General features: G+C 38.7%; 1 protein-coding gene and 1 pseudogene across 4 annotated transcripts; both read right to left on the bottom strand.

Annotated features, from left to right (window-relative positions):
• Positions 1-34,644: 34,644 nt before the first annotated feature.
• On the bottom strand, positions 34,645-35,768 carry LOC144382124 (secreted frizzled-related protein 3 pseudogene; annotated as a pseudogene).
• A 5,021-nt stretch (positions 35,769-40,789) lies between these two features.
• BMAL2 (basic helix-loop-helix ARNT like 2) lies at positions 40,790-142,407 on the bottom strand. 4 transcript variants are annotated; one of them, XM_036080214.2, is made up of 18 exons: positions 142,087-142,407; positions 122,707-122,766; positions 104,686-104,836; positions 103,086-103,187; positions 94,280-94,321; positions 90,925-91,082; positions 83,776-83,855; positions 82,270-82,362; positions 79,775-79,892; positions 78,798-78,941; positions 59,073-59,313; positions 58,612-58,718; positions 58,331-58,481; positions 57,099-57,157; positions 56,249-56,357; positions 44,324-44,402; positions 42,570-42,678; positions 40,790-41,217 (listed from the first exon to the last, which is right to left on the bottom strand). In XM_036080214.2, the coding sequence occupies exons 2-18, from the start codon at positions 122,756-122,758 to the stop codon at positions 41,084-41,086; spliced, it is 1,929 nt and encodes a 642-aa protein (XP_035936107.1). In that variant the 5' UTR covers positions 122,759-122,766; positions 142,087-142,407; the 3' UTR covers positions 40,790-41,083. The 4 variants fall into 4 exon arrangements, with proteins under 4 accessions (XP_035936107.1, XP_077931928.1, XP_035936111.1 ...); XM_078075802.1 differs by lacking the exon at positions 142,087-142,407 and adding an exon at positions 123,520-123,617; XM_036080218.2 differs by lacking the exon at positions 94,280-94,321.
• Positions 142,408-144,179: the final 1,772 nt, after the last annotated feature.

The following is a 144,179-nucleotide window of genomic DNA, read 5'->3' as shown; positions in this document are numbered from 1 at the left end:
TGTTTTATCTGGGCACCTCATAGCCAGTCAAGATGACACCTAAAATTAACCATCACCCTATATTATTTATAATTAATTTCAATAACTTACTTTTTGCAGAGATGCTTTTGTAGCTGAGAAAGCTCGTGAAATTGTTTCTACCCATTAATTTTTCAAAAGTATGCAGTGGATGATGGATTACTTTGTCCCTTACACAGATAAAGATAACTAAAACATAAAACGTTTGTGTATCCAAATGTTGTTTATGCCAAGACCCTAGCAAAGTATTTGGTTTGTATATAGCAGTTGAAAGAAACATTGTTCAGACATTTATGGTTCATCTAGTCACTCTAGCTTTATATTCTGCTCTTGTGGAAGTGGGGGTGGCATGATTTACAACAAAACCACCTTCAGGTGAGCCAGTCTAGCACAACACTTCAGGAGAATGTGACTTCAGGTGAGGTCCTACAGTTTTCTGACCCATACAAAACCAGAGCACAGCCAAGACTGGGGGTGGCCTTATGGCCAACGTATTATCAAGTCTTCGGTAGATGAAAAGTATTCCCTCCTTGCCTTCTCTTTCTCCTCTTATCCACTTTCTCCTCTAATTCACTCTGCCCTTTTAACCCTTTGATTCTGGTGTTGATAATTTCACCCCTCTGTCCTTATTAGCTCAACTATTAGAAAAAGCTTGAGAGCCAGAGACCGAGGGGATTGGAATCATGTGGTTGGAGAATGAGGGAGCAGGTTATAAGAGTGGCCTCAGGGTGGATTATCAAAAAGATGGTGACTTTTCTTAGGGCAAATTTTAACCTCCAGCTAATATATCTAAAGCACAGTATTCTGCTTATAGGTCATTTGTTTGCTGCCCCACCTTGAATCACATTATAAAAAGTTCCTTTATTTACTTTTCTTTAGGACATTGGTGGACAGAAATGGGGAGAGAGGGTTAAATAACTAAACCCAGGGGTCCCAGAACCTGGCTGGGATCCCTTATGTAGGTCCTTAAAGACCAGCATGTTTGGTGGCCCAAGTTTGGGTTTTGTCTTTCTGACACAAAGCAGAGAAGAACATTGACTCCAGGTCAATTCTCACTTTTACTGACTTGTTTTTGCTTTTATGCAGTGGGGAAAAGAACAGGAAGAAAAATGGCATTTCACTCAAGTATAGCCCGTCTTTCTATATCAATGAGTAGTATTCTACTAAGCTCAGTCAAGTCTGACCACTTGGGTGAACTAAGGGAGAAGACCACTCCCACTTCCTGTGCAATTCTGCTGTGGCAGGAATTGTGTTCTGGGTTTATATGTATTATACTGTTAATCCTGACAACAACTTTATAGGATAGTTGATGTGATTCTCATTTTATCAGTGGCTAGCAAGTTCTAAGGTGAGTCACTTGTCCAAGATTCTACACCTAGTAAGTGGCAAAGCAAGAATTTAAGTCCTAATCTCTTAGGAACACTAATGCTTTCTCTACTTGCTTTAATTTAGGGGCACCTGGGTGGTTCAGTTGGTTGAGTGTCTGACTCTTGGTTTTGGCTCATGTCCTGATCTCAGGGTCTTGATATCGAGCCCTGCATCCGGCTCCCTGCTCAGCACAGAATCTGCTCAAGATTCTCTCTCTCCCTCTCCTGCCCCCCACTCTCTCTGTCTTTCTCTTATAAGTAAGTAAGTAAGTAAATAAATAAATAAATAAATCTTTTAAATGAAAAGCTTTTATTTAATCAACAACTATTTGTGAGCATCTGTTATGTGCCAGGTCCTGTGCTACTGTAGAGAATACAAGGATAAGTAAACATACAGTCTTGCCACGAGAGAGCTCACAGGCCAGTGGATGATGGGGCATGCAGGTGCAGTGTGTTAGGTGCTAGTGAAGACTACCATGCAGGCGCAGAGGAGAGGCACCTGCCAGAGTGTTGGGGGCTCAGAAACATCAAGCCAGAGAAAATACATCTACAGGAGTTTAAAAAACAGTACTTCTCAAATTTTAATGTAAAAATGAATCACTCTGGGATCTTGTTAAAATGTAGATTCTGATTCAGTAGGTTTGGAGCGAGGCCTGAGATTCTGCATTTCTAACAGGTGCCCAGGAGAGGCTGATGCTGCTGGTCTATGGATCACACTTCTTAGTTGTAAAGATCTAAAGGGAAAGGAAAGGTTAACCAGGTGAAGAGGTGTATTGGTGAGAACTTTCCCAGGAAAGACACAGAACGTGCAAAGACTCAGGGAGAAAAAGAACAAGATCAACTTCAGGGAACTGCCATTGATCCAGTAAGCCTGGATTATATGTCATGAAATGGTGAGCTAGCCTGACGTGAGACTAGAGGCAACAGCAAACAAGTAAGATGGAAGCACATTATACAAGCTCTGTGAGACTTGGTAAGAAGCTATGTCTAATGCTCAGGGCAAATGAGATGCCAGTCAATGTTTTCAACTGGTGAGTTCCTTTCTCAGATTTAGGCTTTCCAAAAAGCATACTGGCTATAGCATGGAAAATGCTTTAGGACAATATTCTCAACCCTGTTGCTTGTTAGAATCACCTGAGAGCTTTAAAAAAATACCAATGCTCAATCCCCACATCAGACACAGAGGATCTTTAAGGCAGAGCTTCTCAAAATGTGGTCTTTGGACCAGCAGCATCAGTATCACTTGGGACCTTGTTAGAAATGCAAATTCCCTAACTCCAACCTACATTTACTGAATCAGGTATGAGGATGGGACCAGCAGTCTGGGTTTTAAGAAGCTCTCCCAGGTGACTGTGATGTAGCTAATGTTTGAGATCCATTAGATTAGAGGGAGAAAAGTAGGGAGAGGGAAAGAGGCTACTACTTTACCATTAGGAAGCACAGAGGTGATGGTGCTGTTTTAACCCTACATCAGATTTTATTTTATTAACCTTGTTGAGCAAGGGAATATACCATCTTTATGGAATCCCAGTAGTGTCTCAAAGCAGGGAGGTTAGCATGCTGGTTAGTCATGAGTAGTTTCTGGATGGAAGTTAGTAACTGACATTTGGGCAGGGATAGGTCCAATTTATAAACTAGGTAAGCTTCTGTCTTATGAACTGAATTGTGTCCCCCAAAATTCATATGTTGGAGCCCTAAGCTTCAATGTGATGGTATTTGGAGGTAGGGCTTTTGGGAGGTAATTAAGTTCAGATGAAGTCATTAGGGTGGGGCTTTATGATAGAATTATTGCCATTATAAGAGGCACCAGAGGGCTGGCAAGATCTCTTTTCTCATCACATGTGAGTATTTAGGGATAGGGCAGCTGTCTGCAAGCCAGAAGAGAGCGCGCACCAGAAACTGACAATGCTGGTACCTCCATCTTGGATTTCCTAACCTCTAGAATGGTGAGTCAGTAAATTCCTGTTGTTTAAGTCACCTAGTCTATGGTATTTTGTTATGGCAGCCAGCCTATGCTACAACAGTTCTGGAACAGTAAGCAATCTTACTGTGACATATGGGTCACTGTGGAGTTACTGTTAAAATACTTATCTTGGAACTTGTGGGCATGAACCAGTTTTAATTATAACAAATTGAGCCTAGATAGCTTGTGTTGTAATATCAGTTTTGCAATCGTGGCTTTTGTTTGATATATTTTTTTTTTTTATCTTAAACTAAGGGTGGTATGAGTAATTGGAATTGAAAACCTATAATAGCATTGCCAGATAAAATATAGGATGCCCAGTTAAATTTGAATTTCATATTAACAGGAAATAACTTTTTAGTAAAAGTATGTCCCAAATAGTGTAGGGGTTATAATTACTCTAAAAAATTATTCATCATTTGTCTGAAATTAAAATTTTACTGGATGTCCTGTATTTTTATTTACTAAATTGGAAATTCTAACCTGTGACAAATTAATACAGATCAAGAAATATTTATCAGATGATGTGTTTGATTAGATGTATAGAGTAAGGGGAATGATGAGTCAGTGATGCCTTGAAAGTTTCTGGTTTGGAAACTGGGTAAATCTTGATACCCTATAGGAAAATAGGGGACCCTGAAGGGAGAGTTGATTGGGGACGAAGGGCAAAGTGATGAATTACATTTTGGAAATGTGGAGATTAAAGTCCCTTTGGAATATATAGGTGGATTTAATTAGTAGGCTTTTGGAGATAAAGTTCTGGAACTAAAGAGAAAGATCAGGATGGAATCACAGGTTTAAAAATCATAAGCAATTAGGTGGTAGGGAAGCTCTAGGAGTGGATGAGATCCCAGAAAATAGGTAGAAAAGAGGGAGATGTTGAAAATAGGATGTAGACTGAAGAATCTGAGGTGTTGGGAGACCAGATGTAAGCCTAGAAGGGCTCTTCAGTCAAGAAGAGGAGCCCCCATCGTTTTGACAGGAAGGAGGGTGGAAGGGATGGCTGTGCATGCAGGTTAGCTGGTAGGCTTGGTGGAAGGAAGTGGACTTGTGGCAGGAGCTCTGCATAGAATCTTTTGCCAAAGGAACCCTTTTCCCTTTGTGACCTGTTCATTCTGGTTGTGCTCATTGTATTGAATAATGTAAAATGATGGAATAAGAGTTTAAAATAAAATCGTTCTTTTTATGAAAGCTAAGCTTTGGAAAAATCTTAAAATGGCAAATTGCACTTTTTTGTTGTTAAAATAGGTGTGGATAACACAACTGTAAACATTTGGATCTAAAAAAAAGAAAAAGCCTAGTAGGATTTTGCACTCATATTGCTTCACCTACAGAAATTCAAACTGGACACACAAATGAGAAATCATTGGTGTGATTTCTGCAGAACTCCCATTAACAGATCCCTCCAAAATGCCATTGTCCTAACTCAGACGACTAACAAATGGAGGCATACTTTTTAGGTTAAAATAAAATGTAAATTACACATGTTACCATTTCTTAAGTGATTCACTGTTTGGTTTGGGTTTTATTTTTAGTATATTTCCAACAATTCTTTCTAGTTTAGTTGCTCTATGCTTGATAAAAATTTCATATATTTAAGGTGTATATGTTTTGATATATATATACATTGTGATATGATTACCATAACCAAGCTAATTAAAATATCAATCACCTCACACAATTACCACTTTTCGTGTGTGTGATGAGAACTTGAGATCTACTGTCTCAGCAAATTTAAATATACAGTACATTGTGAACTATAGTCACCATGTTGTATGTTAGGTCTCCAGAACTTACTCATCTTATAACTGACAGTTTATACTTTTTAAAAAAATTTTGTATTTAAATTCAATTTAATTAACGTATACTATATTATTGGTTTCAGAAGTAGAATTTAGTGATTCATCAGTTGCATACAATACCCAGTGCTCATTACTTCAAGTGCCCTCCTTAATGCCCATCACCCAGTTACCCCATCCCCCACCCACCTCCCCTCCAGCAACTCTCAGTTTGTTTCCTAGGATTAAGAGTCTTTTATGGTTTGCCTCCCTCTCTGTTTTCATCCTATTTTATTTTTCCTTCCCTTCCCCTATGTTTATCTACTTTGTTTCTTAAATTCCACATATGAGTGAAATCATACGGTATTTGTCTTTCCCTGACTGACTTATTTTGCTTAGTATAATACACTCTAGCTCCAACCACACTGTTGCAAATGGCAAGATTTCATTCTTTTTGATGGCTGAGTAATATTCCATTATATTCCATCATATATATGATATATTCCATATATATACGGAATGGAATATATATATCACATCCTCTTTATCCATTCATCTGTCCATGGACATCTGGGCTCTCTCCATACTTTGGCTATTGTGGACATTGTTGCTATAAACATTGGGGCGCATGTGCCCCTTTGAATCACTGTTTGTATCCTTTGGATAAATACCTAGCAGTGCAATTGCAGGGTCATAGGGTAGCTCTATTTTTAGCTTTTTGGAGAACCTCCACACTGTTTTCCAGAGTGGCTGCAATAGCTTGCATTCCTACCAACAGTGTAAGACAGTTCCCCTTTTTCCACATCCTTGCCAACATCTTTTGTTCCCTGAGTTGTTAATTTTAGCCATTCTGACCCGTGTGAGGTGGTATCTCATTGTGATTTTGATTTGTATTTGTATTTGATTTGTGTTTGCTGAGTGATGTTGAGCACTTTTTCATGTGTCTGTTGGCCATTTGTATGTCTTCTTTGGAGAAATGTCTGTTCATGTCTTCTGCCCATTTCTTGACGGGTTTTTTTGTTCTTTTGGTGTTGAATTTGGTAAGTTCATTATAGATTTTGAATACTAGCCCTTTATCTGATATATCATTTGCAAATATCTTCTCTCATTCCATAGGTTGCCTTTTAGTTTTGTTGACTGTTTCTGTTGCTGTGCAGAAGCTTTTTATCTTGATGAAGTCCCAATAGTTCATTTTTGCTTTTGTTTCCCTTGCCTTTGGAGACGTGTCTAGCAAGAAGTTGCTGCAGCTGAGGTCAAAGAGGCTGCTGCCTGTGTTCTCCTCTAGGATTTTGATGGATTCCTGTCTCACATTTAGGTCTTTCATCCATTTTGAGTCTATTTTTGTGTGTGGTGTGAGGAAATGGTCCAGTTTCATTCTTCTGTATGTGGCTGTCCAATTTTCCCAACACCATTTGTTGAAGAGACTGTCTTTTTTCCATTGGATATTCTTTCCTGCTTTGTTGAAGATTAGTTGACCATAGAGTTGAGGGTCCATTTCTGGGCTCTCTATTCTGTTCCATTGATCTATGTATCTGTTTTTGTGCCAGTACCATACTGTCTTGCTGATGACAGCTTTGTAATAGAGCTTGAAGTTCAGAATTGTGATGCCTCCAGCTTTGGTTTTCTTTTTCAGAAGTACTTGGGTATTTGGGTCTTTTCTGGTTCCATACAAATTTTAGGATTGTTTGTTCCAGCTCTGTGAAAAATTTTGATGGTATTTTGATAGGGATTGCATTGAATGTATAGATTGCTCTGGGTAGCGTAGACATTTTAACAATATTTGTTCTTCCAATCCATGAGCATGGAATGTTTTTCCATTTCTTTGTGTGTTCCGCAATTTCTTTCATAAGTGTTCTACAGTTTTCAGAGTACAGATCCTTTTACCTCTTTGGCTAGGTTTATTTCTAGGTATCTTATGGGTTTTGGTGCAATTGTAAATGGGATTGACTCCTTAATTTCTCTTTTTTCTGTCTCATTGTTATTGTATAAAAATGCAACTGATTTCTGTGCACTGATTTTATATCCTGCCATCTTGCTGAACTCCTGCATGAGTGCTAGCAATTTGGGGGTGGAGTCTTTTAGGTTTCCTACATAGAGTATCATGTCATCTGCGAAAAGAGTTTGACTTCTTCCTTGACAATTTGGATGCCTTTTATTTCTTTTTGTTGTCTAATTGCTGAGACTAGGACTTCTAGTACTATGTTGAACAATAATGGTGAGAGCGGACATCCCTGCCATGTTCCTGACCTTAGGGGAAAAACTCTCAGTTTTTCCTCATTGAGGACTATATTCACTGTGGGTTTTTTGTATATGGCTTTTATGATATTGAGGTTATGTTCCCTCTATCCCTACACTGCAGAGAGTTTTTATCAAGAAAGGATGTTGTACTTTGTCAAATACTTTTTCTGCATCTGTGGAGAGGATCATATGGTTCTTGTCCTTTCTTTTATTAATGTGATGTGTCACATTGATTGATTTGCAGATGTTGAACCACCCTTGCAGCCCAGGGATAAATCCCACTTGGTCGTGGTGAATAATCCCTTTAATGTACTGTTGGATCCTATTAGTTAGTATCTTGGTGAGAATTTTTGCATCCATGTTCATCAGGGATATTGGTCTGTAATTGTCCTTTGTGGGGTCTTTGTCTGGTTTTGGGATCAAGGTAATGCTAGCCTCATAGAAAGAGTTTGGAAGTTTTCCTTCCATTTCTATTTTTTGAAACAGTTTCAGAAAAATAGGTATTAATTCTTCTTTAAATGTTTGGTAGAATTCTTCTGGGAAGCCATCCAGGCCTGGACTCTTGCTTGTTGGGAGATTTTTGCTTACTGCTTCAATTTCCTTGCTGGTTATGGGTCTGTTCAGGTTTTCTATTTCTTCCTATTTCAGTTTTGGTAGTTTATATGTTTCTAAGAATGCATCCATTTCTTCCAGATTGCTGGATTTGTTTGCATATAATTGCTCATAATATTCTCATTATTGTTTGTATTTCTTCAGTGTGGGTTATCATCTCTCCTCTTTCATTCATGATTCTATTTATTTGGATCTTTTCTTTCTTTTTTTTAAGATTTTATTTATTTTGAAACAGTACACGTGAGAGAGCATGTGCAGGAGTGGGGTGGGGAGGGCAGAGGAAGGGAGAAGCAGACTCCCCACTGAACAAGGAGCCCCATGCAGGGCTCCATGCCAGGTCCCTGAGATCATGACCAAGCTGCAACCAAGAGTCAGATGCTTAATGGCCTGAGGCACCCAGGCTCCCCCTCTTTCTCTTTTCTTTTTGATAAGTCTGGCTAGGGGTTTATTGATCTTATCAATTCTTTCAAAGAACCAGCTCCTAGTTTCATTGATCTGTTCTACTGGGTTTTTTTTAAATTATATATCATTGATTTCTGCTCTAATCTTTATTATTTCTCTTCTCCTGCTGGATTTAGGCTTTATTTGCTGTTCTTTTTCCAGCTCCTTTAGGTGTAAGGTTAGGTTATATATTTAAGATTTTTCTCGCTTCTTGAGGAAGGCCTGTATAGCTATATACTTCCCTCTTAGGACCACCTTTGTTTCATCCAAAATGATGTAACTGTCTGTTTTCATTTTCATTTGTTTCCATGTATTTTCTTTTTAATTCTTCTTTAATTTCCTGGTTGACCCATTCATTCTTTTGTAGGATTCTCTTTAAGCTCCATGTATTTGTGGTCCTTGCAAACTTTTTCTTGTTGTTGAGTTCAAGTTTTAAAGCATTGTGGTCTGGGGGCGCCTGGGTGGCTCAGTTGGTTAAGCGACTGCCTTCGGCTCAGGTCATGATCCTGGAGTCCCTGGATCGAGTCCCGCATCGGGCTCCCTGCTTGGCAGGGAGTCTGCTTCGCCCTCTGACCCTATCCCTTCTCATGTGTTCTTTCTCTCTCATTCTCTCTCTCTCAAAAAAAAAAAAAAAAAAAAAAAAGGCATTGTGGTCTGAAAATATGCAGGGAATGATCCCAAGCTTTTGGTACTGGTTGAGACCTGATTTGTATCCCAGTATATGATCTATTCTAGAGAATGTTCCATGTGCACTTGAAGAATGTGTATTCTGTTGCTTTAGGATAGAATGTTCTGAATATATCTGTGAAGTCCATCTGGTCCAGTGTGTCATTCAAAGCCTGTGTTTCTTTGTTGATCTTCTGCTTAGATGATCTGTCAATTGTGGTGAGTGGGGTGTTGAAGTTCCCTACTATTATTGTATTATTATCAATGTGTTTCTTTAATTTTGTTATTTTTGGTTTATATAATTGGCTGCTCCCAAGTTAGAGGCATAAATATTTACGGTTGTTAGATCTTCTTGTTGGATAGACCCTTTAATTGTGATATAGTGTTCTTTTTCATCTCTTATTACAGTCTTTGGTTTAAAATCTAGTTTGTCTGATATAAGGATGGCTACTCCAGCTTTCTTTTGATGTCCATTGCATGATAAATAGTTCTCTACCCCCTCATTTTCAATCTGGGGCTGTCTTTGGGTCTAAAATGAGTCTCTTGCAGACCACATATCAATGGGTCGTGTTTTTGTTTTGTTTTTTTTTTTTATCCAATCTGATACCCTGTGTGAAATGCCATTTACATTCAGAGTAATTAATGAAAGATACGAATTTAGTGTCCTTGTATTACCTGTAAAGTCGTTGTTCCTGTAGATTGTCTCTGTTCCTTTCTGGTCTTTGGTACTTCTGGGCTCTCTTTGCTCAAAGGATCCCCTTAATAGTTCTTGCAGGGCTGGCTTAGTGTTCACAGATTCCTTTAGTTTCTGTTTGTCCTGGAAGCTCTTTATCCAGAAAGGCTGTCATTCAGAATAGGAGGAGAGATAAAGTATTCTTGGCTGCATATTTTTCCTATTTAGCACTTTGAGTATATCATGCCAGTCCTTTCTGGCCTACCGGGTCTGTGTGGACAGGTCTGCTGCCAGCCTTATGTTTCTACCCTTGTAGGTTAAAGACCTCTTGTCCTGAATTGCTTTCAGGATTTTCTCTTTTTCTCTGAAATTTACAAGCTTCACTATTTTATGTTGAGGTGTTGACCTTTTTTATTGATTTTGAGGGGGTTTCTCTGTGCCTCTTGAACTTGAATGCCTGTTTCCTTCCCCAGATTAAGGAAGTTCTCAGCTGTAATTGGACTCACAGTTTTCAGCCAGCTTCTCAGCTCTGATGCTTGAGAACTCTACCGCACTCAGGCACCCCCATTCTTCTTGTGACCCTGGAGATCCTGAGACCATGCTTTCCCACCTGGGATTCTGCCTGGCTTCTCCACTTGAGCACCTTTAAGCCAAGGATGTCCCCCACTATAGCAGACTTCTAAAAGTTCTGATTTTGCCCTCCACTTCTTATAATACTTTGGGGTAGCCTCCTTTAGCCATCTCCCTCCCCTCAGCCATCTCCTCTGATATTCTGCCCCAGATTCAAGTCTCTGCACTTCCTACCTTCCAAAAAGTGGTTGCTTTCCTATTTGTAGAATTGCAGTATTTCTTTTCTCAGACCTGATTTTGCAGGTGTCCAGAACGATTTGATAAGTATGCAGCTGAATTCCAGGGACCGGATGAAATTAGGGTTCCCTACTCCTCTGCCATCTTAATTCCTCCCCCTGACAGTTTATACTTCTTGAAGAACATCTCCCTTTCTCTCCCCACCTCTCAGCCCTTGGTAATCACCATTCTACTCTCTGTTCTTATGAGTTCCATTTTTTAGATTCCCCATTTAATTGAGACTATGCAGCATTTGTTTTTCTGTGTCTGGCTTATTTCACTTAGCATAATGTCCTCCAGGTTAATTGATGTTGTCACAAATAGCAGGATTTTCTTGTCTGAATAATATTATAGATACCACATTTTCTTTATCCATTCATTCACTGACAGACACTTGGGTTATTTCCACATTTGGCTACTGTGAATGAAACTGCAATGAACATGGGTATGCAGATATCTTTTTGAGATACTAATTTCATTAACTTTATTTTTTAAAATTTCATTAACTTTAAATATATGCCCAGAAGTGGAATTTCTGGATCACATGGTAATTCTATTTTTTTTAATTTTTAAAAAAGATTTATTTATTTATTTTAGAGAGATTGAGAGAGAGAGAGAAAACTCACAAGTGGGAGGGGTAGAGGGAGAGAGAATCCCAAGCAGACTCCACACTGAGCTCCAAGCCTGATGCAGGGCTTGATCTTATGACCCTGAGATCACAACTTGAGCCAAAACCAAGAGTCAGTCACTTAACCGACTGTACCATCTAGGTGCCCCTGTAATTCTATTTTTAAGGAACCTCCATACTGTTTTTCATAGTGACTACACCAATTTACATTCCCACCAACAGTGATCAAGGATTCTTATTCCACATCCTCATGAACACTTTTATCTCTTGACTTTTTGAGAATAGCCATTCTAACAGGTATGAGGGGGCATCTCATTGTAGTATTGATTTGCATTTCCCTGATGATTAGTGATGTTGAGCACCTTTTCATGTACCTGGTAGCCATTTGTATGTTTTCTTTGGAAAAATGTCTGTTCAGGTCCTCTAACTATTTTTTAATTAGATTATTTGGTTTTTGTGGTGGTGAGTTGTAGGAGTTCTTTATATATTTGGATATTAATCCCTCATCAGATCTTTTGCAATAACTCTTCTCATTCAGTGGTTTGTCTTTTCATTTTGTTAATGGTTTCCTTCATTGTGCAAAACTTTTTAGTTTGATGTAGTCCCATAGTTTATTTTTGCTTTTGTTTCCCTGGCCTGGGGAAACAGATCCAGAAAAATATTGCTAAGGCCAGTGTCCAAAAGCTTACTACCTATGTTTTTTCCTAGAAGTATTATGGTTTCAGGTCTCACATTTATGTCTTTAATCCATTTTAAGTTTATTTTTGTGTGGTGTAAGAAAGTGGTCCAGTTTCATTCTTCTACATGTAACTGTCCAGTTTTCCCAGAACCATTTATTAGAGACTATCTTTTCCCCATTGTATATTCTTGCTTCTTTTGTCATAGATTAATTGACCATATAAGTGTGGGTTCATTTCTGGGCTCTCTGTCCTGTTCCATTGATCTATGTGTCTGTTTTTGTGCCAGTACCACACCGTTTTGATTACTACAGTTTTGTAGTATATCTTGAAATCTGAGATTAGAATATCTCTACCTCCATTTCTTCCTTCAGATCTGTTAATATTTAGGTACTCCTATATTGAGTGCAGAAAAAGTTACCAATATAACTTCTTTTTTTCTCTCCTATTTATTTAAAAAAATTTTTTTAAATTTTATTATGTTATGTTAGCCACCATACAATATATCATTAGTTTTTGATGTAGTGATCCACGATTCATTGTTTGCATATAACACCCAGTGCTCCATGCAGTACGTGCCCTCCTTAATACCCATCACTGGGCTAACCCATCCCCCCATCCCCCTCCCCTCTAAAACCTTCAGATTGTTTCTCAGAGTCCATAGTCTCTCATGGTTCACCTCTCCCTCTGATATCCCCCCCTTCATTTTTCCCTTCCTTCTCCTAATGTCCTCCATGCTATTCCTTATGTTCCACAAATAAGTGAAACCATATGATAGTTGACTTTCTCTGCTTGACTTATTTCACTTAGCATAATCTCCTCCAGTCCCATCCATGTTGATGTAAAATTTGGGTATTCATCCTTTCTGATGGCTGAGTAATATTCCATTGTATATATGGACCACATCTTTATCCATTCATCTGTTGAAGGGCATCTCGGCTCTTTCCACAGTTTGGCTATTGCGGACATTGCTGCTATGAACATTGGGATGCATATGGCTCTTCTTTTCACTACATCTGTGTCTTTGGGGTAAATACCCAGTAGTGCAATTGCTGGGTCATAGGGTAGCTCTATTTTTAATTTTTTGAGGCACCTCCACACTGTTTTCCAAAGTGGCTGTACCAACTTGCATTCCCATCAACAGGGTAAGAGGGTTCCCCTTTCTCCACAACCTCTCCAACATTTGTTGTTTCTTGCCTTGTCAATTTTTGCCATTCTAACTGGTGTAAGGTGGTATCTCAATGTGGTTTTGATTTGAATTTCATCATCATTAGCCATCAGGGAAATTCAAACCACTATAAGTTCTTGAACACATTCTTCAATAAAATTGACCTCTTCATTATATAATGACCTTATTTGTCTTTTATTATAGACTTTGGCCTAATGCCTGTTTTGTCTGATGTAAGTAGAGGTACCCCAGCCCACCTTCTGTGTGTGTTTGTATATGTATATGTGTGTGTGTGTACACACACACTCTCCTTTACCCTTTTATCTATTGATGCACACTTATGTTGTACACTGAAAACTATGAGATATTGATGAGAAAAATTTAAGACACAAATAATTGAAAGACATTTTCTGCTTATGGTAGATTGGTAGAATTAATATTGTTAAAATATCCCTATTACCCAAAGCAATCTACAGATTCAATGCAAACCCCATCAAAATACCATCAGCATTTTTTTTTTTTTTTTACAGAACTAGAATACTAATTTTTCTGGTCTAATTGTAAATGGGATTGTTTTCTTAATTGCTACTACTTCATCATTAGTGTATAGAAATGCAACAGATTTCTGTATATTGATTTTGTGTCCTGCAACTTTACTGAATTTATCAGTTCTAGAATTTTTTTTATTGGACTCTTTCATGTTATCCATATATAGTATCATGTTATCTATAAATAGTGGAAGTTTTACTTCTTCCTTACCAATGAGTTTTCTTTCTTTCTCTCATCTGATTGCTGTGGCTAGGACTTCCACTACTATGTTGACTAAAATGGGTGAGAGTGGACATCCTTCTCTTATTCCTATTGAAATGAATCATACGGTTCATACCTTTCTCTTCTGGATGTGATTTGTGAGCATTGAACCACTCTCGCAACCCAGGAATAAATTTCACGTAATCGTGGGGAATCATTGTTTTAATGTATTGTTGGATTTGGTTTGCTAGTATTTGGTTGAGAATTTTTTTGCATCCATGTTCATGAGGGATATTGGCCTGTAGTTCTCTTTTTTTTGTGGTGTCTTTATCAGGTTTTGGTATCAAGGTAATTCTTGCTTCATAGAATGAACTTGGAAGTTTTTCTTTTCTATTTTTTGGAATAGTTTGAGAAGAATAGGTATTAACTCTTCTTTTAATGTTTGGTAAAATTCATATGTGAAGACATCTGGTCCTGGACTTTTGTTTCTTGAGAGTTTTTTTAAATTACTGAATTACTGATTCAATTTCACTGCTAGTAATAGGTCTGTTCAAATTCTCTATTTCTTCCTGTTTCCATTTTGGCAGGATATATGTTTCTAAGAATTTATCCATTTCTTCTAGGTTATCCGATTTGTTGGCATTTTCATAATATTCTCTTATAGTTTTTCATAATAGTCTCTTATAATTGTTTATATTTCTGTTATTTCTCCTCTTTCATTTCTGATTTTGAGTCCTTTCTCTCTTTCTTTCCTGTAAGTCTGGCTGGAGGCCATCAGTTTTCTTTCCTTTCCTTTTTTTTTTTTTCCTTCAAAGAACCAGCTCCTGGTTTCATTTATCTGTTTATTGTTTTGTTTTGTTTTGGTTTGGTTTCTATGTCACTTATTTCTGTTCTGATCTTTATTATTTCCTTCCTTCTGCTGGTTTTAGGTCTTGTTTGTTCTTTTTCTAGCTCCTTTAGGTGTAAGGTTAGGTTGTTTGAGATTTTACTTGTTTCTTGAGGTAGGCCTGTATTGCTATAAACTTCCCTCTTAGAATAGCTTTTGCTGCCTCCCAAAGATTTTAGGCCATTATGTTTTCATTTTCATGTACTTTTTTTTTTTTTATTTCCTGGTTGACCCATTCATTGCTTAGTAGCATGTTATTTAGCCTCAGTGTATTTGTGGTCTTTCCAGATTTTTTCTTGTGGTTAATTTCTAGTTTCATAGCATTGTGGTCAGAAAAGATGCATGGTATGACTTTAATCTTTTTGAATTTGTTGAGGCTTGTTTTGTGACCTCTATGATCTCTTCTGGAGAATGTTCTGTGTGTACTTGAAAAGAATGCATATTCTGCTGTTTTAGGATGGAATGTTCCGAATATATCTGTTAAGTCCATCTGTTCCATCGTGTCATTCAAAGCCATTGTTTCCTTGTTGATTATCTGTTTAGATGAACTGTCCATTTTGTAAGTGTGGTGTTAGAGTCCCCTACTATTATTTTTGATTAGTTCTTTGTTTGTTATTAACTGTTTTATGTATTTGGGTACATAAATATTTACAATTGTTAGATCTTGTTTTTGGATTGTCCCCTTTATTATGTGTTCTTTGTCTCTTGTTGCAGTCTTTGTTTTAAATTCTATTTTGTCCAATATAAGTATTGCTACTCAAGCTTTCTTTTCTTTTTTTTAAGATTTTATTTGACAGAGAGAGACACAGCAAGAGAGGAAACACAAGCAGGGGGAGTGGGAGAGGGAGAAGCAGGCTTCCCGCGGAGCAGGGAGCCCGATGCGGGGCTCAATCCCAGGACCCTGGGATCATGACCTGAGCAAAAGGCAGACGCTTAATGACTGAGCCACCCAGGCGCCCCTCAAGCTTTCTTTTGACATCCATTTGCCTCATAGATGTTTCTCCATCCCCTCACTTTCAGTCTGCAGATGATGTCAGGTCTGAAATGATTCTCTTGTAGGCAGCATGTAGATGTGTCTTGGTTTTTTTTATCCATTCGGTTACCCTGAGTCTTTTGATTGGAGCATTTAGTCTACTTACATTCAAAGTAATTATTGATAGATATGTATTTATTACCATTTTATTACCTGTTTTGTGGTTGTTTCTGAAGATTTTCTCTGATCCTTTCTGGTCTTTCTCTCCTTCATGGTTTGCTGATTTTCTTTAGTGATATATTTGGATGTCTTTTTCTTTATTCTTTGCCTATTTATTAGTGGTATTAATATATGATTAACCATTAGGTTTTCATATAACCTGTTCTGCAAATAGCAGTCTATATTTAGTTGATGGTCATTTAAATTTGAACCCGTTCTTTACTCCTCTCTTCCCTACATTTTAGGTATATTTTGTCCTACATTACACCCTTTTATTTTGTGAATCTCTTCACTGATTTTTTTTTTTTTATAGATCTATTTAGTTTTACTGCTTTTGTGTGTCCAACTTCTCTTACTTCTGCTCATGGTCTTTCCTTTCCAGTCAGAGTTCCCTTTAACATTTCTTGTAGGGCTGGTTTAGTGGTGATGAACTCCTTTAACTTTTGTTAGAAGAGAGTTTCTCTCTCCTATTCTGTATGATAGCCTTCCTGAATAGAGTATTCTTGGCTTCAGGTTTTTTTCATTCAGCACTTTGAATATATCATGCCACTCTCTTTTGGCCTGGAAAGTTTCTGCTGAAAACTCAGTTGATAGTCTTATGTGGTTTTCCTATGTCTTTTCTCTTGTTGCTTTTAAAGTTCTCTTTATCACTACTTTTTGCCATTTTCATAACTATGTCTTGGTGAGGAACCTCCTTGGGTTGGTTTTTGTTGGGTGTTCTCTGTTCCTCCTGGATCTGGATGTCTGTTTCCTTCCCCAGATTTGGGAAGTTTTTTCAGCTATTAGTTCTTTAAATAAATTGTCTGTCTCCCTTTCTCTCTCTTCTCCTTCTGGGATCCCTATAATGTGAATATTGTTACAGTTAATGGTGTCACTGAGTTTCCTTAGTCTATTTTCATTTTTTAATTTTTTCTCTCTCCTGTTTAGCTTAATTGCTTTTTATTACTCTGTCCTCCAGGTCACTGATCCATTCTTCTGCTTTCTCTGGTCTATTTATTCCACCTAGTATATTTTTAATTTCAGTTACTGAGTTTTCCATCCCAAATTACTTCTTTTTATTTTCTATCTCTTTTTTGAGGGTATCACTAAGATCCTCTATCTTTTCTCCAGTCCAAAGAGTATTTTTATGAATGTTACTTTAAATTCTCTATCAAGCACATTACTAATCTCCATTTTGTTTCACCCTCTTGCTGTGATTTTTGCCCTGTTCTCTCCTTTGAGACATATTCTGCTGTCTCCTCATTTTGTCTAACTCTGTGTCTGTTTCTGTGTGTTAGGAAAGTCAGCTATGTCTCCTGTTCTTGAAAGCAGTGGTCTTATGAAGAAGAGCTCCTATAGTGCCCTGCTGCATAATGTCACCAGTTTACCAGAACCTGGCGCTTCAGGCATGTCTCCTTTGTGTGTTATGTGTGCCCTACTGTTGTGGCTGAGCCAAATTTGCCTTCTGCTCAGTTGTCTGCCGTGGCTTTCTTTGCCTGTTGTGGACAGAGTTTGGTCCTTGTGTTAGTGGGCTAGTCTGGGGCCACCTTGAGCTTGAGTTGAGTCAGACCAGGTGTTTGCCAGAGATGCAGTAGCACCAAACTGCAAGGTGTTTTCCCTGTGTTGTCCCTTGAGAATCTTTCATTGGTGGCCAGGGCCTGCTGTCACTGGATGTTTGCCCCTAGCCCACTGCTGGGGTTGCAGTTGGATTAGTGTGTATGACTATCTTCCCCTGTGCCTGGGGCAGGAGTCACTTTGGGATGGTACTGGCCCCTTGTTGGGGCTGCTTGCATGCTGTAAGGCTTGTGGCACCACTTTGGATGGACTCCTGCCAAGTGTGTTTGGAGGGGGCAGATCTGCAGGAGAACATAGGGGTAAGACCCGTAGTACCAGCCAGGTCCCTGACGGTCTGCTGCAGGAGAGGAACTGTAGCTGCCTGGGAGAACTCCTGCCCAAGCTGGAATAGATGGGATGAGTCTACAGAAGGGCAAGGGGGCAGGGCATGCTGTTAGCAAGCTAGGTGGAGAGTCTTTGTGATGCGCTGGTTCCTGCAGGTATCCATGCATCTAGTCTGGGGAGTGAGGGAGAGAAATGGCACTGACCAGCTCTTGGAGAACTCTCCTAGATATCCCTGGCCCTCCAGCACACGTTCTGGGATTAGTAAACAAACCTTCCTTCTATATACCTCGGTAGTTTTTTAAAACTGCTGCTTCTATGCTGTATCTCAGCAGGGTTCTTTGTTGTGCTGGCCCTTTAAGGGTGGGGACTCGCTTTCCTATTGCCCTCCTACTCCTCCAGAGCCAGTCCCACTGATTTTTCAAGTTCCCAGTGTTGAGCCCCACTGATTATAAGAACTTGTGAAGTTAAGTGCCTCTTGTCTTCAAAGCCAAATATTATGGAGGTTGGTCTTCCCAGTGTGGGTCCCCATGCCTAAGGGACTGGGGTGGGGTCTGCTCCTCTCCTTTCTTCTCCATACTTTTTGGTGTTCCTCCCTCCTGGAGATAGTCTCATGGGTCAGTTTGGTTCCCTATTGTGTCCCTGCCCCCCCCCCTTTTTTTATGTGGCCTCTTCTCTACTATTAGACTATTAGCTGTGGACAGTCTGGTCTGCCAGTATTTGGGTCATTTTCTGGGTTTGTTACACTGATGTGGGTGCTATCTAGGTGTATTCATGGGAGGAGGTTAGCTTAGGATCATTGTAATCTGCCAACGTCCCTGTTTGTTTCAAAGTGTACTTTGAGGGGCACCTGGGTGGCTCAGTCGTTAGGCGGCTGCCTTCGGCTTGGGTCATGATCCCAGAGTCCTGGGATCGAGCCCCACGTTGGGCTCCCTGCTCGGCGGGAGGCCTGCTTCTCCCTCTCCCACTCCCCCTGCTTGTGTTCCCGCTCTCGCTGTCTCTGTCTCTGTCAAATAAATAAATAAAATCTTTTTCTAAAAAAAAGTGTACTTTGATATAACTATTGCCACCTGTTTTTGTTTTGTTTTTGCTTCCATTGACATCATCCATTCCAAGGCATTTCCATCCCTTCACTTTGAGTCTGTATGTCTTTAGATCTGAAGGGAGTCCCTTGCAGACAGCATATAGATGGGTTTTGTTTTTTATCCATTCAGTCAGCCTATGTCTTTTGATTGGAGCATTTAGTACATTTATTAAAGTGATTATTAATAGGTTATGACTTATTTCCATTTTGTTAATTGTCTTCTGATTATTTTTGTAGTTCCTCTCTATTCCTTTCTTCTCTTTGTCTCTTGTTTGCTGGCTTTCTTTAGTGTTATACTTGGATTCCTTTCTCTTAATTTTTTGTATATCATAGGATTTTGATTTGTTGTTACCATTAGGTTCATATATAACATTCTTGTGTATTCTACAGCAGTCTATATTAAGTTGCTGGTCACTTAAGTTCAAACACATTCTAAAAGCACTACATTTCTACCACCCCTGCCAGATTTTATGCATATGATGTCATATTTTACATCTTCTTATTTTGTTTATCCTTGGACTAATTTTTATAAATATAATTGATATTACTGCTCTTAAGTTTTAACCTCCATACTGACTTTATAAGTGGTTAATCTACCACATTGATGGTATGTTTGCTTTTACCGTGAAATATTTCTCTTTCATAATTTTCTTCTAGTTATGACCTTATTTAATTTAGAGAATTCCCCTTAACATTTTTTGTAAGGCTGGTTTAGTGATGATGAACTCCTTTAACTTTTGTCCAGGAAACTTTTTCTCTCTCCTTCAATTCTGAATGATAGATAATCTTGCCAGATAGTGTTCTGGGTTGTAGGTTTTTTCCTTTAAGCACTTTGAATATATCATGCCGCTCCCTTCTACTCTGCAAAGCTTCTTCTGAGGAATCAGCTGATAGATTTATGGGGTTTCTCTTGTATGTCACTGTTTTCTTTTACCGTGCTGCTTTTAAGATTATCTCAACACTACCATTCTGCCATTTTAATTATGTGTCATAGGGTGGACCTCTGTGGGTTCATCTTGTTTAGGGCTCTCTGATTCCAGGACCTGGATGTCTGTTTCCTTCCTCAGATAAGAGAAGTTTTCAGCTATTTCTTCAAATAAGTTTTCTCCTCTCCTTCCCTGCCCCCCCCAACCTCCTTCTGGGATCCCTATATTGCAATGCTGTTAGGCTTGATGTTGCAGAGTTCCCTTAACCTATTCTCATTTATTATTTTTATTTATTTATTTATTTATTTATTTATTTATTATTTATTATTACTATTGCTCTTCTGCTTGGTTGCTTTCCATTACCTTGTCTTCCAGGTCACTGATCTATTCTTCTACATCCTCTAATCTGCTGTTGATTTCCTCTAGTGTTTTATTCTTTAGTTGGAATTCTTCTATGGTATTTTTAAAATATTTTCTCTTCATTTTAGTTTTCATTGAGTTCATTCACTCTTAAGTCCAGTGAGCATCTTCATAGCCATTACCTTGAACTCTTAATCAGGCATATTGCCTATTTCCATTTCATTTAGCTCTTTTACTTTGATTTTTTTTTTTTTTTTTTTTTTTTTTGCCTGTTCCTTCATTTAGGACATACTCCTGTCTTGTCTTATCTAACTCTGTGTTCATTTCTATGTATTATGTAGATCAGCTACATCTCCTGGTCTTGAAAGTAGTGTGCCTAAGAGGTCCTGTGGTGCCCTATAGAATAATATTCCTTGGTCAGCAGAACCAGGTGCACCAGGGGTGTCCCCTATGTGGGATTTTATGTGCCCTTCTATTGTGACTGAATCATGAATGCCTTTAGCTCAGCTGACGACAGTGACCTGATTAGCCTGCTATGAGTACACAGCGCAGGGTTTGCTTCCTATTCTGTTGAGAGGTCTGGCTGTGGCTGCCATGGGCTCATTGGTGGGCTGGGTGGGCAGTCAACTTAGCTGCCTGCAGCTGCAGGCACACCAAGGCCAGAGCTTGCTCCTTGAGCAGCCAGCCCTCTTAGCTGCAGGAACTGGAGGCATGCTGGTGTGTGGGGTTATCTCCTCCCCCTCCCAGCCCCTTATCCAGGCCATGGCTGCCTTTCAGATGTGGTGGGACAGGAGCCACTTTGAAGGGATGTTTGCAAAGGTGGACAGTTCTGCAGAGGAACACCTGGGTCTTGCGTGTGGTGCTAGCATGGCACTAGCATGGTAGATGGAGAATGTTAGCACTGGCTCCCAAAAACATCCAGTCTCTAGTGTGGAGGAGGGGAAAGAAATGGTGCCCTCCACCACTTTTGTTTTTGGAGAAGTCTGCAGATCCCTGACCCTCCAGCACACGTACTAAGATTAGTCAATAAATCTGCTTCACACATACCCCAGGTGCTTTTCAAACTGCTGCTTTGTGCTATCTTCTGGGTTGAGTTATTTAGTATGCTCTCTCTAAGAGCAGGGACTGGGTTTTCTATTGCCCTCTGGCTCTCCTGGAGTTAATCCCAATGATTTTTAAAGCTCTCAGAGTTAAGCCCCACTGATTTTTTTTCAAAGCTAGGCATAATGGGGACTCATCTTCCTAGTGTGGGTCCCTGTACCAAGAGTGCCTGGTGTGATTTCTGATCCTGTTCTCTGTGCTTGTGATGTATGTTCTGTTTGTGGCTAGTTGCATTGGAGGTTTGGTTCCCATCGGTGTCACACCCCTCCTCTCGTTTTCCATCTGGCCTTCTCTCTACAACTAGCTGTGGAAAATCTGTCCTTCCAGGGTTCAGGTGCATTGTCAAAGTTAGTTGTATAGATGTAGTCATTAATCTTAGTATGTCTGTGGGACAAAGTGAGCTCAGGGTCCTCCTACTCTGCCATTTTCCTGCCAGCTATTATGTTTTAAATTTTCTAATAAAGAGTGAACTCACAAAACCCTAGGGAACTTATCCTTGACATCTCCTTTTTTTTTTTTTTTTCTTGTCTACCCATCTCTTCTCCCAGTAAAGCCATCCTGAGTGTGCCCCTCATGGTCAAGGCTGGGGAAAGGGCTATTCCTGGCTCATTATGGCAGAGTAAGGGTGGATCCCCATGGTTGGTCACTACTTATAGTTAGTTCTCCATAAGATCCTCTCCCGCCACTCACACATTTTCCATTCTTCGAAGTGAAGTATTAATAAGGTAGGCTCTAAACCAAATCAAATAAAAACTTTGTTAATATCGAATACCTTTTCTATGTGTATTAAGAGCTCCCCAGTCAAGGTGGGGCTGGGAAAGTTTGAAGTGTGTGAAGAGAAACAAGAACCTTGTGTTGCTTCATTGAGGCTCATTAGCGGGAGATTGTGAACTGATGCAGACCTACAGTCTTCTCAAGCAATATCTGGTAACCTGGGGTAGGAATTGGGTTGTCAGAGAGCTGAACTCATCCAGAGCTGGGATTTTCTGGAGTTAAGTGAGATCGAAGGGTAGAGGGGCCAGGAAGTGTAGAACATTGACCAAAAAATAAGTGAAATGATAGCCTTAGAGGACCAGTCCATGTACGGAAGGGAGTAAAGATTTTGTGTGTGGAGGGGGTGTGGAGGGGGTGAAGGAAGCATGAGGAGAGGGGATAAATAGGAAAAGAATTAGGGCTATCAGAGGAGTGGCCATCTTAATGAAGATTAAAGAACAGAAGGGAGGATTTTTTTCCTACCCTCTTTAACAAAAAGAATATAGCTCTCTGGGGGAGTGGTTCTCAACTTGGGATGCGGAAGAGATTGTGTATCCTCCCCCTCAGGACATTTGGCACTGTCCGGAGACATTTTTGTCGAAATAGGCTTGTTGCTGGCATCTAGTGGGTACAGGCCAGGAATTCTGCTAAACATCCTACAGTGTATGTGATAGACTCTCACATCAAAAATGATCCAGCCCAAAATATCACTAGTGACAAAGCAGAGAAACCCTGCTCTAGAGAGTGTCACTGTAATCTGAAAACTATGCAATGTCCCTCAAAATGGAAACATCACCCAGGATTTTAAAGACCTGCCTAGCTAAGGAACCCACTTTTTTTTTTTTTTTTTAGCACATACTGCTATGAAGGTGAATGTGAAGGTCTATAAAAGGGTGGGTAGTTTTCAGGAACCCCTTGGAACATGGTGGTTGTGACTGGAGACTTCAAGCCACCAGATGCCTGGTACCAGATGGTCCTGCTATACAGCAAACAGCCTCCCACAGAGGCTCAGCCACTGGGATCTGCCCATGGTGTGGGATGTCCCTCCAATCGGAAGAGCAAAGATGCCCTTTTATTTAACTTGGAGGCATCCCCACTACTTAAAATGTCCTCTTTCTATTTATATAAGTTGTGATTTCTTTCTTAGCTGGGGAATGGCTCCATTATTTTCTCAAAGTGCCACAGATACTTGTCAACTTCATAGTTATACTCTTATCCTGTTATTTTTTTATTTGTTATTTATAGACCAATCATCTAAATCTAGTGACAAAGGAAAATGAATCGTTTTTAGTTGTTTTTCTGAAAATGTTAGCAAATTCTTTTTGTGTCCTAAAAATACATAGACAACTTCTGTACTCTATTTTTGCTACAGAGGGAGGGTCATTTCTAATTGCTCATTAGATGTTACATTTGGAAAATTGTCTCTGTATTCTCCTCAAATGTGGGGAAATTCCATTATTACCAAGATCGCAGGGAGTGATCAAGCCTCAGGGAATCTAACTAGTAGCAGACAGGAACAAGAGCAACAGTTCTCAAACTTGTGTGTATTGGAATCACCTGGAAGGTTTGTTAAAACACACAGATTGCTGGGATCCGTTTAGAGAGATGCTGAATCAGACCTAGGGTGAAGTCCAAGAATTTGTATTTCTGACAAGCTCCGAGGTGATGCTGATGTTGCTTATTTGGGATCACATATGGAGAACCACTGTGGATTTATACACTAATTTTCATGAATTCTTCTATTTCAATGCTAGGTTATACTTAAGACATCCTCTCTTATGTTTCAGTACCATATAATATGTTACTGTTTGAAAAAAGCTACATTGAATTCTTTTAACAGGTATTCCTGTGAACACACATATCTGAGAATGAAAACCATTAAGCCTTAAGATGTTTTGCAAACTTGCATGTTCATAGCAACTGTTGCTATGATTTTTAATGACTTATTTCCTAAAATCTCTTGAAAAGGACCAATTTAATAAGTGCTCACCAAAACTGCATCTTTTTTTTTTTTTTTTTTTTAGATTTTATTTATTTGAGGGGTGCCTATGTGGCTCAGTCGGTTAAGCGTCTGCCTTCGGCTCAGGTCATGATCCCAGGGTCCCTGGATCGAGCCCCGCATCGGGCTCCCTGCTCAGCAGGAAGCCTGCTTCTCCCTCTCCCACTCCCCCTGCTTGTGTTTCTGCTCTCACTGTCTCTCTCTCTGTCAAATAAATAAATAAATCTTAAAAAAATATATATTTTATTTGAGAGAGATTTGAGCGAGAACGTGAGGAGGGGCAGAAGGAGACGGAGAAGCAGACTTCCCGCTGAGCAGGGAGCCTGCGATGTGGGGCTCAATCCTAGGACCCCAAGATCAGGACCTGAGCTGAAGGCAGATGCTTGCTTAACCAACTGAGCCACCCAGGTGCCCCCTAAACCATATCTAGGTAAATACCTAAATATCTAGAGCTAAAATGAGCCAGGTTCCAGGTAGTAGGCCTGAGTAGCCTGTTCCTCCTTTGTGTAATATACCAGGTGGATATCCTATAAATAATGACATCCCTTTTGGGGCATCTGGGTGGCTCAGTCGGTTAAGCATCTGCCTTCAGCTCAGGTCACGATCCCGGGGTCCTGGAATGGAGCCCTGCATCAGGCTCCCTGCTCAGCCTGCTCAGCTGGGAGCCTGCTTTTCCCTCTGCCTGCCACTCCCCCTGCTTGTGCTCTTTCTCTCTCTCTCTCAATCTCTCTCTGACAAATAAATACATAAATCTTTTTTTAAAAGATGACATCCCTTTTGTTTAGTTATTCAATCTCTTTCATCTTTTGGTTTAAAATAATCACTAAAAATTGAACAGTGTCTTAGAATTTTTTCATGCTATCAAAAATTTTACTCCTAGTTTGGGGCACCTGGGTGGCTCAGTCGTTAAGTGTCTGCCTTCAGCTCAGGTCGTGGTCCTAGGGTCCTGGGATCGGCTCCACATCAGGCTCCCTGCTCAGCGGGAGGCCTGCTTCTCCTTCTCCCACTCCCCCTGCTTGTGTTCCCTCTCTCGCTGTGTCTCTCTCTGTCAAATAAATAAATAAATAAAATCTTTAAAAAAATTTTTTTTACTCTTAGTTTGAAGATAAGGTGATATTCTTGTACCTTTTTTTTTTTTTAATGCTTTTTAACCTTTAAAAATCAGACCTTTTTGTGGAAACCAAATTCCACAAGAGATAAAATAAGCTAAAGTTAACTAACATTTTTCAGGGAACTGACAGCAATGTTACAAATGGTCATTATATAGGAAATATCAGAGACCTATTTCAATATTTCAAATAGCCATTTCATAACCTGTCATAGTATTATAGTAGGAATAATGTGAGAAAATGATCTGTGGTCAAATTAATTTAGGAAATGCTAGATTAATCAGTTAAGTAACTTCTTTCTGGGAGGATTTCTCCATGAGTTTAAAATGCTTGTAATCATTATGACTCTGCAGCTATGACTTTCTCAATGTGGCATGTCTGAGGAATTCTGCTTTACCTAATGTGTTTTTGTAAATGTTTTCAAGGATAACATGAAAAATACATTTCATCTAATATGTTGCCTCAGTCACTTGTGAGTGGTTGTTTGGGAAGCTCTGAGTTGGGAAGGGTTTGAAAGCCCAGTTGGGTTCAACAAAAAAAGATACCATATTTCTTTAGCCATGTCTGTTAGGCATGTAAAGAAAATGGTGGTACATGGGGCACCTGGGTGGCTCAGATGGTTAAGCATCTGCCTTCAGCTCAGGTCATGATCTCAGGGTCCTGGGATCGAGCCCCGCATCAGGCTCCCTGCTTGGCAGGGAGCCTGCTTCTCCCTCTCCCTCTACTGTTCCCCCTGCTTGTGCTTTCTCACTCTCTCTGTCAGATAAATAAATAAAATCTTTAAAAAAAAGAAAAAGAAAATGTTGGTACAAATGCCATCTATATATTTGCTATATTTCTTCTAAATATTTAGAGGGACAGCTTTTTTCCCTCATAATCTTATGCAATTGTATAAATTAGTTCAGCAAAATAATGATTTGTAAATAAAATTTCCTTACTTATTTCAAGAAATTCCCTAAGTTTTACAAAATTCATTTCAATAGGAGTCCTAGTTACAGCAATCAGACAAGAAAAAGAAATAAAATTCATCCAAATTTGTAAGAAAGAAGTTAAGCTGTGACTATTTAAAAAAAAAAAGTCCTATTTGCAGATGACATATGACACATAGAAAACCCTAAATACTCCACCAAAAAACTATTAGAAGTAATAAATTCAGTAAACTTGTAGGATATAAAATTAATACACAGAAATCCATCGTGTTTCTATATACTAATAACAAAGTAGCTGAAAGAGAAATTAAGGAAGCAATCCCATTTACAATTGCACCAAAAAGAATGAAATACCTAGGAATAAATTTAAGAGGGTGAAAGACCTTTACTTTGAAAACTATGAAACATTGATGAAAGAAATTGAAGATGATCCAAACCATGCTCATGGATTGGAGTAATTGCTTTTGGTAGTATGGACATTTTAATAATAGCCATCTATAGATTAAATGCAATCACTATCCAAATATAAACAGCATTTTTCAGACCTAGAACTAATAATCTTAAAATTTGTATGGAATTTTAAAAAACTCTGAATAGACAAAGCAATCCCGAGAAAGAAGAACAAAACTGGAGGTATCACAAACCCAGATTTAAAGATATATTACAAAGCTGCAATATCAAAACAGTATGGTATGGGCACAAAAAATAGATATATAAATCAATAGAACAGGATAGAGAGCCCAGAAATAAACCCATTAATCTATAACAAAGGAGGCAAGAATATGTAATGGGAAAAAAAGTCTCTTCAACAAATAATGTTGGAAAAATTGGACAGCTACATGCAAAAGAATGAAACTAGACCACTTTCTTACACTATATACCTCAAAAAGTTCAAAATGGATTGAAGGTCTAAATGTTGGGCCTGAAACCATAAAAAATCATACAAGAGAGCACAGGCAGTCATTTCTGACACCAGCTATAGCAACATTTTTCTTTTTCTTTCTTTCTTTCTTTCTTTCTTTCTTTTTTAAGATTTTATTTGTTTATTTGAGAGAGAGAGAGAGAGAGCATGAGCAGGGGGAGCTGCAGAGGGAGAGGGAGAAGCAGACTCCCCACTGAGCAGGAATCCTGACATGGGGCTAGATCCTGGGACTCCTGGAACATGACCTGAGCCGAAGGCAGATGCTTAACTGACTCAGCCACCCAGGCGCCCCTGTAGCAACATTTTTCTACATGTGTCTCCTGAGGCAAAGGAAACAAAAGCAAATGCAAACTACTGGGACTACATCAAAATAAAAAGTTTTTGCACAGCAAAGGAAATAACAAAACAAGACTACCTACTGAATGGGAGAAGATATTTGCAAATGATATATCCAATAAAGGGTTAATATCTAAAATATATAAAGAATTTCTATGACTCGGGCGCCTGGGTGGCTCAGTCGTTAAGCGTCTGCCTTCGGCTCAGGTCATGATCCCAGGGTCCTGGGATCGAGTCCCACATCGGGCTCCCTGCTTGGCGGGAAGCCTGCTTCTCCCTCTCCCACTCCCCCTGCTTGTGTTCCCTCTCTCGCTGTGTCTCTCTCTGTCAAATAAATAAATAAAATCTTTAAAAAAAAAAAAAAAAAAAAAAGAATTTCTATGACTCAACACCAAAAAACAATCCAATTAAAAAATGAGCAGAAGACATGGACATTTCTCCAAAGAAGACCTACAGATGGCCAACAGACACATGAAAAGATGTTTAACATCACTCATCAGGGAAATGCAAATTAAAACCACAATGAGCTATCACCTCACACCTGTCAGAATGGCTAGAATCAAAAACACAAGTGTGGTGAGGATGTGAAGAAAAAGGAATTCTTGCACACTGTTGGTGGCAATGCAAACTGGTGCAGCTACTCTGGAAAACAGTATGGAGGTTTCTCGAAATTAAAAATAGGATTACTATACGATCCAGTAATTTTATTACTGGATATTTACTCAAAGAATGCACTAATTTGAAAAGCTCTTTGTCCTCCTCTGTTTATTGCGGCATTATTTACCGTAGCCAAATTATGGAAGCAACCCAAGTGTCCATCCACAGACGAATAGATAAGAAAGATATGGTGTATATTATACAATGAAATATTACTTGGCCATAAAGAAGAGTAAAATCTTGCCATTTACAACAACATGGATGGACCTAGAGGGTATAATGCTAAATGAAATCAGAGAAAGGCAAATACCATATGATTTCACTCATTTGTGGAATTTAATAAAACAAACAAACAAAGAAAAAGACAAAAAACAGACTCTTAAATATAAAGAACAAACTGGTGGTTACCAGTGGGGAGGTGGGGTGAGGGGATAGGTGAAATAGATGAAGGAGATAAAGAGTACACTTACCATGATAAGCACTGAGTGATGTATAGAATTGTTGAATCACTATATTGTGTACCTGAAACTAATATAACACTGTTTGTTAATTATACTGAAATGAATAAATAAATAAATGGCAACAGACTTGAATGGACATTTCTCCAAAGAAGATACACAAATGACCAACAAGCGTATGAAAAGATGGGTAACACCATGCAAATCAAAACCACACGAGATACCACCTTACACCCATTAGGATGGCCACTATTAAAAAAAAAAAAAAAAAAAAAGAAGTGTTGGTAAGAATGTGGAGAAATCAGAACCTTAGTGTATTGGTGGTAGGAATGTAAAATGGTGCAGCCACTATGGAAAACAGTATGATGTTCTTCTAAGAATTAAAAATAGAATTACCATATGATCCAGCAGTCCTACTTCTGAATATATATCCAAAAGAATTGAGAGCAGAATAATCTTGAAGACCTATTTGCACACCCATGTTCATAGCAGTATTATTTGCAGTAGCCAGGAGGTAGAACGAATAAAGAAGATGTGGCTATATACATAAAACAGAATATTTAAAAGGAAGGAAATATTGTCAAATGCTACAACATGGATGAAACTTGAAGACGTTTTGCCAAGTGAAATAAGCCAGTCACAAAAAGAAGGTGTATGAATCCATTTAGATGAGATATCTAAAGCAGTCAAGCTTATAAAGAAGAATTGTGGATGCCAGGGGCTGGGAGGAAAGGAAATGGAGTTGTTCGGTGGGTATAGAGTTTCAGTCTTACAGAATGAAAAAGCTCTAGAGATCTCCTGTACAACAATGAGAATATAGTTAACACTACTGAACTGTGTGCCTAATATAAAAATGGTTAAGATAGTGACTTTTTATAATTAAAAAAAAACTCAGAGATTTTTGTGTCTTATTAAGGAGGGTGAGGGAAAGGCAGAAAGACCCTGAAAGTCCCACAATAAATCAAAGTGTTTACCACAATACGAGGTTAAGAGCACCAGTGTGGGCTGTGTGGGTCTGGATTCTGACTCCACCGCTCATAACTGGGTAACATTGTCAAGGTACCTAGCTCTCTGAGCCTTAGTTTCCCCATGATTCATATCAAACTCTGTTATTTAATTAATTCAAAACGGGGTGATACCAGCATTTATCTTCACAGTTGTTAGGCAGCTTAAATTAATACATGTAGAAGGCTTAGGAAATTGCCTGCCATAGAAAGAATTTAATAAAGGCTAGATGTTTCTCTCTTAGAACACCAAAAACTCAAGAGAATAGAGACTATAGTGTTGGATAGGTTGTTCCAAGAATAAATGTATTCTCTATCAATATATTCTATCTATAATGTGAGTATAGAAGAATGCTAAACCCATCAACATGTTTCTGAAATGGAATTCATTGATTTAAGTGATTGATGTGCAGCCTGATAAAAATAAAAACTTAGTTTTTTTCTGACTTTAACATTTCCTCTATTTTCACCGTCTTAAAAATATTTTATAAGTAAATATAGAGAAAATTTCTATTTTAAAAACTTTCAGGAGCGGCGCCTGGGTAGCTCAGATAAAGCGTCTGCCTTCGGCTCAGGTCATGATCCTGGGGTCCTGGGATCGAGTCCCACATCGGGCTCCCTGCTGAGCAGGGAGCCTGCTTCTCCCTCTGCCTCTGCCTCTCTCTCTTTCTGTCTCTCATGAATAAATAAATAAAATCTTTAAAAAAAAAAAAAAACTTTCAGGAAAAAGTGTAGGGAAAGTAAAGCGTCCTTTTAGCCAAGTCCTGTGACTGGGCCTAAGAGTTAAACTGATGTAAGACAGATTAGTAGGAGAAAGGCATACAAATTTAATATTTTTATGTGTACATGGGGATTTTCAGAAGGACAATGATGAACTAAAGAAGGCTTTAGGCCCCAAAAGCTACATACCTTTTTACAAACAAACAATATTAAATTGTGGGAATGTGATAAGATATAAATTGGGTTAGGGCTGATAAATTGTGGAATAGAGATTAGTAAATATATGGGGAAACTAATGGAAAATCAGGGTTATTTTCATAGATTTGTTTGTGAAATTCCCATTTCACCATCGACTCCCAGTCTCTGCTGATAAGAATTTTTCTTATACAGGGAGGGTACCTTTCTCATGGGGAAATTTTGTGTCCTTTTAGGTAGAAAGGGGGAGGCCAGAGACCCCTGTCCACACTTGGTTTCTCAAGTGCCTTCAGATCAAAATAATCCATGTGCCAAAGTGGCATATTTTGGGGTGGCATGTTCTGAAACGCTTCAGAAGAAACAGCGATACACCATCAAATACTGAAAAGATTCATATCAAACTCTGTTATTTAATTAATTCAAACAGTTTGATACTGGTGAAAGGGCAGCCAGATTAATGGGTGAGAAATCGGTGTTTCTCCTTCTTGGTTAGGTTTATTCCTAGGTATTTTATTTTTGGTGCAATTGTAAATGAGATTGTTTTTCTTTCTCTTTCTGATACTTCATTATTAGTGTATAGAGATGCAACAGATTTCTGTATATTGATTTTTGTATCCTGCAACTTTATTGAATTCATTTATCTATTCTAGTTTCTTGATAGTTTTTAGGGTTTTCTATATAGAGTATCATGTCATCTGCAAATAGTGACAGTTTTACTTCTTCCTTACCAATTTGGATGCCTTTTATTCCTTTCTTTTTTGTGCTTGCTGTGGCTAGGACTTCCAGTACTATGTTGAATAAAAGGGGTGAGAGTGGACATCCTTGTCTTTTTCCTGTTCTTAGGGAAAATGTTCTCAGCTTTTCACTATTATGTTGTTAGCTATGGGTTTTTCCACATATGGCCTTTATTAAGATGAGGTATGTTCCCTCTAAACCTACTTTGTTGAGGGTTTTTATCACGAATGGATGTTGTATTTTGTCAAATGCTTTTTCTGCATCTATTGAAATGATCATATGGTTTTTATCCTTTCTCTTGTTGATGTGATGTATCACATTGATTGATTTGCAAATATTGAACCACACCTGCATTCCAGGAATAAATCCCACTTTATCATGGTGAATAATTTTTTTAATGTATTATTGGATTTAGTTTGCTAATATTTTGTTGAAGAGTTTTACATCTGTTCATCAGAGATATTGGTATATAGTTCACTTTTTTTTTTTTTTTTTAGTAGTGTCTTTATCAGGTTTTGGTATCAGGGTAATGCTGGCCTCATAAAATGAATTTGGAGGTTCTCCTTCCTCTTCCATTTTTTGGAATAGTTTGGGAAGAATAGGTATTCCTCTTTTAAATATTTGGTAGAATTTACCTGTCAAGCTATCTGGTCCTGAACTTTTGTTTGCTGGGAATTTTTTTTTTTTTTAAAGATTTTATTTATTTGACAGAGACACAGCAAGAGCGGGAACCCAAGCAGGGGGAGTGGGAGAGGGAGAAACAGGCTCCCCGCTGAACAGGGAGCCCGAAGCAGGGCTCGATTCCAGGACCCTGAGATCATGACCTGAGCCGAAGGCAGACGCCTAACAACTGAGCCACCCAGGCGCCCCTGTTGGGAATTTTTTTAAAAGATTTTATTTATTTATTTGATAGAGTGCTAGAGAGAACAAGCTGGGGAGAAGGAGAAGCAGGCTCCCCACAGAGCAGGGAGCCTGACACGGGGCTCCACTCAATCCCAGGACCTTGGGATCATGACCTCAGCTGAAGGCAGCCATTTAACCAACTGAGCCACCCAGGCACCCCATTTGTTGGGAATTTTTTGATTACTGATTCAATTTCATTGCTGGTAATTGGTCTGTTCAAATTTTCTATTTCTTCCTGATTCAGTTCTATGAGGTTATGTTTCTAGGAATTTATCCATTTCTTCTAGGTTATTCAATTTTTTGGCATATAATTTTTATAATATTCTCTTATAATCCTTTGTATCTCTGTGATGTTACTTTTTTTTCATTTCTAATTTTATTTATTAGAATCTCTCTCTCTCTCTCATCTGGATAAAGGTTTATCAATTTTGATCTTTTCATAGAGCCAGCTCCTGGTATCATTGATCTGTTCTTTTTATTTGTTTGTTTGTTTCTATTTTGTTTATTTCTGCTCTACTGTTTATTATTTCCTTCCTTCTACTGGTTTTGGGTTTTGTTTGTTCTTCCTTTTCTAGCTCCTTTAGGTGTAAGGTTAGATTGTTTGAGATTTTTCTTACTTCTTGAGCTAGGCCTGTATTGCTCTAAACTTCCTTCTTAGAACAACTTTTGCTGTATCCCAAAGATTCTGGATCATTGTGTTTTCATTTGTCTCCATGTATTTTTTATTTCCTCTTTGATTTCTTGGTTGACCCATTCATTGTTCAGTAACATGTGATTTAACCTCCATGTATTTGTGTTCTTTCCAGATTTTTTCTTGTGGTTAATTTCTAGTTTCATAGCATTGTGGTTGGAAAAGATGCATGAAAAACTTAAGTCTTTTTGAATTTGTTGTGACTTGTTCTGTGGTCTAACATGTGATCTATTCTGGGAATAGTCCCATGTTCACTAGAAAAGATTATGTATTCTGGAATGTTCTGAATATATTTGTTAGTTGCAAATGGCCCAATGTGTTATTCAAAGCTTTCTGTTTCCTTGTTTTTCTGTTTGGGTGATCTATCCATTGATGTAAATGGGGTGTGTAAGTCCTCTACTATTAATTGTATTAGTATCAATTGCTTCCCTTAAGTTTGTTATTAACTGCTTTATGTATTTAGGTGCTTCTTTGTTAATTGTATTGGTATCAATTGCTTCCCTTAAGTTTGTTATTAGCTGCTTTATGTATTTAGGTGCTCCCATGTTGGGTGCATAAACATTTACAATTGTTATATCTACTTATTTGACTGTTCTCTTTGTTGTCATGTTGTGTCCTTCTTTGTTGCATGTTACAGTCTTTGTTTTAAAGTCTATTTTTTCCAGTATAAGTATTGCTACCCCAGCTTTGCATGATAGATGCTTCTCTATGTCTTTACTTTTAATCTACAGTGTCTTTAGGTCTGAAATGAGTCTCGTGTAGGCAGCATATAGATGGATCTTGCTTTTTTATCCGTTCCATCACCCTCTGTCTTTTGATTAGAGTGTTCAGTCCATTTACATTCAAAGTAATTATTATAGTTATGTACTTATTGCCATTTTGTTACTTGCTTTATGGTTGTTTTCATAGTTCTTCCCTGTTCTATTCTTCTCTTGCTCTCTTTTGTGGGTTTGCTGGCTCTTTATTGATACTCTTGGATTCCTTTCTCTTTATTTTTTGCATATCTATTAACAGTTTTTTATTTGTGGTTACTATTAGACTTATACATAACATCTTATGCATCTAGCAGTCTATATTAAGTTGATGGTTGTTTAAGTTTGAATCCATTCTAAAAGCACTAAATTTTGGGACACCTGGGAGACTCAATCAGTTGGACATCCGACTCTTGGTTTTAGCTCAGGTCATGATCTCAGTGTCATGAGACTGAGGTCTGAGCTCAGTGTAGGGTCTGCCTAAGATTCTTTCCCTTTCCTTCTCCTTCCCTCGCTGTTCCTTCCCCACACTCGAGCATGCTCTCTCTCTAAAATAAATAAAATAAAAACTAAAAATTTTCTCCCTCCCGCCACATTTCATGTAGATGATGTCATACTTTACATTCTTCTATCTTGTGAATCCCTGGACTGATTTTTATAGATATTCTTAATTTTACTGCTTTGGTCCTTCCCCTTTTCTTACTCCTGCTTATGGTCTTTCTGTTCCACTCAAAGAGTTCCCTTGGACATTTGTTATAAGCCTGGTGTGATGAATTTCTTCAACTTTTGTTTGGGAAACTGTTGATCTCTTCTATTCTGAATGATAGGCTTCCTGGATAGAGTATTCTTGGTTGGCAGAATTATTTTCCTTTCAGCATTTTGAATATATGGCCTGCAAGATTTCTGCTCAAAAATCTGGTGATAGTCTTATGGGGGTTCCCTTGTATGTAACAATTTGTTTTCCTCACTGCTTTTAAGATTCTCCCCTTGTCTTTAACTTTTCACAATTTAGCTATAAATTGTATTTTTTGTTGTTAAGTTGAATATGTATATTATATTTAAGGATCCAAACTCAGACTACAAAAAAGGGAAGAAAAAAAGAGAAAAGCAGAGGTAATACCCATTTATATGGTAAATAACAGATTATCATGTTCAACAGTACAATTTTCCTTCACTAGTCCAGCAATGCAAGTCTTCATATGAAGTTCACTGTTGTTCTTGCCTTTCAGGGTTTAGCTGTGTGCTTGTAGGGGGTTAGAGTTCCTGCCAGATGTCTGACTCGGAGTGGAATTACTATGGCTAGAATCACTTTTACTCTAAGATGACAGAGCTTCATATCCCAGTGCTTAACTTTTTTACAAAGTTGACCCTTCCATTTCTCAGCAATATTTTTCCACCAAGAGTAATCTGGAGCATCACTCACCTTCATAACACGTAATGATATACTACTCATTAATATGAATGAGGACATAGGCAGCCAGAATTGGTGTAAAGGTTAATGGTGTGCTTGCAATGTTTATTAGAGAAGCCCTTAGAAGCTCCTTCACCCCAATTAGTGCAGTCACACCATGGCATTTGGTCTTTATCCCTTACCTTTAGCCTCCCTGAATGACATAGTTATAATTGCTTTGCAACTAGGTCCTCTGTGTAGCCCAAATAGGTTTACATTTGCAGTATTCACTGCTTGCCCCTCTACAGTTTCCATTACTAGGATGCATAGGAAATTCACTCTGTCCATGGTGATGATGGCCTTGTGAAAGATGTACGTGTCCCAGTCATAAATGGCAGCTCCTTGTAGGCGTGGCTCTCAGACCACAGGTGGCTTACCTGATGAAGATGGGCTTGCAGGCCTCTGGGCCTACTTGCACATAGACTTGCAGAACTTAATGTGCTCTTGTTGGAAGGAATGGTGCAGATGAATATGTCCATGGCACAGAGTAAGAGCAGATATGGGCTTCTGGCGGTGCCCAGCAGACCTTCAAACTGCTCAGTGGCCAGGATGGCATTGGTCTGGGTACTGTGGCGCAAGTGGTTGGATATCTTTGTTGTGTGCTAGGGTAGGGGTGCAGACAGGCTCGCAGGCTGCAGGCTGGTCCCAGGAATCCACAGCAGGCAGAGCACAGCCAGGGCAAGCAGCCCAAGCCCAGCCCATGTAGCATCTGTCCTAGACTAACGCAGACCATGATCGTGGCAGGATGGGGTAGGATGCAGCAGTGTCAAGGACTGAGAGGCCTGCTTCACTCTCTCCTCTCACCCACTGTAGATTCGTCTGTCCGTGAGAGGAGGTAGATTCAGGATCTTCCTATATCACATTTTGAGCTGGACTAAATGAGATTTTTCAAGAGTTCCATTAACTTATAAATCTCCATAATCTAGCCTTCTCATTTTAGTGTTGTCTTTTAAAGAAAAAAATTATCACAAAAAAAAAGTGACATATTTACTCACAAGGTAAAATGGGACTGATTTCCTCATGGACAAGAATAAATGTGGAAAATACTACCTAAATGTGAGCTTAAGAACTAGGACTGCCTAAGAAAATACATCCTACGCCAGAGACACACAGCTGGACAAGAACTTAAGACAACTCTTTATGGAGTCTCTAAACACACACTGACTGAAGCCATAGACAGAGTCCTCCAAAGCATCTGGTGGCTAGGTATTAAAAAAGATGACCAATGTTAAGAACACATGACACACCTTGCTGCTACTCACTATCCTCTCACTGCCCCCCTCCCCAAGAACAACCAAAAACAAGACTCCAGGTTCACATAGCTAACCCCACAATCCTCTGAAATCCTCAACCATCATAAATTACAAGTTTTCCATTGTCCTTGCTGCACATGTCCCCGTTCTTTCCATTGGCCCTAGAATGTCAGGCAGCTGGCTATTTTTGACATCCTTTCCCTTTCAAGGATGCCTTTAAAATACAGGTTTGGGGGGCGCCTGGGTGGCTCAGTCGTTAAGCGTCTGCCTTCAGCTCAGCTCATGATCCCGGGGTTCTGGGATCGAGCCCCGCATCGGGCTCCCTGCTCCGCGGGAAGCCTGCTTCTCCCTCTCTCGCTCCCCCTGCTTGTGTTCCCTCTCTCGCTGTGTTTCTCTCGTCAAATAAATAAATAAAATTAAAAAAAAAAAAAAAAACCAAAAAACAGGTTTGGGCATGTAACCAAAACCCGGCCAATCTGTGTATTCCAGCCTGGTGACCTCAGGAAAATCTATGTGAACCAAGTTGACCCAAAGGCCCAAACAATGGACATTTTTGTGTGAACTACTAGGAAATAGAGAAGCTCTCTTTCCACTGAGATTGCCACGTAGAAGAACAACATGCACTGGGAAGTTCTGAGTGGCACTGTGGACGAGAGGATGGTTACAGCAGTTAGTGGACCCTCACAAACACACACGAATACAGACAGACTAATGTAGTTCAGTACAGCTCTCTGCCTAGTGCTTTGAGAAGATTGGATGGTCTAGTCTATGTTTCCACTTTAGAAAGTAGTTAAGGAGATAACTTTTTTGGAGGAGGTTTAATAAGTTTAAAAAACTTCAAACTAGTAATTATTATAAAATATAGTTTAATTTCACTCTTTTCATTACTTACCACAAAAATTTAAAAAATCCCAATATACAGACAAGAACAAGTAAACTGGAAAAGAGCTAAAAATTGTATAAAAAACAGAGCTAAGCACAGGAATGTAGGAGCAGTGACACACACACATACAATATACTCTCAAGTGAATTCAGAAAGCATATTCCAGGTTAGACAAGTTTTCTTTCTATGGTCAACTTTTACTGGAGCCACATCTGGAAAGCATCTTAAACCAAAGTTCTTATATTATATGGGAAACATCTTCCCAGACTTCTCTTAAAAAGCATTTCTCATAAAATAACCCACACCAGAGAGGCAGACCTAATCTAAATACAAGTCATAAATGCCTCCCCTAGGCCCTGTACAACTTGGAAAAATTAATGAAAACAAAGCACTCTAGAAATGGAAAAGTGACACCTAGTGGCCACTTGGCCGTTTTCCTTGATGGCTTCTGATCATTTTAGATCTTTCCCCTGCTCTTCTCATAACTGCGCTTGGCAAATCTGAATTTCCAATTTCAGAGCCAAACAATGACTTACCTGAGTGGTAGAGGCTTCTTTAGAGCAGAATCTGAAATGACACTACTAAACGTGGTCCAATAACTAGGTAGTGGTTATTTCATTTACTCTGCCCAGATGCCATAGAAATTCCTCAAAGAATAGGACTAATAAATATAGCGTTTTCCCACTATGACACTGTAATGAAATATTTTAATCCCATTTATTTACCAAAAGCCTCCATTCTCTATTTTCCTGTCTATTTTTCAATGGATTTCCAGGTTTAGTGACTGCAATAGGGTGTCAACATATACCCCAAGTTTTATTTGATTTCAGGTTATCATCATGTAATGAAATGAACTGATAACATTTTCAGGTTTACTAGTTTCAAAAAAGTTTTAAATTTTGACACATGGATAGAGGTTCACAGTTATTTGATTATACTAAATCAAGGATCAATAAACAATTGTTCCTTAAACCATAGCTTAGAGGTAAATATCATAGCTATGGTATAACCTTTGGTCTACTTCAGTAATATCCACTTAATAAAATGTTTTAGAGCAGCACTGTCCAATAGAAATATAATATATGCCACATGGGTAATTTAAAATTTTCTTGTAGCCACATTAAAAAAGTAAAAAGTAAAATGTTAATGTTTTATATAATTCAGTATATCCAAAATACTTGAGTATATGATCAATATAAAACTGTTTTTAAAAGGTAGTTTTTATATTTATTTTTAAATTTTTATTTATTTTTGAGTAAGTTCTATGCCCAACATGGGGCTGGAATTCACGACCCTGAGATCGAGTCGCATGCTCCACTGACTGAGCCAGCCGGGTGCCCCATTATAAAACTGCTAATGTGATATCTTATGCTCCCTTTTTATACTAAATGTATGAAATCTGGTATGCATTTTACATTTACAGTCTATCTCAATTTGCATGAGCTACATTTCAAGTGCTCAATAACCACACGTGGCCTGTGGCTATCATACGAGACCACACAGTTCTAGAGTCTGACCCTAAAGCTCAGGTCCCGTGGATCAGAATCACAGAATCAGAACTGGAAGTAAACTGAGAGATCAAGTTCTCTTGTGACAGATGAGGAAACTGAGGCACATACAGAGTGTTTAAATGGCTTCCTTGAGGTCACACAGCTAAATTTAGGCCAAGCGGGCTCTTTCTGATTCTAGGTTCTTCCCTACTCCACTATGTTATTGTAAGTAGTTCTTAGACTTAGGGAAAAAAAAAAAGACAGAACTAGAATATTTTTATGATTTCATTCAATGTGTAGATGCTTTTCATCAAAATGCAGGAAATTAATGGGTAGGAGAAAAAGTAATATAGGGTAAGCCATAAAAATATCTGTCACTCCTAACAGCAATTCCGCATAAATGCAACACACTTTGGAGAAAACACTAAACATGGGACAGCTACAGTTATCCTACATTGCATGGATTGGATTCTGGGTCCAGACAAGATCTACAGAAAAATACTCGAGTGGGTTATTAAAGGATCAAAGCCTTCAATTGGCTATCTGCCCACCGGCCTATGGACTGACTAACCCTTCCTCTTGCAAAGAGAAAAAACTGCTTCTGTGCGTGGCATCGATGGCCTCTAGAAACTCTGCCTCCCAGATCCTTGGATCAGGAGGGTTTGCCCCTCTGCTTTCAAAGCCATCCATCCACAGTGACTCATCTTGCTACCCCTGGCTTAGGTCAACTCTGGAGGCCAAGCCCAACCCACAATGGTTTAGACACTAAACTGTTACATTGGTACGGCCTCGGACTTACAGAACAGATGTGACTGTTCCTGCTTCTTCAAACTTAAAAGTATCATGCTTAGCCTGCTGCAAACCAATCTCCCCCATCTTGTAGGGTTTCTCTGGCTTATTGTAAACCTGCATGTACCTCAGTCCCAGAACTGGGAGTGGTGCTGACCCTCCAATATCGCGGGAACCCTGTATCAGCTGGAGGACAACGTGCCAATACATCCTTCCCCATGTAGCTACTGCAGAAGTCCCACCTGAAGGGAATGTGTGCTTTTGGACTATTGCCTGTGGGTATGTTTGCCATTAACCTGTTTGACAAAAGTTCTAACCTATTACGTACAGCCTACAGAAATATGCAAGGTCAAAATAATGCTTTGTTTCGGGGCAAGGCTTGGAAAGATATCTGCTGGAGTGTAGCACCACATAGAGGAAGAGAACTGCATTGGATCCTCCACAGCTGAGCCTCCGGCTTCCCCATTAGCTTCCTAGCCTATTGTACTTTCATTTGTGGGGCACAAAAGAAAATAGATGAAAACACACTTGGTAAACTAGAAAGAACTATGAAAACATACGGTATTATGAAAGTATGACCTTCAACAAGGTCGACATACGTATACGATTTTAAATATTCTTCTTGTACTCAGTATAATCCACCTCTCAATTATTAGTTAAAAAACTGATCTCCAAATTTGTAATCATAGCTAGAAAATTGGTTTTTAAATTCTTTCTTATTGCCTCAGTTTCAAAACTATACTTAGCGTTTGTATAATTACCTTTGGTTACAGGCAACAGTAACTGTAATTGCCTATTCTAGAAGGCCACAACTAGTTCCTGGGTCAGTTAACTAATCATTTAACCAGTGAGACCATTGCTTTCCCAAATGTGTATAAGGAAACGGATTTATACACATTAAACATTTTAAAAATATGAATTTAACTGTGACTTTACACAAGACACTTAACCTGCCTGCGCTTGTTTTTACTCCAGGGCTAATCTTTCACTAAGCACATTTTCTGTACCAACAACTGGTTTTATATGTAATGAAAATCTTGATTGGTTATATTAGCAATAATTCTTACATGCAAAGGATAATTACCAAGATCTAGGGCCCAAGATCTTTCCTTTTCTGTAAAGCCCAGTCGAAAGTCCCTTAAAAAAATTATTTTTTCCTGAGTTTTAAATAAATCCTCTCACTTAAAGCCCATCTCCAGTGCTTGACCAAACTAACTATCCTGGCTTTACGCTTGCCCAAGTTTACAATGACTGAATACAGGATTCACTGCAATTATGACTACCAACTGTACCATCTCTTTAAATGTTCAAGTGCTCAGAGTTTTCTTAAAGTGTGTAAGCCCTATCCTCAATTAAGGAAATGTACAAGAAACAGAGATGCTCCAACTTCTACAAATCTACTATTATAAATCCATTATAAATGAATCTTAGACACAGGAAAATGTCAACATATTAAATTCCCCACACTCAAGAACTGCATCAGAAAATAAAACCAAAACAAGATATATGTGATATTCTTGGTGAGAAATATTTTAACAAAAAGATAGCAACTAGTGGGTTTTACGCCATGTCACTGAGAAAAGGAGTCTGTAGGAAACTCTGAGCCATTCTTTGTGAAGGGAAACATCACATTTCCCCCTACTGCTGTGGAAGTAAGGTGCACATCTATAACAATTGGTAGACTATTAATAGGAATAAAAGATAAAAACAGTATCAATACAGTACAGAAGATCATAGTTGTTTTTTTTTTTTTGTCAGTGAAATACTTTAACACGTTCCTAATTTGTAAGAATTAAAAATCAAATGCTAGAGTGTCCAGTGTATGTCACTGAAGTCCCCAGGGTCTCCCAGGCCCCCCTCTGCTTCAAAGTAATTCATGAAGGCGGCCATGGCTGTGTCGTCGTCACACAGGGCATCAAAATCCAGCTGGGCACCTTCGCCTACCAAATTAAAATACAGATCCGTGTAAGTATGTTTGAAGGTTAAAAGATAAATATCATTAAAAATGGCAAAGCAAGCAAAAAAAAGAGAGAAATCAAGCAACAGAGTCTTAATTACAGAGAACTGATGGTTACCAGAGGGGAGGGGGGCAGGCGGATGGGAGAGATAGGTGATGGGGATGAAGGAGTGCACTTGCGATGAACACCCGGTGTTGTACGTAACTGATGAGTCACTATATTGTACACCTGAAAGTAATATTACACTGTATGTTAACTAACTGGAATTAAAATAAAAACTTAAAAAAACTAAAAAGCGCAAGGCTAGAATACTATGCAATGTAATTTTGAAGGCAAAGCATAGGTCTTAAATTGCAGAAGGCTGATATATTTTTAAATGGGTCACCTATTTTTATAACCATGTGCTGTCAGAGAAATTGCATAGAATTCATTTGATGCACATAATGAGGTGATCTATGAGTTTTTGAAAAGAAAATAACAGCACTAAAAGGTACTGACTCCCAGACAGCTGGAAGCTAGGGGCCAGCATTTATGCATGTGTCTATAGAGAGTCTGGAAGGATAAACTTAACTTTAATCTGCCTTGTGAAAATACTGTACTACTTTAATCTGAAAGAGAAGGCTGGCACAAAAGCATCCTCTTCCAAAAATCTGAAAAATCTTATAAAAGGGGTAATACCCAGATTTTTTATTGAAAAAAGGAAATAAGAAGAAACCACAGAAATAAGATTTAAGTTAGAGCTAAGGAAGAGGATCTAGAAATCTTGGATTAACACACAGCTACAGATTAGCCAGAGTTCTCTAGAAATCTTCCAAAGTACAATAGAATTTGAGATGATTAATATGTGGCTCTCTGTGAAGCTGAAGTCCAGTTTCTTTCAAGTTCTTTGATTCTCTTTAACATATATTTCCAGTAGATCAATGTCTGTTATGGATGGTGTAAAACTGTGTCACTTCAGTTTTCTTGGTTTGAGTCTACATAAACATAGTTAAAGTGAATAATTACATCTTAAACACTTTATGATTAGTACATTTAAAAGTTCTTATTCTTGGAAATGGACATTTTTTCCCTAAATATAAGTACCTCAGTTTTATTTAAATGGTATGTATTAACAATACCCATAACTAATTCCGTTGATAACAGAATTTTTAATGACCGGTGCATTGAGTAGCATCCACCTTGAAGTCGAGGATGATTATTGTATTCAGGATTTTGAATGGAAAAATCTTAGTTTTAAAAATCTTTGCTTTAGAAGTCTCCTATGTCTGAAAATATCATGATTAAGAAAGTGTTTGGAAAACTAAAATGGCGGGCAGTTGCCAAAGAAATCTTACCAAGGAGTGGCTCATGACTATGGGGAGGAACAGCACTCTGGTTTTGCCTTGTAGCCTCTGGCTTGCCTAGTTCAGAAGGATTTAGTGGAATCAACTCCTTTTTTGACATCTGAAAAGACAGAATAATAAATAGTAAGGTTCCTACTTGAATGAAATGAAGACCTCTTGGCAATGATCAGATGTAGGCCTGCTGGCAATGCCCCCGCTGCCCTCACCGTTATGACCACTGGCATTCACCGAGGACCGTGTGCCAGTCCACAGGCTTCCCCTCATTTCATGTTTCAAAGGCTGTGAGGTCAGGAATCCGAGGGCTAAAGAGGCTAATAGCTTGCCCAAGTGTTGGGGCCATTATTCTAACCCATCCACTGACTCCAAAGTCCACATTGTTTGTAACCGTAACTGAATGTACATTATACAAGGAAAAGTTTTGGATTAAGGAGGAAAAGCTCTTTGTTTTTAAGAAAAATGATGGTAAAACTATCTCACATGAAACTACAATGGGAAATAGTACTTTGGAGTGGGAAATGGATTAAACTAGAGGCTTTTACCAAATAGTTATCATACTGTTACACAGTTAGAGGCCAAACAATTCAATAGTTCATGTAGCTCATCAACATACATCATTTACCAATATAATATTACTGACAACTTATTAGCTTGGAAGTTGTCCTCTGATCACATCCCCTTTTCTCTTCTGCTAAAGTAACCACGATCTTGAGTTTTAGGTTAATAATTTTCTTTTTGCTTTTATAATTTTAGCATCTATATAAATACCCTTAAGCAATGTATGGTGTCTTAAACCTTATTTTGAACACTAAATAAATGCAATAATGCTTGGTGGAAAAAAAATACATCATTTACCTATATTGTCTTATTAAGTTGATGAACTTGATCTACAAAATGTCTACATAATGTATACTACTTGGAGATTATGTTAGAATGACTTAACTCCCTCCTTCTAGCCTATTGTCTGGCACAAAATGGGTACCTAATAAACACTGGCTAAATGTATGAGAAAAAGTTAAATACTAGACCAAAAGACTCATGACATTTGTATAAAAAATTTTCTTTTTTCAATTTCCTTTTTGTCCCTGGTCAGATTTAATTTCTCTTTTCTCCTATTTTTTTTTTTTTTATACCACTTTGTTTATAGGCCTACTTTAGATCTTTTTGTTGCCTGCGATACATTAGAACTATATTGTATGTGACTCTTTCAGATATTTACCACTATGTTTAGTCAATTTTGTATATGCAACAATGTAAATAGTATTTGTTAAATTGAATTAAACAGTATGTAATACTTGTAGCTTATAGCATTAAAATTTTTTTTCCAGACCATAAGGAGTACATTTAATCCACTGAATTGGAACCCATTAAAATAATATCATAGCTACCATTTATTGAGCACATATTATGTACCAGGCACTGTTAAGTTTTTGTTTGTTTTTGTATCAAATCACTTAATTCACACACCACTCTGAGTTTGGTGCTATTACTGTCCCTATTTTACAGATGAGGAAATTGAGGCACAGAGTTTAAATGACAAGTCTGAGGTTACCTAGCAGTAAGTGTCTGAGTCACAACGTGGACCCAGATAGTACGTGTCCAGCAACTTTGCGGTCAACCACTATTCTACATTGCCTCCTGAAAACATGGAAAGAGTTCATTTTATAGGATGGTATCTTTTCTCAAAAGAAATAATTAAGGAGCAAATTTCACCCACTTACGTCATGAATGTTACTTATTGTACTTACTTTCCTGCAGTTGATAGCATGAGAATCTTTCATTAAATCTGTTGGACTTGAGTCATCAAGGGAGGAAGAAGACTGTAACCTTCAAAAAGTGACACATAAAAATTTTCCCTAAGATGATTTTTCCTCTAAATACATAATCTGATAAAAATACAGTGAAAAACAGGAGACTGAATGTCATGACAGTTTTCACAATTAGACTAACTTTTTCAGTGCCATGTTTATTTTTTACTATGGACTGCTGAAAAACACCTTGTGGTAAATAGGAACAATAAAACTCTGAGGTAACAGCTCTTAAGTAAATCATGTTGCTTGTCTTATTACAGCATGTGGTAAAGTAATGGAATAATAAATAACAGTTCAAAATAGGCATTCACATCAAGAATCCATTCCTTATTAGTTCCTTAATAAAACAGAACTGAGTAAAGAAATCTTCCTAATATCCTGCAACCTATTTAAATGAAAAATGTCATATTTTTACTATAGTAAGTCATGCCCAGGTATATAAACAACAAAACCCAAAACAACATAAACAAAATCCTATGCTTTAATCATAAATCTCTTCAAGAGTTAATATTGACAATATTAGTCTCTTCAAGACTGACAGTATCATATAAGGACAAATACTATAGGATTCACTCATGAGCTACTTAGAGTAGTCAAATTCATAGAGACAGAAAGTAGAACGGTGATTTTCAGGGGCTAAGGCGGGAGGGAAATGGAAAGTTATTGTTTAACAGGAGTTTCAGTTTTGCAAGGTGAAAGAAGTTCTAGAGATGGATGGTGGTGGTGATTGTGCAATGATGTAAATGTACTTAATGCTACCGAACTCTATACCTAAAAATGGTGAAAATGCTAAACTTTGTTTATATATTTTACCACAATTAAAAAAATAAAATGTCCTTCACTGATACAATGTTTTTTATTACTTAAGTCACTTAGTTGTAAAACCTTAAATCTGGAAGGAAACCTGGATCTTATAGTGAAAGTCAGTATAGGATTAAAGACCAAGAATGTACAAACCACACACTCGAGCATTTAAAAATTCACTATATGCTACTGTCAGTTTTACATATTAAGTGTTGTAAAGAAATTTATGATCAAAGTGTATGATGGGTTAAATGCATATCCTTGTACATATGATTTATAATACTTTCAATACTTAAAGCATATAGCATATTGCAACTATTCAGTATTGAATAAAATTGGGCAGACAGTAGTCACATGACAATGTCCCAGTGATTTTCTTCAATGTAAAGTTTTTAATATGAAAACTTGAAAAATTCAGGCTTACAAAAAGGTAGAAAATAAAAAGCAAAACTTTCTTCCCTCTTCTATATCTCCCACCCTCCAACACCTAGGTGTAAATATGAGAAGAAACTAGTCTGAACAACTTTCTATATAGATTGTGGAGTTTTAGGTTCTTTCTTTACAATTCCAAAATCCAAAAGGCCTTGAAAACAAAGATTTTCCATAATTGATGTGGCAGCAAAATCACTAATTGATCTGACCTGAGCAAAATCTGACCTGATGAGGCTAATGTTTTATCCTACTTTGCCCTGCTAATATTTACAAAAATTCACTCCAGAAATAGATCTTTAAACTTTTATTATGGAAAACTTCAAAAAGATATAAAAGTAGATAATAAAATGAAAGACCATATATCCACCAAACAGCTTCAATAATTCTTTTCCAAATCTTATTTAATGTATGTACCCCAAACTCTTTGCCTCTCCTCCCATACATTTTATCATTTAACCTGTAAATACTTCTCAAAGCATAAATACTAATTTAATTGATTATGGGGTGCTGCTATGATGTAACTAATTGCTCTCTTTAAAAAATTCAAATTCCAGGGCGCCTGGGTGGCTCAGTTGGTTAAGCGACTGCCTTCGGCTCAGGTCATGATCCTGGAGTCCCGGGATCGAGTCCCGCATCGGGCTCCCTGTTCGGCAGGGAGTCTGCTTCTCCCTCTGACCCTCCCCCCTCTCATGTGCTCTCTCTCTCTCAAATAAATAAATAAAATCTTTAAAAAAAAAAATAAATAAAAAATTCAAATTCCAAAACAAGATCTTTCTAAAATCCAAAGAAATTTTAGGTTCAAGGACTATCTAGTCTCAAGGGTTTTAGATGAATAATTATGGGCCTATAGATACACATACTCACATATATAAACATGTATATTTTTTTCTTACACAGGTGAGTTATTATACATACTACTCTTCTATTCCTGTGCTTTCTATTAACTCTATATTGTAAAGAGCTTTCCATATTAATATAAATAGAACTACCTAATTCTTAACAGTTGCACAGTACTCCATTGTAAGGGTATGCTATAACAAGTTGTGGTTGTGATAAATATTTGAATCACTACTGTAAACAGGCATGCAGTGAATGGTCTTATTCATAGACCTTTGCACAGTTGTGTAAGAATATTTGCTCCTGGGATAGAATTTCTGAGTCTAAGATGATATTCATTTACATTTTTATAGGTACTGTTGAATTGCCCTCCAGAGTAGTTGCATTAGTTTATTTCCTACAGTTTGAGTTACTGCTCACTCACACTTACACTCACCAGTATTGAGTATTATGAAACTTTCAAATCTTTGACAATCTTGTAAGTGAAAAAAGCATCACCTTATTGTTTAATTTTGTATATACAGTTGACCCTTGACCAACAGGTGTTTTAACTGCATGGGTCCACTTTTACATGAATTTTCTTTGATAAATACAGTACTGTAAATACATCTTATGATTTTCATCTTTTTTTTATGTCAAAGTTTAGTTGAAACACAATGTTACACTAGTCTCAGGCATACAACATAGTGATTCAACAACTCTATCCATTATGCTGTGCTCACCAAAAATGTAGCTACCATCTGTCACTATACAATGTTATTACAATACCATTGACTATATTCCCTATGTTGTACCTTTTATCCTCCTGACTTATTCATTCTATAACTGGAAGCCTGTACCTCCCACTACCCTTCACCCATTTTGCCCGTCCCACCACACTTCTCCCTTCTGGCAATCATCAGTTCTCTGCATTTATGGCTCTGTTTCTGCTTTTTGTTTGTTCATTTGTTTTTTAGACTCTGCATATAAATGAAATCCTGTGGTATTTTTCTCTGTCAGACTTATTTCTCTTAGTATAATACCCACTAGGTCCATGATGTTGTAAATGGCAAGACCGCATTCCTTTTTTATGGCTGAGTAATATTCCAGTGTGTGTGTGTGTGTGTGTGTGTGTGTGTACCACTTTTTAGCAATAATTGCACCACAGACAAACCATTGATCAGGATACTCCACTGTGTAAACACTATTATAACACTTTATCCATTCATCTATCAGTGGACACTTAGGTTGCTTCCATATCCTGGCTATTGTTGTTAATGCTGCAATAAACATAGGGGTGCACGTATCCTTCAAATTACTGTTTACATTTTCTTTGGGGATTACCCAGCAAAGGAATTAACAGGTCATATAGGTATTTCTATTTTTAAATATTTTATTTATTTGAGAGAGTGTGTGTGTGCAAGTGGGGGGAGGGACAGAGAGAGAGAATCTCAAGCAGACTCCACACTGAGCACGGAGTCCAATGGGGGCTCGATCTCATGACCCTGAGATCATGGCCTGAACCGAAACCAAGAGTCAGACACTTAACTGACTGAGCCACCCAGGTGCCCTGGTATTTTTATTTTTAATTTTTTGAGGAACCTCTATACTGTTTTCCACAATGGCTGCACCAATTTACATTCCCACCAACTGTGCATGTGGGTTCCTTTTTCTCCACATTCTCCCCAACACTTGCTATTTCTTGTCTTTTGATTTTAGCCATTCTGACAGGCGTGAGGTGGTATCTCATTGTGGTTTTGATTTGCATTTCCCTGATGATGAGTGATGTTGAGCATCTTTACATGTGTCTGTTGGCCATCTGGATGTGTTCTTTGGAGAATGTGTATTCAGATCCTCTGCCCATTTTTAAATTGAGGTGTTTAGGGTCTTTTTGGTGTTGAGTTGTATACATTCTTTACCTTGGATATTAACCCCTTATTAGATATATCATTTGCAAATATCTTCTCCTATTCAGTAGATTGCCTTTTAGTTTTGTTGATGCTTTTCTTTGCCGTGTAAAACCTTTTATTTTGATGTAGTCCCAGTAGTGTATTTTTTAAGATTTTATTTATTTACTTGACAGAGAGAAAGAGCACAAGTAGGCAGAGTGGCAGGCAGAGGGAGAGGGAGAAGCGGGCTCTCTGCTGAGGCTCCCTGATGCAGGGCTCAGTCCCAGGACCCTGGGATCATGACCTGAGCCAAAGGCAGATGCTTACCCGACTGAGCCACCCAGGCGCCCCCCGACCAGTAGTTTATTTTTGTTTTTGTTTCCCTTACCTCAGAATACATATCTAGAAAAATGTTGCTAAGGTCAATGTCTAAGAGATTACTGCCTATGTTTTTTTTCTAAGAATTTTATGGTTTCAGTTCTCACATTTAGGTCTCTAACCAATTTCAAGTTTATTTTTGTGTATGATATAAGAAAGTGGTCCAATCTTTTTTTAAGATTTTTTTTCTTTATTTGAGAGAGAGAGAGAGAGCGCGAGTGGGGTGAGGGGCAGAGGGAGAAGCAAACTCCCCACTGAGCAGGGAGCCTGGTGTGGGGCTCCATCCCTGGACTCCAGGATCATGACTTGAGCCAAAGGCAGACACTTGACCAACTGAGCCACCCAGGTGCCCTGAAAAGTGGTCCAATCTTGTTCTTTTCCATGTAGCTATCCAGTTTTCCCAGCACTGTTGATTAAAGAGACTGTTTTTCCCATTGTATGTTCTTCCCTCCTTTGTCATCGATTAATTGACCATATAATCATGAGTTTATTTCTGGGTGTACTATCCTGTTCTGTTGATCTATGTGTCTATATTTGCACCAGTACCGTACTGTTTTGATTATAGATTTAGAGTATATCTTGAAATTTAACATTATGATACCTCCAACTTTGTTCTTTTTTCGCAAGATTGCTGTGGCTATTTGGGATTTTTTTGTGGTTTCATACAAATTTTAGGATTTTAGTTCTGTGAAAAATGCTATTGGTATTTTAATAGAGATTGTATTGAATCTATAGATTGTTTTGGGTAGTATGGACATTTTAATATTCTTCCAGTCCATGAGCATGGTATGTCTTTCCATTTGTTTGTGTCATCTTCAATTTCTTTCATTAATATTTTGTACTCTTCAAGGTATAGAACTTTCATCTCCTTAGTTAAGTTTATTCATAGATATTTTATTATTTTTAGTGTAATTGTAAATGGAATTGTTTGCTTAATTTCTCTTTCTGCTACTTTGTTATTAGGATATAGAAACAACAGATTTCTGTATATTGATTTTTGTATCCTGCAACTTACTGAATCCATTTATTCTAAGAGTTTTTAGTGTTTTCTATCTATAGTACCATGTCATCTGCAAAAATGTAACTCTTTTACTTCTTCCTTACCAATTTGGATGACTTTTATTTTTTTTCTTGTCTGGTAGCTGTGGTTAAGACTCGGTGAGGGGGGATGTTCTTGTTCTTGGTCTTAGAGGAAAAGCTCTCAATTTTTCACCATTGAGTATGATGTCAGCTCTGGGTTTTTTCATATATGGCTTTTATTTATGTTGAGGTATGTACCCTCTAAACCCACATTGCTGAGTTTTTTGCATAAATGGATGTTGAATTGTGTCAAATGCTTTTTCTGTATCTGTTAAGATGATCATATGATTTCTATATTCATTTTGTTATTGTGGTGTATCAAGTTCATCGACTTGCAAATATTGAACCATCCCTGCATCCCTGTAATAAATCCCACTTAATCATGTTCAATGGTCCTTTTAATATATTGTTGAATGTGGTTTGCTAATTCTTTCCTGAAGATTTTTGCATCTACGTTCATCAGAGATAGTGGCATATAGGGTTTTTGTGTTGTTTGGTTTTTTGTAGTATCTTTGTCTTATTTTGGTATGAGAGTAATGCTGGCCTCATAGAATAAACTTGGAAACATTCTTTTCTATTTTTTGGAATAGCTTGAGGGAAATAGGTATTAACACTTCTTTAAACATTTGGTAGAATTCACCTGTGAATCCATCTGGTCCTGGACTTCAGTTTGTTGATCACTGATTCCATTTCATTTCTAGTAATGGATCTGTTCAGATTTTCTATTTCTTCCTGATTCAGTTTGTAAAACTGTATGTTTCTAGGAATTTATCTATTTCTTCTAGGTTATTCAATTTGTTGGCATATAATTTTTCACAGTAGTTTCTTACAATCCTTTGCAGTGTAGGTTGCAACTTCTCTTTCATTTCTGATTTTGAGTCCTCTCTTTTTTCTTGATGGGTCTGGCTAAAGGTTTATTAATTTTGTTATCTTTCTAAAGAATCAACTCTTAATTTCATTGATCTTTTAATCATTGATCTTTTAATAGATTTTTTTAGTCTCTCTTTCATTTATTTCCACACTAGTCTTTATTTTTTCCTTCCTTCTACTAACTCTGGATTTTGTCCTTTTTTTAGTTCCTTTATATGGAAGGTTACATTGTTTGAGACTTTTCTTGTTTCCTGAGGAAGGCTTGTATCACTTCCTTCTTAGAACTGTTTTTGCTGTGTCCCAAAGATTTTGAACTGTAGTGTTTCTATTTTCCATTGTTTCCAGGTATTTTTTTTTCTTTCCTTTTTGATTTCTTCATTTACCCACTGGTGGTTTAGCATGTAGTGTAGTCTCCATGAGTTTGTGTTTTTTTCAGGGTTTTGTTTTGTTTTGTTTTTTGTAACTGATGTCCAGTTTCCTATTGTTGTAGTTAGAAAAGATGCTCAATATAATTTTAGTTTCTTTAAATTTATTGAGACTTCTTTTGTGGACCAGCATGTGATCTATCCTTGAGAAGTTTCCCTCTGCATCTAAAAGGAATGTGTATTCTGCTATTTGGTGATGGAATGCTCTGTATATATTTTTTATGTCCATCTGGCCTAATGTGTCATTCAGAGTGATTGTTTCCTCGTTGTTTTTCTGTTTTGATGATCTATTCATTGATGTAAGTGGAGTGTTAATGTCCCCTACTATTGTATTACTGTCAACTTCCCCCTTTATGTCTGTTAATATTTTCTTTATATATTTAGGTGTTCCTATGTTGGGTGCATAGAAATTTACAATTATCATATCCTCTTCTTGGATTGATCCCTTTATTATTATGTAATAGCCTTCTTTTTTTTTTTTTAAAGATTTTTTATTTTTTATTAGAGAGAGAGAGTACAAGCCGGGGAAGTGGCAGGTAGAGGGAGAGGGAGAAGCAGGCTCCCCACTCAGCAGGGAGCCCAACGTGGGGCTCAATCCCAGGACCCTGGAATCATGACCTGGGCCGAAGGCAGCCGCTTAACCGACTGAGCCACCCAGGCGCCCCTGTAATAGCCTTCTATATCTGTTGCTATAGTCCTTGTTTTAAAGTCTATTTTGTCTAATATAACTATTGCTACCCCAGCTTTTTTTCTCTGCCTCCAGTTGCATGATATATCTTTTTCCATCCCTTTGCTTTCAGTTTGTATGTGTCTTTAGCTCTGAATTGAGTTTTTTATAGGCAGCATATAGATAGGTCTATTTTTTTTTTTTAATCTATTGTGTCACCCTATGTCTTTTGATTGGAGCATGTAGCTCATTTACGTTTAAAGTAATTATGGATAAGTATGTACTTATTGTCATTTTGTTCACTTATTTCTGGTTGTTCTTTGTTCCTTTTTTCTCTTGCTCCTTTCCCTTGTAATTTGATGACTTTCTTTAATGTTTGCTTGGATTCCTTTCTCTTAATTTTCTCCGTATCTATTATGCATTTTTGGCTTGTGGTTACCATGAGTTTCACATGTAACATCCAAAGTATATAGCAGTCTGTATTAAGTTGATGGTTTCCTAAGTTCAACAGTCTAAAAGCACTACATTTTTACTCCCCCCTTCGCATGTTATGTATAGGACAGCATATTTTACATCTTTTAACTTTGTGTATCCCTTAACTAATTTTTGTTGATGTAATTGATTTTACTACTTCTGTTTTTTAACCATCATACTAGCTTTATAAGTGGTTGACCTACTACCTTTACTGTGTATATTTTTTAACCAGTGAAATTTTTTCCTTTTGTAATTTCCTTACGGCCTTTTCTGATTAAAGAATTCTCTTTAAGATTTCATGTAAGGCCAGTTTAGCAGTGGTGAAATCCTTTAACTTGTGTTTGGGAAACTCTTTACCTCTCCTTAATTTTTAATGATAATCTTGCTGGGTGGAATATTCTTAGTTGTAGGTTTTTTTCCTTTCAGCACTTGAATATATCATGCCACTCTCTTCTGGCCTGCAAATTTTCTGGTGAAAAATCAGCTCATAGCCTTATGGAGTTTCCCTTAAACATTTCTAGTTGCTTCTCTCCTCCTGCTTTTAAAATCCTCTCTTAATAATTTTAAACACCAAAAACAAAAGATATTGGGTCATGGTGTGGACTTCCTTGGGTTTATCTTGTTATCTGTTTCCTTCCCCGGGTTAGGGAAGTTTTTAGCAGTATTTCCTTCCTCAAATAAGTTTTCTGCCCTCTACTCTCTCTCTTCTCCTTCTGGGATCCTTATGATGTAAATGTTTGTTCACTTGATGTTGTCCAAGAGATCCCTTAACCTGTCCTCATTTTTTAAATTCTTTTTTCTTTTTGCTATTCAGCTTGGATGCTCTCCATTACCCTGTCTTCAAAATTAGTGATCCATTCTTCTGCATCTGCTAATCTACTATTGATTCCCCCCATTGTATTTTTCATTTCTGTCATTGTATTCTTCAATTCTGATTATTTTAATATTTTCTATTAATTTGTTGAAGTTCTCACTAAGTTTATCCACTCTTCTTTCTAGTCCAGTGAGCATCTTTTTGATCATTACTTTGAACTCTTTATCAGATAGATTGGGTATCTCCATTTACTTTTTTTCCTAGGATTTTGTCTTGTTGTTTGGTTTGGTGCATATTTCTGTCTTCTCATTTTGACCGACTTACTGTTTTTGTTTCCATGAATTAGGTGGAATAGATACTTCTCCTAAACTTGAAGGAATGGGCTTGTGTATGGTCCCCTGTGTAGACTGAGCCTGGTGACTTTTGCTGACTGGCTAGAGCTAGGGCTAGCCTGGGTGGGGATCCCAGGGCACTCTGTGCTAGGGCTGCACTGGTGGGATAGCGGGAGCTAAAGAGGTCATGGGCCAGCATAGCCCCAGGGCTCTTTGCACCGAGGGTGCCCTGGCAGAACAGCAGAGATGAGGCAGTACAAGCTGCAGGTTACTGGGGCTCTCCACACAGAGGGTAGCCTGGCAGAGTGGCTGGAAACAAGGCAGGGCTGGGCCTGAGGGTCCTGGGACACACTGGAAAGAGGGCACCCTGATGGAGTGTCTGGAGCTAATGCAGTATGAGCCAGGTGGTCCCAGAATGCCTGCACCAGGGGTGCCCTAGCAAGTCATGTGGAACGGAAGTGGTTCAGGCCTGGAGTATTCTGGGGGTACTTTGCACCTGTGTCATCTTTGCAAGACAGCTGGAGCTGTAGTGAGCACTGACCAGGTGTGTCCTAGTATGTACTATACTGGGACCACCTTGGTGGGACAGCAGGGCTTGCGTGGGCTAGGGGCATGGGGCTCACTGAAGCAATAGGCCAGCTAGCATGTGCATATAGGACCCTGCTCCCATCCACACTCTCAGGGTAGATGGTGAATGTAAACTGGGGCAGCCAGCCCCTCTGACCTGGACAGAGTTTCAGCAGCTCCCTTGCTATTTTGACAGAGTTCCAGGCTGGTTCCTGTATATTCTAGTTGCTCTTCTAAATCGTGCTTTTTTGTGTGTGTCCCATGGCAGACAAATCTGCTCATAATCCCTCAGTACTATTCCTTCCCACTGCTGTTTGCAGTGTCAGGAGTGGGGATTCCCTTTTCCCCTTTGTTACAGTGTCTGTATTTCTCTTACCATTCTTTATGTGGTCTCTATATCTTCACTTGTACAGAAGCTCTTCAGTCAGCCCTCAGTTCTTCTTCAGGAGAAACTGCTCTATAAATAGGTGTAGATTTGGTGTGTCTGTGGCAGAGATGAATTCAGGGTCTTCTCATGTCACCATCTTGGAACAGAATCTCTTCCTTATGATTTTTCTCAGTATTTTCTTTTTCTAGCTTACTTTATTGTAAGCATAGAGCATACAATACATATAACATACAAAATATGTGTTAATTGACTGTTTATGTTATTGGTAAGACTAGTCAACAGTAGGCTATTAGTAGTTAAATTTTGGGGGAGTCAGAAGTTATATGCAGATTTTTTTTTTAAAGATTTTATTTATTTATTTGACAGACAGAGACATAGTGAGAGAGGGAACACAAGCAGGGGGAGTGGGAGAGGGAGAAGCAGGCTTCCCGCTGAGCAGGGAGCCCGATGCGGGGCTCAGTCCCAGGACCCTGCGATCATGACCTGAGCTGAAGGCAGACGCTTAACGACTAAGCCACCCAGGCGCCCCTATATGCAGATTTTTGACTGGCAAGGTGGTTGATATCCCCAATCCCCATGTTGTTCAAGGGTCAGCTGTATATATTTGTAACTATGAGTGGGGTTGAGCAATTGTTTTCTGTTTTTATTTTGTTTTGTTTTAATTTTAGTTGGTTAACATACAGTGCAATATTGGCTTCTGGGGTAGAATTCAGTGATTCATCACTTACCTACAATACCCAGTGAGGGTTGAACAATTGTTGAAGGTTCTTGACCATTTATAATTTTTTTCTATTCTATTCTCCAACTTTTTATTGAGCTATTTTTAAAAATTACTTAATAATTTAATATTAATACTTAATAATTTATGCTTTATATAAAGTTTAATATAAATAAAAGTTAATAAAATTATAGTTTATTTATAAAGTTTAAATAGCTTAATAACTTTATTCCTTATACTATAAAACTTCATATAGGAAGCTATATTAAGTCCATTTTATCACATGACACATTTTTTGCAATTTATTAATCTTTTACCTTTGTCATAATGGTTATTAGCTTAAGTTTTGAAACTTTATATAATTTATCAACTTTTTTCTTTATGAATTCTGGATTTTTTGTGATGTTTAGAAAGGACATTCTAAACTAAGATTATAAAAACTCATATCTCTGTTCTTGAAATATTTCTATAGTTTTTAAATTTTACTTTGAACTCTTTGGTTTATCTGAAATTTATTTTAATATAAAGAATAAAGTTGGTGTTCAGCCTTTTTTCCCCCAAATAGTTATAGAGTTATTATAATGCCCTTAATTGTTTAATCCATTTCCCCTCACTGACTTGAAATGCCACTTTTACCATATAATAAATTCCCATATGTGTCTATTTCTAAAATCTATTCTTTCCCATTAATCTATTTGTGGGTTGTACTGAAATGTTTTAGTGACTGTAGCTTTATATTTTAGTATCTGTTAGGGTTAATCTCATTCTATTACTTTTAGTTTTTAGAATTTTCCTCAATGTGGTTAGTATCATTTGTTGGATTCTAAAAAACAAATGCAAGATGCCATTTTGACTGGATTCACACTGAATTCATAGATGAGCTTAACAAACACTGACATCTTTACAGTATTGAGTCTTCCCATTGAAAAACAACTATACAGAAAGTTATTCAAGTCATCTTTTATGAACCTTTGTAGCATTAACAATTTGTTTTCATATAGTTCATATAGTTTGTAGCATTAATAATTTGTTTTCATATAATTCTAAATACTTAGCTTTTTTGTTGCTACTGTAAAAATGATCTTCTCTTTCATTATATTATTGAACTAGCTATTGTTTGCATATAGGAAACTTACTGATTTTTGAATATTGGTTTTATAAATATAATAATTTCACTTGTGAAAATATATGCAGCAATAAAACTTTACCTTTGTAAATCCAGGACTTCATTTACAATATCTGTTCCAATACTCCCAGCACCAAGTACTATTCCTGTAGACATTCCAGGCACACTAATACAAGACTGTTTAGAGGATTCTAAATAATAACGAAAGGAAAAATTCAAAGAAGACTTTAAAAATGTATATATAACTTTGGTTATTATTATTTTTTTCAACTCTAATATACTTCCTATTTCCCTCTTTAAAAGAAATAGCTACATCCTAAAATGTTCTAACCATTCATGCTTGCATTACAAACATAACTCATGATGGTTTAAAATGCATATGAAGAATGATAGGAATCAAATGTGTATAACATCATTGAGGGTACATTTATAACCTGTAACCCTTGAGTACGGATATTTCCTTCCCATTTTAATCTCCACACTAAAGCCAGAGCAATACTGCTTTATTTTTTAATATTCCTTAATATTTCTATTTTTATTTATACAAGTAATGCATTAAAATATTCTTGTGGTGGAAAATCAAGATAAGCAAAAACTCCCCCTTAATGTTTTCCATTAATTTACCCAACAGATATGTACTGAGTAACACAAACTACAAGGAACTTCTAGGGATAGATAATGGATAAAATACCATTTCTACTCTTGAACTCAGTCTAGTGGCAGGCCAGTTGAACAAACAACTAATTGCAATAGGATATAAGATTATAATGGAAGTGTGTTCAAAGTACTGTAGAAATTCTGAAAAGGATAATTTAAGCCATAGAAGTCTTTGCAATTTTGCCTTGAAATGTTTCCTTCTCCAAGACAGAAAAAGATGGTAACAATAACAACAGTCCTAGTAATAAATATCCATCATTTAAAACTAAGCTTACCTTCTGATGATTGAGAGCTACAAGGAAGTAATGACACTTCTCTCATCTCACTATGTCCCCTAGAATTAAGAAACACCATAGGTGATTTTTTTTTAAGTGAAGGAAATTGTGAAAGCCACTACATTAAAGCTCTGCGTACTTATCAATTCTTGGCCTTTTTGTTTTATATATACACACTGTTAATGTCACCACCAGAGAGCAAGGTATTGATGTGCTAAGTACCAGGGCATTTGCCCAATGCCCTATTACCCTATGAAGTACATTTGCTCACAGTTGCAAACTCTCAGTTTGTATATTAATGATAAGAAGGCAAGGATTATTAGAATGATTAACAGGGGATACTGCTGGAGATGCCAAGCCTTGGGGGCCTTTTTAAAAAACTATAGATCAGGAAATCGGGCGCCTGGGTGGCTCAGTTGGTTAAGCGACTGCCTTCGGCTCAGGTCATGATCCTGGAGTCCCTGGATCGAGTCCCGCATCGGGCTCCCTGCTCGGCAGGGAGCCTGCTTCTCCCTCTGACCCTCCCCCCTCTCATGTGCTCTCTCTCTCTCTCTCATTCTCTCTGTCTCAAATAAATAAAAATCTTTAAAAAAAAAATAAAAAAAAAAATAAAAAACTATAGATCAGGAAATAGAATTGGTTTGATGCAACCTTACAACAATTACAAAGAAAAACTTACAGAAAGCTAATACTACTTAGAATGGGCTATGTTAGCCTATTAAGCAAATCAGGAAAAATTGGGTCTTCTTTCAGGCTGGCTGACACAGCCACAGCTAGGGCTTGGCAAGCAGGGCTTAGGCTGGATTTCTGCTTATTCCCTCAGCCAAATATTCCCACACAAGCACATGTGGTATCCCAGGCTTAGAAGATGTGCATGCAAAAATGATATGCAGGACAAAACATTTCTTACAATGATATATAGTTTTAAATTACAACTATATCATTTAGTGGAGGGACAAGACAAGGCCACCATGAAGGGTAGGAAGGAGGAGCTTGAGTGAATACATTTACTATCACCTTTAATGCCAAGCAAAAAGAAATTTATTACAAAAGGGAAAACTTACAGCTTAATTCTGAGAAGTAACACCAGTGAACAGTGAATGAATTACAAAATAATATATACTCAAGTTATAAAGCCAGATGATCATACAACTTTAATGGTTTAGCAAGATGAGAAAAGACACTCATTTAAAATTAACATAAAGGTCTTAACAACATAAAAAATTACTTACAAAACTAACGTGTTGACAGACACAATATACTCCAGTTCTTTGGTCCAAGGATTTGTGAAACTAAACCACTGGCTTTTTAAAGTTACAAAAGAGCCATCTTTCTTTCTGAACTTGTATGAATCTGTAAATATTTTCTCTTTACTCTGTAGAACTTAACAAGAAAAGATAATAATCAGCATAATAGTCTGCCACTACATAAAAGTTTCAGATTTCACAGGAATGAGAAATGAGTTGAGGCTGTAATTAAAAAGAACTCCCAAATTACCCCATTCAATGCATACCTGCTTTGTGCTTGTCAGTCAAATTACTATGGTCATCTTGATGAAAATATTCATAACAAGAAGTTCCCAAAAGTTCCTGAGGCAGATATCCTAAAATTGCTGTTGCCCTGGTTTTAAAATTGAAAATAAACTTCAGATTGGTGAATGCAATCCCTTCCAGAGTACTGTAGGTCCATATATGGTCAGGATAGTAGGAGAGTGGACAGGGGGATGAATAACCCTGGGATCCTTTGGCTGCCCAAGACCCAGACTAGAGGTACAAAATAGAATGGACACCCACCCAGTCCAGGGTATGCTCTTCTCCCATTCAGTAAAATTGTGGCCACAGACCGTGTTCAGTTTCTGCACTACTGGCTTAAAAAATATTATTCCAAGTTTTATCCAGCAGTGCTACGAGGCACATCTTTAATAGCCTTAGGTATCCCATTGAACTCTAATCATTATGGCATATAAATGTTCACCTTTGGTCCACATAGACAAATTTTCCATTCATTGCAAACCGGGTTATAAATTCAGTTGGTTTCACTTTAATCTCTCCACTGTTCTGTGGGACAATATATGGATGTAATCTTCCAATGGCAACAAGGCAGTTAAAATTACTACTGTCTTTCTTATTGTCCCTTTCTTCTTCCATTCCAACAACATGTGGAGGCCAGCTTCTCAAGTAACCAGTGCAGTGGATAGTACAGAATTTTCTATGATCTAATTCAAAAGTTTAAAAGAAAAACATTTGAGTCATTGTGAATAAACTCTTAAATTTCTTTGACATTTATAATAGTTATAATTGTGCTATAAAGCATTCTTTAAGCATGCTAAAATACGAAAGGGGAAAGGTATTGCACTGAAAAGAAATCGTCAATTTCATTTACAGACCTTATTCTTTTTTTTTTTTTAAGATTTTATTTATTTATTTGACAGGGACAGCAAGAGAGTGAACACAAGCAGGGGGAGTCAGAGAGGGAGAAGCAGACTCCCCGCTGAGCAGGGAGCCCGATGCGGGGCTGGATCCCCGGACTCTGGGATCATGACCTGAGCTGAAGGCAGATGCCCAAAGACTGAGCCACCCAAGTGCCCCAGATGCCCCTTAACAACCTTATTCTTAACGGATTATTTTTCTCATAAACTAAATTATACATACTACAGTAAAAAGATAAAAGATTGCTTTAATTTAGGTTTAAAGAGGCCTAGGGCTTAATATATTTCCAAGCCAGTTTTTAAAATTACAGTAATTCCTATTTGTTAGAAAAAGTTAAACTTTAAGCATCCTTGCCCTTAGCCACAAAGGTACTATTTTTAGCTTAGTAATTTTTGGTATAATTCATATTCAAAAATTCATAAAGGACAGTTAATTACACATAAATTCTTAAGTTCCTTATGTTAGCACTTATAATGGTGAATAGACAGCTATGGTTATAATAGATTTATAACAATATTTAGAGAACATTTGGAGAAATTCATAAAAGGTATAAAAATAAAATTTGAATTAAATTTCACTCTTCAGAAAACTCTCAAGCAATTAACTCATAGGAAAAAGTTTGTCAAACAGGCCCAATCAAAATAATAAAAAACTGGAAATAATCCATATGCTCAAATATCAGGAAATTCTTAAAACAGTGAGATACAACACAAGCATAAAAAATTGGCAGTATACAGATTACGGCAATCCACACACAAAGCTGACTTAAGTGTTAAAAAGAAGGGGGAAAAAAAACTGGGTAAAAATTATTGAAAACAGTGGTTTGTGATAAGATTTAGAAAAGACCAGAACATTCATTATTTTAAATCAGCACTATTTGGTAAGGCTGTTATTACAACAAATCTTAAAAAAAAAATTTAACAGAAAATGATATGGGCTGTTTTATAAGACAGCAACTAACAGTCATAGCAAAGACTTGAACACTTTGTGTGCTGTGTTGCTTTAAGTGCTTTCAGTGTATAATTAATCTTCTTAATAGTCTTGTGAGGTGTTCTTATATCAGCACCATTGTCTCAGGAAATGGAGAGTTAATGACAAAGTCATAGCAGAAAGGGTGGAGCTGTGAGTGCTCTATCTTGGAAAGTGTTTAAACATGAGTTGTCCATGTTGTGATGGAGTGGGGTGGATACAAAAGGTGTTTCAGTCAGAGGGAAGAGCCAACGTAAACCCAGAGCCAAGAGAGTGTCACATGTGGCTGAAGGCATATCTGTGATGGGCAAGTGGCTTGAGAATAAAGCAGGGAACAGATAGGTTAGCTCTTGTAAACCATGCATAGGACATTGCACTCATCACCTAACAGACATCACCCTCTCCATGGTCCACAGATGCCTTAAATTATGTCATTATCTGTTCTAATCCGAAACCACACACACACACACACACACACACACACACACACACACACACACACACGTATGCATTTTTTTTTAAATTTTGAGTGTAATTGACACACAATGTTACATTAGTTTCAGGTATACAACATAGTGATTCAACAGGTTTAAGCATTATGCTATGCTCACAAGTGTAGCTACCATCTGTCACCTTACAATGTTATTACAATATCATTGACTATATTCCTTATGCTGCGCCTTTTATTCCCATGACTTATTCATTCCATAACTGGAAGCCTGTATCTCCCACTCCCCTTCACCCATTTTGCCCATAACCTCACCCTCTCCCCTCTGGCAAGCATTAGTTTGTCCTATGTTCACAGTTCTAATTCTCTTTATTTCTTCTTTCATTTTAGATTCTGTGTATTAGTGAAATCATATGGTATTTGTCTTTCTCAGTCTGACTTATTTCACTTAGCATAATACCCTCTAGGTCCATCCATGTTGTCTTAAATGGCACAATCGCATCCTTTTTTATGGCTGTGTAATATTCCACAGAAATAAAAGCAAAAATAAACTACTGGGACTACACCAAACTAAAAAGGTTTTGCACGGTGAAGGAAACCATTGGTAAAACAAAAAGGCAACCTACTGAATGGGAGAAGATATTTTCAAATGATATATCCAATAAGGTTAATATCCAAAATATATAAAGAATTTTTACAACTCAACACACACCAAAAAACCCAGTTTAAAAATGGGCAAAGGACCCGAATAGACAATTTTCCAAAGAAGACATACAGATGGCCAACAAACACATGAAAAGATGCTCACCATCACTAAACATCAGGGGAATGAAAATCCAAAGCACAATGAGATATCACCTGTGAGAATGGCTAGAATCAACATAAGAAATAACGAGTGCTGGTAAGGATGTGGAGAAAAAGGAACCCTCATATGCTGTTGATGGGAATGCAAATTGGTACAACCCCTTTAGAAAACAGTATGTTCTTCAAAAACTTAAAAATAGATACAATAATTCCACTACTGGGTGTTTACCCAAAGAAAATCAAAATACTTATTTGAAAGGATATATGTACCCCTATGTTTATTGTAGCATTACTTACAATAGCCAAGATATGGAAGCAACCTACGAGTCCATCAATAGATGAATGGATAAGGAAGATGTGGTATATGTATGCTATGGAATATTATGCAGCCAAATCACATTTATATCACTTACTCCCTATTCTGTTTATTGGCACCATAATCAACCCAGGTAGTTAAATAGGAAAACTGGGAGTCCCACCAGATTCCTTTCTTTACAACATCCAAGATACCTTAAGGGAATTAAAATTGGGATAAATGGTAAATACAAGGTTTTCATTCATATTAAAACTAGATAGCAGTCAAAAGTCAAAAAGCTTATACACTGAGTTTGGCATTTCTGATGCACTTGCTTGCAAATTTACAAATGATACTGACTAAAAATGTTCTTTTCAACTAAAAATGTAGATTTAAAAAGTTTCACATTCATATGGAATCTCATCACAAAAACCTAGCATTTTACTCTGATTCTTCTCTAATAACACGGTTGCCAACCAAATTTCCAATTTAATCTGTCTCACAATTCTCACTGCGAACATTTATTCAGTTGGCAGATTTTTAGTTGGGGTTATGTGATTCCATCCACTGCAATCCATTTGATCAATTGTCTTAGGCTTTTTTAAATCCCATATGATACCTCTTATCTCAAGAATTCTTAGGGGCAGCTGGGTGGCTCAGTCGGTTAAGCATTCAACTCTTGATTTCAGCTTAGGTCATGATCTCAGGGTCATGAGTTCGAGCCCTGTGTCAGGCTCCACACTCAGCCAGGAGTCTGCTTGAATTCTCTCCCCCCCGCCACGCCCCTCCCTTCACATGCTCTCTCTCTAAAATAAATAAATCATTTTAAAAAAAGAATTCTTTAGATTTTTACCTAAATATTGGGGTCATGGGCCCCAATCCTTACCAAACTGTTTACATCAGCTCCACAGGGTAGATTCAAGTATAACCGACTCTGTGATTTTTGGAAAGGGGGAAAAATTTATGTTAACCCAAACACTGCCTTCATTTATAGGACATCTTTTCAAAATCCTTCATGAAATTTTTCTTCAGGTTGAGGGCTAGGTCTCTCAATTTGGTATCTTGCTTGGTTTGAATTCTCACAGAAGCAGATCTTGAGACAAGGATTCAGGTATAAGAAGCATATTTGAGAGGGGATCCCAGGAATACTAGTAGGGAAGTGAAATGAGACAGGGAAGAGAAGGAAGCTGATAAAGGATAGGTTCTCCAACAAGTTGTCACTTTGGAAAATCAATGTTATATCTGGGTGGGGGGCCTTCTGGGAAAAAAATGTAGAACAAGAGCCTCAGAACTAAGTAATCTGAAGAAAAAGAGAGTTAGGATGTTTATCCATCAGCTCCCTTCAGGCAGTGGATGAGGGATGCTCACAGGGAGCACTGATTCCCAAGGACTTGAGGTCTGCCCCTAGCTAATGTAGGCAGAACAATCTCTAAAGAAGAGAGAAGGTCTAGCAGAGTCATGGAGGTTGGACATTGGAAACAAGGTGGCATCCCTTCAAGTGGTAGGTGCTAAGAGGATAGGTCATGGTGTACTGACAGCATCTGCCACACTTGCACAGGGAACCAAAGGGATTCTGGGTGTACTACTGTATTACTGATGATCTCATTAAGATAAATTTGAGAAACACCCAAGACATTTGGTAGTAGTCATCCATCCTTCATCAGCCCTTGATTTCACAAGTAGAGATACAGAGTAATTTTATCCCTATCTTAGAAGCTTTTTCAAAGTTTGAATCTATAACATTCATGTAAGAATCAGAGCAGAAATAATTTTTTTAATGTCAATCTTGTTTATTTTTAAACTTTTTATTATGGAAAATCTCAAACATACAAAATCAGAACAGTATGATGAAATCCCACTTGAGGGATTCATGGCCAATCTTGAGAAATGGCTTTTCCATAAATTGTAAGTTCAGTTTCAATTAGCATAAAAAGGGCTGTTTTCTAGTCTCTTAAATTTAAGCGTAACTAAAACAAAACTATGGAGATAAGAGATGAATGGTTAGCAGGGGAGGTGGCGGGGGAGATGAATAGGCAGAGCACAGTGGATTTTAATGCAGTGAGACTACTCTGTATATTATGACAGATACGTGTCATTATACATTTGTCGAAACCCATAGAATGTACAACATCATGAGTGAACCCTAAGATAAACGGTGGACTTTGGGTGATGATGATGATGTGTCAGTGTAGGTTCATCCTTCGTAAGAAATATACTATTTTGGTGGGAGATATTGGTAATGGGGGAGGCTCTGCATGTGTGGGGGCAGAGGTATATGGGAAATCTCTGTCCCTCCCTCTCACTTTCATTGTAAAACTAAAACTACTCTAAAATAATTTAAAAATTTAAATATAACTGCTTTGCCGTGGTAAATAAGAAAAACACCTTTACTAACTACGAGCTTTTGTCATTAATAGGGAGTCATCTTAAAACATAATCCTACTGGCTAATTATTACTGGCAAGACCATTTAAGAGCAACTATATGTAAACTACAATATTTCCCTTGATACTCTCCTTGGCTAACGGAGAATACAAGATGATCTCACGTGCGGGAACCCATCCATGTGGCCAATCAGGGTTCAATTTCGCAGTTACCTTACCCCGGCCCAGCGGTCTGTCTACATGTCTGTCCACAGGCAGTTGTCCTCAAATCAGGCACTGCAAGGAAAGGCCACCCTGATTGTTAACACACGCCCTTACCATTTCTTCGGCCCAACTGGCCGTATGCCTTTGGCACGGAGCTCTGGAGTATAAAGTGAATATTTGGTTCAAGTGCTTGAGCAGATTAAAAAGTCTTTTTTGAAAAGCTATTTGACTCAGGCATCTGTGTGGCCCAGCTTGACGTGGGAGTGAACATCCGTGTGTGGGCAGGAATACATTCCTACCCCAAAAGCCAGCCCCCTTGCTGTGTGTCTGCTGCCGAAATCATCCAGAATGGGTCTCTTTCATTAGTAACCTTTTGGCATCTAGGAAGCTGCTTTAGTAGGTGGTATGGCATAGTGGAAAGAATACAGATTTTAAAGCCATATTTCTGATTCTGCCACTTTCTAGGTGACTTTAGACCAATTACATAACCTTTCTTTTTTTTTTTTTTTTTGGCACCTGTTTCCTCAGGTGCAAGATAAGGACGGTTTACACAGGATTGTTATTCAGATTAAATTAGGTATTTACTCAAAGTGCTTGGCATATGCTTTTAAATAATCACTGATTTTCTTGCTGAAGAAGCAAATTTTATTTTATTTTTTTCCTTCTTTTCTTTCTGAGCCACAGATAAGGGCTTCCATTTATTGAGTGCTTACTAGGAGCCAAGCACTGCGTTAGCCACGTGTAATTCTAACTCCCATGAGGTGGTATTATTATTATACCTAGTGTATCAGTCTGCTAGGGCTGTGATAGCAAAATACACAGACTGGGCTTAAACAATAGAAATTTATTTTCTCTCAGTTCTGGAGGCAAAAGTGTTGGCGGGTTTGGTGTCTCTGAGACCTCTCTCTTTGCCTTATAGATGTCTGACTTCTCACTGTCCCCATGTGACCTCTTTGTGTGTCTGCATCCCTAGTGGCTCTTCCTCTTCTTTTTCTTTTTTTTTTAAAGATTTATTTATTTGAGAGAGAGCACGAGCGAGGGGGAAGGGCAGAAGGAGAGGGAGGATCCCAAGTAAACTCCCCACTGAGTGCAGAGCCTGACACGGGGCTCGATCCCAGGACCCTGAGATCATGACCTGAGCTGAAATCAAGAGTCAGACGCTTAACCAACTGAGCCACCCAGGCCCCCTCTTCTTATGAGAAGACCGGTCATACTGGGTTAGGGATCTACTCCATGACCTCATTTGACCTTAATTACCTCTTTAAAGGCCCATCTCTAGATAGAGTCACATTGGAAGTTAGGGCTTCAACATGTGAATTTTGGGGAAATTTAGTCCATAACACCCATTTTCCATATATTGAGAGGAATTTGCTTCCAGTTGCACAGTTGTTAAGCAGCAGACATGTTAAAACCCTATCGAGGGGCACCTGGGTGGCTCAGTTGGTTAAACATCTGCCTTCAGGTCAGGTCATCAGGTCCTGATCCTGCACCCTCCCCCCCACCCACCCCAGCGTCGGGCTCCCTGCTCAGTGGGGAGTCTGCTTCTCCCTTCTCCCTCTCCTTCTGTCCCTCCCCCCCACTCGTGCTCACTCACTCTCAAATAAATAACATTAAAAAAAAAAACCCTATCGAATTCAGAGTCCAGGCTCCTTCTACTCTGTCCTAAAGTCTGACCACCAGCATGGCTGTTGGGAGGCAAAGCCTAATATGAGAACTTGGAGCCCTGGAGGGACTTAAAAATATGCCAGTTCCTTTAGCTCATCATGAAATTAAAGTATGAATTAGCTTTACCACTTGAAATACATTTTTCCAGTAAGGTTATCAATATTTATTTAAAAAGAAAAAAAATCTTCTCTGCTTCTTCTATAAATTTCTAACTTATAATAAAAAATTCCATTTAGAAACCATGTAGAAAGACTAAAGTGTGATTATTACATCCTTCAAAAATGCTGCTTGGAATTTTTTTTAATCTATGACTAGACACATGTGTTTTTGCTTAAGATTCAATATTTACAAAATACTGTAACGGTACTAATGCAGTTCAGGGAGGACATCTTACTTTCCTTTTCGTAGCTTTGCAAAGGGTTAAAAGACTAGACACAGAAAGTATCATTCTTCCAAGATTACTATCTGTGACTTATTTGGGCTCCCTTATTTAAGAAAAGTCCTCCAAGAATGTAGATAGTCAGTTGTGTGCGTCCTAGAATTCCACAAAAGCTGAAATAAAAAAATCTAAGGTGACAGAGGAACCTAGACAAGAGAGAGTCCTCCCACCGATCTGTGACTTGTAGTTCTGGTGAGAGTCTCGTCCTGGCTTGTAGACAGTGACCACCTCACTATATGAGTAATAAACTCTGCTGTCTCTTCTTATAAGGGCACTAACAACATCATGAGGGCCCCACTCTCACGACAGAAACTTCTTGGGATCAAATCTTTGAAAATGTTTAAATTGCATTTTGGGTGAAACAAAAACATCATGATGTAGATTAATTCACTGGATTCTTCATTGTTCTTGTGGATCTGAGAGCACTTCTGTGGTCAATCCAGAAAAAAAGACAAGAGGATGGTCACTTACGCTTTCAGTAAATGTCTGAGTGTCTACAGTATGTCAGGCACCACAGAAACCAATGAAACTCTCTTTCTAATGTGGGACACAAATATAAAAACATAATTTTGATACAGTGCAGCAAAGAGCTCAGGATTATTAATAGGTTACCTACCAAAAGTGGGCACCTGGGACTTAACCCAGCAGAGAGAGAAGGGTGTTAGGGAAGATATCCTGGAAAGAAGGGTTGCCTGTGTTCTAATGATTCTGGATCTGCCAACAGGCTTTCATTCTCCATTCCTTCCAGCGGGATGGCCTAGTGCTGCTGCTGGTATTCTGTTTTGGAGATCTAAGGCCGGTAAACCTCCAGGGCCATCTGGGTGGGTGCCGGAGTCCTAGGCTTGACAGACTCAATCTTCTCTTCCATAATGGCACTTCTCAATTCAGGATTAAATGTTTGTTATGGTGAAGCAAGTCATCAACTTGCCCTCTTAAGTCTTTCATGTTACCACTGATGGTGCTGTAGAGTCTGCCTTGTTAGGGAACAGATCCCTTGAACTGTTTAAGGTTCTCCCAGCTGGTCTACATGTCTCGGCTCTCCTGTGGTGTTAATATGAGGTCCTAAGGGGAAGGGAGCATACTCAGGGTGTCTAATTTGGTATTTCATAATCTACTGTAGTGATGGACACGGTCTCTTAGCTCCCATTGGGCCTAATACAACACAGAACATTCTTCCTTACTATCAGGTTTGGGGGGGTGGGGGGGAGTCTACTAAAAATGCAGAGATGTTCCTAGGGGCATATCAGAGGCTTCTTTTTATTTTTCTAATCTCTAAAGCAATGGCCTTGAAACATTTTTTATTTTGCATGCTATAAAAAAAATGTAAGCACCCTTCATGTGCATACATTTTATATATCAACTTATACAAATATGTGTATTATAAAACACAAAACTAAAATTAAAAATAGAGAAAAAAGATGAAAACATTTTAAGAATAAATTTTATTAATTTTTTTATTTTTATTTACTTATTATTTTTTATTTATTTATTTATTATAAAATTAAATTTTATTAACGGTAAAACTTGTTCTTTAAAAATTATACATCTTGTTTAATGAAGCTTCATTATTTTAAAAACCATGTTTTAATACATTATGAAACAGTGACTTGAAGGTCTGGTTCTAAATCTAACTTGTTCTATTTTCTTTTTCTTCATAGCACTTATTACCATCAGCAAAGGTTTTGTTTTGTTCATTGCTTTGGCCCCAGCATATGGAATAGTGTTTGGCCCATAGTGTGTAGTTAATAAGTACTCACTGAAAAATATTTTTTGAATACAATACCATATAATGGTGTGTTATTGTGCATCCCCTTCCCTATTCTATGTTCAGTGGCTTCATGTTGGTAAAAGTGTGACTACTTATGCCACAGAAATCAGCACAGCTACAAATCAGGGCTTGACCTATTGTTTATTTTCTTTCCTGGTTGTCTATGCCTATGAAAACAATGGACAAAATATTAATAATGAAGATTAAACTTAAAAGCACGGTGCCTATAGTTGTTATATGGTAAATAGCACAAAAATTGAGCAAATAATCCTCTAATATTAAAAAATGATTTCAGCAAAGTCACTAATATTTAAAAAATGAAGTTCTGACACTGAGTCTTCATGATTTCACTTTCATCTTATTAATGTAAAGGAAAATGCCAACCAACATTCATATCAAAACTGTGCTCGGAGCTGGTTGTTAACCACTGACCAGCACACCACTGTCCCTAGCCCATGTGGACCTACAAATGTGGCCTCAGCTGCCTCCCTTCCTATCGCTATCTCCCGTATGTAAGATCCAGTCACACTGTTCTTTGCCAAGTGCCCCCAAATGCCAAGTTTTTCATACCTCAAGGTCTTCACACTTGTCTTTCTGTCAGGAATTTCTTCCCAGGGAGTTGTACATAGCTGCCTCCTTATTCAGGTCTCAGATCAAATGTCACCTTAGAGAGACATTCTCTGAGTATTCTAAAGTAATTACCTCTTCCTAGTCCCTGTCCTCATTCCTCCCTTTTATTGACTTCTTTGCACGTTCTACTACCTAAAATATTTATTAATTTACATGTTGACGGGCTGCCTCCTGTCACTATGATATAATGTTCACTAGAGCAATGATTTGACCGCCTGTCTCCAGTGTACCCTTTGCATTTGGTATGGTGCCTAGCACATAGTAGGTACTCAGTAAGTAATTATTGACTGATGAAAATCTAATTAGAGACTACTGTGCCGGCAATGATATCATGCTGGTCTCTACCAGTGTTACTTAAGTGTAGCAAATATGCAGCGTTTTCTAAAACCAAGATTATGATAGAAACTATGAGAAAATGCAAGTGGAGGAGAATCTCCACCAACAGAATTTCAGCACCAGTCTTGGGCACTGCTGCCCAGGACATCTGTTCTCCTCCACTCTCCTTGCTCTTTCCTCCTCTTCTGCTCCCAGATAATCTCCTACTTGACAGAAGAGTCTAAAGCAGTGGTTCTCAAAAAGAACAGAGAGATTGAGAAAGCTGTGAGGCTGCCAAGTTTAGAAGCAAAGAGTAAGATGGTAGAGCAGGGAGTGGAGGGTGAAGTCAAGTTTTACAGAAGTAAAACATGGTGACACTGGGCACTAACCATGCACCAAGACAAAGACATGACTAAAATACCAGTACTACGTAAGACCATATGGAAACGCTTCTCTTCCCAGAAGGAAAGACAAATTAATCTGAAGATCTTTTTAATTGTAGTTGATACATAATGTTATGTTAGTTTTGGGTGTACAACATAGGGACATGACAGATCTATCTGTTATGCTTCCCACAAGTGTAGCTGCCATACAACACTGTAACAATATTACTATATTCCCTATGCTGTACCTTTTATCCCTATGATTTACTCATTCCATAACTGGAAGCCTGTATCTCCCACTCCCCTTCACCCATTTTGTCCATTTCCCGCTCCCCACCTTCCCTCTGGCAACTATCAGTTTGTTCTCTGTATTGATGGGTCTGTTTCTGCTCTTTGTTTATTCATTTGTTCTGGTTTTTAGATTCCACATATTAAGTGAAATCCTATGGTATTTGCCTTTATCTGTCTCACTTAGCATAATACCCTCTAGATCCATCCATATTCTTGCAATATTGTTGCAATGTCAAGATCTCATCCTTTTTATAGCTGAGTAATATTCCAGTGTGTGGGTGGGGGATGGGGTAACTGGGTGTTAGGCATTAAGGAGGGCATGTGATGTAATGATCACTGGGTGTCATACACAACTGATGAATCACTGAACTCTACCTCTGAAACTAATAATACACTAAATGTTAATTAATTGAATATAAATAAAATATTCCAGTGTGTGTGTACCACTTCTTTATCTATTCATCTACTGATGGACACTTGGGTTGCTTCTATATCTTGGCTATTGTAAATAATGCTGCGATGAACATAGAGGTCATATATTCTGCGATGAACATAGAGGTCATATATTTTTTCAAATTAGTGTTTTCATTTTGGGGGGGGGTAATTATCCAGAAGTGGAATTATTGGTTGATATGGTATTTCTATTTTTAATTTTTCAAGAAAACTCCATACTATCATCCAAGTAGTTGCAGCAATTTACATTCCCACCAAAAGTGCACAGTCCTTTTTCTCTAAATCCTCACCAACAGTTGTTTTTTTGACTCTAGCCATTCTAACAGGTGTAAGGTGATACTTCACTGTGTCTTTGATTTGCATTTCCCTGATGATTAGTGATGTTGAGCATCTTTTAATATTCCTAGGCCATGTTAAGTCTTTGGAAAAAGGTCTATTCAGGTCCTTTGCCCATTTTTAAATTGGATTATTTCTTTGATGTTGCATTATGTAAGTTATTTATATATTTTGATATTAACCCCTTATTGGATATATCATGTGCAAGTATCTTCTCTTGTTCAGTAGGCTGTCTTTTCATTTTGTTGATGGTTTCCTTCACTGTACAAAAACTTTTTATTTTGATGTAGTCAAAATAAAAATAGTTTATTTTTGCTTTTGTTTCCCTTACCTGAGGGGACATATCTAGACCAAACTGTTGTTAAGGCTGATGCTCAAAGGATTACTGCCTATGTTTTCTTCTAGGATTTTTAGGATTTCAGGTCTCACATTTAGGTCTTTCATCCATTCTATTTTTCTGTGTGGTGTGAGAAAGTGGTCCAGTTTCATTCTTCTGCATGTAACAGTCCAGTTTTCTCAGCACCATTTATTCAATAGACTGTCTTTTCCCTGTTGTATATTCTTGCCTCCTTTGTTGTAGATTAATTGACTATATAAGGGTGGGTTTATTTCTGGCCTCTCTCTTCCTATTTTTGTGCCAGGATCATACTGTTTTGACTACTATAGCTTTGTAGTATATCATGAAATTTGATATTGTGATACCTCCAGCTTTGTTCTTTCTCAAGATTGTTTTGGCTATTCGGGTCTTTTATGGTTCTATACCGATTTTAGGATTGTTAGTTCTAGTTCTGTGGAAATGCTGTTGGTATTTTCACAGGGATTGCACTGAATCTATAGATTGCTTTAGGGAGTATCAACATTTTAACAATATCAATTCTTCTAATCTATGAGCATGGTATGTCTTTCCATTTGTTTGTGTCACCTTCAAATTCCTTTATCAATGTTTTGTGGTTTTTGAGGTAGAGGTCTTTCATCTCCTTGGTTAAGTTTTGTGTTTTTTTAAGATTTTATTTATTTGACAGAGAATGAGAGAGAGAGAGAGAGAACACATGAGAAGGGGGAGGGTCAGAGGGAGAAGCAGACTCCCCACTGAGCAGGGAGTCTGATGCGGGACTCGATCCCAGGACTCCAGGATCATGACCTGAGCTGAAGGCTGTCACTTAACCAACTGAGCCACCCAGGTGCCCCCTCCTTGGTTAAGTTTATTCCTAGGTATTTTAATCTTTTGTGTGCAATTATAAATGGAATTGTTTGCTTAATTCTACTCTCTTCTACTTTGTTATTAGTGTATAGAAACACTACAAATTTCTGTATATAAATTTTGTATCCTGCAACTTTACTAAATTCATTTATCAATTCTAGTAGTCTTTTGGGAGAGTTTTCTATGTCTAGTATCATGTCATCTGCAAAAGTGACCATTTTACTTCCTCCTGGCCAATTCAAATACCTTTTCTTTTTCTTATCTGATAGTTGTGGTTAAGACTCCCAGTACGATATTGAATAAAAGTGACAAGAGTAGAATATCCTTGCTCCTGATCCTGGAGAAAAAGCTCTCGAGTTTTCAGCATTAAGTATGATGTCAGCTCTGGGTTTGTCACATATGGCCTTTATTATGTTGAGGTATGTACCCTTTAAACCTACTTTGTTGAGAGTTTTTCCCATGAATGGATATTGAATTTTGTCAAATGCTTTTTCTGTATCTATTGAGACGATCATGATTTTGATCTTCATTAATGTGATGTATCAAGTTCATTGATTTGCAAATATTGAACCATCCCTGCATCCCTGAAATAAGTGCCACTTGATCATGCAGAATGATCTTTTTAATGTATTGTTGAATGTGGTTTGTTAATATTTTACTGAGGACTTTGCATCTATGTTCATCAGAGATATGGCCTGAAGTTTTCTTTTTTTGTAGTGTCTTTGTCTTGATTTGGTATGGGAGTAATGCTAGCCTTATCAAATAAACTGGGAAGTGTTCCTTTCTCTTCTATTTTTTGGAATAGTTTGTGGGCAATAGGTATTAACTCTTTAAATATTTGGTAGAATTCACCTGTGAATCCATCCTGGACTTGTATTTGTTGGAAATCTTTAAATTACCAATTCTATTTTATTACCAGTAACTATTCTGTTAAGATTTTCTATTTCTTCCTGATTCACTTTTGGAAGATTGTATGTTTCTAGGAATTTATCCATTTCTTCTAGGTTATCCAATTTGTTGGCATATTGTTTTTCATAGTAGTCTCTTATAACCCTTTGTATTTCTGTGGTGTTGGCAATTACTTCTCTCTCATTTCTGATTTTATTTGGGTCCTCTTTTTGATGAGTTTGGCTTAAGGCTTATGAATTTTGTTTATCTTCTCAAAGAACTAGCTCTTGGTTTTACCTTTTCTGGATTTTTTAGTCTTTATTTAATTTATTTCTGCTCTGCTTTTCATTATTTCCTTTCTCTACTCACCTTGGGCTTGTCTTTTTCTCATTCTTTTAGGTGTAAGGTGAGATTAAGATTTTTCTTGTTTTTTTTGAGGTAGGCTTGCATTGCTATAAACTTTCCTCAGAACTGCTTTCACTGTGTCCCCGAAATTTTGTACCATTGTGATTCTATTTTCATTTGTCTCCATGTATTTTTTAAAAAGATTTATTTATTTATTTTGAGAGAGAGTGAGCGGGGGGAGGGGCAGAGGGAAAGAATCTCAAGCAGTCTCCCTGCTGAGTGCAGAGCCCTAGGTGGGGCTCAATCTTACCACCCTGAGATCATGACCTGAGCTAAATCAAGAGTCAGATGCTTAACCGACTGAGCCACCCAGGAACCCCTGTCTCCATGTATTTTTACATTTCCTTCCTGATTTCTTCATTGACCCATTGATTGTTTAGTAGCATGTTGTTTAGCTTCCATGTGTTTGTTTTTAAGAATTTTTTCTTGTGATTAATTTCTAGTTTCATACTGTTGTGGTTGGAAAAGATGTGTGTATAATTTTTATGCTCTTAAATTTATTGAGACTTGTTTTGTGATCTATCCTGGAGAATATTCCATGTGCACTTGAAAAGAATCTGTACTCTGTTTTTGGATGAAATGTTCTGTATGTATCTGTTAAGTTTATCTAGTCTAATGTGTCATTCAAAGACACTGTTTCCTTATTGATTTTCTACATGGATGATCCATCCATTGATGTAAGTGGGGTTTTAAAGTCCCTACTATTATTGTATTACCCTCCATTTCTCCCTTTATGTCTGTTAATATTTGTTTTATGTATTTAGGTACTCCTACGTTGGATGCATGAATATTTACAATTATTCTCTCCTCTTGTTGGATTAATCCTTTTATCACTATGCATCGCCCCTTTTGTCACTTGTTATGGACTTTAACACTTTGTTAAAGTCTATTTTGTTTGGGACGCCTGGGTGGCTCAGTTGGTTAAGCGTCTGCCTTTGGCTCAGGTCACGATCCCTGCTTGTGCTCTGTCTCTCTCTGACAAATAAATAAATAAAATCTTTAAAAAAAAGTCTATTTTGTTTGATATAAGTATTGCTATCCCAGCTTTTTTTTTTTTTTTTTTTGCTTCCATTTGCATAGAATATCTTTTTTCAAGCTTTCACTTTCAGTCTGTATGGGTCCTTAGGCCTGAAGTGAGCCTTTTGTAGGGAGCACGTAAGATGGGTGTTGTTTTTTTTAATCCATTGAATCACCCTGTGTTCTCAATTGGAACATTTAGACCCTTTATTTTTAAAGTAATTATTGATAGTTATGTACTCATTGCCATTTTGTTTATTGTTTTCTGGTTGTTGTTGTAGTTCTTCTCTGTTCCTTTCTTCTTCTCTTGGTCTCTTCCCTTATGATTGTTGACTTTCTTTAGTGTTATGCTTGGCTTTCTGTTTATTTTTTGTGTACCTCTTATAGGTGTTTGGTTTGTGGTCACCATGAGGTTCATATATAACATCCTAAGTATAGAGCAGTCTATATATTAAGTTGATGGTCACTTAAGTTTAAACACATTCTGAAAGATTTTTTGCTCCCCTCCCCCATGTTTAATTTATGTGTTGTCATATTTTATATCCTGTTATTCAAATTTTCTTACTTCTAAGTATGGTCTTTTCTTTTCCACTTCAAGAAGTCCCTTTAACTTTTCTTGTAATGCCAGCTTAGTGATGAACTCCTTTAACTTTTGTTTGCCTGGGAACTCTTTATCTCTTTTTTAATGGTAATCTTGCCAGGTAGAGTATTCTTGGTTGTAGGTTTTTTCCTTTCAGCACTTTGAATATATCATGCCACTCCCTTCTGGCCTGCAAAGTTTCTGCTGAAAAATCAGCTGATAGCCTTATGGGGTTTCCCTTGTATGGTACTTATTGCTTCTCTCTTGCTGCTTTTAAAATTCTCTCTTTAGCTTTCTTTAATCTTTGACATTTTAATTGTGATGTGTCTTGGTGTAGAACTTCTTGGGTTCATCTTCTTTGGGGCTCTCTGTGCCTCCTGAGTCAGAGATCTGTTTCCTTCCCTGAGATAGAGACTTGTTCAGCTCTTATTTCTTCAAATAAGTGTTCTGCTCCTTTCTCTCTTCTCCTTCTGGGACTCCTATAATGTGAATGTTTGTTTGCTTGATGTTGTTGAAGAGATCCCTTACCTATCCTCACTTTTTAAAATTCCTTTTTCTTCTTGCTGTTCAGCTTGGGTGCTTTCCATTACCCTATCTTCCAGATTACTGATCCATTCTTCTGTATCCATTAATCTATTGATTCCCCCTAATATATTTTTTATTTCATTTATTATATTCTTCAACTCTGATTAGTTGTCTTTTATATTTTCTATCTTTTTGTTGAAGTTCTGAGTTCTTCCACCCTTCTCTCCAGTCTGTGAACATCTTTATGATCATTACTCTAAACTCTTTATCAGGCATATTGCTTAGTTCTTTTTCTCAGGTTTTGTCTTGTTCTTTCATTTGGAGCATACTCCTCTGTCTCCCTGACTTTCTGTGTTGTTTCTATGAATTAGGCAGAAGAGCTATTTCTCCCAAACTTGAAGGAATCATCTTGTGTATGGTTTTTCCCTGTGTGGACTCTGTATCTGGTGACTTTGGCTGGTTGGAACTGTAGCTGATATCAGTGGGGGCCCTAGGGCGCTCCATTCTGGAACTGCCCTGGAAGGATGCCTGGAGCTGAAGTGGACATGAGTTGAGGTGGTCTTAGGACTATCTGTACAGAGAGTGCCCTAGCAGGACAGCTGAAGTGGGTGCAGGCTAGTGGGTCCTGAGTGTCTCTACACAAGACAGCACCCTGGCAGAATAGCCGAAACTGAGGTGTAGGCATGGGCTGGGGCAGTCCCTGGGCGCTCTGCACAGAGGTGCTCTGGCAGGGCAAATGGAGCAGAGATGGGTATGGGCCAGGTGTTCTGAGGGTACTCTGCACAAGGGGCACCCTGGTGGGTTGGCTGGAGCTGAAGTGATGTAGGCCTCGAGTGTTCCAGCATGCTTTGCACTGTGTCACCTTGGCAAGGCAGTGGAACTGTAGTGAGTGCTGACCAGGGATGTCCTGTTGGGCACTATTGTGGGGCTACCTTAGGGCTGGTGTGGGTTAGGGCTCTGGGGCTCTGACAGAGAAGGCTAGCTCGGGCAGCCAGACCTTGCTCTCATTCATATGGTCAAGGTGGAGGGGGAATGTAAACTGTGGTCCTCACCAGCCCCTTTGACCTGGAGAGAGTTCCAGTAGCTCCCAGCCCTTTGGCAGTGTGGTAGGGCTGGTTCCTGTATATTTTAGTTGCCTTTTTAGACTGTGGCTTTTTGTGTGCCCCAGTGCAGACAGATCTGCTCACAGTCCCTTAGTACTATCCCTCCCCACTACAGTTCTCAGTGTTAGGGTTTCCCCTTTATTACTGTGCCATTCTGTATGTGGTCTTTTACTGTGTGGAAGCTGTTGGGTCAGCACTCAGATCTTTTTCAGGAGAAATTGCTCTATAAATAGGTGTAGGTTTGGTATCTGTGAAGGAGGTGAGTTCAGGGTCTTCCTATGTCAACATCTTGGACCAGAACTATTACTCCCTAATTTGGTAATCTTTAAAACACTTACAAAACCTGATAATTTAAGACTTTACTCAACTTATAACTTGTATAAAACACCATAGAGATTTCAGCCACATTAAGATAGTTGCATTGGCTGCCATGTTTTTCTCTCTCATGGACTGCTGTATAGATTAGGTGATTCACTTATGGTTGGATCTACTCAGTATGGTATTGATTTACCTCTACTTAAATCTAGTTAAATCCTGTACTACAGTCCAGGGTCTGCATGGAGTATGACCCTTATACCATCCACATAGAAGGAATATTCCTGCCCTTGGAGACTAGTTCCACATTATTAGCCATGTCAAATATAAGATTAATATGAGATTAACATGACTGACTTGGGAAGGAAGGCAGAGGAAACAGGCACCCTGAGGTAATGACAATACCATCTACTTGCACTGTCCTAAGAGTTTAGGTGCATTATTTCTAATAATATTCATAACAGCTCCTAACATTTACCTAGTGTTACTATGCTAGAAACCAGGGTAAGCACATCACATGTATTAACTCCTTTAATCCTAATAACCACCCTAGGAGGGAGATTCTATTATTTTCTTTCTACCACTGAAAAGAGTGAGATCAAAAGGATTTAGTAATTTATCTTAAGTCATACAGTTACTCACAAGTTAGGATTCAAACCTGAACAGTTTGGCTCCAGAATTGATACATTTACCTACCCCACAAAGCCATACAAGGCTGTGGATAATCTTGTTTTACAGATAAGGAAACTGAGGCTCAGAGGGATTCAGAAACTTGTTCACAATCACAGAGCTAGCAAGTGATAGAACCAAAATTTGATCCCAGTCAGCTGGATTCCACAGCCTCTTCATCACCAGGTCAACTATGACTTCCAGCCCAGGAGGCCTTACAAGTGACTTTAGACAACCCTTGCCCACTCAGAGCCAAGGGCACGAGGGCAGCAACTGACGGTTTACAAATAGATCCTCTCTTACAACTGCTGGTTCACTCTGTTTTTTATAGTGTAACGTAAGAGTAGGGGGTTTAGGTTTGAGTGTGAGTTTTACCAATTTAATTCAGTGGTAAGCATAGTGTTATCATGGGGAATAAAACACTTAGTACAGTGTCTGATCTGGCACAGGTACATACTTAATAAGTACTGAGTGATTATCATCTTAAGTGGTCGCCAAAAAAGATTTGACCAAAACTTGTAAATAAACTGAATCTTGCAGCTCAGTATAAATATCCTTTTCAAGGATGGGAAAGCAAATCTCACATTAAAATTTGCATAGGAAATCCTGTATCTAATAGGTTAATATGTTCTTAGGCAAAAAAAGTGTGAGACATTTTTCAGTCCCCAGAATTTCTCAGTCAAGTAAAATAGATGAGTGTTAATTAAAAATGTAAATAAGACAAATCTATGAAAGAAAACAGAACTAGAAATATTTACCAAAGAACCAAAAGCATTGAAACTACACCTGGAATGTCTTAAGAAACTTTCACCAAAATTAATCAAATCAGGCTCTTGTACTATTGCAGTTTTTTTTTTTAAAGACCTTTCATATTATAAAACAATGAAATATAACTTTTGTTATGAAATCCCAATTTCTTCCCATTTGAATGCCCCCAAACTGCAATTTCAACAACACCATTAAAATCTTGGGCAGTAAAGGGCCTGCAATTACCTGATAAATTTGAAAGCTATGATGAGTCAATCTAAATAATTCTGGTTAAAAAACAATCTTGTTTCCTTGGGTGCTTTTGGTCTCAACTATTTGCCTTGACCACACACTTTATTATTTCTGTATAGAAAGCTTTTAGGACATTAATTTTATATCCGTGCCTTAAATCACTTGATATTCTAAAATGATGATACCTTTCTTCTTTGAGGTGGATAAGCATTCACGCTCTTCTTTGACAGAGATTTTACAACTCTTCATCCGACAAAAAAAGGATCGCCTTGAGCCAGAATACACATGAGTCCTTCCACTGTGGAAATTCCTGTGAACTTGCAAACCAGCTTTCATAGCAGGAGGAGGCAAGAGAACAGGTGGAAAAGAATATTTTCATATAGATGGTAAGAAATGTCAGGAGACACATTTCAAAATTATTACTTCTTTTTTTTATAAATTGAAAAAGAAAAATGGTTATTTAAAGCAATGACATCATTATATGGTAAACCATAAAGTGAAATACACCAAAAAGAGCATTTGCCAAGCAATCATATTTTTATAATTTATAAACACTTGCAATTTATCTTCATTTTTTCCCTAGGGATGGAAACAAAGGTAATCTAAGTGAAATGAAATTTAAAAATTTTTTTAAATGAAAAAAACCTCAACTTATAGTAGTAATCAATGGCATAAAGCATCATTATATTATAAATAATTGTTTGGTACTAAGCATTTTCAGAGAAGATAAAGGATATTTACACTTCCAAAGCACAATTATACAAGGTCTTTCATATTGAGCAGACCTAACTCATATAAGAAAGAGAACCGTCTCAGCATATAGCTGAATAATGGAAATCCCAGCAATTTTTTAAATCCCAAATGATACTTTCTTGTAAAGACTTTATTAACATATGAAAAACAGTGAATATGAAGCAATCACATACTCCCCCCCCCCGAACAAAGCATCTTCATATGAATATATTTGTTTTGTATGTGTATATAAGAATTCTCTATTTAGTTATATTGTTTTTTGAACTCTGAGGTTAATGATTGTAAAGTTCATTAAATTTCCTCATGATAAAACCATAATTAGCTAATTTTTCAAAATATTGTATAGCTGTGCTTTTAAGTAATAATTATATTTACATAAAAGTATGGGCATGCTGAAATGAGCACTTACTTTTGGCATCGATGAGCTTCTCTCTTGGTGAAATATCAGAAGAAGAAAGTTGCTCCTTTACTTTGGCAACATCTTTTGGATGTAAGAAGTCAAATAAGCTTTGTCCAGTCAAGCTAGCCTATTTATAAGGTAGATGTTCATTTAAAATCAGTACCATAATTTTTCTACATTTCTTCACACAACCATATGGTAAATACTGTTAAAACTGCTTTTTCTTAGGCTCAAAGATACATCTACCACTCCATGTGACATTAACTTAGTGTTAAAAGCAGAGTGATACTTGTAGATAGAAATACATGCACACAAAACCATATATGGAAACACACAAATCACAAATACCTAATCACTAATATTTGGTGAACTCTTGTTAACATCCCCCAATTCATTTGTTGCTTCTAAGTCATATTATGATTTACTTTAAATTTTTCTTAACCTTGGTAAAAGTAAAGAGACTGCAATATGGAAGCCACAAAGTATCTGTGATTTTATGGTGTGACTCAGATTTAAAAAAAAAAAAAATCACTGTACTATTAAAAAACAAAATCCAACCTAGAACACCTCTCACTTCCCATTCCACTTCTCCCAGTATGTACAGCATTCCCACGTCTATGCCTTTGCTTCTATGGTCTCATCACCTAGAATTCATTACCCCTTCTCTACAAACTCATAGTTCCCTCGCCATTCTAACCAATTGGCTTTTACTCCCCAACTCCCTCAACTTGGCAGGTGAGAATTCTACCACTGAACCACCAATGCCCAACTCCCTCAACTTGAAATGTCTTCCTCCCCTTCTCTGCTCATCTTAACGCCTAAGCAGACATTCTATTTTGTATATGAAGCCTTCCCTGACCCCCAGTGATCATCCCCCCTTGTGAAATAAAGTTCACCTAAGTAGACATTCTTATATTAGAACGCATGGACCAGCTGGACAAATGGCCAAGTAGCCAAGATAGCTTGGAAGTTAGATATCTCATATTTTATTTTTTTTAATTTAATTTTATTTTTTTTTTAAGATTTTATTTATTTATTTGAGAGAGAGAGAATGAGAGACAGAGAGCATGAGAGGGAGGAGGGTCAGAGGGAGAAGCAGACTCCCTGCTGAGCAGGGAGCCCGATGTGGGACTCGATCCCAGGACTCCAGGATCATGACCTGAGCCGAAGGCAGTCGCTTAACCAACTGAGCCACCCAGGCGCCCGATATCTCATATTTTAAATAATAGCATTTTATAAATCAATCTACTGTGTGAACTCTATGCTTCAAAGCAAATCAGGTTTCTGAGTCTGAAAAGCTAAGGACCAGACCCTACATCATGGGGATTCCAAAGTCCTCCTGAGTAGTCAGTATATCTCCTGAATGGTCTGAAATGCTAGGTCAGTGCCCAGTGGGACGAGATTCCATGTCACTAATTTGGAACTTAAATGTTATTCTGAATTGTAAGTTATCTTTGTGTGTGTGTGATGTTTTCTGTTCCCTGTTAGGAAATAGAATAATCAAGTCTTGACCTGCCTTTGTGTCCCTGATGCCGCTATCACCAGCTGCATGATTCATTTGGTTCTTACTCCTTCTGTATGTAGGCTCATAATACCTCTTCTTCTGTTATTTAACTCATTATCTGTGAATCTTATATCTCCCAAATTTTCATGTTTGGGGAGAATATAGGTGAAATTATTGGGAGTTATTTAAGAGTAAAGCTGTGGTCTATCTGATGTATATTTTAAAAGTGACCACAGGTGCTAGTTTACTCACTCTATTGGATTAGTGTTAGTGCTAGAGCTTTTGAGTAACTAGTTCAAATTAAATGGTGCTCGGGAATGAGGAGGTAAAGGATTATAAAGGTAGTTAAATAAAAGATGAATTTTAGAGTTTGTTGCCAGAGCTTAGATCAAAAGCTGTTATGCAATGCATATAACCTAATAATAAATAATAATGCTGTCTTTTGGAGGAAACAGAAGGACAGCGAACATTGTTCTGACAGTCTCAAATGTGACAGTTATTTTGTCTCTACATCGTAAGGGATAGGTGTAATCATCGTTTCCCCTTTTTACATAAGAGAAAGTTGCAGCTCAGGAAAATTAAATAGCTTGCTGGAGGTCAGGAAGTGAACACCCTTATCAGAAATAAAAATCCATGGGGTGCTTGGGTGACTCAGGTCATGATCCCAAGGTCCTGGGATCGAGCCCCACATCCGGCTCCCTGCTCAGCGGGAAGCCTGCTTCTCCCTCTCCCACTCCCCCTGCTTGTGTTCCCTCTCTCGCTGTGTCTCTCTCTCTCTCTCTGTCAAATAAATAAAATCTTAAAAAAAAAAAGAAAGAAAGAAGGAAATATATGGAAACACTACGGGTTTTTCTTTCTATCTCTCTGGGAGTTCTAACCTAGCAGAACCTAAGCACCCACAGCCCAGGGGGAGGATAGGGTTCAGGAAGAGAACTCGGAAATATGTGTTCGTTCAAAAAAAATTAAACATTGTGTGGAAAATATCTTCAGTTTTGGATACCTGATCATAATTAAGTATTTTGGAGACTGATTTAGAAACGAAGAGAATTTTTCCTCTCTCACATCCAACCACAAATAGGAAGCCTTCTGCAGTCTAGGATTTAAAAATATAAAAGTGAATATTTTTAAATATCTCTGTCTTTCTTACACACATTCAGATACTATGAAAATTCCTATAGCAATAAAACAAAGAGTGGTCAGAGAGCTAGTAAAATCAGGACATTTTCTTAAGCTATAAAAGGATTGATGAAGAACATCAAATTGAACCCCAGTCTAAACTAGTTTTTGACATGGAAAGTTTGGCTACGGAATATTTGATTGAGATATTTTCTAATACAAAAATGACCCATCCCAAATTCTATACTGCATATAGAAACTATAAAGATATCAAAACACAGCATTAACAACTGTCCGGGGATGTGCTTAGATGAAGGGAATGTGTAGAGTGGGCACAAGGAAAAGAGAAGACATTCTACAATATACTTTTTAAATAATAAGGTGTCGCTCATTTAAAATGAAACTTAAAAAATTCTAACATCAGTTACTCCCATTGAAATCTGCCCAGTATATTCCTTGTGAAGCAACCTATAGGGAAATGGATATATATGGACACAGGATGAGTCTAGCACCCCACTGGACATTCCCTTGATTAATTTCTACTAACTGGAAACAAACATGAGGTGAGTTAGGCAGACGTATTCTAGAAGGGCAGAACCCATGTTATGTTAGGACTGAAAAAAAAACACTTAAAGATAAGTGAGAAAGCTTCCAAAGCATACTGTACATTTTGCTAACTTTAAATACCTTCATCTTAAAAAAAAAATCCTTACATTCCTATCAGAAATATTATATTTAAATTCAGCTGTTCAGATAAAAGCGCTTTTTAAAAAATTTAAAAGAAAAATAGACAAGTATATGTATGAAGAATCTTTCTGTTTAAACATGCTGCAGTTTAAAGCCCAGGAGTCATAGCACAAGATCAAGACATTTTATCACCTCCTGGGGGCAGGATAAGCCAATGACATGGTCATATTTTCCAGGTCAAATAAACCTCTAGACGAGTGAATCTGAAAACCCATGCATATGAAATGATGAGAACAGAAATGTCAAAGCATCAACTAATAGCTCAGTAAGCAGTAACTGGCTAATGTGCAGAGAACAGGATCCAGGAGAGAAAAGGATACAAGGTAGATGGCTTTGAAGGAGGTGGTGACGGAGGGGAACAGACCCCATGGCATAGGAGGTGAGTACAGCAGGCAGTGTAAGTTTAGGATTAAAGACGAGCTTTGCTCCATACTTTGGAAAGTGCCTATCCTCTGTCTCTACTTTCATCAGCCCAAACTAAGACACGATTACTTAGGCAACTTATTTTTATAGGAAGGGAGCTGTGGTGTACTAGGGAGCCCTGAATGTTGGCAGCCGGAAGCAAACTGAAGAAAATCTGCCTCCCATCCAAGTAAAACTGAAAGGACAAACACAGCTTAGACAAATATAACTCTTGACTTACCTTAAGGATTAAGTGTCTGAGCTCATTATCCTGAATAAATGAAGGTCTATAATTATCTCCTGCATAAGAATTTGTCATACCTAAAAATAAGTCCAAAAGTTACGGAAAATAGAGTTGGAAATGTAGGGAACTGCGCACTGTTGCTGTTGCATTGAAGACGGTATTTTCAGCACATTCTACAACTTTATCGTAATCATTCTTTCATTATTATTAGATTAGGATATCCTGCTTTTAAACTTTATAAGTTCTTGGATCTTATTCCCTTATACTTAAATGTGTAGACAGTAGGAGCTGGATTTCAAAAAAGAACTAGATTCTTTTTAACACTATAATAACATGCAACAGTATTCAAGAATCTAGCTAGAATTGATAATTCCGCTTCTTAAAACTGCTCCAGGGCACCAGGGTGGCTCAGTTGGTTAAGTGTCCAACTCCTGATCTCAGCTCAGGTCTTGATCTCAGGGTCGTGAGTTCAAGCCCTGTGTTGGGCTCCGTGCAGAACTGATTATGTGAATTACCCTAAAGAGGAAGATTGTGGAACTTTAAATCACTTCTATGGATTCATACAATTTTCCCATATGGCGCTTTAAAAATCATATGCAGATTTCTGATAATATATAAAAATGTATAAAATATAAGTGAAATAATTCATTTTAAGCCCTTAGCACAGAGTTTATTGTATTAAAATAAAAGTCTCTAACTGAACAGCTGACAAAATGAGGAACCAGCAGGTCACGACCTAGGTAAACGTTTCAATGAGAGAAATAAGGGAACCGCCGAATCACATTTGCCTTAAAGGCATCCGCCCACCTCAACAGGAGAAAGCCGTTCGTGGCCACAAGGGGGCGCAAGGGACAGCCCACCAAGCCAAGGTGCCTTGTCCCCAGATAACCTCCAGGCAAGGGTAATTCACAGGTAAATCAATTTTCCCTCTCTTATACTTCTCAACTCTCCTAACCCCAAGCCCCTCTTCCTGAGGACCGCAAGAAAAGTTGCTTTTGCAAGAGAAAGATGGGTTAATACCCTGAGAGGTTTTTGTTGTTGTTTTCCCCACCCTGGGACATTTTAACCACACAGTGGCCCTTGGATGGATTTGCAGCTCAAACTCACAAAATACCTAAGTGCTGGAGGAGAAAAAAACCCCAGAAAATAAAAAATACCTCATGGTTTTACTTGATAGTTTTTTTCAGACCGGTAGCACCCTTATGAGCCTGGCATAAGCAAATGAAAATCCCTGTCAGAATCTACCTTAGGTAGGTCTCCAAGAATTCCCTCAAATGATTTCTTGTTATTATAAATGACTACATAGCAACCTGGTGGGAGGGAGTTGAGAAAGAGCAGAAAGATACAGACCGAGTTCCAGACCAGGGTAGAGCCATAAATCAATTTGAGCAAGGCAGTGCTATCTGCTTGTCTGGCCCGAAGGTTGGCAGAAGTATGCTGGGGAAACCCTGTCCATGTCCATCAGCCAGAACGGGCGAGCCTGGGCAGTGAGCGAGGACGTGCTAAGGAGAAATGGGGGGTGGGCGTAAGGGCAGAGCCGAAGCCAGGCTGAGGTGTGTTAATAAAACGCATGCTGTGATATTCTGTGCATGGGCCAATGAGGGGTAACAAAATTTTTAAGATTTTATTTATTTGAGAGAGAGCGAGCACGAGTGGGGGTTGGAGCACAGGGAGAGGGAGAAGCAGGATCCCCGCGGAGCAGGGAGCACCATGCGATGCAGGGGCTCAATCCCAGGACCCTGAGATCATGACCTGAGCAGAAGGCAGATGCTTAACCAGCTGAACCACCCAGGCGCCCTGAGAGATAACAAACAAGGAAACATGATCACTTACCTTTATTACAGCGTTCATTAGGTTAAAATGATCAAAATCACAGTAACTATTCCTCCTGCTCCCCCCACCCCCACCCTGAGTAAACTCTGTGTTTGCCCTTTATAGGTGTTACTCTTTACTCTTAACAACGACCCTACGCAGTAAATGCATTATCCCTATTTTACGGCTATGGAAGTTGAGGATCAGAATGTGAAGTGACTTGAATAAGTCACACCGCTATTAAGTCAGGGAGCCAGGCTTTGAACCCAGGAGGTTTGCCTCTGGGAGCTACATGCATGGACCACTGCACCCCACTGAGCCCCAGTAATATGACTACACATATAGAATGCCCACAGTTTCTCTGAAGGCACATGCTGAGAAGAAGGGCTACTCCAAGTGCCGTCTGCAGACCAATGTCATCAGCAAACTGTGGCAGGTGAGTACAGAAATGAAGAACAAGCATTTCTAGGGGCGCCTGGGTGGCTTAGTCGGTTAAGCATCTGCCTTCCGCTCAGGTCATGATCCCAGCGTCCTGGGATGGAGCCTGCTTTGGGCTCCCTGCTCAGCAGGGAGCCCGCTTCTCCCACTCCCGCTCCCCCTGCTTGTGCACATGCACGCGCTCTCCCTCTGTGTCAAATCAATCAATCTTTTTAAAAAAAAAACATTTTTAGACACTTTTATGGAAATGTGACATTGTTGTGCCAAGCCCCAGCCCATGATCATTTTTCCAGGAATTAACTGTACTTTATAATGGGTGGGGGGTGGGTAACACTTGTCCTCCACCCAGATAATTTCAGAAGCACTATTTAAAGTTTACAGTACAAAAACTCATTTCACGATCCATTTGTCTTTAAAATAATTATGTAGGGACCAAAATAACATGACCCACATGCAGCCCTCTGATGATTTGGGGTCCAGGTTTTGCGGAACTAGTTGGGTGGTCTACTCCTGTAAGGGCACTGGAATGCAGGCAGACCCAGTTGCCTTGAGTCCTCTCACTTGTGGGCAGCACTGACTTAAGGGTATGCTCAGGGTGGGTGATGGGTCCTTGACCACCTCAGAAGGGCCAATGGCAAAAACCTGTGCTCTGGTGCAAGGAATCTGCTCTGGATTTAGACAGTACGTCCTCCCTACTGAGCTTCTCTTGCTGCTCCTCCCACTCTTACTTCCACTGTAGCATTTAGCACCCTGGATTTTAATGGTCTCTACCTGGGTCTATCTCCCTCGCCTACTGTGAATCCCAAGAGCACAGAGATCTTGTTCCTTCCTTTTCAGGTTCCCAGCACAGACAGGAACCTACTTGATGCTCGGTGCATGTTTGTTGAATTAGTTGATGGATTCATGACTTTTCCCTTAGGTCCTCCTCCCTCCGGGCATTGCAAATGTGAAAATTGTTGGGTAATTTTAGGGTTGCAATCAAATGACCTCAGTGGGGCCTGCAAATGTTCACTGCTTAAAGATTTAAGGGAAATATTGCATACAACTTATGCAAGATCCAGTTGTGGGTAAAAGAGAATCCTGTTTCACAATGGATCGTTAGGAAAATGAGACCTCCTGTCACACTCCCAAAAGGAAGCCTGCCAAGCAGTGTTCCCACACTTGCGCTGTTCTGCTTGGCATTGAAGGGATCAAGGCTGTACTTTCTTTCCCCACTGCCTACTCTCCAGATCTGCACATAGTCCGCAGGTTGGAGTACAAGGAGCCACTGTTCTACCGCATGTAGAAATCTAAGGAAGGTGATTTAAATTATCTCTTTCTTGTTAAAGGGACTTCTTAAGCAGAAAAGAAAAGGCCAAGACTAGAAGAAAATTATGCAAGAAAAATATTTCAAATGTAAAAACAAACATAAAGGTGGTAGATCAACCACTTATAAAGCTAGTATGACAGTTAAAAGACAAAAGTAGTAAAATAATATCTACAAAAATTAGTTAAGGGATACACAAAATAAAAAGATATAAAATGTGACAGCCTATGTATAAAATGTGGAGAGGAGGAGTACAAATGTAGTGCTTTTAGAATGTGTTCAAGGTTAAGGGACCATCAACTTGGGTAGTCTGCTATATACTTAGGATGTTATATGAAACTCATGGTTACTACAACCAAAAACCTATAATACATACACGAAAAATAAAGAGAAAGAAATTCAAGCATAACACTAAAGAAAGTCCTCAAATCACAATGGAAGGGACCAAAAGAAGAAGAAAGGAATGGAGAAGAACTACAAAAACAAACAGAAAACAATTTTTAAAATTCCAGTATGTACCTATCAATAATTACTCTGGAGCATTACATTTATTTACCTTTAATCAAAAAACACAGGGTGATGCAATGGATAACAAAATAAGACCCAACTGCATGCTGCGTCCAAAGAACTCACTTCAGAGCTAAAGACACAGGCTGAATATGAAGGAATGGAAAATGATATTCCATGCAAATGAAAGCAAAACAAAAGATGGGGTAGCAACACTTATATCAACAAAATAGACTTTAAAACACTGTAACAAGAGACAGAGAAAGCCATTACATAATAATAAAGGGATTGATTCAAAAGAGGTTATCACAATTGTAAATATGCATCCAACATAGGGGCACCTAAATATATAAGGCAAGCATTAACAGACATAAAGGGAGAAATGAACAGTAATATAATAGTAGGGGACTTTAACACCCTACTTATATCAATGGAGAGATCACCCAAAAGAAAATAAGGAAACAGTGGCTTTGACTGACAAATTACAGCAGACGGGATTAACAGATATACACACACAAAATATCCCATCCAAAAACAAGAGAATATACATTCAAGTGCACATGAAACATTCTTCAGAATAGATCACATGTTAGGCCACAAAACAACTCTCAATAAATTTAAGAAGACTGAAATTTAAAAAAAGATGACTGAAATAAAACATCTTTTCTGACAACAGTGAAACGAAATCAATTACAAAACAAACACACAAACAAACAAAAACTGGAAAAACACAAACGTGTGGAGGCCAAAAAAACCATGCTACTAAACAACCAGTGGGTCAACAAAGAAGTCATAGAGGAAAGGAAAAAATACATGAAGATGAAAGAAAATAGAGACAATGGCTCAAAATCTCTTGGATGCAGCAAAGGCAATTCTGAGAGGGAAGTTTTATAGTGATACAGACCCACCTCAAGAAAGAAGAAAAATCTCAATCTAACTTTATACCTAAAGGAGCTAGAAAAGGAACAAAGATCAGAGTGGAAATAAATGAAATAGAGACATAAACAAAATTGTTAAAACTTTAGCCAGATGCATCAAGACAAAGAATCAAAATCAGAAATGCAAGAGTGGGAAGCCTCAGTGGCTCAGTCAGTTAAGCATCTGCCTTTGGCTCAGGTCATGATCCCAGGGTCCTGGGATTGAGTCCCACATCAAGCTCCTTGCTCAGCAGGGAGCCTGCTTCTCCCTCTCCCACTCCCCCTGCTTGTGTTCCCTCTCTCGCTGGGTCTCTCTCTGTCAAATAAATAAATAAAATCTTAAAAAAAAGAAATGCAAAAGAAATTACAACCGACACTACAAAAATGCAAAGGTATTAAAAAAGACTACAAAAATTATGCAAAAATTACGCAAAAATTGGACAAACTAGAAGAAATGGGTAAATTTCTAGAAACCTACCATCTCCCAAAACTGAATCGGGAAGAATCTGAACCAACCGATTACCAGCAATGAAATTGCATCAGTAATCAAAAAACTCCCAATAAACAAAAGTCCAGGACCAGATGGCTTCACAGGTAAATTCTACCAAACATTTAAAGAAGAGTTAATACTACTCTTCTCAAATCATTCCAAAAGAAGAGAAAGGAAAACTTCCAAATTCATTCTATGATGCCAGTATTACCCTAATATGAAAAACAAAGACACTAACAAAACAAGAAAATTACAGACCAATATCCCTGATGAACACAAGTCCTCAAATAAATATTTCCAAACCAAATTTAACAATACATTAAAAGGATCATTCTCCATGATCAAGTGGGATTTGTTCCAGAGATGCAAGGATGGTTCAGTATCTGCAAATCAATCAACATAATACATAAAGTGAAAGATAAAAATCATATGATCACCTCAACAGATGCAGAAAAAGCATTTGACAAATTCAACATTCAGAAAAACTCAACAAAGTGGGTACAGAGGGAACATAACATAATAAATGCTATAAATGACAAACCCAGAGTTAACTTCATCCTTAGAGGTGAAAAGCTGAAAGTTTTTCCTCTAAGATCAGGAAGAAGACAAGAATGTCCACTCTCACCACTTTTTTTTTTTTTTTTAAAGATTTTATTTATTTGACAGAGAGAGACACAGTGAGAGAGGGAACACAAGCAGGGGGAGTGGGAGAGGGAGAAGCAGGCTTCCCACTGAGCAGGGAGCCCGATGCGGGGCTCGATCCCAGGACCCTGGAACCATGACCTGAGCCGAAGGCAGACACTTAACGACTGAGCCACTCAGGTGCCCCTCACCACTTTTATTCAATATAGTACTGGAAGTCCGAGCCATAGCAATTAGGTAAGAAAAAGAAATAAGAGGCATCCAAATTGGTAAGGAAGGAGTAGAACTCTCACTATATGCAGGTGACAAGATACTCAATATAGAAAATTCTAGACTCCACCAAAGAACTATTAGAACTAAGAAATGAATTCAGTAAAGTTGCAGAATACAAAATCAACATACAGAAATCCATTGCATTTCTATACACTATTAACAAACTGGGAGAAAGAGAAATTAAGAGAACAATCATATTATCAAAAAGAATAAAACACCTAGGAATAAATTTTACCAAGGCAGTGGAAGGACTGTACTCTGAAAACTCTAAGACATTGATGAAAGACATTGAAGATGACACAAATGTAAAGACACACTGTGTGCACTTAAGATAAAGCTTTTAGTGAAACCAAGGTTTTCCATACCCCAATTAATATTCTCTCCACATACAGAATATGAGCAAGCATCAAAATTGATGCCTATAAACAAACTGATGCCTATAAAGCTGAAAGACACATTTGTATAGAATTTCAGTAGCCAACAACAGCAAAACAAATGAATCCAGGATCTCAATTACAGGGAGGACTTCACAAATCCAAGTGCGGGGCGCCTGGGTGGCTAAGTCGGTTAAGCGTCTGCCTTCGGCTCAGGTCATGATCCCACGGTCCTGGGATCAAGCTCCCTGCTCAGTGGGGAGCCTGCTTCTCCCTCTCCTCCATGCTCATGTTCTCTGTTGCTATTTCGCTATCTCTGTCTCTCTCAAATAAATAAAATCTTTAAAAACAAAACAAAACAAATGCAGAAGCCATTTCCAAACTCACCTTTTAAAGATTTCAAGTGCTGGACAGCCATTCTTAACACTGTAAGTTTATCCAGTTTACGTGCCATGGGATTGCACTGAGGGATCATTGCAGATAGTTCTTCAATCAGGTTATTCATTTTATCTCTCCTCCGCTTTTCGGTTTGGCTATGAGCTTCTCTAAGAAGGAAAAGAACCTCCTTTATTTTTAACATCGAGCAGACTCAGAGTTACCCTGGAGGCACTGGCTGGAGCCAGAGGAGCCCACAAGAGCACACCCACCTCCCTCCCAACTCTGGCCCTGCACTTGTGGTTCAGGGCAGAGGAGGGAGCTGCTGAGTGCAGGAATGGGGCTCATCTCTCATCCCACCCCCACCAACTACCCCTGCTTCTTCCTCCCTGTCTTATTTCCAGAAACCTTCAAGAACTAAGATGTGTCTGAGAGCCACATGGGTAGCTTTAGAACCTCCCTCAGTCTTAGAAGGCTACCCAACTCTTCCTCTTATTACAGATCACTGTTTGCTGGTATTCGCCTCAGCATCTTAACTTCATTCTCTTCCTCAGCATCTTAACTTCATTCTCTTCCACAGCAGCTTCCCAAGGGACTGCACATGTGTGCAAATCTCTCCCTCTGGGGAAAAAAAACCCCGCCTTTCCCCACTCCTAGGGGTTTTTACCTTGCTACTGTCTTCTGTTCTCAGCCAGCTTCCTGGAAGATCACCATCTCCACTCTTCTCACTTCTCAAGCAGGCACCTTTCCATCTATTAAAATCAACCTTCCACAAACCCTGCCCCACTGACACTCTTTTTAGCAGAGGTCATCCTTATTTTATGCAACTCCTTGCTGATCCCTGCCTTGAATTTGATGGTACTGACATTCCTCATTCTTCCGCTGGCTCCTGTGACCATCTCCTGTTCCTCCGTCCTCCCTGCTCTGCTCAGTCCCCTTAGTATCTTTATCTGCTCTTCCTCTGTCCTTAAATAGCAGTGTCCCCAAGATTCCCCACTTGGCTCTACTCTTTCCTCACCCTATAGCTTCACCCTGAGATAGCACCATCTCTCAAAGGCTTTACAGCTGTTCATAAGCTACTTACTATTAAATCTCTATCTCATTCATACTTCACCCCATTCCTGACCTTCAGAACTTGAACTACACACCTAAATGATTCACAAGTACTTTAAACCTCAAGTAAGCCCACACTGAATTGCAATTTACCCCATTTTATTCCTCCTTCCTCCATTACCCCTGATTTACTCCTGTAGAGTTTATCTTGGTGATATCTTGCTGATATCACTAGGCTCATTCTAGACCCTTCCTTCTTCACCCTGAAGAGCCAAATAATCACAAACTCCTATAGGTTCTAGTTCTTAAATGGTTCTTATATAGGTCTTGTCTTCCTCCCCACTCTGTCACCACCTTGATTCCTTAGGTGACAGCTCATTGCACTACCCCCAAAAGCCTTTTAACTTGCTATACTTCCAGCATCTTCCTCTTCCAGTCTATACAAACCCCGACTTCCAGAATTATCACTCTAAAACAAACAAAGTCATCTAATTCCATTGCATCAAACTGCTAACATGTATTTTCACTGCCTAAGAGGAAGGGCCAAACTCCCAAATGACACCCCAAGGTTCTCCATGACCTGGTTTGTGCCCTCATTTCCAGTTTCCTCTCTCCGTGCATTCCCTACAGCTCCACATTACTCCACAGCAATGCCAAACAACTTGCTGGTCCTCACACATGCCAAGTCACCTCACATCTCCTCTGACTTGCTCTTTGCTAAGCTTAGAATGTCCTTCCCTTCTATATTGGAAAAATCCTCTTCCTTCTTCAAAACCCAGCTCAGTTATTCCTCCTGGAAACCATCTGTGACTACTACCTGATGAATGCCCTTCCTCTCTCAGTTGCCTCAGTATCTTTTACACTGTGACCATGTCACCAGACCTAAGTCACCATCTGTTGAAAATTCAGTATTGTTTAATACGTCACAAGGAAAGAAAAACGTTGCCAATTAACAGGAAGAGGCCATTGATAAAACCTTTTTCATAGATGGTAAAATGTAGGGGGAAAATGTATATCTTATATTTGTACCTTACATTTGAGTTAGGCTCTTTTACTCTTCACACTTAACTGTAAACATTTGTCTGTTTCTCCTACAACACTCAGATCATGGCACCTCCAGAATTTCCACAGAAGAAGAGTTTAAAAAAGACAGTCTGATGGGAAAGGAGGACATTTGCTCTGACCTGTCTTTATGGCAACTTTAAACTAGATGAAAGAAAATGTAATTTTTCCACATAAAAGAGTGGGGGAGGGGAGAACACTAATGAAAACCAATGGAGATAATATTCCCCGTCCCCCGCCTCCCCACAACCATTCACCCTTGGGTCGTGTCACTCCTGGAACAAAATATGTACTTTTGATGAACTGGATGGAATTTAAATTATATTTACGTTCACATAAAATTTAGTTATGTACTCATGCTTTGGTCCATTCAGGAGTAATTTTTAGATTAAAATTTCATGATTAGAAGAATGTTATAGTTATCATCTTGCTAGAGTTATCACCCCTCGTTTCTACCAGTATTACACACTAGCAACAGACACGAGCAATGGGCAGAGATGCCTGTTCCCAGGAATGCATAGCAGATGGGGTGTTCTGTCTCAGAGGTAGGGTGTTAGAGACAGGTGAGAACAGGTGGGAGCAAGGCCCTGTGGAGAACAATGAATGATGATGGTAGGAGCTAGGAAACCCAGAGGAAGGCAAAATAGCTAGTTTTTGAATAAGGCACTTTACTTGAAGGAGATGAACCTGAAGACAATTCCGGAGGACTGTATTTGAGAAAGCCCTATTTACCAGAGGCTGGTTCCATGCTTGATAATTTAGCAGCAGGGCCTGGCTCTTAATTCTGCGTACTGTTACTGCCACTTTGACCCCTGTCAGTGTTTTGTAAATCATATCAAAAACCAGAATAAATGAAGAAAAAGCAAAACTGAGATCTGGCCATGTTGCCAGATGTAGAAAAATTTTTGTTGACGTTGAGAATATGTTGAAACAATTGACAAAGAATTTATGAGGATGAATTCCTAACAATCAGATGCTCCTCGGAAGTAATTTTGATTTGTTTATGGCATGAATCAGCTTTGCTCTAGTGCTTAAAGGAAATATTTTAATAAACAGTCCCTCTAAAAAAAATTTAAAGGCACATTAAGACAAAATGTTATTCAAGTAGATAGAAAAGGTAACAGGTACCGAATGAGAAAAACCTAATATTCATGAATCAATTCTATCTTGACGTCACCTTTTACTTTGGCTAAAGGTTTGCAGGTGCAACCTTTTCCACCCACCATCTATCAATCTCAGTGGTTCAATGTACCTGAAGGACTTCACTTTTACTTGTTGTTCACCATCTTCCATTCTACAAAAAAGCAGGATAAAATGTCAAACTACAGGAAACAGCTTTTATGTAATTCTTGAAAGAAAATAAATGTGAGATTAAGTACCATCCTCTTAATTCCTATTAAGTCGTTCGTTAGAAATGCTACCCTGAGCTCCTAATGACCGGAAGTGATTATTATTGTCAACACAAGAGGTAGTTCTCCTCCTAAGGCTGACAGGCACATCATCCCCAACAGGGCAACAAAAACTGTTAACTGACAATGAACAAAAATTATCTCATGCGAATCCTGAGAAATATAATTTTCATATGAATTATATTAAATAGAGTAATTTTTAGACATTTGATGGCTTAACCAAAAATTCTGTAGTGGCTGTTTTAAAATAGCCTAAAAATGAATGAACAATCTCAGACCTTTAATCAAAAAGAACTTATTTTGTTAAAATTTATTTTTTAATTAAAAAATATTGAAAACTGGAAACTCTGATCACTTGCCAATAATATTAATATTCACAGTAGTATATTCCCTAGCAGAATATGCCAAATGTATATATATGTGTGTGTGTGACTATATGTATATATACACACATGTGTGCGTGTATGTATATTTAAGAAATGTAGTTACCACCAGACCACTACTAAAATGAAATATACTGATGGTGACAGAATACATTCCACATTAAAAAATTATGCAGGCTGAGTAGTTTTTAAAAATACATAGTTTAAAAAATATATTTCCAAATGTATCAAAACAAATAAAAATAGACTCTTAAACACAGAGACCAAACTGGTGGTTGCCAGAGGGGAGGTAGATGAGGGAATGGGCAAAATAGGTGAAGGAAATTAGGAGGTACAAAATTCCAGTTATAAATAAGTCACAGGGATGAAAAGTACAGCATAGGGAATATAGTCAGTAATATTCTAAAACATCATATGGTGACAGATGGTAAGTACATTTATCATAGTGAGCATTGAGTCCTGTGTGGAATTGTGAAATCACTATATGTTGTACACACAAATCTAATATAACACTGTCAACTGAACTACAAGAAAAAAAAACTCAAAAGAAATGGTGAAATTCAAACCTACTGTACTTATGAAATCCAAGTATACTATTATTTAATAGTCCCTGGTAGAACAGAAAAAAGGCACGATCATGTATTAACCAAACAATTCATCTCTTGTTTGCAGCACAAACCTAGGTAATTGCAAATACTATCATTCTCCAGATTTGCTGCTTTTCATGCCTTCCTCTTTTTAAAATCTTCCTTTGGTTTCTGAGATATTACTCCTGCTTCAGAGCCATGTCTTCTCACATTTGGGGTAGGATTTCCCTCCTCCCTTTACAGTGTTTAGGCCCGAGTCCCCCCAGAGTATATCCTCAGCCCCCAAGTCTTCCCACTCCATACACTTCCCCCAGTGACTGAATTCATGCCAATCACTGCAATGGCTTTCTGAACATTGGTGATGTGTGAATCTCTATCTCCAGACCAGGCATCACCCCTAAGTTCCAGACCCTCATATCCAACTGCACAGTTGAAGATCCCAGAATTACCATGTTCTTATTGCATCAAAAACTGAATTCACCATCTATCCCTTGATCTGAGCATATATCATCCTCCACATAGGTAACCAAGTCAGAAAATTTGAACACTTCTTGTGTGCCTGCTCTCCTTAACATGAATTCTCTTTTAAGCATGTCATAACATGTCCTTCCCTTCCCATGCACTGCTGTCCAGGACCACTCTCTTAGACCAATGGTCAGAAAACAATCCCTAGCAAGAACTTCTCAGCTATTTTCTCTGCCTCTTGGGTTTTCCCCCTTCAGCCCATCCTCCATGCTGTTTCCCAAGTGATTCTTTGAAAATGTAAGTCTGTACCACTTCACACCTGGTAGGATAACTATATTCTTTTAAAAAATGGACAATAACAAATGTCAGCAAGGATATGGAGAAACTGGATCCCTCACACATTGCTGGTGGGAATGTAAAATGGTACAGCCACTGTCGAAAACAGTTTTTGTGGTTCCGTAAAAACTGAACATAGGATTACCATATGACCCAGCAATTCTCCCAGGTATATACCAAAAAGAATTAAAGCAAGGACTCAAACAGATACTTGTACATCAATGTTCATAATAGCATTATTCACAGTAGCCAAAAGATAGGAACAACCTAAATGCCCACCAATACTTGGATGGATGAATGGATAGACAAAATGTGATATAGGGCAACCCCTGTGCAGAGTACCCCAGGACCCCTCCTTGGCCAGGCATGTACCCTGCCTCAGCTCCAGCCAACACCCCTCCAAGGCATTCTCACTACGGAGTCCTAGAACATACCTGTTTGCACCCACTTCAGCTATCCTACCAGGGCACCCCGTGTACAAAGAACTCAAGGGTCTTCTGGTCCACACACTGCTTCAGCTCCAGCCACCCCACCAGATCACCCCCTGAAAATAGTGCCCAGAAATCCCAGCTTACCTTCACTTCAGCCATCCCGCCAGAGTGCCCTCAGCATATAGAACCTGAAACACTCTGACCTGCAACAGCCTTAGCTTTAGCTGTTGGGACACGGCGCCCACTGCATGGAGAGCCCTGGGATCTCCTGGGATACACCCACTTCAGCTTCACCTGTCCTGCTAGGGTGCCCTCTGTGTGGAGAGCTCCAGGACACTCCGAATAATACCCATCTCAGCTTCAGCTGGACTGTCAAGCTTCCCTCTGGGTGTAGAGCCTTGGGACACCTGGCATGCACCCACTCTAACTTTAGCTATCCTGCCAGGGCACCTGCTGCAGGGAGAGCCCAGGGACCACAATGACCTGTACCCACTTCAGCTATCCTGCCAGGGTGCCCCACTGTGTGGAGTCCTGGGACACCCAGCCCATGCCAGCCACATCTCCAGCCAGTGAAAGTCACCAAACACTCAAGGTCTACATAGGGAATGACCATACACAAGACCATTCCTTCAAATTTAGAAGTAGTTATTCTGCTTAATTCATAGAAACAGACACAGGAAGTCAGGCAAAATGGGGAGACAAAGAAATATGCTCCAAAAGAAAGAAAAAGATAAAACCTCAGAAAAAGGAGCTAAATGAAATGGAGATAAACAATATGCCTGATAAAGAATTTAAAGTAATGATCATAAAGATGCTCACTGGGCTGGAGAGAAGAGTGAATGAACTCAGTGAGACCTTCAATAAAGAGATTAAAAAAAAAAATAGAAAAAAGAACCAATCAGAGTTGAAGAATACAGTGACTGAAATAAATACATTAGAGAGAATCAACAGTAGATTAGAGGATGCAGAATATATCAGCGATCTGGAAGACAGGCTAATGAAAAGCACACAAGCTGAATGACAAAAAGAAAAAATAATAATTAACAAATGAAGGTTGATTAAGGGGTCTCTTAGACAGCATCAAGTGAAAAAACATTCTCATTATAGGGGACCTAGAAGCAGCAGCAAGAGAGAAAGGGAAAAAACTTATTTGAAGAAGTAATAGCTGAAAACTTCCCTAACATAGGGAAGGAAATAGATATATAGGTTCAAGAAGCACAGAGTTCTAAGCAAGATGAACCCAAGGAGATCCAAACCAAGACACATAAAATGTCAAAGGTTAAAGATAAAGAGAGACTTTGGGGGCACCTGCCTGGCTCAGTCAGTACAGCATACTACTCTTGATCTCAGGGTCATGAGTTCAAGCCCCACACTGGGCATAGAGCCTACTTTAAAAATAAATATATAAAGAGAGACTTTTAAAGGCAGCAAGAGAGAAGGAAAAAGTTACCTACAAGAAAAACCCTACATATAATGTATTATTTGTTTCAGAGGTACAGGTCTGTGATTCAACAGTCTTACACAATTCACAGCACTCAAAATTATCCTTCTGAATAAAATTTTATCTGGGGAAAAAAAAAAAAGAAAAGAAAAACCCTACAAGCCTATCAGCTGAGTTTTCAGCAGAAACTTTGCAGGCCAAAAGAAAATGGCATGATATATTCAAAGTACTGATGGAAAAAACCTACAACCAAGAATACTCTACCTGGCAAGGGTATCATTCAGAGCTGAAGTTCCCCCCAAAATGATTTTATTACCACTAAACTAGCCTTACAAGAAATGTTAAAGGAACTTAAGTGGAAAAGAAATGGCCATAATTAGATATTAGAAAATCGTGAATAAAGATATAAAATATGACAGCATATACATAAAACATGAAGGAAAGGGTGAAATAAGGTTTTTTTAAAGAATGCGTTTGAACTTAAATGACCATCAACTAAAAAGAGTGCTATATACTTAGGATGTTATATATGAACCTCATAGTACCACAAACCTAAAACCTATAATAGACACAAAAAAAGGAAAAAGAAAGCCAAACATGATACTACAGAAATGCATCAATCACAAAGAAAGAGAGCAAGAGAAGAACTACCAAAACAGCCAGGAAAAAAAAAAAAAAAGAAATGGCAATAAGTACATACCTACAAATAATTGCTTTAAATGTAAATGCCCTAAATGCTATAATCAAAAGACACAGGGTGGCTGAATGGATAAAAAACAAATGCTGTCTACAAAAGACCTAAAAACACATATAGACTGAAAGGAAAAGTATAGAAAAAATATTCATGCAAATGGAAGTGGGGTAAAAAAAAAAAATCCGGGATAGCAATACTTATATCAGACAAAATGGACTTTAAAACGAAGACTGTAGCAAGAGTCAAAGAAGGCCGTTACATAACGATAAAGGGATCAATCCAAGAAGAGGATAGAACAATTGTAAATATCCATGTATCTAACATAGGAGCACCTAAATACATAAAGCAAACATTAATGAACATAGAGAAACTGACTGTAATACAATAATGACAAAGGACTTTAACACCCCACTTACATCAATGGGTATTTCATCCAGGCAGAAAATCAATAAGGAAATAGTGGCTTTGAACAACACATTAGACCAGATGGACTTAACACACATATATAGAACATTCCATCTAAAAATAACAGAGTACACATTCTTTTTAAGTGCACATGAAACATTATGCAGAATAGATCACATGTTAGGTCACAAAACAAGTCTCAATAAATTTAAGAAGACTGAAATCCATACCATGCATCTTTTCTAACCACAACTGTATGAAACTAGAAATCAATCACAAAAAAACCTAAAAAACCCACAAACACATGGAGGCTAAACAACAATGGGTCAACAAAGAAATCAAAGAGAAAATTAAAAAATTCATAGAGAAAAATGAAAATACAATAGTCCAAAATCTTTGGAACATCGCAAAAGCAGTTCTAGGAGGGAAATATATAGCAATACAGGCCTACCTCAAAACAAACAAACCAAGAAAAAAGCTCAATCTAACCATACACTTAAAAGAACTCGAACAAGAGAAACAAAGCCCAAGATGAGTAGAAGGAAGGAAATAACAAAGATCAGAGCAGAAATAAGTGATGTAGAGACAAGAAAAACATCAATAAAACCAAGAGCTGGTTCTTTGAAAAGATAAACAAAATTGATAAACCCTTAGCCAGACTCATCAAGAAAAAAAGAGAAAGGACCCAAATAAATAAAATTAGAAACAAAAGAGGAAAAATAAGAACACCACAGAAATATGGAAGGATTATAAGAAAATACTACAAAAATTATATAGCAAAAATTGGACAAGCTAGAAGAAATGGATAAATTCCTAGAAACATACAATCTTCTAAAACTGAATCAGGAAGAAATAGAACATCTGAACAAATTACTAGTAATGAAATTGAATCTGTAATAAAAAAAAAAATAATAATAATAACCAGGGGCACCTGGATGGCTCAGTTGGCTGAGCATCTGACTCTTGATTTCAGCTCAGGTCATGATCTCAGGGTTGTGAGACTGAGTCCCATGTCAGGCTCCTTGTTGAGCATGGAGCCTTTTTAGGATTCTCTCTCTCCCTCTCCCTCTTTGCTCCCCCAACCCACTCACACTCTCTCTCTTTAAAAGAAAAAAATAAAAATAAAAGTGTGGGACCTGATGGATTCACAGGTGAATTCTAAACATTTAAAAAGAGTTAATACCTATTCTCCTCAATCTATTCCAAAAAATAGAAGGAAAGCTTCCAAATACATTCTACGAGGCCAGCATTACCCTGATACCAAAACCAGACAAAGACACTACAAAAAACCCAAACAAACAAAAAAACTAAACAACTATAAGCCAATATCTCTGATGAGCATAGATGCAAAAATCCTCAACAAAATATTAGCAAACCACATTCAACAATAAAAAGATCATTCACCATAATCAAACAGGATTTATTCTGGGGATGCAAGGATGGGTCAATATTTGCAAATCAATCAACATGATACACCATATCAACAAAATGAAGAATAAAAATCATATGATCTTCCCAGGGTGCTTGGGTGGCTCAGTCAGTTAAGCATCCAACTCTTGGTTTCAGCTCAGGTCATGATCTCAGGGTCCTGGGATCAAGCCCCATGAAGGGCTCCCTGCTCAATAGAGACTCTACTCATTGAACACTACATCAAAAACTAATGATGCACTATATGTTGGCTAATTGAATTTAAATTTTAAAAATGTCCATTCTACCCAAGGCAATGTAAAGATTCAGTGCAATCCCTATCAAAATACCGAGAGCATTTTTCAGAACTAAAACAAAAAATCCTACAATTGGTATGGAACTACAAAAGACTCCAAATAACCAAAGCAATCTTGAAAAAGAACAAAACTGAAGGTATCACAGGTCCAGATTTCAAGATACACTACAAAGCCATCGATAGACAAATGGATAAAGTAGTAGTATACACACACACACACAAAATATTACATAGCCATATAAAAGATGAGATCTTGCCATTTGCATCAACATAGATGGACCTAGAGGGTATTAAGCTAAGTGAAACAGACTGAGAAAGACAAATACCATATGATTTCACTCATGTGGCATCTAAAAAAACAAATGAATAAACTAGAAGCAGAATCAGACCTATAAATACAGAGAATTAATGGTTGCCAGAGGGAAAGAGGGTGGGGGATGGGCAAAATGGGTGAAAGGGTGTGGGAAATACGGGCTTCCACTTATAGAATGAATAAGTCATGGGAATAAAAGGCACAGCATAGGAAGTACTGTCAATGATATTGTAATAGCGGTGTACAGTGACAGATTATAGCTTATGTGGTAAGTACAGCATAATGTATAAAAAAGTTGACTAGGTTGTACACCTGATATTAATGTAACATTGTTACAAAAATGTTGTGTGTATATACATATACACACAATGGAATATTAGCCATAAAAATAATGAATTTCTGAAATATGCTATAACATACAGGAAATTTGAAAATATAATGCAAAGTGAAATAAGACAGACACAAAAGGACAAACATTGCATGACTCTACTTATATAAAATATCTAGAACAGGCAAAATCATAGAGCTAGAAAGTAGGTTAGAGGTTACCAGGGACTGAAGGAAACAAGGTGTAGAGTATTATTATTTAATGCATACAGAGTTTCTAGTTGGGGTAATAAAGTTTTGGAAATAGCCAGCAGTAATTGTTGTACAACAGTGTGACTAATGCCACTGAATTGTACATTAAAAATGGTTGAAATGGCAATTTTTATGTTATATATATTTTACCAAATAAAAAAAGCATAATGTAGGCCCACAATTTTTGTTTAAATGTAATTTGACAAGTCCTCTCATGCTTAAAATCCTTCTATTTTCCTGACTGCATGCAAGATAATTTCTATATTCTTTAATTCAACAGATCTCGTTGACCTAGTCCATGTTCATTTCACCCACCTCTGCTCTATTGTGCCAGCCACTCATTTCCTGAATAGCAGAGTGCTATTTCATATTTCATGCCCTATGCCTCTGCACAGTTCTTCCTTCTACCTAAAATACCTCTTCTACTCCTGCTCTGAATGACTCACTTCCATTCTTCATTTAAAACTTAGCTTAAGTCAACCTCTGCAGGAAGCTGTCCTACCCTCCCAATCCTAATCTTAATTATATGCCCAACTGTCTTTGTTGCCACAGTATCCAGGGTGTGTATTATGGCAGTTATCATAATGTGTAATAATTATCTGTATCTTTCTAATTTGTACACATTTCTTTTGTCTTATCTGTATTTCTCCCTCCTAGTCTACTGGGTGTCACATAGTAAGTACTCAAGAAATATTTAATGGCTACATTCCAGGGAATCTTCATCAATGACCCTTTTAAAAGAATCAGCTCTCCGTTCAAAACCAAGAGCGCTGAAGAAATGGTAAACATTCTCATGCATTCTTCTTTGTTTAAAAATAGCCAATAGGGGCGCCTGGGTGGCTCAGTCATTAAGTGTCTGCCTTTGTCTCAGGTCATGATCCCAGGGTCCCTGCTCAGCAGGAAGCCTGCTTCTCCCTCTCCCACTCCCCCTGCTTGTGTCCCTTCTCTCGCTTTGTCTCTTGCCATCAAATAAATAAATAAAATCTTTTAAAAAAATACCCAATATTCTGCGGCTCCACCAAGGAAATCAACTTCATGTCTAATGACTGGCTTTCATGCTCTGAGTCTCTGGGAAGGATGCTATACAATCATACTTTGTAAAACCCATAAAGTACTTTGAAATCAATCATTTCATTGGAGGAATGGAAAATGGTGGAATGAAAGGATTGGGGCAGAATGGAGAATCTCTATGGTAGGTAATGAGCAAATCAGTGGGGTATATACTCTCTGTCTACTGCCATTATACATCTTCTTCAAGTAGGAATCATGTTAAATGGAAGTCCAGGACTTACCTGCTGCCACTGGGTGCTGATATTTCTATCCTTGTTGAAAGAAGATAGGTAAAGGGATTCTGAGAGAGTTTTTCCACCACTTTTTCTGTCATGATTCCTGACCTGGAAGGAAGGAGGTCTTGGTCACCTCTCCCCATACATGTTGGGAAACGGACAGCATGATTATCCTCATGTGCCAAAAGTCCCCTACCCTGTCCAGTTGCAGAGAGACAGGAAGCAGGGTGTAATGAAGAAAGTACCACACTAACAATCAGGCATTCTAACTAGTTGTGTAATGTTCGGCAAGCCACTTGATATTTCTGCATCCTGGCTTTTTCATTTTCTAAACTGTGGGCAATTGGCTAATTTTCAGTGTGTCTTCTGCCAAAAAAATCACTCTCTGCCAGTACTTTGCATGTTTCTATTACTTCCCCTACCACGGACCCCACTTTCCCATTCACTCCCCAAACCACTGTGAGGTCTCAACCATGCCCACTACGTGGCATAAAACTGTTACTTCTAGTACTCACTGCTCCATTTCAACAGCCCACAATCTTATTTAGATACTAAGAAAGAACAATGGTGCTTATGATTCTGAAGAAAAAGAAAGAAAATAAAAAGGACTTATAATCACTTTGAGCTTGAGCTGAGTGGGGACTACAAACTGATAATTTAGGATGTAACACAGTAAACAGTTCTAGACAGTCACTTGGTCAATTGTAGTTATTTATGATCATTCACATTAATAGAAGAGTCTAAGAGAATATGGACAACCCAAAATAGTAGATAACATTCAAGTCATTTATATGTGGCTTGGGAAGTGCATCGGTACTTACATTTGAATAACACTGATTCTGCTGTCTTAGGAGTTTTAGTGAAATCATAAAGTATATTGGGAAAAACAGACTTAAAAAGAGCTAGTTTGTACTAGTATGTACTCTTCTTGTCCCCCTACTCAAAATTTTTCCCTTCGTTCATGAAGACTATCATCAACTTTCTCATTTATGTAAAGTACCAGCCTAAAATGGAGTACTCAAGATCATAATATTTACTTTGCCTTATCATTTTCACCATAGAAACCCTAGCTTTGGGGTGTTTATTAAAGAATATTTGGGGCTGCAAGCTGTGTTAAGCAACAAAAATAAACAAGGAGATAGCAAGTATCCTCAACATTGACTTTATTACCTACTTGGCTGAATAAACATGGAAAACAAGAGTTTTGTATGATTTAACTGGCCACAGATGACCAAGGGTTGGTTACTATATAAATGATGGATAAGGTAAGAAGCAACATGGTGTTTATTATTTTAAGCGAAACATGCAGGAAGATGTTCTCCTCATGGTTAAGCAATTCAATTAGGAAGGTTAAGTATCTTGCTGTAACCATAAATGTTAAGCAAATTAACCTTAAGTTCCTATGTCTTTCAGACTCTAGCTGAAAGCTTCAAAGTTGGAAAAGTTACAGATCAGTCAGTGACAGGTGGCAGTTGGGTGGATAAATAATTGTCCCTATCCAAATGTTACCATGTAACTGAAAATCATCAATGATTTAAAAAGTAATCTTTTCTTTTTTTCCTTAGAATGAAAGATTTCATGGGGTTAGAGGAATAAATTCACTTACTGGGATGGGTCTGAATCACTTCCTTTTCGTTTTCTCGGGAACTCCACCACATGTGGGCAGAGGGATCCAATAGCTGTTGGTTTTGTCCATGGGCTCATGTGACTGGAAACCACAGGAGAAATGCACTGGTTCTCTTCAGTCAGTATTCTGTCTGTGAGAGAAAAAGCACAATAGCACATCTATTTTTAACATTAACTTTTACTTTATACATACCCCTATCACATGTTTTAAGTGGTTTTTCTATCTTGATATTTTAAAAATATCAGTAACAACATAACATAGTATGAAAGACAAACTATGTACACTTAAATACTAGTTAGAAATGTATGTTAATCCATATTTTTAAGCTTATTTCCCCCATTTAATTGTAAAAGAATTGTAGAAAATAGGGAAAACACAAAAAATAGAAAGGGGGAAATCAGATGTCACCAATTGATGTTACTATTTAGAGGTATTTCCCTTAAGAATTTTTTCCATAGTTGTCATTAAGTAATTGAAATCATAGTGTACAGTATATTCTATTTTATTTACAAATCACTGTGATAACTTTATCGTGGTATTACAAGCATTATATATAAAATTCTTTTTAAATGATTCTAATGACTATATAATACACAGTCATGTAGATGTGTCATAGCTACTTAAACATTCTTTTTTTTTAAGATTTTATTTATTTATTTATTGAAAGTGAGAGATTGCACGTGCAAGTTCCGGGAGGGGCAGAGGGAGAGGGAGAGAGAATCCCAAGCAGACTCTGCACTTGGTGTGGAGTGTGATGAGGGGCTCAGTCTCATGACCCTGAGATCATGACCTGAGCCGAAATCAAAAGTCGGTTGCCTAACCAACTGAGCCACCTGGGTGCCCTGATACTTAAACATTCTTCTATTGTTACAATCTATGTTTGTTTTAACCATCACAAATATGTATTGTGGTACATAAAGCTTTTCATCTACTGGTTATTTCATTTAGATAACATCTCAGAAGAACATCAAGGGATGTGAATATTTTTAACCCTAAATTGCTAAATATGATAATAAAATCCTTTTTGTATAAAGTGTGGTTTATTAAATGTTTTATAAAATATAAAAATCAGAATCACTGAACTAAAAATAACCTATAGTCCAAAAGTGGGCCTCCCTGAATAACTATATTTCTCATATTAAAATGGATATAACAAGTTTAAAATAATCTGTAACTTACAAAATAGATTGAAAATATATAAGAAGTATTAACAAAGAAAATGCAATAAATCTACAAGAGTGGGAGATTTTTAACACATCTCTAGCAGTAACTGACAGATCAAGCATTCAGAAACAATGATGTAGAAAATCTGATCCACACAATGGACAAGCTTGGTGTAATAGACATCTATAGACCACTATTCCTAGCAGCTTCAAAATCCACTGTTTGTTTTGGGGCACCCATGGAGCATTATAAAAACTGACAATATACTGGACAAAAAGCAAGTAAGTCTTAATAGTTTCAAAAGAATGATGTCCTACATCATTTACTGACTCAATGTAATTATGCTAGACACCAGTAACAAAAAGATAACTAGAAAATCCCTATATCTTTAAAAATTAAGAAATACACAAATAACACATTCAAAGCAGAATTCTTAGCAATTAGGAAGATCCAAAGTAAACTATAGTGGTATACCCATCCCACAGCTACAATGGAAAAGTTTGAGGACACCAAGTGTAAGTGAAGATGTGAAGGAATGGGAAGTTTTCTGCTTTGCTGGTGGGAACATAAATTGCTACAACCACTTTGGAAGCCATTTATGTATTACCTAAAAAAGTTGAATATTCCATATAACAAGTGATTCAGCATTCCAGTCCTAGGTACATAGGAAAAACTCCATGCATATTAGGAGACATATACAAGAAATGCATTAGCAGCACTGCTTGTAACTGAAGAACAAAAATAAAAACCTGAGAAAACTGGAAACTAAATCTCCAACAGATGGATTGTTTATTTACTAAATGAAATACTAATGGCAGTAACAATGAATGAAGTACTGATATCAACATGGATGAATCTCAAACTAGTGATTCTGGGGGAAAAAAACTCATAGCTAAAAACACACAGCACTTTATTTTTAATTTTAAAAAAAGATGGGGGGGGGCAGAGGGAGAGAGAGAATCCCAGGCAGGCTCCACGCCCAGTGCAGCCCGACATGGGGCTCCATCTCACAACGCCAAGATCATGACCTGAGCAGAAATCAACAGTCCAAGGCTTAACCAACTGAGCCACCCAGGCATCCCACAGCACAATTTAAAAAAAAAAAAAATTTATATAAAGTTCAAAAATCAGTAAAACTAATCAATATTTTTTAGCAATATCTATAGAGGTTTGCCACACTATATAGAAAAGTAAAGGAATAGTTAACACAAAAGTCAGAATTCTCCCTGGAGAAGAAAAGGTGCATCTGGATGCAATCAGTGAAGGACACACACAGGCTTCTAAGAATTCATGTTCTATTTCTTCATCCCAATGTGAGTTCACAGATTTTTTTAATTCTTTAAACTACACATATAACTTTTACAATCTTTTGTAAGTTACAGTACATTTCACAATAAAGAAGTGGGGAGGATAATTTTATCAAAGATTTTTGGCCACCTGGGAATTCAGTTTCTGATTTATGATATTCAAAGACTTCTAGGCTTAGATTCTCTTAATGGGAAGGATTCAGGATCACCAGATACCACATGAGATTAATTTTGATTTCAGCTTCCAGACTTCAATCCAATGGACTTTGAATGGCAGAACACCATCTGTCTCCACAGAAAAATGTGGGGAGTTTCTTACAATAAATGACAAATCAATAGGAAAAATTCATCAACACTGAACCAGAGTTCACCCTGGTGTATATATAATACCAGACTCTTCCCACCCACCTCCAATCCTCCAACACAAGCACACTGTTTCCCTCGCATAAGTTCAAAACAAAAATAAAGTTTTTTTTTTTTTTGCCTCTCATTCTAGAAAGCATGATCTCCACATTTCAATCCTACTCCCTAACCTTTAAAATAAGAAATAGACCTTCTTTAGGCTGCAAAATAATGTTCTTTTCACAAAAATCAAAACCTAAAGCTCTAAGGGTCTTTATTTGTATGTTCCCTAATGAGTGGGGGAGTATTGCCCCATAATTAGCTATGTTCCATCAAGTTTAAGTTTGCTATGTCAGTAGAAGTGTATTCAAAGCAGAGGGTTTTCTGTAAACAAAAGGAAAATACGGGTTAGTGGGACTAATTAGTTCTGGATGAAAAGATCTGTTCTTTGGAAACAATTCAGCCTTCATGTAGTAGATCTTTATTTGTTAGAAGGTGAATCATAATTTAAAGAGTGAAGATTTCATTTTTAACCTACCAATTTACTTTCAGCATCCACATATACTTATTTAGGAGACCATGTGTTAGGAATTGAAAATTAATTCTGCTTTTATATAACTCATTTTGAAGGTATATGCTTTAATATTTTGATATTCTTTCTTCAAGTTGTCACTTCTCAATGGTGAAAATCCATTTTTTTCCAGAAAAATAACACTTTATTAATACATTTCTATAATACTATTTTCCTACTTTCTAAAAAAGTTTATTTGTGCCTGTAGAGTTGACATGCAATATTGCATTAGTTTCAGGTGTACAACATAGTGATTCAACATCTCTATACATCATGCTATGCTCACCCTAAGTGTAGCTACCATCTGTCCCCATACAATGCTATTATAATACCATTGACTATATTCCCTATGCTGTACCTTTTATTACTGTAACTTATTCATTCCATAACTGGAAGCCTGTATCTCCCACTCCTCTTTACCTATTTCGCCCATTCACCCAACTGCCTTCTCTCTGGCAACCATCAGTTTGTCCTCTGTATTTATAGGTCTGGTTTTGCTTTTTGTTTATTCGCTTATTTTGTTTTTTAGATCCATATGAATGAAACTGTATGGTATTTATCTTTCTCAATCTGACTTATTTCACTTATCATAATACCCTCTAGGTCCGTCCATGTTGTCGCAAATAGCAAGATCTCATCCTTTTTTATGGCTGCGTGTGTATACATATTCACCACATCTTCCTATCCACTCATTTATCAATGAACACTTGGGTTGTTTCTATATCTTGGCTATTATAAATAATGCTGCAATAAACATAGGGGTGCATATATCTCTTCAAACCAGTGTTTTCATTTTCTTTGGGTAAGTACCCAGTACAGGAATCATTCGGTTTTTAATTTTTTCAGGAACCTCTATACTGTTTTCCACAATGGCTGTACCAATTTATGTTCCCACCAACAGTGCACAAGGGTTCCTTTTTCTCCACACCCTCACCAAACTTGTTATTTCTTGTCTTTCGATTTTAGCCATTCCTGACAGGTGTGACGTGATATCTCATTGTGGTTTTGATTTGCATTTCTTTCCTTGATGATTAGTGATATTGAGCATCTTTTCATGTGTCAGTTGGCCATCTGGAGGTCTTTGGAAAAATGTCTATTCAAGTTCTGTAGGAGTGCTGACAATACTGACTCCACCTTGGGCCTCCATCTTGCTCATGTTTGCTCAATGACGTCTCCTAGGGCTGTGTGTTCTGGGCCCGTTGGAGATTAATATACATACCTTAGAGATGCCCACCAAGGCCAGGATGGGGGGAGGCTTTATTTTGGCCTCCCAGGAATCTGTTAGAGATAACATAGTCTTCCTTCTTTCCTGATGCACAGGTGATGCCACAAGATCTAATTAAAGGGTAGCTGTCAACTAGGTGCATGCAAGCCCTTTGAGGTGCATGTGAACCCTTTGGTCCTACTACAGTGCCCTTCTGCGTGTCCCCTCGCTCTATAAAATCTGTGGACTAAGGTCTGGACTTCATGGAGAATAGCTATGCAGCTGCCATGGATCGTCTTCTGCCTGATCTCCTCTGTGTCAGTCAGTTACTTGAATAAAATTCTGTGTAAACTCTACGGAGTGGCCTCCTTCATTTTCCAGTCTCAAAGTGTCTTCTCAGTTTGGGGGATATTTTACTGTCTCTTCCCCAACTCCTAACATGTTCTCTGCCCATTTTTTAATTGGATTGTTGGGTTTTTTGATGTAGAGTTGGGTAATACATTTTATTTAACTCAATAAAATAATTCACAATTTAGACTGAACAAAGACAGTATGCTTGTCTTTTATAAAGGAGGTTCTGTGGTTTATTTAAAATGACATTAGCATTACATCTCACTCCATTCTACATGTATCTCCCTGGTGATGGTCATCAATGTAACAATATTTTAAAGGTCTGCCATTTAGTATCAGTTCCTCAAAGATGAAAATAAATTGGGGGAAATGAGCAGCTGCTTGGGAATCCTAAGCAGGGGAAAACAAACAGCCCTTTGGTTTAGGCTCATAGTTATAAAGGGTTCAAATTTAGAATCTGACATTGTGCTTGAAAGAAAATATACATCTACCCATACACATAAGCACACACACATTCACAGGCAGGCGATGGCAGGATGGAAAAAATGTATTTTTCATACAACTTACAAACTTGGTCCCACTACCTACCTTCATTGCAGTAGTGTGCTCTATGTTAAAATTTATATAAAATATAAATTAACCTATGAATAACTTTGTGTTAAAAACAAGTTGTGCAATGTAAACATTTGCTTCTTAATTTCTGAGAATCCATGCCCCGAATCACATTACCCAAATGGTAATGTCTTACTTAACCTCAAGACAAGGAATATTCAAATGTTGCTAATTGCCCCCCTAATGTCCTTCTTCTGGTCCAGGATCCAATCCAGGATCACATGAAATATTTAGGGTCTGTTATATGTCTTCGGTTTCCTTTAAATTGTAACAGTTCCTCAGTCTTCTTTTGTCCTTGAGGTTTTGAAGGGTACCGGCCAGTCATATAGAAGGTCACCCAGTTGAAGCTTGTCTTATATTCACTCATAACTAAATTCAGGTTATGAACTTTTGTCAAGAATGCCACAAAAGTGATGCTGTGTTCTACTCAGTGCTAAATGCCCACACTTTTCAATTTTATTGCTTCCGGTACTTTTTATTGCTTCATTGAGATCCTGCTCTTCAGGATTCCAAAAGGTGTTCAGCTCATAGACTCAACAGAAGAGGCAGAAGATTTAGGAGATCTGCTATAAGCTCCAATATGGATAGTTTTGAGAACCATTTTTTCTCTTCTCCCCAAATCCTAGCACAGTGCCTGACACATAATAGGGTTTGTTGAAAGAATGAACTGCATTTCATTTCATCACCCCCAGACATGCAAAAGAGAAGCTGAAAGAGATGTGATATCCGAACTAACAGATTCGACCTCCTAGATTGCTGGAAATGATAAAATTCCCACAATAAGGAATATGCGGTTCCCCGCTATACCTATTTCACAAATGAATTGGCCTACTTCCTTCCATTACTTCATTTTTACCAATTTTTTCCCCACAGAGGGAAAAATACACTTGATTGTTGGAAAAAAGGTACGGTGTGACATGGGACTTGGCAATCTGAAGTAGCTTTCTAGAACAACAAGCGGCAATTGTTGTATAGGTTTGTGGTAAAGCGTTACAAGAGAAAATCAAAAACCGTTTATCACTGACAAATTATTGTAAGATAATCACTGACATATGTAAGATGCTTAGTCACATAATAAAGTACTAATTGGTACTATTCAAGAACAAAGACCATCTATAGGTGGTACTATACACAAATTATGAAAAGGCTTTTGCTCAGGAGAGATTAAAAATACTCTATTATTTCATAGTATGTATTAAAAGCCTAATGTAACCTGCTGTCAAGAAGCTTATAATCCTGAATATGTTTGTGCACGTGTAGGTGAAATTAGATCTAGAGACAGGTATGAGTTTACGCTACAAGAACACAGACGGAAGAACACTTAATTCTATTTGGGGGGAGGGAGTAACAACAGCATTTTTTCAAGCTAAGAGAACATCATGAACAGGTGGCAAAATAAATGCATTCAGTAAGATCCTATGCCATCATTAACAATGACGTTAAGTTGTTGAATCAATGAATACATATCAGAGTCAAGTTTTAGAAAATGTGTCTCCGGATACAAGTCTGATGGGTAAAATTGGACTTTTTCAAAGTAAATTTTACCTTCTCACATATGAAACAAAACATACGCTAAATTGACCTATCTGACCAGAAACCAGATCCCCAGATCATTATTCACCATGCAGAAACACAGGTTATCTAGAAAATTCAATAAGGATGAGGCTTCGATTCATTGAGATTTCATGAAAGTCCCTCAAGATTTATTTACCTCTGAATTTTTTACCATGATTAGAAAAGGCAGGAAAGAGTCTCCCAGGGACCACCTTTCTTGAGTTGTCGATCCAAACATCCCACCAAACCCTGAAGAGGAACAGATATTTAGCCAGATTCATCTCTGAAGCCAGCAAAGTATCTTACTCAAAATAGGGATAAAAAGGAGATAGTAAGATATAGGGGCCTAAGTGTATCATTTTCCAAATTCCCATCTGTTCTAAGAATGTGTCGACAGACCCTTCATACTGCCACTATTTTTGAAAAGTATTCAATTTCAGACGCTAACACATACCTTACTATTACAGAAAAATGGCTCCCATGAAAACCTGGTTTTCCCATGATTTCAGCCTCAGTGACCTTGGCAGAGGAGGAGAATTTGGATTTAAAAGCAGGGTTTTTATGTGGATCTACATACAGGGAGAGAAATAAAGGACACCATGTGGATGCCCACACAAGGCCTTCGGATAGAGATATTTTGCATCCACTAATAAATTGGCATTCTGTTTTTGTAGGTCAAAAAAAAAAATGACGTTTAATGTCTATCCCCACGATAAGAGGGTTGTATTGGTGGAATCTCCGCTACTCCTTTCTGTTTGCTGCAAAGTGCAACATCTTCGGTGAATGGTACGGCTTGGATGAAGGAAGACCAAGAAGCAATTCTAAGTTATATTCTAGGAAAGTGTTTATCTTCTTGTATCTCCATTCAGTTACTGCTTTTGAAGCAAAGCTTTACTTGGTATTCGCCCCTGTAAGAATTAGTGGGAAACCTCACAATAACAGAGTCGGGAGGTTCAGCAGGTGCTCTGATGCCCTACCACTCCTCACCTCAGTTGCAGACCCAACAGAGGGACAGAGGGACCCCACACCCTTGCACCTCGATACTACCTGACTATGCTCCTGCAACAACCCCATTCATATGTTAAAATCTAATCCCCAGTGTGATGGTATTTGGAGCTAGGGCCTTTGGGAGGTATTTAGGGTCTGAGGGTGGAGCCCTCATGAATGAATTAGTGCCCGTATCCAGACGCCAGAGAGCTAGCTCATTCTCTTGCTGCAGTAGGAAGTTTGTAACCAGAAAAGCGTCCTCTCCAGGACCTGACTCTGCTGGAACCCTCATACTTCCAGTCGCAGAATTGTGAGAAATAAACTGCTATTGTTGATAAAGAATAACATAAAATGAAAATGATGCATCTGAGTTTTATGAACCTGGAAAATGGGTATGTAATGTTTACTTTAAAAAGCAGGATGAAAGGGACGCCTGGGTAGCTCAGTCATTAAGCTGTCTGCCTTTGGCTCAGGTCATGATCCCAAGGTCCTGGGATCGAGCCCCGCATCTGGCTCCCTGCTCGGCGGGCTCCCTGCTTCTCCCTCTACCCACTCCCCCTGCTTGTGTTCCCGCTCTCGCTGTCTCTCTCTCTGTGTCAAATAAATAAATAAAATCTTTAAAAAAAAAAGCAGGATGAAAGACAGAGACTACATAAAAACAAGAAACAAAGAAAATGTATATGCAGGGGAGAAAAAAAACCTAGAAGGAGACACAGTGAAATGTTTTCAGGTGTTTTGTCTGAATGGCCAATCAAAGGATTTTTTCCTGTTCTACTCTTCTGTATTGTTCCAAAATTGCGTAAGTATTGTGTCTTACTTTTGTAATACATACATACAACTGAGCAAGAAAAAGGAATACATATGTGGACTGTTGGGGAACAGCAAGTACATCAGTATGGCTGGGTACAGTGTGAAACATTAGGAAATCAAGCTGGAAAAGTTGTTCCCAGAGGGCCCTGGATGTCCCACTGAGGAGTCGGAGCTTTATTTCCAGGTAACAGAGAGCTAATGAAGTGGCTTAGCGCTGCATCTCAGCCCCCTTCATTTCATGGGCAAGCCTCACAAGGGAGGGGGTACCGTCTGCACTGTCCTCCCTACTAGGAGTTAGTCTTCCTATTAAAAGCTACAACTTTCATCCTAATGCATCCACCTTTCCCAACCAGAATGGCTGGCTTCTTACCTGGATTCCTATTTATTTCTGTAATGAAGCTTGCACTCAGAGCCGTACTCTGAACCCGTTCCAGCTGGGCCGGGAAAATAAGGCTTTGATGCCAAGCACAGACAGAGAAAGCCAAAAACCCTTTCAAGTGGGGATCAGGATCCCACCTGTGGATCCACCACCACCTATCCCAGATATGATGTTGAAACACCACAGAAGGATCAATCTCTCCTATGTACGGAGGAAATTTTATTCTCTTGGCCATGACGTCAAAAGTAGCAAGAATATCTAAAAGATGGGGCACCTGAATGGCTCTGTCGGTTAAGCACCTGCCTTTGGCTCAGGTCATGATCCCGAGGTCCTAGGATGGAGCCCCGCATCGGGCTCTCTGCTCAACTGGTACTCTGCTTCTCCCTCTCACTCCGTGATCTCTCTCGCTTTCATTCTCATGCAAATAAATAATAAAATCTTAAAAAAAAAAAAAAAGAATATCTAAAAGGTAAGTCCTGAGGATGCTTCTTAGGAGAGGAAGGCTCAGATATGGTGAGAAAGAAACACAGGTAGAAGACCCTGGGTCAAAGTATAACTATCTCAGACTTCATAAACAAAAACACATTTAGCCTTATTTTCTCTGTTAATTTTTACTTTAAGACTCTGTTCCTTTCTTTGAGTTCCAAATGGTAAAGGAGAAACCATACACTCCTAGATGCCGTGGATGTGGAGCTTTGCTGGCACGTGAGTTTGTCCATGATTACACAACAGCTGGAGAATCAAAGCAGAGAAAATAGACGGTTTCACTTGCCCAAAGTCAGTCCCTTGCCAGGGAAGTATGCAGAAGGTCAAAGGACAAATAAATGATGTCTGCATTGTAGTAAAATGGTCCGTCACAGAGTACAGGCTAGGTAGGAAAGCAAGAGACACCCAGAAGGAGCTGAAAGAACAGGCAGGTGGTTGGAATGTTTGTATAAGTAAGAGCAGGGAGAAGTTCAGACTTGGGGATTCATAGGTAAAGAATTTCCAGCTGATTCGAGGGTCAACATAAGATGTGCCCCAGGGGGTGCTGCAGGGACGTGAAGACAGAACATGTGGAAAAGAGAAGAAAGACCAAAGTTACCTAGGATGACATCAGGGAGTAGACAGGAGAGGAAAAAGTCTAAGAATATACAGAGGTAACATCCCAGAGATAGGTGATTAAAATAAGGATAGAAGAGGGTGAAACGAACAGCAAACCTAAATGAAAACTAATTAAGTGACAGTGGGGAATCATTTCTGAAAATGGCAAGAAGGCTCAAATAATACCAACCTCCTCTCCTAGTTCTGAAATACACAAGAGAGTGATTGGCTTCTACAACTCCCTGATCATCAGTTCCTTCACAATCAGGCTGACCACATTACAAATAACCTGAGAATTACTGAAGTAAAAAAAGAGATACTTCCCCCTATCAAATTGATCAATCTTGATAAATTGTTTACTGGCAAAGGAGCCTTGGAGAAGAGGTAAGAATACAGATTCTCAGAGTTTCATATATCTCTAGTGGGAACAACAATTGATATAACTTTTCTAAAAGGCAATTTGGAAAGTTCTATAAAGGGACATAGGATACTTCTATCCTTTGACCCAGCAATTCTATTTCTCTGAGTTTATCCTAAAATTATTAAAGATATAAAGACTTTTGTACATAGAAATTTATTAAAATATTTCAACAGTGTAAACTGAAAACAACCTAAAGGTATCAACAAACAAGGGAACTAAAAAACTAAGTGTAATCATGGGATGGACTACTATACAGCCCTTCTTTTTTTAAGAAAAAGATTTTAGAGAGAGAAAGAGTGTGAGTGCAGGGAGGGACAGAGGGAGAGAATCCCCTGCTGAACATGGAGCCCAACGCGGGGCTCCATCTCACAGCCCCGAGCCACCCAGGTGCCCCATGGCCTACTATACAGACTTTAAATACAATGTTTCCAAATTATTTATGAAATGGTAAATACTATGTAGAATATTAAATTTTATGTTTTTTGTTCTTGTTTTAAAATATATTAATAGGAAAAATTTGGGGTAAAGCCAACAGATCAGGAAATGATGCCAACAAAATGGCAGACTATTACTTAAGTTCCCAAGAGGAGGGGTCATGCCATACCATAGAGAAAGTGGGGGGCACATGGGGGAAGCACCAGGGTCAGTCAGGCAGAAGAGGGAGAGAAGGTATCTGTGGGCAAGAACCTTTATTGTATTTTATGTGTGTGCGGGGGGGGGGGGCGGTGTGGAAAGAACAGGTGGGCAGGCTATAGAGGCTTAGGACTGGCTAGTTTGAATAATTTCAGCAGGCTGTGGACAAAGGGACTGTCCTTAGTTGTCTGTTTACCTGGCCCAGGAACAATTAGGACAGCTGGATAATAGCCTAGAGTGTGAGATGTCAAAAAAAAAAAAAAAAAAAAAAGAGGTAGTTGGGGTACAGCCTCTGGATTGGTTGGTTTGAATTTGAAAAGTGCACTCATAGGCAAGTTGTTTACTATCTCTAGAATTGGGTTAAATCCTAGGAGAAGCAGGCTCCATATCGCAAAGCATCAGAATACAGAAAATAAAATATATGGTTAATACATTTATATTTTCTTTAATTTAAAATTTGAAAATAAAATTTTTCAAATTTTCTACAATTAACACATACTACTTTTTTAATTCAGAAAAAAATAAATATACCACAAAAATTCTGTGTCATTCACAAGCCTTGGGCATTTCTTTGAAAGGATAAATTTATACCAATATTAAAGAGTCATGGATGCAGCCCTCCTTATATTGTTTTTTTTTTTTTTAAGATTTATTTCTTTTAGAGAGAGAGAGAGAGCACATGAGCAAGGCGGCAGGGGGAGAGGGAGAGAAGTAGACTGGGGCTCAATCTCAGGACCCTGAAATCACAACCTGAGCTGAAATCAAGAGTCCCATGCCCAACCGAGTGAGTCATCCAGGTTCCCACCTTATATTGTTTTTTAAAGCCAAAGAACAGGGGCACCTGGATGGCTCAGCTGATTAAGCGTCTGACTCTTGATTTTGACTCAGGTCATGATCTCAGGGTCATGAAATCGAGCCCTACATTGAGCCCTACATCAGACTCCGCACTGGGCGTGGAACCTGCTTAAGATTCTCTCTCTCCTCTCTCTGTGCCCCTCACCCACCATCCCCTCCCTCCCTCTCTCTCTAAAAAAATAAAAACATAAAGTGCTGATACTGTGAACTTTACGTTGCTGAAGATATGAGAACACTGAGCCACTTTCACAGGACATTTAATGTTCTCCTAAAGAGAAGGGACAGGGAGTTTCTAATCAAATGCACAGGATTCCAGACTGAGCCTTGTCCTAAACTGTATGTGCAAGAGAGATCTGTTGGCAAGGAATTAAAGAAAGTTAAGAAGCAACTTTCCACAGGAGTCACCTGCCTACAGCGGATCCCTTTGTGGATGAGGGGGAGGGGTAAGCGTACTGATTTCAGAAAGGGGCAGCCACGTGGCTTTGACCACAGCTACATGCCACACTGGACAATTGATCAAAAACATTAGTGAGGTGCCATGTTTAATGCTTTCTAAGAACTGTGGCATCACAGTCCACAAAGGCCTGTTTGTGGCAGGGAACAGCCCTAGTCTGCCAAAGGCACCTGCTTTTCCATGGGGGGTGACAACCTGTACTGATTTCTGAGGACTCTTCTAAGGGAAGAACCTCCTGACTGTATGGACTTCATAAAATATCCACCAAGGGTACATAGGGCTCCATGCTCCCCTCCAAGTCTGCCTAAGACTCTTTACCTCTCCCCTTTCCCTCCCCACCTCTAAAATAAAGAAATCTTTAAAAAAAGAAAAAAGAAAAAAGAAAAAGAATGAGATAAATGTTGAAGCCTTTTAGAATCTGTGAAGTTTTGTTGGATGGATATCAGGTAGTACACTACTTACTTATCTGAATTGAGTATAATGGGCTTATGGCAAAGTATGAGATTCAAACAGACACGGATGTGCATCTATTTCCACCCTTGTGCATGGTCAGATTGAATGATGTTAAAGATAACTAAGGTCCAAGTCAAATTAACCGTCAGGTTGACTGCGGAGCTAGATTAAATCAGAGATACAGCATCAGAGGGGCGCCTGTGTGGCTCAGTCAGTTAAGCGACCAGGTCTTGATCGTGAGTTCAAGCCCCACATTGGGCTCCACGCTGGGTGTGGAGCCTACTTAAAAAAAAAAAAAGAAAAAAAGAAATATAGTGCCAGACATTTCAGATTTCCACATGAAAATCCTTCTCTAATCAGTAAAAAATAAATTTCCCCCGCCCCTTCTGAAGAAGGTAATGTGAGACAATCAATAATCATATACATAATTCAAAACTGTGATGACTGCTTGAATTAAAAGCTGTGTGCTATGAGAGACTATTCAATATGCAAACCACTGGCAGTGTGATTGCTGTACAACAGATTTAATTATTTCTTTCCACTGCTCAAAATCCAACTGTGGCTCCCCACTGAATTTAAGAGGCCATGTAATAGGAAATCTTGCATAGCACAGCTCAGTCTGCCTACCGGCCTCATCCTGTGCTGCCCTCTCATTCATGAGCCAGGCAATGGCCATAGGGTACTGGGTGACACTCCCCAATCATATCTCAGTCCCTCATGGCTCTGCCTCCCTGGGCCTATTTGTCCCTTACCTGGAATGCATTTCCCAAATCAGAGTAACAAACGTACCTGTCAAGACATAGGTCAGATGTTAACTCCTACAAGAAGTCTTCTCTGCCCACTGCCCCTAAAACCTGCCATCCCACTAGGGCCCCTTCTATGTAATATGGTGGCACTTTGTAATTGATACCATTATTAAGCTTATTCTACTTCACTATATTTTTACTAGTTGGCCTGCTTCACTAGACACAACTCCTTAAGGGCAGGGACCATGTTTTTATTCCCAGTTTAACACAATCCGTGACACATCACCCACACTCAATAATTGACGAAACGATGGATTGTTGAATAACTTGTATTAGGTCAATTCCTAACTATTAAGAAAATACTAGATCTGTACTTCCCCCTATTTATCAAAAATAAACTTGTAATGAATAAATGAGTTAACTGTAGGGAAATAAAATCATAAAAGGTATAAGAAAAATATCTGTAAATATTTCTCTTAAAGTGAGGGCTTCTGAAGGATATACCAAAGGTAAAAGCCATGAAAGAAATGACATTAAAAGGTTAAAATTTCTGTATATCAAAAACCACCATAAAATTAACACATATAAACTAAACTGGAGAAAAACTTCCTCATGCCCTTTGCAGTCCATCCTTCCCTCTATCCCAACCCCAGGCAGAGTGACTTTTTTGGCATTTTCTACATATTTTGTAAATAGAATGATATGATATATGCCCTTTTGAGCTGGCTTCTTTTCCCTGTAATGATTTTGAGATTCATCCATGTTGTTGCATGTATTGATGGTTTCCTCCTTTTTATTGCTTACTCCTTTGGGAGGGTATCATATTTCGTTTATCAATTTGATTCACTTGGTGATGGCCATTTGGCTTGTTTTCAATCTTTGACTATTGTAAACAAGGCTGCTACAAATATTCGTGTACAAGTCTTGGTGTAGACAAACGTTCTCATTTGTCTTGAGTAAGTACTTAGATGTAGAATGACTAGATTGTAAGACAGGTCTATGTTTAACTTTTTGAAAAACTGCCAAACTGTGTCCCTAAGTGTTTTTTTGTTTCATTCCCACCAGCAGTGTATGAGAGTTCCAGTTGCTTCACATTCTCGGCAACAATTGACATTGTCAGCCTTCTTAATTTGATTCATTCTAGTGAATGCATGTGTGTGCTATCTCACCATAAGTCGTATAATTTTACGACATTTTGAATCTTTGAAAAGTTTACTCCTCAGAAGACCAAAATATCACTTTAATTTCTAACCATTGATCCTGTACCTAAAAAGTCTAGTAAGTTTTCAGTTCAGTCGCCAAGTATTTGCATACTTATTATTGTACAAGGCACTGTGTTAGAAGCTAGAGAGAATGCAAAGATGAGCACAACATGGCGTTTGCTCTCAGATAACTGAGTCTTATAAGTAGAGAAATAACCCAAATGCAAGCTAGAACGGAAAGTGTCTTTGAAGAAGTCTGGGTCACCACACTCTATAATGGCTTCATTAAGGAGGTGTCATCTGACGTAGTCCGTATAGTACAGAACCCCTCAAACTTTGGTTGACAACCATAATATCCCATACTTTTGCCCCAAATTCTTCTCCCCCCTAAACCAAACCATGTGACTCCCTCAAACAATACCCATATAGGATGTCTTGTCACTCGCGTGGTTGCTCTCTCTGGACAGACTTTAACCAAAAACTTCCTTTGATGTGTGGAATGATCAGAACATAACACCCGGGAGTTGTCTGGCCCACAGAGGGGAGAGCAGAACTCTTACTGATAATGTTTTAACATACTGTTGTTATTTATAAGACTGCATTAGCTTTTATTTCATATATTGGGCCTTTATATAAATGAATGAATCAACAGTGTAATTTTAGAATTGTAACTGGTATTACAGATGGTCTAATATAACTCCCTCTTTTTCCAAGAAAGAAAAAGAGTTCCACAGTGGATTAAGTTCTTTGCCCTTTTTCAGACAGCCAGACACTGACGGAGGACAGACTGCCGTGTGAGTCTTCTGACTCCCGAACAGGGCTTTCCTTGAGTAAACCTAAATCTGTCTTTTCTATGGGCTGTTGTTAAGCTACCTCTTTACCTTTCATACCTCTGCTTTTTTTTTTTTTTTTTAAATACTTAGGTACTGGCCCTTCTTTTGGTTAAATTTAATCTTCTTTGGCACCACCCTAACAGCATCTTCTTGGATTCAGATTATATCTAACAAACTGAATAAAGCCTCCTCAAAATATGCCATCTGCAAAAGTGACCGGCATGACATTTACGTCGTCAAACCAAATGTCTGGCTGGCGTGTGGAACCAAAAACCAAAGAGAGAACAGCTGGAAATTTACTCGCTGTGATCAAATACAGTGTAGGAAAAGTGAGAGCCCAAGTAAGAGTTACAGCGGAAAGCAAAATGTTGACACTAGGGAAGAGCTCTGAATGGTTAGAATGGACTCAGAGAATCACTCAGCAGACAGGAAAACTGAGTTAACTGGGTTGGGGAAAGCGCTCTGGGAGTAAGACTGTGAACAATGCACGGTGTCAGAGAGCCTCAGGGGTTAGGTTATTCAGGTTGCATGAATCGCGTTGGGCTTCACATCTTAAATGAACTTGGGGGGCTGGGGGGGTGTCTGGGTGGCCCAGTCAGTTAAGTGGCCAACTCTTGATTTCAGCTCAGCTCATGATCTCAGGATCATAAGATTGAGCCCCACATCAGGCTCCATGCCAGCGTGCTTAAGATTCTTTCCCTCTCCCTCAGCCCCTCCCCCATCTCGCCCTAAAAACAAAACAAAAAAACACTTGGGAACTGTTATAGTCTATAGGAATAACATTGTTGGCATTAAATGTCACACAGGCAAGTGAGCGGGCCACATTCCTCGTCGCCTCAAGATTGTGCACTAGCTTTTATTCACTGATATGCCTAAATGCTGCCTTTCCCCAATTTTGTCCTTCCCCTCCATTTTACCACATCGCCAACAGCACTCCAGCCTTGGGTTAATACCTGGTAGAACTCCAGGATACACAGAAGGACCTGTTAGATTTTAGGTTCCATGAAGGAGCAGTCTTTTGGGTCAATATCACAGCAGAATGTCTACTTCAAAGTAGCTTGATGAATATGTACTGTTGGGATGATATGCAGGACATGACAGGACCACAGCTGAGGGGAATACACTAGCTCTTTCCTACCATGTCCTTTCTACCTGGTTGTGCTACAAACTGGAGAACAGGTTTTTGAGTTCATTCTAGGGTTTGGAAGCCATAAACTTCCTATCTCTCTCCCATTCACACCCATACAACTGGTTTGTGTTCCACTCTGAACACTGTGCCCTCAGAACCAGATATGGGGAGGCTCAGTATACACTGTGCATGAGGTCCAGGGCACCTGCTCATTTTAAGGCTCTTTTTAGTACACACTGCAATATAAGCAAATCCATATCCTACCTCATATGTGCTCTGGAATGCCTTTGCTCTGAGCAAGCCTGGGAAATCCCCGGCCCCTCCCACAGGAAACCAGATCCACCCTGGCTCATGTTAAGCCGTGAGGAATATGGCCCATTTGCTTGCCTGTGTGACATTCAATGCCAAAGATGTTATTCCTATAGACTATAACAGTTCCTAGCTGCATTCATTTGTTCACACATAGGTTTTTTGTTTTTTGGTTTTTTGACGGGGGGGGAGGGGCAGAGGGAGATGGAAAGAGAATCTCAAGCAGACTCCACACCAAGCCCAGAGCCTGATGCAGGGCTCCATCTCACAACCCTGAGATCATAACCGAAGCCGAAACCAAGAGCCGGATGTTTAAGTGACTGAGGCCACCCAGGCGCGCCCACACATTGTTTCTTATTGATGGAGTGGGGACGTGAAAGATTTTCCCAGGTAAATTTTTATTACTTGATTCAACTATATTTAAGTATTGCCTGTTATGTATCTGTTTTGATCTGGAAAAAACAAACCGCTTTTGATCTTAAAAATTAGTATAAAATTTTTGGAGAAAATCCTAAAAAGATATCTGGTTTTCTTAATTTACAATAAAAGATTAAGAGGAGGCAAAAGGAACAAAGGAAATCACCTTGTTCAAGTCACTCACCAGACAGCAGAGGACAGTGAGACTCAGGGTGTGCAATTATTTGCCCAGCCATGTGTTATACTGCAGTTTAAATGAAAGAAAAAGAAGTAAATACAACAGCTTCCTACGGAGAAACAGTTCTCATGCATGTCCACTCTCAATTACTACAGAAATTAAAAAAAAAAAAAAAGAATATACTAGAATGAATTTTGATGCCACTGGAGAAGGCAGTCCTCTATTCCACTAGCTTTTAGCAAGGAGGTGGGGGCTTTCTGGAAAAGGGAGTTGTAGTATTGACGGATACATTGAGGAAAGCATTGAACATAGTGTGTCTGGATTTCAGTTAAGATTTTTTTCAGAGATGGAGAGTAGTGAGCTACTTTAATTTAACAGCCTAACTGAAAAATAAAGACTGAGATCTAGCTAGAAAAAGTAGCAGCAAGTGAACCAACAAGAAGGGAGTTTAACAGAGAATTTTAATTTAACAGCCTAACTGAAAAATAAAGACTGAGATCTAGCTAGAAAAAGTAGCAGCAAGTGAACCAACAAAGTAGTGAGCTACTTTAAGCTTCCATTACAGCCTTGAGGGAAAAAAATGAAGATGGAGGAGAAGAAATTTGGGGAGGAATACCAGTTAGGAAGCCAACCACCGCAGTGAAGCAGAATGATCAGGAAAGTGACAAAAACGGAGATTAAGGCACTTTTGTAGGTGAGACCACAGCTACCACCACTGTTACCCACCCCCCCCACACACACACATACTGCCACCAGCACAACAAATAGAATAATCCTTTACTGAACCCTTAAGTGCAAGGCACTGTACCCTTTACCTACCTTATCCTATACAATCCTCACAACAACCCTCCAGTGGTGGTTTAGCAGATGAGGAAACAGGCTTAGAGAAGTGAAGTAACTTGCTGTGATGGTCTTCTTGCTGTGTCAACTTGGCTAGGCTACAGTCCTCAGTTACTCAAACACTAAGTGTTGCCAGGAAGGTATTTAGCAGATGTTGATTCAAGTCCAAAGGCCGTAATCAGTTGACCTTAATAAGGGAGATTATTCTAGATAATCTGGGTGGGTCTGATTTAATCAGTTGAAAGACCTTAAAAACAGAGCTAAGGCTTCTCCGAAGAAGACAAAGACACTCCACCTATGGACAGCTGCTTCAGCCTATGTCTGAGAGTTCTAGCCGGCCTTTCCTCACAGCCTGGCCTGTGGATTCTCGTCTTGCCCAGTCTGCCCTCACAGTTACATGAGCCAATTCCTTGCAATAAACCTCTTAATATACACATCTCCTACTAGTTCTGTTCCTCTGGTTGAACCCAAACTGATACACGTGCCAAAGATCACACAATAATTAGGTAGAAGAGTTCAGATCCTCTCAAAGCCAAAAGTAGGTCACTAATTCACATTCCCTCCCAACAGAAGAAGTTCAGTTTTGGACATCAGTGCTTCACAGAAATGGCAACACATCCAAATGTCTAGCAGGAATTGAAGGAGAGGTTAAAAGGTTAAAGCTCTGGAGACCAGACTATGCTAAACTTTTGAAATGGAGCCAAGGGGTAGGAGAAACACCCATTATGACTATGAGGAAATTGGAGTCATGGAAAACCACTCAGTTGTGATGCGGAATATAGTCAGAGTGACATAAGCACTGAAGAATGCTTCCCTGACTAGGAGCATTCCGGAAAAGGCCAACATTTCATAGGCATTATAACCTAATCCAGGTATAGGCAAAAGCAAGAAACAAAGGTTCATCAGAATTTCAGTTCCACATCGAAACAGGAAAGTCCCCTAACTGGTTCCAGACCAGATTGATCCTCATGCATAAAAAGAATATAGGGTTTAGCATTTTGAACATCAGCATGTTTTTCCAAAAAGCACAAAATCATACTTAGATTTGGATGGTCTACACCCACGTCATTGTTACACATGGGAAAACATAATTCTTGCAGTTTATGAGTAAACAGAAAACATGGTACATGCTTAATATTAATCAGGCATGATTGGGTATGACAGATGCCACACAGAACCTATAAAAGACACAACGGTTGCAGTTTAAGGAAGATGGTGGAGTAGGAGGATCCTGAGCTCACCTCCTCCCATAGACAGAAGAGCTGCAGAACACTCTCCAGACTAGAGAGCCTGGAGAAGGGCACAGTTGATGTTCTCACCCCACCTTAAAAACCTAGACTGGAGCAGGATCCGGATGCCAAAATGGGTGAGTCTGGTCATCTTTGTGAGCCTGCAACTTTAGTGAGCCTAGAGTCCACAAGCCCACACCAGCCCTAGGGCACAGAAAAAGAAGCCAGGCTTAAAAGGGCTGAGGAGCTGTGGGAACACTCTGCCCCCCTCTACCTTAAAAGCTCAAACCAGAGCAGGATCCGGACATCATAAGGTGAAGGTTCAGATGCCATAATCAGTGGGTCACAACACCATAACCAGTGGGTCAGATCATCACAGAAAGCTTGTGACCTCAGGAAGCCAAGGATCTGCAAGCCCACACCAGCCCACTGGTACTGGAACATAGAAAAAAAGCAGCAGTTTAAAAGGGCTAAAGAATTGTGGGAATATTCTCTCCGCTCCATTTTTCTTTTATTATTTTTTCTTTATTCTTTCTGTAAAAAGCAATGGTTTAAAAGAGTAGCTCCAGATTTCAGGTTATACTACAAAGCTATAGTAATCAAAACAGTATGGTATTGGCACAAAAATAGACACATAGATCAACAGGACAGAAGAGGGACCCCAGAAATAAACCCATGATTATATGGTCAGTTAATCTTCGACAAAGGAGAAAATATGCAATAGGAAAAAGACAGTCTCTTCAACAAATGGTGTTGGGAAAGCTGGACAGCTACATACAAAAGAATGAAACAAACAAAGAAACAAAAACCCCAAAAGCTCAAATAAACAATCTAACCTTATACTTAAAGGGACTAGGAAAAAGAAAAAAGAACAAACCAAACCCAAGGTGAGTAGAAGAAAGGAAATAAAGATCAGAGCAGAAATAAATGAGGTAGAGACTAAAAAAAAAAAGGAAGAAAAAAAATCATTGAAACCAAGAGCTGATTCTTTGAAAAGATAAACAAAAGAGACAAACCCTTACCTGGACTCATCAAGAAAAAAAGAGAAAAGACTCAAATAAAATCAGAAACAAGAAAGGAGAAGTAACAATTGACACCATATTTGTATGTAGCTTACATATTATAAGAGAATATGTAAAATTACATATCAACAAACTGGACATCCTACAAGAAATAGATAAATTCCTAGAAACATACAATCTTGCAAAACTGAACCAGAAGAAACAGAAAATCTAAATAGACCTATTACAAGTAATGAAATTGAACTGGTAAACAAAACTACCAAAAAATAAAAGTCCAGGACTGGATGGCTTGACAGGTGAATTCTACCAGACATTTAAAGAAGAGTTAATACCTATTCTCTTCAAACCATTCCAAGAAATAGAAGAGGAAGGAAAACTTCCAAGTATATTCTACAAGGTCAGCATTACCCTGATACCAAAGCCAGACAAAGACATCAGAGAAAAAAAAAAAAAAAAACTATAGGCCAATACCTCTGATGAACATAGTTGCAAAAATTTTCTACAAAATATTAGCAAACCACATTAAAAAAATCATTCACCACCATCAGGTAGGATTTATTCTCAGGATGCAAGAATGGTTTAATATTCACAAATCAACATAATACACCACATCAACAAAACAAGGGATAAAAATCATATTATCTCAATAGATTCAGGAAAAGCATTTGACAAGATTCAACACCCATTCATGATAAAAACTCTAAACAAAATGGGGTTAGAGGAACATACTCAACATTAAAAAAGGCCATAAACGACACATCCATAGCTAACATCATCCTCAATGGTGAAAAACAGAGCTTTCCCCTAAGGTCAGGAACAACACAAGGATGTCCACTCTCACCACTTTTATTCAGCATAGTACTGAAAGTCCTAGCCACAGCAATTGGACAAAAAAAAGAAATAAGCAGCATCTATATTGGTAAGGAAGGAGGTAAACTGTCACTATTTGCAGACACATGATACTATACAATGAAAATCCTAAAGACTCCACCAAAATACTACAGGAAGTAATAAACAAATTCAGTAAAGTTGCAGGATACAAAGTTAATACCCAGAAACTGATTGCATTTTTATACAGTAACAACAAAGTTACAGAAAGAGAAATTTAAAAAAAAACACCATTTACAATTGCACCACAAAAGAATAAAATACCTAGGAATAAACTTAACCAAGGAGGTGAAAGACCTGTACTCAAATAACTATAAAACATGCATGAAAGAAACACAGGTGAAGATAAAACAAATGGAAAGATATTCCATGCTCATGGATTTAAAGACTTAATACTGTCAAAATGTCCATATTACCCAAAGAAATCTACAGATTCAATTCAATCTCTATCAAAATACCAACATCATTTTTCACAAAACTAGAAGAAATAATACTAAAATTTATATGGAAACACAAAAGACCCCAAATAGTCAAACAATCCTGAGAAAGAATAATGAAGCTGGAGATATTACAATTCTAGATTTCAAGATATACTGCAAAGCTGTAGTGATCAAAACAGCATGGTACTGACACAAAAACAGACACATAGATCAACAGAACAGAAAGAGATACCAGATATAAACTGACATTTATATGGTCAATCTATGACAAAGGAGGCAAGAATACACAATGGGGAAAAGAGAGTCTTTTCAATAAATGGTGCTGGGAAAACTGGACAGCTACACATAAAAGAAAGAAACTGGACGATTTACCAACACCATAAAAAAGAATAAACTCAAAATGTATTAAAGACCTGAACATGAGACCTGAAGCCATAAAAATCCTACAAGAGAACACAGGCAGTAATTTCCCTGACATCAGCCATAGCAACATTTTTCTACACGTGTCTCCTAAGGCAAAGGAAACAAAAGCAAAAATAAACTATTGGGACTACATCAAAATAAAAAGCTTCTTCACAGCAAAAAATAATCAACAGAACTAAAAGACAACCTACTGAATAGGAAAAGATATTTGCAAATGATATATCTAATGAGGGTTAATGTCCAAAATATATAAAAAACTTACATCCAAAAAAACCAAACAATCTAATTAAAAAATGGATAGAGGACCTGAATAGACATTTTTTCAAAGAAGACATACAGATGGCCAACAGACACATGAAAAGATACTCAATATCACTAGTCAACAGGGAAATGCAAATCAAAACCATAATGAAGTATCACCTCACACCTGTCAGAATGGCAAAAATCAAAAATACAAGAAATAGTAAGTGTTGGCAAGGATGAGGATAAAAAGGAGCCCTCGTGCATTGTTGGTGGGAAAGCAAACTGGTGCAGCTACTATGGAAAACAGTATGGAGGTTCCTCCAAAAATTAAAAATATAAATAACGTATGATCCAATAATTCCACTACTGGGTATTTACCTAGGGAACATGAAAACACTAACTAAAAAAGATATCTGCACCCCTATGTTTATTGCAGCATTATTTTACAATAACCAAGACATGCAAGCAACCTAAGTATGCATTAATAGATGAACGGATAAGGAAAATGTAGTATATATGTACAATGGAATACTGCACAGCCATAAAAAAGGATGGATCATGCCACTGGAGACAACATGGATGGACTTAGAAGGTATAATGCTAAGCAAAATAAGTCATACTGAGAAAGACAAATATATATGATTCCACTCATAAATGAAATCTAAGAAAAAAAACGAATAAACAAATAGCAGAATCAGAAACATAAATACAGAGAATGAACTTAAGAGGGGGGCGGGGGGTTGGGCAAAATGGGTGAAGGAGAGAGGGAGATACAGGCTTCCAGATATGGAATGAGTAAGTCACAGAAATAAAAAGCAGAGTATAAAGAATACAGTCAATGATATTGTAACAATAATATAATGGGATGGATGGTAGCTATATGAGCCCCACGTGTGCTGTAAAGTTTACTTAAAATTTAAAAAAAAATTTTAAAAAAATAAATGTAGTGTTTTTAGAATGTGTTCAAACTTAAGTGACCAATTTATTATAGACTACTATATACATAGGATGTTAGAGAGGAACCTCATGGCAACCACAAACCACAATCCTATAACAGATACACAAAAAAATTAATGGAAAAAAAAAAAAAGTGTAACACTTTCCCCTAAGGTCAGGAACAAGACAAGGATGTCCACTCTCACCACTTTTATTCAGCATAGTACTGAAAGTCCTAGCCACAGCAATTGACAAAAAAAAGAAATAAGCAGCATCTATATTGGTAAGGAAGAAGGTAAACTGTCACTATTTGCAGACAACAGGATACTATACAATGAAAATCCTAAAGACTCCACCAAAATACTACAGGAAGTAATAAACAAATTCAGTAAAGTTGCAGGATACTAAACACTAAAGTCATCAAGTCACAAGTGAAGAGAGAAAGAAAAGAAGAAAGGAACATAGAAGAACTACAAAAACAACCAAGAAACAATTAACAAAATGGTAACAAGTACAAATCTCTCAATAATTACTTTCAATGTAAATGGAATAAATGCTTCAATCAAAAAACACAGGGTGAATGAATGGGGTGAAAAAAGACCCATCTAGATGCTACCTACAAGAGACTCACTTTAGATTTAAGACACATAAAGACTGAAAATGAAGGGATGGAAAAAAATGTTCCATGCAACTGGAAACAGGAAACAGGATAGCAATACTTACTTACATCAGACAAAATACACTTAAAAAGAAAGACTGTAACAAAACACCAAAAAGAAGCATTACATAGTTATAAAGGGATTGATCCAACATGAGGATAGAACAATCGTAAATATCTATGTACCTAATATAGGGGCACCTAAGTATATAAGGTAAATATCAACAGACATAAAGGGAAAAACTGACAAAAATACATAATAGTAGGGGACTTTAGCACTCCACTTACATCAATGGAGAAATCATCCAGACAGAAAAACAATAAGCAAACAGTGGCTTTGAATGATACATTAGATCAGATGGGCTTAACAGATATATACAGAACATCCCAACCAAAAAAAGCAGAATATACTTTTCCAAGTACACAAGGAATATTCTCCAGGACAGATCATACATTAGGCCACAAAACAGGGGTTAATAAATTTAAGAAAACTGAAATCATACCAAGCTCCTTTTCTGACTACAATGTTATAAAACTAGAAATCAATTACAAGAAAACAAAACTATAAAAAAAACACATACATGCGAAGGCTAAACATGTTACTAAACAACCAATGGGTCAATGAAGAAATCAAAGAGGAAAGTAAAAAAAAAAAAAAAACACATGGAGACAAATGAAAATAGAAACAAAATGATTCAAAATCTTTGGGATGCAGCAAAAGCAGTTCTAAGAGGGAAGTTCAGAGCAATACAGACTTACCTTAAGAAATAAGAAAAAAACTCAAACAATCTAACCTTATACCTACTGGAACTAGAAAAAAGAAAAACAAAGTCCAAAGTAGTAGAAGGAAGGAAACAGTAAAGATCGGAGCAGAAAATATGAAATAGTGGGGAAAAAACCCTAAAAACAACAATAAAAAAGATCAATGAAACCAAGAGTTGGTTCTTTGAAAATCGATAACCATTTATCCAGACTCATCAAGAAAAAAACAGGGCTCAAATAAAATCAGAAAAGAAAGAGGAGAGGTAAAACTGACACCACAGAAATACACACAATTATGAGAGACTACTATGAGAAATTGTATGCCAACAAATTGGACACCCTAAAAGAAATGAATAAATTCCTAGAAACACACAATCTTGTAAAACTGAACCAGGAAGAAAGAGAAAAGCTGAACAGATTGATTACTAGTAATGAAATGGAATCAATAATAAAAAAAAAAAACCCACAAAAAAACCCCAAGAAACAAAAGTCCAGGATCCAATTTCTTCACAGGTGAATTCTACCAAACATTTAAAATAGAGAGGTGCCTGGGTGGCTCAGCTGGGTAAGCCTCCAACTGTTGCTTTCGGCTTAGGTCATGATCTCAGGGTCGTGAGATCGAGCCCTGCATCAGTCTCTGTGCTCAGCACAGAGTCTTCTTGAGATTCTTTCTCTCACCTCCCCTCCCCCAGCTCATACTCTCTCTCTCAAATAAAATAAATAAAATCTTTAAAAAATAAAAAAGTCAATACCTGTCTCAAACTATTCTAAAAAATTAAAGACGAAGGAATGCTTCTAAATTTATTCTACAAAGCCAGCAGTACCTTGATACCAAAACTAGAAAAAGACACTATAACAAAAAAGTACAGACCAATATCTCTGATGAACATAGATGTAAAAATTCTCAACAAAATATTAGCAAACCAAATTTAAGAATACATTAAAAGGATCATTCACCATGATCAAATGGGATTTATTCCAGGGATGCAAGGATGGTTTAATGTCTACAAATCAATCAACATGATATACCACATTAACAATTAAGAATAAAAACTATATGATCATCTCAATAGATACAGAAAAATCATTTGACAAAATCCAACACAATCCATAAGAAAAAACTCTCAAAAAAGTTGTTATAGAGGGAACATACCTCAATATAATAAAGTCCTCATATGGCAAACCCACAGTTAACATCACACTTAATGGTAAAAAGCTAAAAGCTTTTCCTCTAAGATCAGGAACAACACAAGGATGTCCACTCTCACCACTTTTATTCAACACAATACTGGAAGTCCTAGCCACAGCAATCAAAGAAAAGGAATAAAAAGCATCCAAATCGGTAAGGAAGAAATAAACTGTCATTATTTGCAGAGGAGATGATTCTACATAAAGGAAACCCTAAAGACTCTTTAAAACTATTAGAACTAATAAAATCAGTAAAGTTTCAGGATACAAAATTAATACACAGAAATCTGGTTCATTTTTATACCCTAATAACAAACTAGCAGAAAGAGAAATTAAGAGAACAATCACATTTATCACTGCATCAAAATAAATAAATAAATAAAATACCTAGGAATAAATTTAACCAAGGATGTGAAAGACCTATACTTTAGGTCTATACCATGCTCATGGATTGGAAGAATTAATGTTGTTGAAATGTCTATACTACCCAAGGCAATCTACATCCCCACTGTTGTTGGGGATGTAATGCAATTCTTATCAAAATACCAACAGCATTTTTCACAGAACTGGACCAAATAGTGCTAAAATTTGTGTAGAACCACAGAAGACCCTGAATAGCCAAAGGAATCTTAAGCAAAACAAAACTGAAGGTTTAACACAACTCCAGTTTTCAAGATATACTACAAAGCTATAGTAATCAAAACAGTATGGTACCAGCACAAAAACGGACATAGGTCAAAGGAATAGGACAGACAGCCCAGAAATAAGCCCAGGTTTATATGGTCAACTAATCTATGGCAAAGGAAGCAAGAATATACAATGAAAAAAAAAAACCAGTTTTTTTAATAAGCAGTGTTGAGTAAACTGGACAGCTACATGCAAAAGAATGAAACTGGACCACTTTCATACAGCATACAAAAAAAAAAAAAAAAACTCAAAATAGATTAAACACCTAAATGTGAGACCTGAAACCATAAAGCTCATAGAAGAAAACACAGGCAGTAAACCTTTGGATGTCAGCCTTAGCAACATTTTTCTGGATCTGTCTCCCCATGGAAGGGAAACAAAAGCAAAAATAAACTATCAGGACTACATCAAACTAAAAAGGTTTTACACAGAAAAAAAAAAAAAATCAACAAAATGAAGGACAGCCTTCTGAACAAAAGAAGATATCTGCAAACGATATATCCAATGAGGGGTTAATACCCAAAATTTATAAAGAACTTACACAACTCAACACCAACAAAATAAATAATCTGATTTTAAAAATGGGCAGAGGACCCAAATAGACATTTTTCCGAAGACATACAGATGACTGATACATATGAAAAGATGTTCACTAATCATTAGGGAAGTGCAAACTAAAACCATAATGAAATATCACCTTCACACCAGTCAGAACGGCTAGTATCAAAAAGACAAGAAATAGCAAGTGTCGACAAGGATGTGGAGAAAAGGGAACCCTTGTGCACTGTTGGTGGGGATGTAATTGGTGCAGCCACTAGGGAAAACAGTATGGAGGTTCCTCAAAAAATAAGAATACCATACAATCCATTAATTCCACTTCTGGGTATTTACCCAGAAAATGAAAACACTACAGTTGACCCTTGAACAACACAGTGGTTAGGGGCTTGGCCACCTGCACAGTCAAAAATCCACATATAACTTTTGACTCCACAATGACAACTACTAACAACCTACTGTTGACTGGAAACCTTACCAATAATCTACATACCAGATGAACACATATTTTGTATGTTATATGTATCATATACTGTATTCTTACAATAAAGTCAGCTGGAGAAAAGAAAATGTTAAGAAAATCATGAGAAAATACATTTACAGTACTTACTGTATTTATACATATTTAAAAAAAAATCTGTATATGGACTCCTGGATGGCTCAGTTGGTTAAGCGTCTGCCTTCAGCTCAGGTCATGATCCCAGGGTCCTGGGATCGAGCCCCGCTTTGGGCTCCCTGCTCAGCGGGAAGCCTGCTTCTCCCTCTCCCCCGACTTGTGCGCTCTCTCGTTCTCAAATAAATAAAATCTTTTAAAAGAAATCTGTGTATAAGTGGACCATCACAATTCAAACCCATGTTGTTCAAGTATCAACTGTAATTTGAAAGTATATATGCATCACGATGTTTATTGCAGCATTATTTATAATAGCCAAGATATGGAGGCAGCCTAAGTGTCCATCAATGGATGAATGAGTACAGAAGATGTGGTATATATACACAACAATGGAATATTACTCAACCATAAAAATGAATGAAATCTTGCCATTCACAACAACATGGAAGGACCTAGAAAATCCTTATTAGTCACTTATTAGGCTAAATGAAGTAAATTAGAGAAAGACAAATACCATATGATTTCACTCACATGGAGAATCTAAAAAACAAAACAAATGAACAACAAACAACAACAAAACAGACTCATAAATACACAGAACAAACCGGTGGTTGCCAGAAGGGAGGGACAAGGGGGGAACACGTGAAATATGTGAAAGAGATTAAGAGGTACAAAGTTCCAGCTAGAAAATAAATAAGTCATGGGGATGAGAAGTACAGCATAGGGAATATAGTTGATTATAATAACTTTGTATGAGAGAAGCGCCCATCATGGTGAGCGTTTTGTAATGTATATAATTGTCAACTGATTCACTCTGTTGTATCCCTGAAACTTGCATAATATAGTATGTCAACTATTTAAAATTTGTTAATAAATGTGGATAATTTTTTTTTTTAAAGATACAATGGTTCCTGACAACTAAAGCCTTAACAAAATGAGACGACTTCAGTTTAACTGAGAGAAAAATAATCATCAGCGTTCACAAAAATATTTGTGTATCTTTTCACTAAATGGTGACTGTTCTAGAAAAAGACCCTTTCAAAGTGGGGGAGAGGGGAAAGCATTACACTGCAACAGGCAAACTGTTCAAGTTTTACAAACTGAAACACGATAGTTTTGAAAGCAATAAAACCCAAAGTGACATTTGTGATGTTAACACCATCTAGGCCTCACACGTCATTGTTACAATGATGATCAGAAGCTAAAGCTGCTTCCGGGCTCTTCCTAGACAAAGAGCTACTAAATGGTTATTTTTAAACCTCTTGATAGATAATTTGTCCTCGATGCCTTCTACAATTTGAAGTGTGAATTTGAACCCCCTCCCCCCAAGTCCAGGTTGCTTTGCTTACAACCAAACACACGTCCCAGAGGTAGCTATGATTATGGTTGAAAGAAACTGATGAGCCAAAAGGGCTAGTTGAACTCAGGCTGAAAACTAAAGAAAAGGAGAATTGTCCTAAGAAGCCATCAGCAGCAGGATGCATGGAAAATTGGGTTTGGTCTCTTTTTTTCTAGGTGAGTGTGGTTGTCTGGATAAATCTTACAGAAGGGATGGCCTATTAGAGCAATATGGTTGGTCTCCCTGGCAGTGCAAACACAGCCTATCTGAGCTACCTCGTAACTCAGGACATCCAATGCTCCAGCCAGGGAGCTGGGAAGAAATACATGCAGAGCTGGAAATTGTGTTCAACATTTCAATATTTTCTCTACATCTTTGACAAAACAAGTATTAATCTTCACAGTCATGTATTCATTTAGATATCAATATCTACTTTATAAAGTGTTCAATTTCAATTCTATCTACTGTATATTGATCTTTTAAAATCTGTGTTTCTGTAAAATACACATGGCTTTGGAACTATCCTCGCTCAGCAATTGTCCATTCTTTCTACATTCTCCTCTCCTAAGGAAAAAAGGTGAAGAGGTACTTTAATGTATATAGAGCTTCCGGTTTTTTTTAAATATATTTTTTTAAGATCTTATTTATTTATTCACGAGAGACAGAGAGAGAGAGAGAGGCAGAGGGAGAAGCAGGTTCTCCGCAAAGAGCCCAGTGGGGGTCTTGATCCCAGGACCCCAGGATCACAACCTGAGCGGAAGGCAGATGCCCAACCAACTGAGCCACCCAGGTGCCCCTAGAGCTTCTGCTTTTAAGTATCTTCTAAACCCGAGATCGTCCACACTGTATCCGAATCAAAATAAGAACACCTTGTGAGGTTATCACACATGGGTGTTTCCATGAGTGCTCTCTTCACATTAGCAGCATGTTCAGATGTGCTGGGCACTAGATTCCTTTTGGTTCACAAACCTTCACTAAGTGTTTATGTTGGAAGTCAAGGCTGAGGGTATTTTTCAGCTTGGTCCCACGGAACTGTAGGGAAGCGTCTGAGAGCACGCCCGGAGCACACATCCCTCCCGAGGGTATATCAGCGATGGGGACAGTGGAACAATGTAGGAAAGGCCATTAGAAGTCTAGAGACCTGCTTCCCAACAGGCTGTAATGAGAATAAATGAAACAGTACTTACGATGCTTTTCAGATGACTGTGAAATGGATCTAAAGGCAGAAGCAGCTGCTTTTTCAGGGAAGAAAAGATGAAAGAGAGAAAGAAGTGGTCCAAAGGATTTACAGTAAAGGCTAAGACCTAAGAGCCAATCACCTGGCAGGAACCGGGACTTGTGCTTTTTTTTTTTTTTATCTGATTAGAAATATGCCACAATTAGTCTTTCAAGGTGACATAGAAGCTCTGTTGCTGACTGAGGGCCAAAAGGAAGATGCATGGCTCTTTCCTTTTGGAGAGCGGGCAAATCACTGCCTGTATACCGTGGGTTTTCTGGGTCCACTGTCTGTGCTGCACCACAGGCGGGGGAGGGGAAGCCCCCCCCAACACTAACAATGCAACTTCACTGGTCAATTCCTTCTCCATGTTTCCTATCGAAAGCCAAAAAAATACTACCACCAGTTCTTCCAAGCACGTCACTGATGGCTTTCCATATCCGTGCCTGTGCTCTGTCCTCGAAGACCATCTTCTTCGCTGCCTCCCCAAGAGTTCTCTACCCATCAATACTAAAGTTGGTACCTTCTCTGAAAGTGAGTCCCTGCCCCGTGAACTAGGTATAATTTCTGCCAACTTTGGGTGGGGAGGCTCACTCCTAGCAGTTAAACTATAGATCTTACTAGGTTCTATCTTGTCTTACACATATTTTAACTGCTTTTTGCCTATTTATAAGCTCTTGAATCTTTTTTCTGGCTGTATCCATTTCTCCGTCTCTCTTTGCTTAGTACAGTAGTGTGTATTTAATGGATAGTTTATGAATGAACCAGCCCTGTCCACACCTTAGACCAATCATTCATTTAAAATCAACAAACCTTCATTAGGCATTTAATAGGTACAAGGAGTTGGGAGATTGTAGAGATGAGTAAGAATCAACCCTGCTCTCCTAGGATGGGAATGGAACTAAGAAATCTACCTAAATAACTTGTGGCAAGCAGGCCAAGTGTTTTAATAGGCACGCGCGCGCGCGCGCGCACACACACACACACACACACACACACACAGTGTAACAACAGAAGGGAAGAAGCATTTCCATTGGGGGAGGGGAGATTCTGGGAAGGCTGCATGAAAAGAAGGGGGGAAATCATCTGTTGTAGGTCAGATTTCACTAAACCGGTTGTAATCATCTCATTTAATTCCCACATAACCCTCCAAGTTAGGCATTTTTTACTCCCATTTTACAGACAAGGAAATTGGGGCTCAGAGCAGTTAAATAATTTGGCCAAGGTCACATGGCTAGTAAATAATGAAACTGGTGGTCACATTCCCAATGGCCTGGTTCCAAAGCTCATGCTCATTTCCCTATACACCAGATCTCCTTCCCCACAGGCAAGTAAAAACACAGTGACACCTGAGCTCAGCCTTCAAGAGGACGTAAGACTTCCACATGCGTATCTGGAGGGAGGGCAGGATCCTTCCAGGAGCAGCCAATAGCCTGAGCAATGCCTGGAGGCAGCAAAGTTTAAAACATATGGGGCAAACAATGAATCATGGAACACTACATCAAAACTAACGAGGTACTGTATGTGACTAACAACGTAACATAATAAAATTAAATTTAAAAAAAATATGGGGAAAGGCAGATTCCCTCACATAACAGACTATAGGACATATAAGGGAGACAAAATGGAGAGAGAAAGGCAGTGGCTGATTCTTCATTTTCCCTGTGATATATTTGGAACATACGGTAAAGTGTATTTCTTATCTACTTAAAAAAATATTATAAGTAAAGCACTTTCTTTATAAGTAAAACATTTTGAATACATTAGCAATTACTGTTTTATGGCAATAATCTTGACCTTCAATAATAAATATCCTGTAATGCAAATCATGTTGACTGGAAGAGTGATTCTCTCCATATTTCCTTTTCCTCCAGCTTTTGTTTTTATCTCTCTGTAAAGATATTATTTAGAGATTTAAACTTTAAAGACTAGAGAAACAAAATACCAATAATGTACTTGGATAAATGACAAATTTCCTATCATGCCAGACAACATTCAAGTATTTTCAAATTAGAGTTTTAATATTATATAATTGGACTGATTTAAATATTTTAAGAAATTTTTTTAAAATATTAGGGGGGAGGGGCAGGAGGAGAGGGAGAGAGAGAATCTTAAGCGGCTCCATACCCAGTGCGGAGCCCCATGCAGGGCTGGATCTCACGGCCCTGAGATCACGACCTGAGCCGAAATCGAGAGTAAGATGCTGAACTGACTGAGCCACCCAGGCACCCCTTAAAATATTTTAAATTTAAAAATTGGGGGTGGGTGAGATATTATAGCCTAAAGCGATATAATTTAAATAGTATGTGTGAGGGACCAGTAAATGTGACTTCACATAAGTAAGAGAAGAAAATGAGGGGGGGGCGGGAGGTACACAGCTAAGTGCTTCATAAATTATCAGTAAATATCCAGAAATACTACAAGCTACTGCAGAGAATACCTTCCACCTGTAGTACCAGCACCAATAAGAGCTTAAATTAAGTTCTCACAGCCTCCTGCCACTGGGAAGGAGGAAGGCACTGGGTGAGGCCGGCAGGGTATAGAAGGGCTGGGATTTGGGGGTGAGGAGAGCCACTCCAGGGAGGAGAGCTGCAGAAACCAGGACAGGAAATCACTGTCTCACAGAGCAGGCAGATGTCTCAGGTACACCCGTCTCCTTTAGGGCACCTGGTCACTGAGTCCCCGATAATGCTGATGACGGTCCCGATGCTGACTCATGACCCAGATCCCAGGCACCTGCGTCACTCAGCTGTCACGGTGGAAAACTGAAGGTCTTCAACTAAATGGGACGACTGAAATCAGGGCTACTAGAATGAGATGTTATTACCTTATTTATGAGTTCCTGAACACTATGTAAAGGGAGAGATTTCGAAAGGATGCAATAATCAATGTTCACAGCACAGAAAGAGATCATGCTTTTTAGAACTAGGGAGTCTTGCCACAAGGAAAAAAGTAAAATGAAATGACTGTGTTTACTATGCTAATATTTTGGCTTTCCCTATATATTTTATTTTACTAATTTACTTATTTTGAGAGAGAAAGAGAGAATCCCAAGCAGACTCCCCACTGAGCGTGGAGCCCCGTGTGGAGCTCAATCTCAGGCCCCTGAGATCATAACCTGAGCCAAAATCAAGAGTCAGATGCTTAACCAACTGCGCCGCCCAGATGCCCCTCCCTACATATTTTAAACATTAAATTACTTTTTCTTTTTTCCTGGAGTCAACTCTGATGGGCTGGCAGTCCCTACCCTCCCGCACTTCTCCCACCTCCATCCCGCCTCTTTCCCCTTCCCCACTCAGCTCTTCTCCCCCCACCAACTCCTTGCCTTGCCCCCTCTCATTTTCCTTCCCCTCCCCTCTACACCCTTCCTCGTCTCCCCATCTCTTTCCCTCACTTTCTACTTTCCTTCCATCTTGCTCCTTTACCCTCTCTCCCCTCTTCTCTCTTTACTCCACCCCTCTTCTCCCTCTTTCCTCTCCCCATTCTCTCCATTCCTCTCACTCCCCTTCCCCACCCCCCACTGCCTTCCCCAACATGTGAAAAGCAGTTTTAGTCCATCCTGGTTTATGGTGAGTAATGCATCTCAGGCTGAGACTTTGCCTAAGGATCCAGGCCAGGAGCGGTAGCTTATGCAAAGTTGATTGGCAGATGATTTTTTATTTCTGAGTCATAAAAATGAATTTAAGCCACTATAATTGCAGAACTACAACTCCAGCTCAGAAAGGGTGGTCTGATAACCTCCCAGGTGAAAACATGCCACGGTGAGGTACGGGGAACGTGAGAAAGCTGCCCCACCATCTCTGGTAGTCCGTCTTGAAAATGCGCTGCTCCTGCAAGACTGCCCTCTCCCTGACTCCAAGGATTCTGGAACCATTTACCAGGACGCCCAGTCACTTGGCAGCTTGCTCAATCTTGGTGTTTACCATAAGCCTGTCAAAAAATTGAGCAGGCAATTATGTAAGGCACCAGCTGATTTTTGGTGGCTATCCTCACAATCAGCCCTGAAGTTATTTTCAGCTGTGTAACCACCATGGGGGAGGGGGGTTCTCCCCACCACCACTTTTAGATTTGTATTATTACCAGGGTCTCAGTGTCAAACTGCCTAGGGAAAAGAAATCCTCAGGAATTTTGTGTAAGGAAAACATGGCCATGGATTGTGATATAGAGACCTGTTTTGTTGTGTTTTTCCCTGCAGGGATGGGGGAACTTGTAACCATATTTTTTTCACCCTTTTTAGCTAAAGAGGGTGTCTGAAGGTGCGCGCGTTGCTCATTAGCGCCACCTAGTGAGATAGGAAAGGAAGAAAAGCTGCATGGCCCGTAGCCACAGATGTTAACTTCAGTTTTGGCACTCTGGCTGTGAACTGTGGGCCAGCCTGTTTTCTCATCTTATCTGCAAAATGGAGATAACACCACCTACATCACAGGGCTGTTGTGACACTAAGGAAGGTATCCCTTATGAAATGCTTGGTACGTAATAGGACCTCAAGAAATGCCTGCCCTCCCAGCCCCCACTGAAACTTTGCTACTCTTATCTAAGAAGGATTAATTTTAATCATTCCCAACTGCACATTTGGTCGTCAGCTAAATAGCAATAAACCATTTGTTTGAAAACTTCTAAGTCCATAAGGCTTATGTGGTGAAAGCCACTCTGAATGAGTAAGATGCATTTTCATGTTTCTCTTTTTTCAGTACAGTCCAACTATTCTTTTAGTTTGGCCAATTTTGACTTGTGTGGGATAACATTTTAAAAAACCAGATAAGACTCATTAACTTCACAAAGCAAATGGGAGCTGCAAATTAATAATTGTATTAAGCGGGGCGCCTGGGTGGCTCAGTCATTAAGCGTCTGCCTTCGGCTCAGGTCATGGTCCTGGGGTCCTGCGATCAAGCCCCGCATTGGGCTCCTTGCTCAGCGGGAGGCCTACTTCTCCCTCTCCCACTCCCCCTGCTTGTGTTCCCTCTCTGGCTGTGTCTCTCTCTGTCAAATAAATAAATAAATAAATAAAATCTTTTAAAAAGTAATAATTGTATTAAGCGAATGTTTATGGAGGACTTGCTATTTCTCAAGTACTGGGCTAAGCACTTTATATGTACTTAAATGCGTTTATATCTCGTTTAATCCTAACAATCCTATAAGACAGATACTATAATTATCCCCATTTACAGATGAAGAAACTAAGGCTAAGGGTAAATAACCCCAGTGACACGACTGAGCTTAACACCATACATACTGCCTTCTCTTTGCAAAACAGTGCTTACATCTTTATATCATCCAGAAAAACCACACATACTCAAATGATAGAATGTTGGAAATCTCCCCATGATCCAAGTTCCCATAACTGTATTAGATTTTTCAAAAGCACCTCTTCTCATTGCTGTATTTCAGAGAAGAATCAAAACTCATCACCCTATTCCAAAAGGCAAGTGCGGATTTAATCAACTGCTTCCCTGAAATTCTGCCAGTCTTCCTTTAGTTATGTCTTTTTTCCTGCTCCCTTTTTGACTTAACAGATATTTTATAACCGTCCCATAATTGCGACTAGTCCCATGGAAGAGACCACGGAATGTTGCCAGTGTATACTAGAGAGAGGAACAAGAAATAGCACGCTTCCAACTCAATTCACAAAAACTGCACTAAAATAGAAAACAACCATTCCGCTGATGGCTTTCCTAACGCAGTAACGGTAAACGACGAGAGCCGCCTCTCGCTCACGGACGGCTGCTGCGGTGCAATCTGTGGTTCTCGAGCAAGAGGTGCGGGGGACCTGCCTCCACGCGCTCCCTGCCCGCCTGCCCGCCCCACGACCGGGCAGTTTTGGAAACGGGTTACGGAGAATTGAGTATTTCCAGTACAGAGGCTACAGGCTCGCAGAACCCGAGTCCCTTCAATGGCTGATGACAACTGCTTCATACAAAAGAGGAAATCTAAGAAGTCCACACAACAGTCCCTGCAGACGACGAAGTGGGATCCCGGTGGTCGGCCGAGGGAGGCTGCTCGCCATTATAAGGTGGCTGGTCCCTCGCCAGCTTACCTTCGCCTAAAGGTCCAGCCGGGACCAAGAAATGAGGCTGCGGGCAACGCGAAAGCCGGCGGCGAGCACGGACACTCCCCACCTCCCACTCTCCGGGAGGACGGGCGGGGTGCCGCGCAGCACCTGTGCCCCCAAGCGACGACCTCGGTCCGGGAGCCAAGCGGAGCAGGTGCCGGGGGCTGGGGGGGGAGCCCTCCGCACACTGTGCCCGCCTGGCGTCGCCGCGCGGGCCGCTCGCCCCCAGCCCGGCCCGGGATGCTCCCGCGTGTGCGACGCCGCTCCCCCACCTGGAGCCGCCCGCCCGCAGCCTCACCTCTCGCCGCAGCCTCCTCTTCCGCCGCCATCGCAGGAACCACCCGGCCGGCTCCGCAACCCCGGGACTGGCGGCATCTAGAGCTCCGGGCCCGCCCTGCGCCGGCCCGGGCGGCGGCCCCGGAGCGGGGACGCGGGCGCCCGGGAAGCTGTGCCGCGCGTCTGGGGGGCCACCCCAGCGGCCCCTGGGCGCTCAGCCGGCGCCGACTCGCAGCCCGGCCGGCCGGGACTGCGGAGCCAGCGGCCTGGGACTGGCCTGCCGTGGGGCTCCCAGCCGGAGACAGGGACCCGGCGCGGGGCGGAGTCACGGCGGCACCGCCCCCGACCCCTGCGGCTGGAGGCACAGCGCTGAAAGGCTGGCGAGGCAGCACCTTGAGCCTTTCTGGAAACCGGGTTTTAAAAACAGGTTTCCACGATCACTTTAAGGATTCGTTGTGTGAGTGTTCTGAGGGTTGGAGTTGTTTCCCTTGGGAGAAAAGGTAAAGGATGAATGGAGATCTCTGCAGGGTGGGGGCGCTGGGGGAGGAGGGGAAGCTGGAAGACAAACTTCACTGGTACACAGAAGGGCGAGGGAAGGGCTTCGGGGCAGAGACAAGGGTGCGAAGTGCCAGAGAGGGGGGTCACTGAGAAAGCGGTTTTGGCTCCTGCAAAGGTTGGGTAAATCCAGAAGCAAGATCCTCTGGGGATCATTTGACAGCCCTCCATCCTGTGCGGAATAAGCTGCTTCTCTCCCCGCCCACTGGTCCCTAGACCCGTTCCTTGCTCACAGTTTGTCTAGTAGAGGAAAGTAGTGGAGGAAAGGAGCAGCAGAGAGAACACTAAAGCTTTGCATCAACTCGCCTAAATCTATTAATTTTCCTACCATGACTTCATTACAGCGTCTTAACTAGCTGCATATGTGTTCTGGGGGCTACTTCGGGCCAAACCTGGGCAAGGGGATTGGGACAGCGTTCCAGGGCAGAAGTAGGCATGACCAGGGGAAACTGCTGCCCTCTGAAATGGGGACAGGGATTTTACCTGCTGGAGGTGGAAGGAGGTGCTAAGAACTGTGGCTGCCCTCAGTAAAGCACACCAACGCACTTCCCTCATCAAAACCATTCTTGAAACATCTCAATCCCAGCTTTGACTGGTAGCTCTACCTGAAATCCACCAACATCAACTTCCGCTGGCAGCTCAAAAATAAAAGGTCCACAGAAAGCCTGGCAGATAGTCTTAAATCGGGTGTAGGTTTCCCTGAATATGTCCAAACCTGGGTTTCCAGATAAATGTGCACTGTTTGGGGATGTTTTACCAAGTGGGGAGGCATTGAAAGACCTGGGCATGTGTTAAATGTCACCTTCCTGGTGAAGCAGCACCCTGGTTCAAATGTACAGTACAGACTATGTATATATGTATAGAGGCTCAGAGATGAGTACTGGGGCCAGGATCACTCAGTGGATGGGAGAGGCCAGACTGTAAAAGCCAGATCTTCTTAGACGTTCATACCATGGTATCCAATAAGCTTGCTGGTGAATCATTGCAGTCCTCATTTCTTAGAAATGATGATTCACTTCCACTCGAGCCTGAAAGCCAAAGAAGAGGTATCCAAAACCTTAATATGATAGGAGGAAGTAATAATGCTCAAGGAGAAGAGGCCACAGGGTTCTCTGGGGGCAAGTCACTCTCATAGCTTAACATGCCTTCCCCCTTAACGTTCAAGTTTAAATCCTACTTGCTACTTTTTCTTTATGCTCTGGAGCTTTCCTTTCTAGGACTTTTTCTTTTTTTTTTTAAGAGTCGTTATATTATGCCTCATAGGATAAAACAGAGATAGAAAACCAGTATCTTGAGAGATGGATAGGAAGGTAATCTCTCATTTACAGGCAGTGATTTTCTAATATTTTCTCCTTGAGCAAAATGTAACAGAAGTGATTTGAAACATAACTTGCAGAACATATGACCTATTTCCTTCTGGTCAATGTCCTTTTCTCACCAAAAGCCCAGGGACAGTATAGCTCTTCGGGAATCATTGCTAATCCCAGGGTGACCTTAGTTTGCTAATTTTGCTTCACTGCCAAGTACTCAGGCAAGAACAGTGCTGGAATTAGTATCCAC

The sequence above is a fragment of the Halichoerus grypus genome, chromosome 6, assembly GCF_964656455.1.
Source record: "Halichoerus grypus chromosome 6, mHalGry1.hap1.1, whole genome shotgun sequence".
NCBI classification, from domain to species: domain Eukaryota; kingdom Metazoa; phylum Chordata; class Mammalia; order Carnivora; family Phocidae; genus Halichoerus; species Halichoerus grypus.
The sequence above is the reverse complement of the archived record's forward strand: the minus strand, read 5'-3'. Positions and strand labels throughout refer to the sequence as shown.

Bases quoted from the DNA above. Each gene is read 5' to 3' on its own strand.
- BMAL2 (XM_036080214.2), bottom strand. From the start codon at position 122,758: ATGGCTGGGCAAATAATTGCACACCCTGAGTCTCACTGTCCTCTGCTG. The intron at 104,837-122,706 runs GTGAGTGACTTG...TTTCTCTCACAG, and splicing joins TCACTGTCCTCTGCTGTCTG to ACAGAATACTGACTGAAGAG. The intron at 44,403-56,248 runs GTAAAGTTTTAT...CACTTTTTGAAG, and splicing joins GAAGTCCTGGATTTACAAAG to GTTACAGTCTTCTTCCTCCC.